General features: G+C 51.3%; 1 protein-coding gene and 1 non-coding gene across 2 annotated transcripts; one reads left to right on the forward strand and one right to left on the reverse strand.

Annotated features, from left to right (window-relative positions):
* Window positions 1-3,748: 3,748 nt before the first annotated feature.
* On the reverse strand, window positions 3,749-100,887 carry CDIN1 (CDAN1 interacting nuclease 1). Its single transcript, XM_038741534.1, has 11 exons — window positions 100,623-100,887; window positions 85,730-85,775; window positions 84,919-84,983; window positions 80,194-80,254; window positions 75,084-75,156; window positions 48,724-48,803; window positions 48,294-48,343; window positions 42,090-42,157; window positions 35,014-35,079; window positions 34,422-34,527; window positions 3,749-4,424 (listed from the first exon to the last, which is right to left on the reverse strand). Exons 1-11 carry the CDS (start codon window positions 100,721-100,723, stop codon window positions 4,226-4,228), a joined length of 915 nt encoding a protein of 304 aa, XP_038597462.1. The 5' UTR covers window positions 100,724-100,887; the 3' UTR covers window positions 3,749-4,225.
* A 32,250-nt stretch (window positions 100,888-133,137) lies between these two features.
* TRNAL-AAG lies at window positions 133,138-133,219 on the forward strand. Its single transcript has one exon. It is a non-coding gene; the product is annotated as a tRNA-Leu (tRNA).
* The last annotated feature ends 10,960 nt before the right edge of the window (window positions 133,220-144,179 follow it).

A 144,179-nucleotide genomic window follows, 5' to 3' on the forward strand; every position in this document is an offset into this window, starting at 1 on the left:
CTGTACTAAGCACTGGGGTAAATATGCGCTCATCGTACGTGAGTCCCACGTGGGGCTCACAATCTCGATCCCCATTTCACAGATGAGGTAACTGAGGCTCAGAGCAGTGAAGCAACTTCACGGCTTTCTTCAGTCCCGTCTCTGCCGGGAATCGAATTCAAGAATGCCCACTGAGGGGACAGACCCACGAGGACCCCGGTCCCCAGACTGGCTCAGAAATTCCAACGGGCAATCCCGGAGCAACGGATGCACCTGGCAACTCAGGGCCGCCCCTCCCAACACATCCCAGTCGGCTTTGGTGGGCCCCGGCTGCCTTGAGTTCTGACTGGTCTCCCAGATGTACTGCACTGGTAAATGATGATTTCCGCTGTTTTGACAATCAGAGAATTTATGAATGAGCCCAGCTGACTTTGCCAGCAGCAACGCACGGGATCGTAAAAGAAACATTAGCACTGATGACAGCGTTGGAAATCTGTTTAAGGAAGGAACGGGTTCCACTGCTGCTCTTTTAATCAGGAGCACAAAAAGTGGGCAGGGAGCATTTACCGGGCTGGAAGGAGCATTAAAGCGCTCTCATTGGGCGGGCTGGTCGGCCAAAGTACAAGTCGAAGCCGGGAGGAGTCTGGTTGGTGGGGCGGGGGGTCTTCTGTGGGTGTCAATCAATCAATCAATCAATCAATCAATCATATTTATTGAGCGCTTACTGTGTGCAGAGCACTGTACTAAGCGGTTGGGAAGTACAAGTTGGCAACATATAAAGACAGTCCCTACCCAACAGTGGGCTCACAGTCTAAAAGGGGGAGACAGAGAACAAAACCAAGCATACTAATAAAATAAAATAGAGTAGATATATACAAGTAAAATTAAATAAAATAAATAAATAAATAAATAAATAAATATTAAAATAAAAACCGCTGGCAGTTCATCTGTTCCGGGGAACCACCAGCTGGGTAACCAGGCTTCTGGCCTTAGGGCTGGGGGGTGGCACACTCTCCCAGGTGCTTAATACAGTGCTCTGCCCACCATAGGTGCTCAATAAATACGACTGGCTGACTTACTGGGACTCCCTCCCCGTGCACGTCTTGCAGATCACTGCTCTCCCTATGGTCAGAGCCCTGCTGAAACCCACTTCCTCCAGGAGGCCCTCCCTGATTAACCTCTCATCTTCCCACCCTATTTCCCCCCTCAAGCTCCTCCTTCAGCACTTCCCCCTCCCACCTTGGGGCACTCATATATCTCTCTTCCCACTCTATTGCTTCCTCCTATTTGTAATTTATTTTTCTTTCTGTTTCTCCCACTAGACTGCAAGCTCTTTGAAAGCAGGCATCATGCCAGTAACTCCACTGGACTCTCCCAAGTGCCCAGTACAGCCATCTGCGCATTGTAGTCAGTCAATCACATTAATTGATTGCCTACTGTGTGCACAGCACTGTATTAAGCACTTAGGAGAATATAATATAACAGACTCCTTCACTGCCCAAGACGAGCTTACAGTCTAGAGGGGGAGACAGATATTAATATAAATAAATGAATTACAGATATGGATACAAGTGAATTGTACTTTCCAAGTGCTTAGTACAGTGCTCTGCACACAGTAAGCACTCAATAAATACGACTGAATGAATGAATGCTGTGGGGCTAGGAGGGGAGATGAATATCTGGAGCAAGTCAGGGCGACACACAAGGAAGTTGAAGAAAAGGACACCCAGTACAGTGCTCTGCATACAGCAGGCACTTGGCACAGTGCTCAGCACATAGCAGGCCCCCAGTCCAGGGATTTGTACTAAGTAGGCAAAGCAGAGAAGCAGCGTGGCTCAGTGGAAAGGACACGGGCTTTGGAGTCAGAGGTCATGGGTTCAAATCCCGGCTCCGCCAACTGTCAGCCGTGTGACTTTGGGCAAGTCACTTAACTTCTCTGTGCTTCAGTTACCTCATCTGTAAAATGGGGATTAAAACTGTGAGCCCCCATGGGACAACCTGATCACCTTGTAACCTCCCCAGCGCTTAGAACAGTGCTTTGCACATAGTAAGCGCTTAACACATACCATCATTAAATTATTATTAGTAGGCACCCAGCACAGTGCTCTGCACATAGTAGTCGCTCAGAATGGTACTCTGCACTTATTAGGTGATCAGTACGGTGTTCAGCACACAGTAAGGACTCAGTAAATACCCTCAAGGGCTGATAAATGCACTGGGGAAGGCACAAGTGGACTGGAGGAAGTGTCTTTTAGACTGTGAGCCCACTGTTGGGTAGGGACTGTCTCTATATGTTGCCAACTTGTACTTCCCAAGCGCTTAGTACAGTGCTCTGCACACAGTAAGCGCTCAATAAATACGATTGATGATGATGATGATGAAGTAAAGCTGAAAGGAGAACGTCGTCGTGGGGGAAGGGGGGGACGTCGGCAGGGCGAGCCTGGAGGGTCTGTCCGGCAAATCCGAGCTGGCAGGAGGGGAAGTGTGGTCACCCCCCTCCCCTCCACCCTCCACCCCCCAGGGCCCCCCGAGCGGCGCCTGAACAGCCGGTCTGAACAGCAGGGCCTTGAAGAAAGGGAAAGCAGGCTCCCGGGCAATATCCTTTATCATCGCGAAAGAGAGGAGACAATCATCTCTCTAAATGAATCATTTTCCGCGTCCCTTTCCAGCGCTGAGCCGTGCCGTCTGTGCGCCGGGACATAAATGGGCTCCTCGCTTGTGCGAAAGGTAAAGTGAAATGAGTTAACTCCCTCAAATGGGGGTAATAACACTTACCTCTCTCACCGGGGGGTTGTGAAGCTTAATTAATTGTTCGCGGAGCGCGCCAACAGACCATGCTCGCTCCCTCGCTCAATCCGTGAGGGAAGCACGCAGGGTCGAGGGCGGGTTGGGGCTGGATTTCATCCTGCGCGGAGGGCCCAGTCCCGGATCTGGGCGGCGGAGGGCTGCGGGGACACCAAGAGAAGCCCCTCCTGGGCCACTTCACCGTCCTATGAAGAGGCGGTGTAGCCTAGTGATAGAGCACAGGCCTGAGAATCAGAAGAACCTGAGGTCTAATTCCAGCTCCACCACTTGTCTGCTGTGTGAACTCGGGCAAGTCACTTCTCTTCTCTGGACCTGTTTCCTCATCTGTAAAACGGGGATTAAGAGTGTGAGCCTCACGCAGGACAGGGGCTGTGGCCAACCTGATTAACTTGTACAGCACTTAGAACAGTGCCTGGCATCTAGTAAGCACTTAATAAATACCATAAAAAAAAATTCCCCTCTCCTCCTATAAGGAATTTTACACCAGCCAGGTTGGATTGACACCCTCTCTGTCCCTGACTCTCTCCCAGTGACCCAACACGGATGACCCAACACCCCTGAATCCCCCAGTGAACCAGCACAGACCACCCAACACCCCTGACTTCTTTATCCAGCCTTAACTCTTCCCCAGTGACTCAGCTCAGACCATCCAACACCCTTGAATCTCCCCTCTCCATTCCTGACTCTTCTCCAGTGACCCTCCACAGTGCTCTGCGCACACACAGTAGGCACCCAGTCCAGTGCTCTGCAGACATCAGGCCCTCAGTACAGTGCTCTGCACATAGACAACGCTGTGTGCTCAGCACACAGCAAGTCCCAGGATGAAATCGACGCCTCTTCCCGACACACACACACACGTGGCTGGCCCTCATCTTGAGGGGGATGCTCCATACTGGCTTTCTCCCCGGACCCCAAACCCACCCCCAATAATCAAGGACCAGTTCTCAGCACCAACTGTATTTAGCGTTTGCATTTTATAGAAAAAAGGAGGAATTCTGAAATGTTTTGTGGCACATTCCTGTATTTCTCTGAAAGGAAAAGTCCCAGGAAATTCAGCTGTGGCCGCGGGGCCCGGGGCCAGCAGGGCGTGGGGCTTGGCAGGACGCAGGGGTTGGCAGGACGTGGGGGTCGGGGCAGGCCAGGCCTCTGAGGAGTTGGCCCCATTTCCCACACATACACTCCTCAAACACTCCTGTGTTGGAGAGAGAAGAGGGAGACAGGGAGGATGAGAGGAGGAGCAGCAGAGGGAATCAGGGAAGGAGGGGGAGTCAGGAGCCCGTCTCCACAGTACATCCCAATGATTCCGGCGGAGGTAGCAGAGGGGCGGGAGCCAGAGGCCTGGGCTGCGGGGTCCCGGTGGGCCCACTGCTGGGTTCGGCAGGCCAAGGTGGGGAAGGGGTGCCAGTCGCCACCTCTGCAGGGCCGGGGGCTGGACGCAGCGTCACGATGTCGGAAGAGAAGTGGTTTCGGAGCAGGGTCCCGTGGGGCTGCCCGACGGGGAGGGGTCCCGGGGCCGGGCCTCGGAGTGCAGCGTGGTGATGTCAGAGGGGAAATGGTCCTGGAGCAGGATTCCGCGACCCCGCGTGCAGTCCAGTTCCCGGACGAAGCCGTACCAGTAGATCACCAGTCCCGGTCCGAACCTGCAAGACAGCGGCTGCGGTGAAGAGGAGCCTGCCCGCCCACCCAGCGACTCCCCTTCATCCACCCCGTGGCCACCAAATGTCCTCCCCACATCCACCCTGTATCTACCCCATGTCTTCCCCGGGCTCACTCGGTGTCCACTCGGTGTTCCCCCTTCGTCCGCCCCATGTCCATATCACACCCACCCCACTTCTCCCATGTGGTCACCTTGCACAGTGGGCTGAATCTTAAAAAACACCATAAGAAAAATAAAAAAACCTGCTCCTTCTTGCCTGCCCCCTCCCTCCTGGACCATACTCTCCCACGTGCGCAAACACACAGACACACACAGGCCAGCACTATCTCCACAGGCTGGTCAGCCCTTGGTCACTGAGCACTGAGGGGACCACTTTCACCATGAGGCATCGTCACACAGTTGTGTGACCATGGAGTGAGTGTGGATGACTGTGTGACCATGGATGACTGAGAGGGACAGGTGAGTGGCCACGCTGGGATCACGGTGGCTATGACCACTGACCAAGTGGGGATGGGCATTGTTTCCATGGTGACAGCCCCTCCCACTGGATCCAAGACCATGTGGAGGGAGGGAGGGAAGCAAGAATTTCTCAGGGAACGTTGCTCCTCTGCCTCCAGTTTGTCGAGGGGGCCGAGGGGAATCCATGCATGGAGGAATCCAGTACAGTGCTCTGCACACAGCAGGAGTCCAGCAAAGTGCTCTGCGTACAGTAAGAGCCCTGTACTGCACTTTCCACAGAGTAGATGCCCAGTTCAGCACTCTACACAGAAGTAGGAGCCCAGTACATAGCTCTGCATACAGAAAAGAGCCCAGTCCATACCTCTACCCTTAGTAATAATGATGGTATTTGTTAAGTGCTTACTCTGTGCCAAGCACTGTTCTAAGCGCTGGGGTAGGTGCAAGGTAATAGTAATAACAATAATGATGGCATTTGTTAAGCACTTACTATGTGCAAACCACTGTTTTTAAGTGCTGGAGGGAGATACAAGTGATCAGGTTGTCCCACGTGGGACTCACAGTCTTAATCCCCATTTTACAGATGAGGTAACTGAGGCACAGAGAAGTTAAGTGACTTGCCCAAGGTCACAGCTGACAATTGGTGGGGCCGGGATTTGAACCCATGACCTCTGACTCCCAAGCCCATGCTCTTTCCATTGAGCCACGCTGTTTCTCTGCAACCAAAACATTGTGGGAGGGGGACCGTGTCTAAACTCTTACCTTGTATCCACCCCAGTGCTTAGTTCAGTTCATTCATTCATTCAATTGTATTTATTGAGCGCTTACTGTGTGCAGAGCACTGTACTAAGCGCTTGGGAAGTACAAGTTAGCAACATATAGAGACGGTCCCTAACCAACAGCGGGCTCACAGTCTAGAAGGGGGAGACAGACAACAAAACAAAACGTATAAACCAAATAAAACAAATAGAATAAACATGTACAAGTAAAATAAATAGAGTAATAAATATGTACAAACATATATACATATATACAGGTATTCATTCCCTAGAACATAGTAAGCACTTAACAAATACCACAATTATTGTTATTAATAAATATCTTAACTACCCAAGTACAGTGCTCTCCACTCAGTAGGCACTAAGTAACCATGCTCTCCACCCGGTAGCCATTCAGTCCAGTGCTCCCCGTGCAGGAGACACTCAATAAGTGTCATTGATTTCTGACAATAAGATGTTAGGACCACTGTAGAAATCCAGCTCAGGTCAGTCACAATGAACAAGTGATTTGGAATATCAGCTGACCTGCCGGACACACGAAAGGATGCCAGAATTTAGGTCTACAGCCTTCCTGGCTCATTGTGGGCAGGGAATGTGCCTACTGACTCTGTTGCATTGTCATCATCATCATCAATCGTATTTACTGAGCGCTTACTGTGTGCAGAGCACTGTACTAAGCGCTTGGGAAGTACAAATTGGCAACATATAGAGACAGTCCCTACCCAACAGTGGGCTCACAGTCTAAAAGGGGGAGACAGAGAACAAAACCAAACATACTAACAAAATAAAATAAATAGAATAGATATGTACAAGTAAAATAGAGTAATAAATATGTACAAACATATATACATATGTCCTCTATCAAGCGCTTAGTACAATGCCCTGCATGTGGCAAGTGCTCAGTAAATACCATTGACTGACCGATAAAACCATCCAACCGAGATCAGATCTGCTTGGAAACCCAGCACGGCGACTGCGGCATCACGACTTTTTTGTGTTTGTTTGACTGGCATTTGTGAAGTGCTTACTCTGTGCCAGGCACCGTACTCCACTCTGGGGTAGATACGAGCTCATCCAGTTGGACACAGTCCATGTCCCACATGGGGCTCATGGTCTTAATCCCTATTTCACAGATGAGGTAACTGAGAAGTGAAGTGACGGGCCCGAGGTCACACAGCAGACAGGTTGCGGAGCCGGGATAAGAACTCGGGTCCTTCTGATTTCCAGGCCCGGGCTCTACCCACGAGACCACGCTGCTTCTCTTCAGCGACAACTGCGGCATGAGTGATAAACTCCTTCTCGAGGAGGGACAAAGCCCCAACCTATTTCTTCTGCGGCCGGGGGTGCCGGAGGGGGGCATGGGGGTGGGCAGTGGAGGGTCCGGGACCCAGGTCCGGGCAGCAGTGTTTCCTTCCCTGCATATGGTTTATGTGAAGGATGCATTTCCAAACACATGGCCCTGTGACCAAGAGGAGATGCAAAACATCTTGTAATTGTTTTAAAATCAACTTTGCTTTGTTTATTTGGTTTTAATCTGTTTGTTGTAGGTTGGCTGTGCGCTTGTTAATCACTGTTGCATGTCTCCCAAGGCAGAGTTGTAAATAACTTAACGGGCCAAAAGCCTCAGAGAAAAGTGTGTGCGCGTGTGTGTGTGTGTCTGTGTGAGAGAGAGCATGCGTGCACTGATGTTTATACGTAAAGTATGTGTGTATTTATGCCTGTGTGCAAATGTATATCGAATACCGACAATGGATTAGCAATCAGAGAAGCCAGCCCTCCGAGATTCTGGCAACTTGAGCCCATTTAGCCCGCGTAGCCGGGTTCTGCTGGCTGTGACATTCCAAAATAAAATCACCATAATAACCTGCTTAGCTTCCTTAATCTTCCGGCTTGGTGGGTGTTAGCAAGGGGAAAAATCTGCAGAAGGAGAATTCAATTTACAAGTCTACTTAGCTAAAGAAAGAAAGAATGAAATTAGGCATCTTGCAATTTCAATAACACCAACTGCACTTAGTTTTTTTTTTTTTAAGTTCCATCTCGGTTAAAGGGAAGTTAAAAAAAAAAAGGTAAGAGAATATTTTAAATTTGCTTTCAGGCACAATTATTCAAAAACACTGGAAAGTACAAGGGTGCTTTGAGTGCTTGGGATATGCTGATCACCGAAAATCCGTCTTAATCTATAATTAGTGATATTGAATCCAACAATTCAGTGGGACTTATTGAGCACTGAATGCAAAATATTGTCGTGGGTGCCCACTACGTGCAGAGCACTGTACTGGACACCTTCTAGGTGCAGAGCGCTGTGCTGGGTGCCTCCAGCGTGCATAGGGCCGAAGTGGGCATTTGGGAAAACACGGCAGAAGGTGGAGTCAATTAATCAACTGAACGAACGACTGATCAAACCACGGAAGACATGGTTCCTGCCCTGGAGGAAGTTCCGATCCGATGGGATCTGGATCCCCAAGACGAAGCCTCCCTCGCTGAGGTTCTCACCGGCAGGAAGGACACGACCACGGATGACGGCCCAGTGGCGATCGAGGCCCCAAACCCCCCGCAATCCCGGGACTTCTCTGTCCACCGACTCGAGCTCTAGGGCTCAGTCCGTCCCTGCCCAGGCTCCCCCTCCCTGTGCTTCCCCCTTCCTTCCTCTCCCCCTCGTCCCCCTCTCCATCCCCCCCATCTTACCTCCTTCCCTTCCCCACAGCACCTGTATATATGTATAGATGTCTGTACATATTTATTACTCTATTTATTTTACTTGTTCATATCTATTCTATTTATTTTATTTTGTTAGTATGTTTGGTTTTGTTCTCTGTCTCCCCCTTTTAGACTGTGAGCCCACTGTTGGGTAGGGACTGTCTCTATATGTTGCCATCTTGTACTTCCCAAGAGCTTAGTACAGTGCTCTGCACACAGTAAGCGCTCAATAAATATGATTGATTGATTGATTGATTGATTGCTTCCAGACCCGATCTGCCCCCGCCCCAGGCTCCCTTGTCAGGAAGGTTCAGGGAAGCATCTTATACGGACCCCCCAGGATCAACCCCGCAGAAACCGCTCTTCAGGGCCCCGGACGGGCACGAGGCGATGCTCCAGGAGGGGAGTGCGTGCCCCGAGCCGTCCCTGGACGCCGGCCCCATCCCTCCCTCCCTCGCTTTTCGGACCGGACAAATTGAATTTTGGTGTATTCATTGAGAATTGGCTGAGAAAACAAAAAGTTCAGTGAGTCATTTCCCGGCTGAGCTACCTGGGGGAAATGAGGCCGTCGGAGGGTAGCTCCATGTGCCGGGCATTAAGACGGTCCCGGCCTGGCCGAGCTAATGAGCGCAGGGTTTAAATTACAAGCTAAATACAATGAAATGTAATAAAAACAGAAAATGACATTTAGGTCATCAATAATATTCCTGAGGTAATTGGGCATTGATTTTTCTTCACCGGCTATGATAAAGAGAGCTTTACAAGTTGTCAGGCCGACGGTTTAACCCTCTGCGCCCTAAGGGGGGGAGGAAGGGGGGAGGAGAGCACAAATTTAATAATGGGGCGGATTTTGCTCGGACTTTTTGTTTGTTTGCTCTCATTTCATTTCCCTTAAGGGGGGCAGGCGGAGAGAGGGGAAAGACCTCTTGAAAATAGGCGGAGCACAGGGACTCTGACTGGAGACAGTCCCCGGATATAAAGACACGGGCCAGGATGCTGTGCTGGCCCCTGAGGGCCGGCCAGGACAGTGGGATGGGCCAACCCCTGCCCTCTGGGGGCTTATGCATAAAGGGGGGTGAACTTGGAGCCGCATATTCACATCCTCCCTCGGCGTGTTGACACAGACGGTTTATTCATCAGGATGTGTGATCGTTTATTCTGAATAACGCTAGATGTAACTGGTTTTCTGTTGGAAGCTTGTGGTGGGCATGGTACAGCACACTGCACCCCAGGGGTGCTCACTAAATCCTCTCTCAGGGACCAAGACCCCAGATTAGCTAAGGGAACGTGAGCAGAGGTGGATGTCGAAAGAGAAGCGGGTTGATGGATGGATGACAGAGCGAGGTATTGGTGGCTACGTGGGGAGAGGGGGACCCAGAAGGGAAAGGGGAAGGGGCAATTTGGGAAAGTTTCCTGGAGGAGATGGTGTCAGGGGGTGGGGAGGGGTGTTCCGGGCGGGATGAAAAGAGAGAGAGAGAGGGATCCCTCCCACTTTTGGGGGGGAGTTTGCCATCCCAGAAACCTGCCCTGACTGGGAAAACTGATCCAGGAAGACAGCCCCAATCCCTTTGCTTCAGCAAACTGAGATGGGAAAGGAAAACCTGACCAGCCCAACGGCCTACTGGAGCTGGAAGGACAACAGAGGCCCATCCTCAGCCCCCGGGCCCCGCCTTCGGCCCCATAGCTGGCGTGTAGCTGGCGTGTCATGGATCCGTGTCTGCCGCCACCACCCCGTGATCTGGGGAATTCTGGGGGTCTCCAGACTTCCTCTCCCGCACCCGGTACATTTTTAATCACCCTATGGAACACACCTCTTAGGTTTAATGTTCTTCCACATAGCAGGCAACAGGTACGGTGCTCTAAACAAAATAGGCGCCCAGTGTAGCACTCTACACATAGTAGGAGCCCAGCAAAGTGCCCCGTACAGAGGAACTGCCCAGTTCAGTCCTCTGCACACAGCGGCCGCCCAGTATAAAGCGTCCTAACCGGCGCTCGGCATGTTCTGTTCCCTTCTCCGCCACCCCCGGCTCCTGCGAGTGGTCAGTGGAATGCTGCCCGGCCCAGAGGTCGAAGGCAGTGGGCTAGCCTGGTTCTGGCCATCTAACTTCCTGCAGCAGAGCAGCCTTCCCCAGACACTGACCAGGATGACGGGGAGATGCAGAGAAGACACCCATTTCCCCGTTTTTCCCTAGGTGAATGACACGTGTCAGCCTTCAATATTCTGGAACGACAACCAGATAAATTGCAACACTTGGCAGTGCTCGGGACCTCCATCCCAGGCCACCTGTGTGGTTTCCGCCCAGAGATGGAGCACACGGGCTGTAGCCAGGATCAGAAACCATCCGCCACGGCGGAGGGTGGTGGGGCAGGGGGCTCTGTCTTCAGGCCCGGCGCACTTAGCCCCTCAGGGGGCAGTGGCAGTGCTGACAATCCTGCCCGCCCACCTGGCCTCCACTGCCCTTTTCGGAGAAAGGTCACGAGGCACCTCCAGTGGTTGCCCCTCCACCTGCCCATCAGACACACAACTTTAAGGCCTTCAGTCAGCTCACCCACTTCTACCTCACCTCGCCGATCCCTTATTAGAACGCAGCCCTGATACTTCGCTCCTCCAATTCCAACGTACTCACTGGGCCTCTATCTCATCTATCTCAACCCCTCGCCTGCGCCCTGCCCCTGGCATATAACTCTCTCCCCATTCATCTTCTACAGACCACCGCTCTCCCTACTTTCAAAGCCTTATTAAAATCACACTTCCTCCAAGAGACCTTCCCTGACTAAGCCCTCATTTTCCCTTCCCCCTCTTTCTGCATCACCTATGCATTTGGATCTGAACTCTTTAAGTACTTAACATTCACCCCACCTTCACCCCATAACACTTATACACACATCTGTATAGTTATTTTCATTTATGTCTATCTCCCCCTCTAGAGTGCAAGCCCCTTGTGGGCACAGAATTTGTCTAACAACTCTGTTGTATTGTATTCTCCCAAGCGCTTAGCACAGGGCTCTGTGCACAGTAGGCACCGATTGACTCACTGGAGGAGGGAGGGAGCGGAAAGAGGAGGAGGAAGAGAAGGTCACCGACACCCAGAAACAAGTTGCCTTGTTTAGGCCGCCTTCCTGCTCCGCCACCACCACCCTGCCACACATTTCAGGTGACGGGGTGGCTCGGGGGTCCGCACTCCCGCCGCTCGGCTCCTCGCCCCGCCGGGAGGCCGTGGGGGACTCGGTGGCTCTCCTGACTCCTGACGTGCCACGGCGGCAGCTGCTTGTCACGGAGCCTGTCCGTATCAAATTAGCCCGCGCGCCATTGTTCTGATCGCCCTTCAGAAAGCCATCATGAGGGATGCCACGGGGTCCCTCAGTCGTCATCATTAGTCAGAGAGAAAGGGAGTGTGGGTACACAGAGCTGACAGGTAATTCCAGCGCCTACAATTACCCTAATTAGTCTTGTCATAAACAATTCGGCAAACGCACACCAATACAAACAGATAAACACGCCGCCGCCTCTCCCGACTAATGCCGGGTAATGGGGAGACTGGAGCCGTGAAGCCCCGTTTCCTTCTCCCGCTTATTTATTTCTTCCCACTCGGATGGGAGCCCTGCTGCGGGGCAGGAGGGTGAGCCGGATGGTCAGCGGTTCCGGTCGGCCCCAGTCGGACTACCCGCTGCCGTTGGCCCGAGGCCGCGGAGGATGCAGGGGGCCGGGAGGGGAGCTGCAGTCGGGCAGCAGTTTCAGTGGGACTGAGGTTCGGCAGTGTTCACGGGCTTCAGCTGCCTCGGGGTCAGAGGGCAGGAATCCGGGCCGGGTCGGGGCGGGGAGGGTGAGCCCCTCTTTTGGATCCTGGGGCATCGCCTGGTGGGGGTCTCCCACCGCGTCCCGACACGGTGGCACCGGGCAGGCGTGCGGGGAGGCCGGGCGGGCCCTCGTCGGCACCACCCCCAAAGGATGCCCTCTCCCTGCTGGCCTCTCGACAGCTCCGCTTCTCGGACGACCCATCGCCCCATCGGTTCACACGAGCTCCTCCGCCAGCTCCTTGAGGGCACCGCTCGTCTCTACCGACCCTATTGTACTGGCTTCTCCCAAGTGCTCAGTCCAGTGTTCGGCGTGCGGTAAGCGCTCGCTAAATACCGCCGCTTGACCGAGGAGCAGAGCGCTGTACTAAGCGCTCGGGAGGGTTCAACACAGTTGGAAGATACGCTCCTCGGCCTGGAAGGAAGAACGGCTAAACTGAGGTCGAGCCGGCCCCCGCCGCCCCCACCCCCGGCTAATGACCCGCAGCCTTGGGGGGCGGCTGAGGGGCCCAGTCCCACGGGGGCCGGTCTTACCTCTTGGAAACCGTTCTTGGCAACTCCTTCCCCGGGCTCAAGGGGCTGCATTTTTTTTTTTTTAAACCCAACACCAAGAACCCACCAGAAAATAGACCGGGTCTCCCTAATGACTAATCAATTTCAGCACATTCTTGTCTAGGCATGACAGTTTACTGAGAGACTTGAAAAAACTGGTAATTGTCAGTGTTACAGGGTAATTAATGTATATTAGACTGCACTTCTCATGGCGGCTACTGTCATTTTCTCAATAAAAATGAGTACTCTTCAGCTAAAGGTGACATTAATTGGGACTTTAATGACTATGCCAGGGAACTCAAGCCAAATACGAACAAAACAGCGATTCAATGAGCGACTTCAGAAACGAGAAAATTGTACTAAAATGAGATTAATTGCTGTTTAGAAAAAGGAAAGAACCTAAAAAGCTATTAAATTGCAGGGTTTGGGTGCCCGGGTGACGGTACCGATGTTAATCTCGCATTCTCACAGCAGGCAAATAGTCACTAAATTCAGAGCCTTTTGACAGCAGGAAAAATCATGTCTGCTTAACTTCAATCCATCAAAAAATATATTCCCGCTTTTATCAGTGTTCTAAATACTTCTGCAATTTCAAAAATTACTACTCCATTCCTTGACTGTCATCATGCAAATGTGAACACTGTCAATATTGCTATGAAAAATATCCCAGCTTCAAAAGGCCCTCTACTTCGGTGATAAAGGAAGGAAAGCGTGAAGATTAGCATTGCAAAACACACACTGCTCACACAACTGAAAGCAAACAATAAGAATGTAATGTTGAAGTTGTGGAAACTGCTAAAATAGAAAATGATGGGGTGAGGGGTTTTTTTGGGGGGGAGGAAATCAAATAAAAATTAATATATTTCTAAAATTATTTCCCAGGCTTATAACTTGGGGCTTAATTACTCATAGCAAGTAATTAGGATGTGATTTTATAGCTTGACTTCTGCTGATATGATTGTTAGGAAAAAAAAGGAGACACTGTAGTTTCTAAAAGCCTTTCTCCTTAGAGCTTAATTCCTTAAAACAATGATATAATTGCTTGACTTTACAACCCTTTCAACTGTCAGGATGAGTGTATACATAAAACATAGCACTTAAACTCTGACACAGAAGAGGCATCAACAGAGCGGAGACACTTGCTTTGAAGTCACGGTTTCCGCAACTTGAAATTTTAAAAACCGAAGGGAGCCGTCGGGAAAAGGTCAGAGGCCCCGGAGAGCTTCAAACGGGTTGGATTTTTAGCGGAGAGCGGTTCCCTCACCGGGTGCACCCAGAGGGGAGAGAACTGGGGGCATTCTGGGATGCAGGGGAGGGGAGGATTTATTTTTAAATCAATTCCCCGTGGCCAAATCGGGTGGGTGGGGACCTCAAGGCGGCTCGATACGCCCAGGATCCGGCCCATCTGTGCATCCCTCGGGCCCCAGTTGGCCTTTGCTTCATCTTTCATATTTCTGGGGTGTGTGTTCAGCACTTACGCTGTGCCGAGCACTGTGCCAAGCGCCGGCGTGGAAGCAACACCAGTGGGTCTGACGTGGCCCCGGCCCACGAGGGGCTCACCACCTGAGGAGGAACGGTGGTGGGAATTTCATCCCCCTTTTACAGAGCCCAGAGATGCTGACTTTAGGAGTCTTGCAAATAGTGACTATCCTGCACGGTGGAAGACGCCAGCCTGCTCGTCCCCGGCGCCTCCACACAGAAATCTCACTGATGTCTACTTTTTTTTTATGGTCTTTGTTAATTGCTTACTTTGTGCCAGGCACTGTACTAATTCCTGGGGTAAATTCAAGCTAATCAGGTTGGACACAGTCCCTGTCCCTGGTGGGGTTCACGATCTTAATCTGCGTTTTACAGATGAGGTTAACTGAGCTCGAGAGAAGTGAAGTGACTCGCCCCAGTTCACAAAACAGGCGAGTGGCAGAGCCGGGGTTGGAATCCACGTGCCCTGATTCCTCAGACCGTGCTTTTTCCACAAGGTCACCATGCTGTTTCTTTTTGCGTCGGTGAGTGATATGGTCCGTCCTCCGAATGGGGAAACCCAGATGAGAGGTCGTTTGCAGGTGTATCTGCTCTACCCCGCAGCTGCCTGATTTCTGTTCCAAAGATGGGGGTTTGTTAAAAAAAAAAAAAAAATGATGGCATTTGTCAAGCACTTACTATGTGCCAAGCACTGTTCTAAGCACTGGGGGGATACAAGGTAATCAGGTTGTCCCACATGGGGCTCACAGTCTTAATCCCCATTTTATAGATGAGGTGAATAAGGCACAAGGAAGTTAAGTGACTTGCCCAAAGTCACACAGCTGACAAGTGGCGGAGCTGGGATTAGAACCCATGACCTCTGACTCTCAAGCCTGTGCTCTTTCCACTGAACCACACTGCTGTAAGCAAATGAGGCAGTGCTCAAGTGGTGTCCGATGCACACCACTTCCGTGAGACTCGCTTTTCCATTCTGTCTCTATATGTTGCTGACTTGTACTTCCCAAGCGCTTAGTACAGTGCTCTGCACACAGTAAGCGCTCAATAAATGCGATTGAATTGAATGAATGAATGAATGCCCCAGCCCATCTTCCAGACCCTGGGCTCCACCGCCCCGCGTTTGCCGCCCCGCACAGTACAGAAATCTTCACTCTGAGAAAGAACGTGGCCTAACGGAAAGAGCCTGGGCCCAGGAGTCAAAGCACCTGGGTTCTCATCCTGGCTCGGCCACCTGTCTGCTGTGGGACCTTGGGTGAGTCGCTTACCTTCTCTGAGACTCAGTTACCTCATCTGTAAAATGGGGATTAAGACTGTGAAGCCCTATGTGGGACAGGGACTGTGTCCATCCTAATAATCTTATATTTACCCCAGCGCTTAGTACGGTGCCTAGTACATAGTAAGCGATCAACAAATACCATTCGAAACCAGGCAGAAACTTCTGCCCTGCTGGGTTTTTTAAAAAGGGCAGTTGTTTGTACAGCGCTGGTTTTCGAGTTGGTCTCGATGCTCCGATGGAGCTTGGCTTCTCAGGCCCGGGTCCAACGGGTAACTCCCTGAAGGGGCCTATCGGCAGCGCCCTGGAAAGAGGCCGACATTGGGGGACAGACACCCCCCCATCCCACTCCCCACTCCACTCAGAGCACCGGGCTCCCGCAGGCCCCCCGGCCCGCGTAGACTCCCCCCGCTCCATTCTGTCTATGCAAATCCCATTGAGCCCCAATTCAATGGGAGCTGGCGAGGAGGGGGACGCCATCCAAAGCGGGAACTGAAGGGGGAGCGGGACACGGATTCGCCGGCCTTGCCAAGGATGACGTAATCGGCGTCTTCCACAAAAGCCGGGCTGGGGAGGGGGGCCGGGGAAGCGTCCCACTGGACCGCCGGAGGCCTGAGAGTTTGTCTCAGGGCCCCCATCCCCTGCACCGTGTCTTCACCTTCCAGATGGGTGCAGCAGGGGCTACACTGGCACAGACAGAGACACCCTCACCCCTGCCCTGCACCCTGGGGTGGTGATGGTGGTGGTGGTGGGGAGGAGGAGGAGGAGGAGGAGGAGGAGGAGGAGGCTGTAGCCCTGGCCCCTGAAGCACTTTGCTCCATCTACACACTCACATACGCACAAGCCCCTGCACCTCTTTAAAGCCACTACACCCTTCATTCATTCATTCATTCATTCATTCAATAGTATTTACTGAGCACTTACTGTGTGCAGAGCATTGTACTAAGCACTTGGAAAGTACAATTTGGCAATAAAGAGAGCCAATCCCTGCCCACATTGGGCTTACAGTCTAGGAGTACTTACTAGCCTTCATGTGATTATTATTACTATCACCATTATTATCATCATCATTATTATTATTATGGTATTTGTTAAGTGCTTACTATATGTCAAGCACCATCCTAAGTGCTGCGGTATCTACAAGCTAATTAGGTCAGATGCAGTCCCTGTTGCACGGGGGGCTTCACAGTCTAAGTAGGAAGGAGAACAGATGAGCAGACAAGGCACAGAGGAAGCAACGTGACTTGGCCAAGATCACCCAGCAGACGAGTGGCAGAGTAGGGATTAGAACCCAGGCCCTCCGACTCCCGCTGGACTGGGAGCTCCCTGAGGGTAGGGATGGTGTCTACCAACTATACCGAACTCTCCCAAGTGCTCAAGATGGAGCTCTGTCCACAGCAGACTGTAAAGTCTTTGAGGTCAGGGATTGCGTCCTACTAACTCTACTGTAGTCTCCCAAATGCTCCATCTGGCACACCACATTCAGGAGGGCCTTGATAAGTGATACTTATTGATGGATGGTGGCCCACCAAATGTTCTTCCATGAAGCTAAGGTCCTTGGGGCTGACTGATTTCCCAGGGCCCTGGCCCCATTCCCAGCTAGCTCGGGGACTTCGGAGGAACGGTTCCGGTCTGGGGAAGCGGAGACCTAGGCGTGTGCTGGACTGCTGAGTCCCAGCAATGGGCAGTGGGAGCTGGGAGCCCAAGGGTGACATTTTGCAATTGTTCTTAATGTATTTGTTATGCGCGTACTATGTGTCAAGCACTGCTCTAAGTGCTGGGGAAGGTACGCGTTTATCAGATTGGACACAGTCCCTGTCCAATGTGAGTCTCACAGTTTAACCTGAAGGGAGGATGATTTCTTGTTACAGTATTTGTTAAGCACTTACTATGTGGCAAGCACTGTTCTAAGAACTGGGGTAGATTCAAGGTAATCAGGTTGTCCCACGTGGGGCTCATAATTTTAAGCCTCATTTTACAGATGAGGTAACTGAGGCACAGAGAATTTCAGTGACTTCCCAAGGTCACACAGCAGACAAGTAGCGGAGCCAGGATTAAAACCCATGTCCTCTGACTCCCCAAGCTCCTGTTCTTTCCACTAAAGTCACCTCCATTTTACAGGTCAAGAAACGGAGGCAGAGAGAATTGAGGTGGCTTGCCCAGGCAAGAAGGCCACTGGCAGTGCCGGCAAAAGAACCCAGGTCCTCTCACTCCCAGGCATGTACTCTACCCACTAGGCTTCGCTGCTCCATATACGAATCGTTCGGAGCCTTCCCATTAATACCTACAGCATCTTTGAGCTGAAAGGATTAACACAATTGGAGCGCATGGTAAACACTAGGCAAGTCAAAAGGCTACACGTGAAAATAAGCACTGATATTTCTTTGCTCAGAATACCATAATTGGCAGCTTTTCAAGAATCTGCTCACCTCTAATGAACCTGCGGGAGACGGAGAGCTTTATCCGGTCTCTCTCAGTTAGTTCACAAAGGTGCTGGTGGGTTGGGTGGCGGAGACCAGGCCAGCTGCCCATGATGAACCCATGGGGATTGCCACTCCTGGATGGAGCTTAATCTCGAAGGTTCATTGAGATTTCTGGTGGCAGTTGTTCAATGAGCACCCAAAAAAGTTGCCTTTTTTTTTAACAAGATCTATTTTGAGCTCAATAAATACGATTGATTGATTGATTGATTGAGTGATATTTTCCCCTGAGGACACGACACAATTGCCTTGACTGTAAAACCAGACTCTGCTTTCTAGGCAACACCCCCTCCGGCTCTACCATGACAGCCAGCTGGAAATTCTGGCTTCTAAGTCATTAAAAACATTGGTCCATGAAAGAAATGCTTCCTGGCTCGGACCCCTCAAGCTGTCCAGCCCAAGACTGGCTCTGACAGCGGCCCCAAGACGTTTGGGGGAATCGGGTGCTGGTCACCCTCCTGGACACCCACCCACGGGGTTAGGGATGGATCTTCCGACACCCCTGACTCTCCCCCAGTGACCCAGCATGGCTCACCCTACACCCCTGACTCTCCCCTCTCCAACCCTTCCTTTCCCCAGTGACCCAGCAGAGAAGAACCAACATCCCCGACCCCAGTGACCCAGACAGACCAGCCAACACCCCTGATTCTCCCCTCTCCACTCCTTACTCTCCCTCCAGTGACCCACCATGGACACCACACACCCCTGACTCGCCCCTCTCCAGTCCTGACTCTTCTTTAGTGACCCAGTATGGATCACCCACTACCCTTGACTCTCTCTTCTCCATCCTTGACAGTCCCCCAGTGACCCAACGAGGACCGCTCCACACCCATGACTCTTCCCTCTCCCATCTCTCCATCTCTGATTCTCCCCCAATGATCCAGCACAGACCATCCCAGACTCTCCCCTCCCACCTAAGACTGAAGCTCCTTGAGGACCGAAATAAAACTTTTACTGTATACACCTAATCAACTGGGTCAGTGCTCTGCACACAATTATCTCTGACTCTACTGGCCGGTACACAACAGGTGCCCAGAACAGTTCTCTGCCCTCAGTAGGTGCCCACAGTGCTCTGTTCACAGCAGAAACCCAGTATGAAACTTTGCTCACATAGGTGCCCAGGCCAGTAATCTCCCCACACAGCACACGGTGGATGCCCAGGGGTGCTCTGCATTCACTAGGAGCCAAGCAGAGCGTCCTGCACATAGTAAACCCCCTGCCCAGAACTCAGTATGCAGTCCCTAGTACTGACCAAGATAACAAATGAAAACGGAGACGGATCGACCCGACTTCTGTTTCGGTCTGTGCCCTCGGCTGTCCCAAGTCAAGTGCAGGTCGCTTCCTCCTGCCTTTGGGGCCCGTCCGGCCCATTCTCATCTGCCTGCCGGCCTGCATGTCCCTCCCCAAACTCCCCTTTGTGAACCCGAACGCTTTCCCGTATCCGTCTCAAAATGTACAACGATAAGCGACAGGGGACCCTCTCAATAGTAGCCTGCTTTCCATGAGGCCAAACAGACTCCATAATCAAACTACACAAGTCACAGCAATGATAACAATAACCACAATATTAATGGCACTTCTTAAGATAAGCAGCATGGCCTAGTAGAAAGAGCCCAGGTCAAAGAGTCAAAGGACCTGGATTCGGATCCCAGCTCCGTCACCCGTCTGCTGTGTGCACTGGATGAATCACTTCACTTCTCTGGGCCTCGGTTTCCTCATCTGTAAAATGGGGATTCAAAACAGGGAGCGCCATGTGGGACAGGGACTGCTTCACACTTGATTATCTTGAAACTGCCCCAGTGCTTAGTATAGTGCTTGGAGCATAGTAAGCACTTAACAAATACCACCATTATTTTTAATCATTATTATTACTAAGCACTAGTGTAGGCCCAAGAGAATCAGATTGGACAGAGCCCTGGTCCCTTCCTGGCATTCCTAGTCTCAGAGGGACGGAGAGCAGGGAGCCAATCCCCATTTCCCAGAGGAGGAAAGAGACCCTCAGGGAGGCTCAGTGAGTCGCCCAGTCACTTAGCAGGCCCGAGGCAGAGCTGGGATTCAACCCAGGTCTCCCAACTTCCATCCCCATCCCCGTTCAAACAAGTCAAGCAGCTGTAGAAGCAGCGTGGCCTAAAGAATAGAGCCTGGGCCTGGGAATCAGAAGGACCTGGATTCTAATTCCAGCTCCACCACTTGTTTTCTGAGTGTCCTTGGGCAAGTCCCTTCCCTTCTCTGGGCCTCAGTTCCCTCCTCCATATAAAATGGGGATTAAGACTGTGAGCCTCATGTGGGACTGGGACTGCGTCTAATCTAATTAGCTTGTATCTACCTCAGCACTTAGGAGAGTGCTGGGCATATAGTAAGTGCTTAACAAATCCCATACAAAAAAAAAAAGAAAGAAAGAAAAGAAGAAGTCCAGAACCCTGAAAGGAGAAATCCGCAAGCAGGTGAGTCAAGTTTTTGAGCTTCTCTGAGGGGCAGCTGAGCAAAGGCAAACATACCGTTGGATTTCTGTCATCTGGTTTGTCTTAATCACCAACTAAAAACTCATCGGGAATCCTGTATACAAATGGCATGTTGATATCAATAGCATCCGCGGCCTTGCTCAGGATCGAATCCTGGATAGCTGAGGCCAGGGATCTGCGTTAATGGTCAGAGACAACCCATAACCAAACCACTAAACTCCAGTTGTCAAACATAATTTATCCAGTCCCTTTCTCCCGTTGGGGCCCGGCCAGCCGTTAGCCAAACGCTAGCGTGGGGCTGGGGGAGCCTGCTTGAAGCTTCCCACTGAAAGGCTGTGGAAGACCCGGGCCCATTGAAGGGTGAACTATGCGTCGGGTGGAAGGGGAGGGGGCGAGAAGAAGAAAAGTCTGTCTGTCCTGTCCGTTTCCCAAGGCTGCGATCCTGGGAGGATTATTAGGGTCTGCCAGCGGCTTCTGCCAACCTCAAAAGCTTGGGGGACGTCTTAAAAAATGGATCTCCACTAAACGAGGGGTCTGGGGCAGGGGGGAGCCCAGGGAGCACCCTAGGGCTTAGGGCTCGTAAACAGCGGCAGCACCCACCTCCATTAGAGCTGTGGAAGCTGTTTCTGGAGTTTTCAACTCAAGAGAGGTGGCCCATCTTGATACAGGCCTGGATTCTAAAGAATGCAAGGGTTGGAAGGGCAGGGGGAGGGGAGGGAGAAGTTAAGTTTCTTGTGAGGTCTGCCAGCAATCTTGCTTCTTAAAGATGATCTCCCAGAAACCTCCCCTCCACTCCAACACCTCCTGAGCGATCTGAGGCGGTGGGGGAGGGACCCACCTTTGTGACCGCGAGACGCCGGACTCCACGGAGGCATTGCCTGCATCAGGCCGGCCGTGCAGAGTAACGAGGGTGGAGTCCCCTTGCCCCAAACACTCCTTATCCCAGGAAGTTGAATGGTGGACGGGCCGGCCAGAGTCCAGGCAGACGGCCACCCCGTCTGTGACCGCTCCGCCCCTGGGGCCTGTTCCCTTCCTCTGTCGACATTTAATCGGCTGCCGCCACTGCCCAGATCCTTTTGTTAATAAGGAGCCCCCAGATGCTCTGCAAATGATTAAGCTCTGCCCACTGCCAGTTGGCGGGGGGATATGTGGCCCCAGTTGCCTGTCGCCCACCACGCCTCGAGAGCTCCGGCACGCTTGACCAAGTAGACCCCGGCCCCAGGATCCTCCTCAGCCTGGCCCTCACGCTCTCAGTGGCAGTGGCTCCTCGGCTCTGCCCGGCATCCCCTCACCCTCCTCCAGCCTGGATCGGTGCCTGGGGGCCGGCAACACCAGCCTTCCCTGAGGATGGCCACGCCAGCGAGTGGATCACCGGGAGAGGGGCGGTCAGGCGGGGTCATTTGTAAACAATTCCTTACAGTCCCACCGGGCTAACCTGTCCGCGGGCTGCCAGAGTCGCTCCGGCTCCCGCCGCACAGAGAAATCGTGTTAATGAGGCTTTTTGACTCGATTCAAAAGGGACTTGAATGGGCTCCTCTTTTTGAAACAACACTAAAACACACACACACACACACACACACACACACACGAAAAAAAAAATTCGGCTTCTTTCAGGAGGGGACAGGGAACCGGCCGTGTGAATTCCTGCACTGGAGGATTGCTAATACAGGAACCGTTTCTATACCTATGAATTCTGAGCCACACATTGGCTTCCTCAGGATCTGCGGGTCCTAATTGGCCCGGCCTAGCTCGGTAATGAAGCTTCCTGTCCAGTTCATTAATGGGACGGAGAAAGCGCGGATCCCTTATTTTAATCGAAGACGGGAATCAAAAGGAGAAAGCCTTCTTTAAGACACTGCCGTTGGCTCTAATGAATTTCCACACCAACTCTCCAATCGGGAATCTAAAGAAAAGTATTTCTAAGCCCCCCTCCATTCTGCGAGCCGGGCGTGCCGGCTCAGTCGGGCCCAGGCCCCCGCTACGGAGGCGCCGCCGTTAGGAAATCTTACACTGTTTTCGGTTTCTTTGAAATGGAAAGTCTATTCTGCTTTTTAATTAAACCCCTTTCCCGGAACGCTCTTGAAAAGCCCGTCCGTGGGGCCTCGGGCTTTATTCCGGCCGCTGGTTCCCCAGCCCTCGTCCCGGTGTGCCCCGCCCTTCCCGGCGGTGGACAGTCACGGGGGAGCGGAGGCCGAGGGCCGCTTCCCCTTGCCCAGGCCTGTGGCGGAGTTGCCACCAGCGTGGGCATTCGCTCTACCTGGACCAGCATGAACAGACCGTCCGGGCTCGGCTGCTCTCGACCGTAGGCCGGGGTAGCCGCATGGAAGCCTCCTTCGGAAAACTGCCCCCACTTCCGAAAGCCCGGGGAGGCAATCCAGGAGACCGAGGCTGAGCTGTGGGAATGTAAAGTCAGCGCAGAGGGCTGAGCTGAGCCAAATTCTCCCCGCCACCCATGCCCACTGTAAACCATTCAGGTCGCAGAGTGATGCCTAAAATTGATGCTTTAAGAGGTTGGGACCAGGGGGTGAGGTGGGAAAGAAGGAGAAAGTCGGGACTTTTTTTTTTTTTCGGATTTAAGGAATGTGGACCAGGATTTAATCCAGCCTAACAAATCCAATTACTCTTCCCAAACGGTCTGACGGTGTCGCTAGATTTAAGAGCTCCGAAGGTCCTCTTCCAAATCCCGGAAGCCGATCTGATCTGAGTTGGGAGTGTGGCAGTGGTGGGGGTGTTGGGGGAGAGGGTTTTCACAACACAGGAAATCCACGAAACCAAATTTGTGGAAGGTGGTTTCTCAAAGAAGCAAAGGAAACAAGAGGTGGGAAAAAGGGGCCTGAAGCAGGTGGCTCTGGGAACAAAGGTGGCGATGGCAGGGGCTGGGAGACGGAGTGGAAAGAAAGCATGAGCGGGCAGACCTCTCCCCATCTACAAAGGCCATAACGCACGGAGGTTGCAGTCCCTGCCTCCCAAAAGAATTCCCATGATCCCCACCCTCGGGTCGGGACTAACGCTTGTTTCATTTCTTTCCTTAACGCTGACACCAAGAAGACAGAAGGGAGAATAATTTTGCAAGTTGCCCAAATTGTGCTCCGGAAAGCGGGCCCTGAGCTCTACCCAGTCTCAACTTCCCGGAAGCCAAAATGGCATAGACACAACGGATTGGCTTGGTTTTTTTTTTCATCTTTCCCACCCCAGAAGATCATGGTCGTGAGCCGACCCAACCTCGCAAAAAACCCAGTTGTACACTGTGGAAGTGTGTGTTTGTGTGTGTGGAGGGGCAGTTTTGGCCAAGTTTCTTTTTCGGCCAGATAAGAAAGGCCTCTCCCAGTCTCCCGAAAAGCCCTTGGTAAATTGTCCTATGACACGGGGTGGGAGGGCCTTTTCCCCTAGATCTACCGAAATGACCTTCAGATCGCAAAAGAATAAACAACCTACTCCGTCACACCTCCAAATCAGGACGATTCCCACCATTTGAGCTCTAGAAATCTATGCTTACCCTTGAACCAACAGAGGAGGAACACTTCCCTCTCAGAGCTTGGCTGGTTTATTTCTTATTATTTAGAGAAGCAGCCTGGCTCAATGGAAAGAGCACGGGCTTTGGAGTCAGAGGTCATGAGTTCAAATCCTGACTCCGTTGGATGTGTGACTTTGGGCAAGTCACTTCACTTCTCTGTGCCACAGTTACCTCAACTGTAAAATGGGGATGAAGACTGTGAGCCCCACTTGGGACAACCTGATCACCTTGTAACCACCCCAGCGCTTAGAACAGGGCTTTACACATAGTAAGCGCTTAATATATTCCATCATTATTATTATTGTTATTCTGTATCCTTCGTTCTCCGAGAACTCACCAAATGTGCTAGCCACTTTTTGGAAATTTTACCCGAACTCTCCCACGCACTTAGTACAGTGCTCTGCACACAGTAAGGGCCCGATAAACATGACTGATTGATTGACTGAAAACTGACTCGTCTCTTCACACCCCTGAAGCTGGAAGAGGCCAAGACATTGGTTAGTGCTTCTTCCAACGTTTTTCATATCTTTGAAATGCTCATTTAGAAGGGTGGACTGGCTGCACTGAAATAAAATCTGGGCGGAGCAAGATATTTCGTTCGGTTCCTGGCACACTGGGCACATCCGACGGCCCTTGTGGGGCACTGTGGAGGAGAGAGGCGGCCGGATATATTCAGAGAACCAATGTGGAGCTGATGAGAATTAGGTGTGTGGGGGGACAAAAAAAGAAAATGAGAGTTTAACCTACTCTGGTGGCATTTGTGTTGAATAAAAATGTAAATGAACCAATGAAAGGCTTGGATTTTAGTCTCTCCCACTGACAGCTTTAGCTAATAAAACTTCAAACAGGTCGGTGAAGAACAGTCTGAAAATGTGAAATATGGGATGGCCATAAATGGAACCAAATGGAAACCCGCAACTGTGAGATAATCTGCGATCAAGTGGCCAAAAATTCAAATGAAGGGGCCTTGAGGGTGATGCCGACGACGGCCAATTAAGGGCCCGTTTTGACAACCGGAAGTGGCAGAGTTTTGAAAGATCGACTCCCAGAGTGTTAACTCAGCTTCAGCGGAGTGAGAAGTGGAGCAGCCACCTTATGTGTCGAGCCTCTGCCGTCAGTCATTCGTATTTACTGAGTGCTCAATGAGTGCAGAGCACCGTACTGAGAGCTTGGGAGAATACAATACAATAATAATGGACACATCCCCTGCCCACAGCGAGCTTACAGTCTAGAGTCGCTTCCTCGAGCTGCGGGAGGGCTTTTATCGGCTCCAACCTTTCCGAGCCTCCACTGGAGGCCCCAAAACCTCGACTGGAAATACATGCCCTTTATGAATCCCACGGCTGATGAAGCCTGGCCTGAAACCCACTGGGGATGCTTCCTCTCCGCGTTGCGGGAGAGTGTCGGTGGTCTCGGGGGGCCTTGTCCCAAGCCCCACCTCGGGGCTCCACAGTCCCAGGGGGAGGAAGAACGGACATTGATTCCCCATTTTACACATGAGAAAGCTAAGTGACTTGCCCAAGTTCAAACAGCAGGCAGGTGGCAGAGCAGGGATTAGAACCCCAGGTCCTTGGAAAGTGCGGTCACATCCTTTCTGGGTCAGTTTTCCTTCTCTGCTCTCTCCCCTTTAGACTGTGAGCCCAGTATGGGAAAGGTACTGTGTCAGATCTGATTATCTGCCTACCTCGGTGCTTAGCACAGTGCTTGGCACATAAGTACACACTTAATAAATACCATTTTTTAAAATTATTACTACCATCATTGACATCTCACAGCCTGCACGGGTTCCGACTGCTTCTGGCTTCTGCCCGCGACCCTTGTTTCTGAAGCTGCCCATTTTAGTAAGATGACCGTGGGTGAGGTACCCCGGGGCATTCTGACCAATATGGGGACCTCATTGTAGAGACTGATCCATTAGACCGAGAGCCCCTTGAGGGCAGGCACAGTGTCTTCCAATCCTAATGGACTCTCCCAAGCGCTTAATACAGTATTCTAGGGGGGACTGGGGTACCGGCACTCCGTGACCCCGGTGGGGTTGAGGGGGTGGCTGCCAGGACCCCCCTCAGAGAAGCACTGCTTAGTGCTTCTGTGGGCAATTTTTTTCTTAAATAATGGTATTTGTTAAGTGCTTACTATGTGTCAAACACTGTTCTCAGTACTGAAGTAGGTACGAGTTAATTAGGTTGGACACAGTCCCTGTCCCACAGTCTAAGTAGGGGACAGAACAGGTATCCCCATTTTACAGTTTAGGAAATGGAGGCAAAGAGAAGTGAAGTCATTTGCCCAAGGTCACACGGCAAGCAAACTGGCAGAGCTCGGATTAGCACCCTGGTCCTCCTGACTCCCGAACCCGTGCTCTCTCCACTAGGTCACGCTGCAATTTCAGAAACGTGTGCCACAGGTAGAAGCCGAAAGTGGCCGGAACACACGCAGGCTGTGAGATGTCAAAGGGAACTACCCCAGACGAACACAGCATGGGTGAAAACCATCGCTGAGACCCCCCCAACCAGGAGGGAAGAGGGAGGTAGGAAGTGAGGGGCGGGATCCGGTGGGTCTGCCGGCAATCCTTTGGACACACAAGACAAAGCCTGAGTGTCAAAATGCTTCTTCTGGGGAAAGGCGCGTAAATGGGGATGTGCTTCGGGGAAGCAGGTAAATTGATCCTGTCATTCGGACCTTCGCAGCAACTCCAGACTAATTGCCACTACAGTGAGCCAAGCACTTATCTTAGCCCACTTGATTACCGCATCAGCCTTCTCACTGACCTCCCTGCCTCCTGTCTCTCCCCACTCGAGAGTCCACACTTTGTTCTGCTGCCTAGATTTTTCCAAAAAAACACTCAGTCCGAATCCCTTTACTCCTCAAGAATCTCCAGGGGGTGCCCATCCACCTCCGCATCAAATAGAAACTCCTGTCGACTTTAAAGCACTCAATCAGCTCTCCTCCTCTTACCTCACCTCACTCCTCTAATGCCAACTCCACCTTCTAAAATCCTATCTCCTCCAACGGGCCTTCACCAATTAAGCCCTCTTTTCCCCCATTCCCTCACCCTCCTGAGTCACCTATGCACTTGGATCTGTCCCCTTTAAGCACTTGTATCACCCCACCCTTAGCACCACAGCCCTTACATCCGTATCCATAATTTATTTATATTAACATCTTTTTCCTCCTCTAGACCTTCTGGGCATGGAACGCGCCTACCAACTCTGTTATACTGTACTCTTCCAGGCACTTAGTATCGCCCTCTGCACACAGTAAATGCTCAATAAATGCCACTGATCGACTGACTGATTGGATGAACACCCGACCTCACCCACAAACATCCACGTGTGTATGCCTGGCTGTCCCCTGAAACCAAGGTCCCCGACGTCAAGCTGAATCCACCCAGATAATGGGTTCAGTCTCTGGAGATGGTGGCATGGCCCTGGGCTCCTTTAGCCAGACCGGAGGAGAGTCGAGCGGCGATCAGCCCGACCCCTCTCCTACTTCAACCCAGCCTGCCCACTGCGCTCCTCTGATGCCAACCTAACTCACCGGTCCTCCATCTCATCTCTCACACCAACCCCTCACCCTGTCCTCATCCTGCCTCTGGACTGGAAAGCTCCCCCTCTTCATATCCAACAATTACTCTCCCCACCTCATAGTCTTATTGAAGGCACATCTCTTCCAAGAGGCCTGCCCTAACTAAGCCCTCATTTCCTCTTTTCCCTCTCCCTTCTGCATCTCCGTAACTTGCTCCCTTTATTCACCTCCCACCCCCAGCCCCATGGCACTTATGTCCATAACCGCAATCTATTTATTTAAGCTCACGTCTGTCTCCCGCTCTAGACTGTCCGCTTGTTGCGGGCAGGGAATGTGTCTGTTGTGTTGTCACCTCCCAACGACTTAGCACAGTTCCCTGTACACAATAAGTGCTCAATTAATACGACTGACTTATTAACTGCGGACCGCGTGGGGCCCGGACAAGGATGAAGGAAGCGTCGGCGGGGGATACGGGAGCCGCAGGGCCGGGGGCCCGAGTTGGGGGCCGACCGCTGCCTTGCATGCCATAGGGGACCCCTGACGCCACCTCCCCCACCCCGGATCTCAGCCGTCCCTTCCTCTGCCGACCCCCCATGCCAAATGAAAGCCTCCTTCGTTACCCACGCCACCCAGGAGAGGGGCAGGGCCACATAGGCGATTCAGATGGAAATGGCGGCTCCCTCGCCCAGGAGCGGCCGCGACGGCCCTCATATTTATCACCGAAAACAAAAGGCCCGGCTCCCGGGGGCCGCCTCAAACAGAGGTGATGGATGAGGCGAGGGTGTCCGCGAGCACATGTGGAGAGCGCAGATGTCGGCTGATCGGACCCAAGAGCCGACTCTCTCCTCCCCCGACGTCATTGCTCTGTCAGCCTGGGGCCCAGAGGGGCCGGGGTTCGGGTCCCGGCTCTGCCCTCCAGCTTGCTGGGTGACTTTGGGCGAGTCACTTAACCTCTCTGGGCTTCGGTGCCTAGTAAATGCCGTGATTCTAGAAAGGAGTCGAGAGGGAGAGGATCGATAGCAATTCCAGGCGTGGTGGGAATAAATCAAGGGGGAAAGAGAGAGAGAAAAGAAAGGAAGGGAGGGAGAGCGGAAGGGGGAGTGTGGGGGTGGTGGAGAGAGAGAAAAAGCAGCATTTGCTGAGGTGGCTGGGATGATGGCCAGCTTAACTGGGAAGGCGAGTGAAGGATTAATCGGGGGAAGCCTCTTGGAGGAGGTGACTTGTTCGAGAGGTTTTGAAGGAGGGAGCTCGGATAATCCTCCTTGCTACTAACAGCTGTCTTCTACCTCCCTGAACGCCCATTTTTATTATCATCGTTATTGTTATCATTATCACAGCAATATAGGCAACTGAGTTTTGACTTTTCGCTCTTTCTAATTCACCTATGTCTTAGGAGCAGCGCCAAAGGTTGAACATCTGAGTGCCCCTCGATACATTAAGAGATGTTTATGGAATAATAAAATTCCTCCACCCTTTGGCCCTTCCGTGAAAAATTTACTGGGTGCCTAATATATTTAATATTCAGTAGCATGTGAGAATAATTTTTAGGCAACTCCAATAGTTAGAAAGATAGATAACTCAATTATTAGATCATCGATCAAAATATTCAGATGTGTAAGAGGCTACTAAGGAGATTGATGACTGAAGGATGTCCACTGAATCTGAAGCCATCACAGTCACGTAGCCAGCGAGAGACATTTTTCGCTGCCTTCACAAGCATGCTTCATTGCCCCTCACGCCACCGAAAAGAGTTTATTACGAGGCTGCCATCTTGGCGAGACTATTATTGAGATGATAAATGTTGGGGGGTGGGGGGTTGGGGGGGGGAGAGGAAAGTGTGTCTGGATTTCTTTCTTTTCTTCTCTTTTTTTTTTTTGCAAAAAGATGAGCTCTTTTGACAGATAAAACAAACAGCGTCTCAATTTCTAATTAACTTAAATTTGGCAGATACAAATATAGGTTAGTTAATGCTGCGATTCACTCCCCGCCTTTGTTCTGTCTGAGTTTTGCCCTTAATTTGGAAAATGTAAATGAACTAATTAGAGGAGAGAAAGCGGGATCGGAGACAAAATGCTTCGGATCGAGGCCTCGGCCCGTCGCTGTCGAGAGAGTCGGTCACATTGTACAGCTACGGCGGGGTGACGGCGGCCGGGCCGGAACCCGGGGCAGGATCTGGACAGACGGGACTTGGGGTGACCTTGGATGGGACACCCAGAGAGGCCCTCGTGGGATCTGAAGGGGTTTCACCAGAACCCAGCATAATTCAGGGCTCGTGCTGCCCCTGATACCCGATCCTGTCTTCCATTACGCATTCAGCTGGATGCATTTGTTTCTCCTGTCAATCAGTGGGGTTTACTGAGCACTTATTGTAGGTAGGGCGCTGTACTGGGCGTCTAGGAGAGGACAACAAAGTTGGCAAACACAACCTCTGCCATCAAGGGGCCTACAACCTTGCTGTGTTTCTGCCTCCTTCGTTAGACGGTAAGCTCCCATAGGGAGGGATTGTGTCTTACACTCTCCCCAACACTAGACCACCACTGTGCACATGGTCAGTAGATATTCAGTCAACACTGCCTCTAATATCAATCAATCATATTTCTTGAGCACTCACTGTGTGCAGAGCACTGGACAAAGAACTTGGGAGAGTACGAGATAACAGAGTTGGTAGACAGGTTCCCTGCCCACGATGAGCTTAAAGGGGGAGACAGACATCGATATAAATACATGAATTATGGATATGTACAGAAGTGCCATGGGGCTGAAGGAAGGGTGCAGATTCAACTGCAAAGGTGACACAGAGTGGGAGAAGAGGAAATGAAGACTTAGTCAGGGAAGGCCTCTTGGACGAGATGTGATTTTAATTAGGCTTTGAAAGTGGGGAAGAGTGCTCATCTGTCAGCTATGAAGAGGGAGGGCATTCCACACCAGAGGACATGGGTGAGAGGTCAGCGGTGAGACAGACGAAATAGAGGTATAGTGAGTAGGTTGGCATTAGAGGATTTGAGTGTGCGGGCCGGGTTGTAGTACGAAATTGCGGAGGTGAGGTTGGGTGGGTGGGGGGGGAGGTGATAGAGTGTTTAAAAGTGCTCAAATACATTCAGTTCTCCTTTAACTTAGACAGTGACCACCGTCAGTGACGGGGAGTGGGTCTGACCCAATTCTCTGTGACCTTATCTATAAACTTTGGATCTGTAGCCTTTGGACATTTGCTATTCATCCCACCCCCAACCCCACAGCACATAGGTCCATATCTTTAAATGATGTACTACAAATTATTTATTCATATTAATGTTTGCCTCCCCCTCTAGACTGTAAGCTCGTATGGACAGGGAATGTGTCTGCTAACTGTTGTACTGTACTCTCCTGAGTGATTAGTACAGTGCCCTGCACATAGTAAGTGCTCAATAAATACGATGGAGTGATTGATCATCCATATTTTTAGAACAGTGTTTAGCCCATATTAAGCATCTAACAAACACTGCTACTATCGCTGTTATTGTTCTAAATAAATTGACTGGGGTTCTTCCTCCGTTCCTTCCTGGTCATTTCCAATAGATTCGAGCTGCCCGCAAAGAATTTGAGAGGCAGGGAATGGGGTGAAAACGGAAAAAGATTTGGTCCCTCGGGTTTCAGCAAGAAAGCCCATCCTTATTAGGGGAAAATATGCGATAAAAGTGATCGAGTGAGGAGACCTTTTTTTTTCCACCAGCTTCCACACAGACAGAGGCTCCCCACTGGGAGATGCACAAGCTAAATGTCAGGTGGGGAATGTCAGATAGAAACGACCCAGGACTGGGCAAATGGGGATGGTGCCGGAGTGGGCGGGACCCCCCCACTCCCAGACCCCGGCGGAGGCCCCGCAGCTCAGTCCTTGGAGGAAGGGGCACGGTCCAGGCAGTCGGCCCACGTCGGACGTACGTGACCACGCTCATCTTGCCCAGAGGGAAACGCCGGCGGAGAATTAGGAGTCGAGGCTGCAAGGGGGTGGTGAGGGGGACCAGAAATGCCGGGTCCAGATCAGGCAATTGGCCCCGGGGCCAGGAGAGGAACAGAAAGCGAGCCAGAGGAAAACGCCAAGGGTTCCACCCTCCCAAGCGCTGAGTTTGGCCCACTGAGCCACTGCTGACTCTTCCAAGCGAGTAGGACGATGGCTAGACAGGTGCGTCAGCCTCCTCGCTGGTCTCTTTACCAGTCTGTACCGCCTGCAGCCGCCGCACGGGTAGTCTTCCCCAAGCGTCACTCGGCCCGCTTCTCTACCTGCCTCCTCAAAACCCTCCACTGGCTCCTGGTGTCTCTCCGCATCTCACCAAACCTCCTCCCTCACAGCTTCCAGGCTCTCCATCACTTGGCCGCATGTCTGCTCTTTCTCCCACTATTCCCCGACTCGCTGTCTTCAATGCTCCCAAGTCAACCCTCCTCGTCAACTTTCCTGCCTCCCCCGCTTGGCTCTGGCCGTTTCCCCAGCATGGAACTCCCTCTCTCCCTGCTTTAGACAGAAACCCTCCTGCCCCCACAGCTCTCCCAACCTCTGAATCCCTCCCCAAATCCCACTTCCTCCACAAAGACTTCCCTGATTGATTTTCCATCCCCCTGAGCCAGAACATGCCTTCAGCCATTGCTGGCATCTTTTTTTCAAATGTGGTATTTGTTAAGCGCTTACTATGTGCCAGGCACTGTTCTAACCACTGGGGTAGATACGTATAATAATAATAATTATGGTATTTGTTAAGCACTTACTATGTGCCAAACACTGTTCTAAGCACTGGATTGTACAGTCCATGTCCCACATGGGGTGCTCAGTCTTAATCCCCATTTTACTGATGAGGGAACTGAGGCACAGAGAAATTAAGTGACTTGTCCAAGGTCACATAGCTGAAACACGGTAGAACTGGGACTCGAATCCAAGTCCTTCTCACTCCCAGGCTCGGGCTCTACCCAAAAGACCACGCCCCTTCTCTGAACGTATTTACACCCTCCTCCCTCAGGGAAGCATGTCTACTTGATTTATATTGATCCCTCTATTAGTAAAATATTTTTATGTTTGTCTCCCCAGTAAGAAAAATGATAGTTGTATTCTATGCGCCGAGGACTGCACTAAGCCCTGGGGTAGATACAAAATCATCATGTCCCACAGGGGGTTCACAGCTTACGTCAGAGAAAGAACAGGTTTTGAACTCCCACTGTGCAGGTGAGGGAGGGAACTGAGGCACAGAAAAGTGAAGTGACTTGCCTAAGGACACCCAGCATTAAGTGGCAGAGCCTGGATTAAAACCCAGGTCCTCTGATTCCCAGACCTGTGCTCTTTCTACTAGGCCACACTGCTCCTCTCTCCCCAGTGACACTATAAGCTCCTTGAAAACAAGGAATGTGTCGCTTCTTTATTCTGGACTCCCCACGGGCCGAATACAGTGTCCCACATCAAGTGTGTGCTTCATAAAGGCTGCTGCTATTATTAGTGCCCTCTCTGGCACTCTGGCACCAGTCCGAAAGGCATCCATTACAGCGCCTTGCACCCATAGGTGTCCAGTACAGCACTCTGCACCCACCAATCAGTCAGGACCGTGCTTAGCACACAGTAGCCGCACAGCACATCGCTCTGCAAGCAGTAGGCACTCAACAACCTGCTCGACTGATACGGAGTTTTTCAGTCACAAAAAAACCACCCTAAGTCCCTGATGAATTTGTTTTCTTCCCAAAGCTACCATTAAACCCACCGTATCTCACAATTCATTAGTTTTTCTCTCGCAAACACCAAGGGCCTCCATTCACCATAATCTTAATGGTCCAGGAAATGATGCAACTTCATGCCACGAGACCGCTCGGGATCACCCTGAAAGGTTAATTTCTGCTTAGCTGCAGGGAAGAAAAGGAGCCGGATGGAAGGACAAAACTCTGCGTTGCGAGGCTCGGGGGGAGGGGGGTCGGGAGGGAGACACGGGGAGGCGAGAGGAAAGGAAAGAAATTGACTGTGTGTCAGACCGCTCCCTCTACCCCCGGCCCCGAATGCTCCGATAGGTCAAAACCTTTCCGCGTTGTCCCAGGGTGTCAAAATATGTCAACGAGCCGTCACAGCGCGGGAAGGGAAGTGACCTTTCTGGTCTGGGGGCTCCAGCCGCGGCCGGGGTGAGGGGATGCATGAGTGGGTTTTCTGAGCGCCTTAACAAACACAACTCAAAAACGCCAGCTGATTCTGGGAGTCGGGCAGACGGTTTCAGTGTCCTGCCTCTGCGCTCGGAATTCAGAGGACGCAGAGAGTCCCAGCCCGGCGGGTCCTCCGGCTCCTGCCCTCAACACGTCACCTCACCCTGGCAATCACTAGATACCACGGGTGGATGGACTGATTGACTGATTGATCGCTGCTTCCTCCCAGAAGCGGCTGAACCGGACACCTCCTGGAAATGGCCTCTCAATCCAAACCTTCCCTTTCTTTCCCCAGGGTCAGTCTGGGACATCATGGATTCTCCCTTTCCCTCTTCTGGGTCCTGAGTGCTAGAGAGACTCCGCTACAGTTAGCGGAAGCAATCCCTGCCCTCAAGGAGCTTACGGTCTGCTTGGGCACAGAGCGGTACTGAACGATTGGGAGAAAACGACGGTTAGTAGACACACTCCCTGAACTCAAGAAGCTTACAGTCTGCTGCGTGCAGAGCATTGTACTGAGCGCTAGGGAGCAAACAGAATTAGAAGACGCAATACCTGCCTTCCAGGAGTTTACAGTCCCGAGGGGGAGATAGACACCAGAGAACTGGGGGTCTCCGGTGACCCCTCACGCCTGACGGATCCCCCAAAGTCCCAGAGCGCCTCCCCCATTCCCGTCTCCCTGCATTGACCCCAGCTTGGCACTGGGGATGGCGGCTCGGAGGGAGACGGACCCATTAATCAAGGCTCCGTGACCTCACCCGCTCAACGGAATATTTGCTCTAATAAGATGTGGGTGCTGCCTCATTCATCTTGGAGGCAAAATCGCGGAGGTTTACCTATTCCAGTAGCTCCAGAACTGGTCATGCAGGTAGACCTGGTGGCTGCATTCATCACCAAATGAGGCTTTGCTTTCAATCCAGTGGACCACGTGACCCTCCACCGCTAAGAGAAGAGAGTTCTGGTTAAGAGGCTGTGTGGAGGGGACACTGGGGGTCTAGCGGGAATGCCCTGGGTGGGGTCCCCAACATGTCCTGGGGGCGGATGAGCCCACCGGCCCACGGTACTCATGCCCGCCGTCAACAACTGCAGTTTTACGGTCCGGTCACCCCTGGGTTCACCGGGAGGGTCAATGTGCCCAGCACCCCGGCTCAGGTCCACCACCCCGGCCCTCTCCCTCGGATGAAAGTCCCGCCAGTGGCCATGAAGCCTGCTCCCTGGCCCATTTTCCAGAGTCGTCAGCCACGGAAGTGGTTTAATCGGGTGGGCGGGGGCTTTTCAGGCCGCCGTGCGTCTGTCCCGCTGGGAAGGGAATTGCAGCTAGTCTGCTTCAACGGGTCCCATTTGCCAGCATCAAGGGGTGCGGACTGAAACCGGCGCTGCCTCCCTACGGCCCCTCCCGCTTCTCCCCAAAAAGGCGTGAGGACTCACCGATCGGCACCTCCAAGATAAAGTCCGGCGTTTTGTCATAGCCCTCGGCTCGCAGCTGGTCCTCGTCTGTGGGGAAAACGGACGGTTGGATTTAAAAGGGGCTCCGTGTGCGAGGCGGCAGTGGGGAGATGGGGGAGGTACAGTTCCCGGTATAGGAGCGTGAGCAGGCCCACGGCCATCTGGGGTGCCCAGCGCCAGGCTAGTGGACGGGCTTCTTTCTCCCTGGCCAACCCCGGATCCTGGAGATGCTGGATCAACTCTGTGATTTTGTGTCTTCATTATAAACATCATTAATTCGAGCTGTCACGCGGTGCTGTCGGGTGACTGAAAACACTCAAAAAAGAAACAGATTTGCCAATTGCGAGGGGAGACCGTCTCGTCTCATCTCCCCCCCCACAGGCCCCCCACCGCTCCCAATCGCGAGGATGATTAACCTCCCCCGCTCCGCCACTCTGGGTGGGCCCGGCATGGCGGTAGCTTCCTGCCCGGCTGAAGGACTCTGGGAGAAGGACAGAAAGGCTTAGTCTCCATAGGGAAGATTTTAGGGAGGAGGAGGAGGTGGCAGAAGTGTGGTGGTTGGGAGCGTGGGGGGAATTAACTCTCCTGTTTAACTCCGCTACTTAATCCAGCCGCCTGCTGCTGCCTTAGGCCTACCCCAGCCTTCTACCCCGGCCCCTGTGAATCCGCAGCACAAACAGGCCGGGAAGAGCGCTTGAAGTCCGCCTGATCCCCTGATCCTTTGCAGACACCAGTGGCCTCCTCAGACAAGAGATGAAGTTGGGAAAACTTGTCTGCCGGTGGGGTGTTCTTTTTTTTTGTTTTTTTATTAATTCAAAGACCAGCCTCCTTGGTTACTGTGTGCATGCCGTCCTTGACTTCTAATGCCATTACCACGTTATTTCTGCAACGCTGTGTGCTCCATTAGGTTTCCGGGTGACCTGGTCATTCAATTCTAAGTCAGGCTCTCTGTCTTCACCCAAGCTCGACTAATAGCCCCCGCACAGACCAGGGAAGGGCCCGGGATAGCTTTAACCCCCACCGGGCTGTTGACATTACCACGCACTCCTCTCGCCTCTCTGCATCCCCTTTGATTAAAATTAATGGCCCGTTCCCGGCGTGAGGTGGCTTATTTCCAATTCATTTATCAGCCCGAGACAGGAGCTTCCCCGGCCGACGCTTTGGCCTCGGTTGGTCGGGGGCGGTGGGGGGCACCCGGGCGGGTTGGCCTCCTCCCAGCCAGCGGGACCCCATTAGGAAGGCCTGTCTGTGGCAGTGGACGGGGGGGGAGGGGGCGCCTTGCTGGACCGGTCGCCGGCATCGGAAACGCCCCCTTAAACCCTCCGCACCCGAGGAATTCAAAGACAGCCGACGGGAGTCTCAGCCGGAATTCTGCGGGGACAGTGGGGACTCAGAGAAAGTCGGGGCTGGGGCAGCGGACGGCTGGGGGTGAGGGCACGGCCCCCAAACCCACAGGATCCAATCGGAATTCCAGAATCCTCCGGGAAAAGATGGGACAAGTTGGGGCTATCGCTCCCGGGGTTGACGGGCAAGTCTGAAAACCTGGTTGAATTTTCACTGGGGCAAGATAAGCACTGCATTAGGGGGCCTAAACACCGCTCCTCCAGGACAGAGATTAAATTCCCCGAGGACAGGCGATGTGACTCTAATCTAGTGGGCATGTTCCTATGTTCAAAATAGAACCCCACTCCTGGCCGGTGCCCAGCACAGCACGTCATGTCTCTATATGCCCGTCCCACTCCAACCCTAGAACTGCACTTGTCTGGGCCCAACTCTGCTTCGCTGTCAGGGGGCAGGCCGCAGTTCTCTCCCTTTTAGAAACAGCAAGATCGCAGCTGTCTCGGGGGGGGGGGGGGAATCTGATTCCTTTGGTTATCATCACTACTATTATTATTACTAACGATAACAATAATCGTTAAGCGCTTTCTACGTGCCAGGCACCACACTGAGTGCAAGGCTGGACGCTGTCCGTGTCCCCGTGGGACTCACAGTCTTAAATCCCCATTTTAGAGATGAGGTAACTGAGATGTGGAGAAATGACTTATCCAAGATCACGTAGCAGACAAGTGACGGAGCCGCGATTAAAACCCAGGACCTCCAAATCCCAGGCAGGGGCTCTTTCCACTAGGCCACTCTGCTTCACACAGTCAATCGATCAGTTGCATTCAGTGAGTGTTTACTGTGTGCAGAACGCTGTAGTAAGTGCTTAGTCTTGGTAATTTTCTTATCCTGCCCAATGCCAGAGAACCCAATCAACTAGGGTCCGACTGCCCACACGGCTTCCTGCCTCAGAGCAAGGAAGTGGGGTCTTGGGTCTGGAGGACCAGACCTAACAGAAGCAGGAGATTTAGAGGAAATGATAGGCTGTAGAAATGGCCGAAAGGGTTGGAGGGTGGGAGTAGGGAGAGGGGAGGGGAAGGTAAGAGTTCGCTGCCAGTTTCTCAGGGCAACAGTATCGCCATGCTTTGGTCTCTGGGCCGGCCCGACTAAAAAATCACTGGGAACAGCATCCCCTACTATGTGGGGTGGGGGTCTGGCCAGGGCAGCCGGGGTGGAGACAGACCTAGCCAAAGGGGAGCCCGGGCTTGACTCAAGACGACCTCCCATCCCCAACCCTCCTCCACCGGCCCCTGCTCCGGGCAGCAGGAGGGCCGAGGTTGGGAGATGTGGCAGGGGGTTGTTTCTAGAGGAGACCAGGGCGGTGGATGTTCCCCACTCTTCCCCTCCCACCGAAACAAAGCCCTGATTCTGCCGGATCAGGGTCACCCTTCAGCGAGCCCGTCCGGCCCCTGGTGAGAGCCCGCATGCTGTATGCCAGGCGGCCGTCAGGCGTGACCGGACAGGGAGGGGGCGGGAGTGGCCCCGGCTCCCACATGGTCACTCAAAGTGATTGGCGATGACGTCTCCCCACTGGGGCGGCATCTCTCCGGGGACCGGTCCGGGGGAGGTGCTCGGTCCGGGCGGGCTGGAGTCCGGGGACAAACGACTGCTGGACACTGGCTGAATCCGGTTCTCCGGCCAGGGCCCAGCTGCCCGCTCCCGGTGGTTCCGGTCCCTTCTTTCCTCTCCAGAATCTCATTCTGGGCAAAGTGGGGGTGCCCACAAACCATCTGCCAGCCTAAAATCTCCTCCCTCTGCCGCCAGAGACTGCGGGGAGCCCCCTTTCTGCTGGGCAACACGGGCATGAGGCACCCTTTGTTTTCGGAGGTGGGGGGGGGGGGGGATTTGAGGCACTCCTTGGGATACACATAGTAAGCGCTCAACAAACACCACAGTGAATATTATCATTATTCTTCCTTCTACAAGAGACCAGATTCCTGCCCACAAGGAGCACCCACTCTAATGGGGTAGCCGGCACCCAGTTAAAGCTGGAGACATGATGTGGTGGTGGTGGGGAACCAGACCCTGAAGTCTAGGCTAAGGATTTTGGGGGGACACCAGTAGCCCGGGAGGCCTGAGGGACAGATCAGAATTGTGGAGCAAACCCCGCCCCCGGTCCTGCTCCTCGGCCCCGCTGCAGCCTAGGACCGGGCTGACAGGCCGGGGTGGGGTGGGGGGATTGTGGGGGGAAGCAAAGGGGCCCAGGAACCATGAAGCTTCCGGATGAAACGGAATTCTGTACCACCAGGAGGCCAAGAAACAGGCTTCCCGAGGACAAGCTCTCCAGATCCTGAGCACCTACTGTACTGAGAAGAGAGCACTGTACTGAGAGCTGGAGAGCACAACAGAATTAGTAGTCACAGTCCCAACCTTCAAGGAGCTCACAATCCGTGTGCAGAATCCTGGACTGAGCGCCTGGGGAGTCCAACGGAGTTAGTAGACGTGATTCTTGTGCTCAAGGAGACTCAGAGAGACAGACACTAAAAATCAGTTCCAGGGAGGGGGAGGGTGGGGAACGGGTCTCGGGCTTCTGGTGTGCCCTCCCAACCACTTAGTACAGTAATAAGTAATAATAATTATGGTACTCCTTAAGCCCTTACTATGTGCCAAGCGCTGTTCTAAGCACCGGGGTAGATCCAAGTTAATCAGGTTGGCCCCAGTCTCTGTCCCACACTGGACTCACGCTCTAAATCCCCGTTTTTTTTACAGATGAGGCAACTGGGGGACAGAGAAGTGAAGTGACTTCTCCAAGGTCACACAGCATCATCATCATCAATCGTATTTATTGCGCGCTTACTGTGTGCAGAGCACTGTACTAAGCGCTTGGGAAGTACAAGTTGGCAACATCTAGAGACGGTCCCTACCCAACAGTGGGCTCACAGTCTAAAAGGGGGAAACAGAGAACAAAACGAAACATACTAACAAAATAAAATAGAATAGATATGTACAAGCAAAGTAAATAAATAGAGTAACAAATATGTACAAACATATATACAGGTGCAGTGGGGAAGAGAAGGAAGTAAGATGGGGGGGATGGAGAGGGGGACGAGGGGGAGAGGAAGGTAGGGGCAGCAGACATGTGGCGGGGTCAGAATTAGAACCCACGTCCTTCTCACTCCCAGGTCCTTGCTCCAGGGCAGAGCGAGCGTTCAGTTCACTCCCTCCCTAGAGCAGACAGACAGCGGGGACCCGTTGAACCATCCCAGGCATCGGTACCATGCCCCGTGTGTGCTTTGTAAAATCCGTTCCCGACACCGCTCCTACTCTAACAGTCTGCCACTTGGCCCGCTCTTGACTCTCACTTCCCTGCTAGCAACCGGGCGGGTGGGGGGCCCCATCTGGGGCAAGGGGCACGGAGCTGGGACGTGGCTCCCCTCTGAGAAGGGTCAAGAGAAAAGAAAACACTGCGGGGAAGGAGGGATCACAGGGCCAGAAGTGCTCCAGGTGTTATACGTGTAAACATGGGACGGAAAGTTCAGATGTGTACGGGTGTCTCCTTGTTTACCAGGCTTTTTACCAAAGCTTAATTTAAAATGATGTGCTCTCTCAATGAGCCTGGTAAAGTACTTCAGACCCAATTAATCATTGTGAAGGGGTAGTTAGAAGCTGAAGGGATGACTAGCCCATAACAATATTTCATGTGCGGCGTCGCATTTTCATGTTTTAATCTTAAGTAAACATGTGTTAATTCGGTACTCCGCTACGATGCTTAAAATGCACAGACGGAACGGACGACCTTCTCTCCATGCTGATGAGGGAGGTCGGCTAGCTCTGTGCGTGGTGTGTGGGTCACCGAGATGGGGAGAGGGCGGACTCTGGGGCTCCAAGTTCGCCGGTCCCCCACCTAAGACCCTTCGCTACTTGCTAGACGCCTGCCTACTGACTCTTTGGGCTCGGCGGGCACCACCCGGTGGGAAGGACGAGAGTGCCCGGATAGGACCAGGGCAGCTCTCAGTGGGTCCGCAGAGCCCACTTAATCAGAATAATTCACGATTACGGTGGTAACGGTAAGCGCCTACTCTGTTCCCAGCAGTGTACTAAGCGCTGGGGTAGATACCAGACAACCAGGTCCCACACGGGACTCACAGTCTACGTAGTACGGAGAATGGGTATTGAATCCCAATTTTATGAATCAGGAAACTGAGGCCCAGACAATAATAATGATAATGACTGTGGTATTTGTTAAGCGCTTATTACGTGTCCAGCACTGTACCAAGCATTAGGGTAGATAGAAGATAGTCCCACATGGAGCTCCCAGTCTAAGTATAAGGGAGAACATGTACTGAATCCCGGTTTCACGGATGAGGAAACTGAGGCCCAGAAAATAATAATGAAAATAATAATAAAGATAATATGAGCATTGTGGTATTTGTTACGTGCTATGTGCCAAGCACTGTACCTAGAGCTGGTGTAGCTACAAGATGTAGCTACAGAGTCCCCCGCCACTGGCCAGGCCCTCTCCCCATCTCGGTGACCTCCCCCCACCCACCCCACGCAGAAGCAGCGTGGCTCAGCAGAAAGAGCCCGGGCTTTGGAGTCAGAGGTCATGGGTTCAAATCCCGGCTCGGCCACTTGTCAGCTGTGTGACTTTGGGCAAGTCACTTAACTTCTCTGGGCCTCAGTGACCTCATCTGGAAAATGGGGATTAAGACTGTGAGCCCCACGTGGGACAACCTGATCATCTTGTAACCTCCCCAGCGCTTAGAACAGTGCTTTGCACATAGTAAGCGCTTAATGCCATTATTATTATTATTGTTATTATTATTATTATTATGAACAGGTCCCACGTGGGATTCACAGCCTAAGTAGGAGGGAGCACGAGTAATAAACTCCCATTTCGCAGATGAGGAAACTCAGAACCAGACAGGCTAAAGGTCACCCAGCAAGCAAATGGCAGAGCCGGAACTGGAACCCAGAGCTTCCCTCTCCCAGGCCCGGGCTCTTTCCACTAGGCCACACTGCTTCAGGTTCCGGTCGGGAAGCCGCACTGTGTTTGGAAACGGGAAGCAAGCCAGAAAGGAAAAGCCCCTGCCTCTGCCCCCACCAGCCAGCCCACCCTCCAGGCACGTGCGTGCGTGCAAACGCACACACTCACATACCACTGCGTGGCACCACTTAATCCGTGCTGAGGCGACGGGAAGGAAAAATCCAATTGGGAAAACCAGCTCTCCGGTTTGGGGCCGGGAGCGAGACTCCACGCATTTGGCCCCGGGAAAGCCCCCCAGACGCGCCAGCCGGCTCTTGGACGGCCTCTTACTTTCAATGCCCACAGCGCCAAGCAGATAGCATTCCTTAATGCTTCCTTCTCTAACTCTCATAAGGCCTAGATTATGGCTAATATCTCATGACACCAAAAGTAATACTGCAGCAGATATTAAAGCATTTTTTCAGCTACTTATTCTATAAAATATTAATTGCAGGCTTGTGCATGGGCTGTATATATAGGGGATTAGGTAACCGAGTTCCTGCTTGGCTGTAAATCAATAAAAAATAACATATGCACGGCATCAATCACTCTTTAGTCTTCCCGTAGCAGATAATACCGTGGAAGGCTTTTTATTTATTTATTTATTTATTTATTTCTATTTTTTTTTAAGTAAAGAGACTCTGCAATGGAGCTTGAGGGTGGGGGACCATGACGGGGGATGTCAGGGGTGGGACCGGACGGCCACACTTACCTAAAAAGGCCAGATTCCTCTCCCGGAGCATGCCTCGGAGCAGAACCTCATGTTCGTAGCCAATGGCGCTGGATGGGGTTGTGTTAAGGAGGGGAACGGGTGTCGGCTGAGACAACAGGTGAAACTCTGAGCCCAGACCTAATCATCCACCCAACGATCAACATGTAGCATTTACTGAGCGCTTCCTACATGCAGAGCACCGAACTAAGCACCATCTCCATGACTGGGGCTATCGGCGAGTCCTCACCGTCGAGCGATCCATCAGTGGTATGGATTGGGCGTTTGCTGGGCGCACGGCATCGTACTGAGTGCTCGGGATGAGGTAATAGAGTATTCCCCGCCCGCGAGGAAGTTCCAGTCTCGAGGTGGGAAAGTCCGGCACCATACAGGGTGCCGGGGTAGAAACGAGCGCAGCGGGTCGGACACGGTCCCCGTCCCAGGTGGGGCTTGCCATCTCACTGGAACGGAGGATAGGCATTTCATCCCTGGTTTACACAGGAGGAAACTGAGGCAAGGAGAAGCCAAGCAGCCCGCCCAAGGTCCCGTGGCAGGGACGTGGTGAAGCTGCGGTTAGATCCCAGGTCCCCTGATGACCAGCCCCACGCCCTTTCCATCAGGCTGCGTGCCACCTGCAGAGGGGAGAATGGGCACTGCCACCTGGATAATTCAAATAATAATAATAACAATCATAATAATAATAATAATAATGGTATTTGTTAAGCGCTTACTATGTGCCAAGCACTGTTCTAAGCACTGGGAGGGGGATACAAGGTCATCAGATTGTCCCACGTGGGGCTCACTGTCTTCATGCCCATTTTACAGATGAGGTAACTGAGGCACAGAGAAGTTAAGTGACTTGCCCAAAGTCACACAGCTGACAACTGGCAGAGCCAGGATTAGAACCCACGACCTCTGACTCCCAATAATAATAATGGCATTTATTAAGCGCTTACTATGTGCAAAGCACTGTTCTAAGCACTGGGGAGGTTACAAGGTGATCAGGTTGTCCCATGGGGGGCTCACAGTCTTAATCCCCATTTTACAGATGAGGTAACCGAGGCACAGAGAATTTCAGTGACTTGCCCAAAGTCACACAGCTGACAACTGGCGGAGCCGGGATTTGAACCCATGACCTCTGACTTCAAAGCCTGTGATCTTTCCACTGAGCCACACTGCTTCTCTCCCAAGCCTGGGCTCTTTCCACCAAGCACTTAGTACAGTGCTCTGCACCTGGTAAGCGCTCAATAAATACCATTGATTTATTGAAAATTCCAACCAACCCTGCCCACTCTGGTAACTTAACCCAACTGCCACCCGGTGACTGGAGTGGCTGCCTGTGTCTCTACCCACGGACGCAGGACTCAATTGTCTCCTGACCCCTGGAGACCTTTCCAACTGCCCGTGGACGGATTGAGCTTGAGCCCCATCTGAGCTGGAACGATCGATTCATTTGTTCATTCAATCGTATTTATTGAGCACTTAGTGCGTACAGAGCACCATACTAAGCGCTTGGAAAGTACGATTCAGCAACAAATAGAGACGGTCCCTGCCCACAACGGGCTCACAGTATGGGCGGGGAGACGGCCATCTAAACAAGTAAACAGGCATCAATATAAATAATCAGAATTATAGATATATACATCATTAATATAAATAGAATTATAGACATATACATATATACACAAGTCCTGGGTGCGGGTTGAGCAAAGGGAGGGAGTTGGGGCGATGGGGAGGGGAGGGGGATCAGAGGAAAAAGGGGGATTAGTCTGGGATGGTGAGGGGAGAAGGGATGCTGGACTCCCCACCAGTGTGGCTTAGTGGCCAGAGCACAGGCTTGGGCGTCTGAGGTCGTGGGTTCTAATCTCGCCTTCGCCACTTCTCTGCTATGTGACCTTGGGCAAGCCACTTAACTTCTCTGTGCCTCATCTGTAAAATGTGGATTAAGACTGAGAGCCCCTTGTAGGACAACCTGATTGCCCGATTACCCCAGTGCTTAGAACAGTGTTTGGCACATAGTAAGCTCTTAAGAAATACCATAATTATTACAATTATCCCATCCTCATTTATTATTAGTAAAAAATCAAGACAACTGGAGAGCAGTGGATGCCCAGCATTGGCTGGCTGGGGGCATGCGGAGATAATAATAGTAATAATGATAATAATAATAATAATAATTGTGGTCACTGTTAAGCGCTTACTAGGTGCCAGGCACTGTTCTAAGCACCAGAGTAGGTTCAAGATAATTGGGTTGTATAGATTTCCTGTCCCACACACAGGGCTCACAGTCTTCATCCCCATTTTCCAGATGAGGTAACTGAGGCCCGGAGAAATGAAGGTACGAGTGGCAGGGCCAGAATTAGGACCCAGGTGCTTCTGACTCTCAGGCCGTTGCTCTATCCTCTTCCCTGGGCATTAGCTCCATTTTTTCTGCTCGCCCTTACAAACCACACGCTGACTTTCATATTTAATTTAAACAAACAAAACAAACAGTATTTTCCTTCCTTTAAAAAGAAAAAAAAAAGGGAAAAAACTGCCAATTTTCCCGCTTTGGTGGAGTTTCCTTAAGATCTGCCTCGATGGCCTTCCCCATTACTCGGTCAGGGGGCGGAGAGGCTGCCCACGTTCCGAACTGAATTATTTACTTCTCTCGGTCCCTCAGAAATGTGCTCTCACTTTTATGGCTGTAAATTATTTACATCCCAAATGTTGAACCGTGGAACTGAGGTTACTGATGGAAAAGGAACGGACCCGGCAGCAACGCAGGCGGCCGGCATCACTATTACCCTTCCCCGACTCTCCTTCTGAGGCCTCTGGTCGACCGGGGGTCCTGACAACGCTTCCCGAGGGGACTTGGGGAGTCATCCCGGGCAGAGAGAGGGAAGAGACCCCCGAGCTGTAATTTTCCTACTTTCCACCCGCCAGGCTTTCTCACTTCCACGTTATGGGTAAGCAGCCCATTCATACTTTCTACCAAATACGATTACTGGCTTACTGTAATAATCGATCAATCAATTATTCAATGGCATTTATTAAGCGCTTACTATGGGCAGAGCGCTGGACTAAGCACTTGGGAGAGATGAAGACAACACAAGCCTACCACGAGCTTCCAGTCTATAAGAAGTCGAATTGTTCTGGATCTTACTGGCTCGCTAAAGGCTTCCTGGGAGTACCGGGGAACAGAGCGCGGGGAAGACGGGGACCATGACGGCCACCGAGGCCCCCGCCCGCCGCTTCACCCGCTACTGCCCGGCTTCGGCCCCGTGTTGTGGCCACCATAGCCATCGGTGGTCCTGGCGCGGGCCAACCTTCGCCACGTGCTGTGCCCCTGCCTACTTGATGCCCGACCCTCGGGCCTGAGTTCTGCAGTCCCTGCCCCGCAGCAGACTGGCGTCACGCTCAATCGATCAATAGTATTTTCTGAGCGCTTACTGTGTGCAGAGCACTGTACTAAGCTCCCACCCGGAAGAAATTACTCAGGCCGAACCTGGCAGATCACCGGTGCCTACAGCCTAGTGGACAGAGCACGGACCACGGAGACAGAAAGTCATGGGTTCTAATCCCGGCTCCACCGCTTGTCTGCTGTGTGTCCTTAGGCAAGTCACTTCACTTCTCTGCGCCTCAGTTACCTCATCTGTAAAGTGGGCATTGAGACCTTGAGCCCCACGTGGGACATGGGCTGTGTTCAACTCGACTTGGTTGTACCTACCTCAGTGCTTAGTAGAGTGCCTGGCACATAGGAAGCACTTAACCAACACCATCATTATTATTATTCTCCCTTAAGGCCGATTCCCGGGCCGGACCGGGGGCTCTTCCCGAAACTTTCCGCTATCCCCGACGGCGTCCCTTGGGTCCCGTGCGGCGTGACGCCAAGTGCCCACCTCGCCGTCCCCCCACCCCACCCCTAGCTGACACCGCCACGCTTGTGAAAACAGTAATCGTGCGAGCCAGCCTTCGTGGAAATGCAAACACTATAATCTAAAGAAATCAGTTAACAGACATTTATCATTGTCTTCATCAATTGAAATCATGTACTACATTAAACTCGCCCAGTCATACCCGGCCAGAAAGGGAAGATGGATGATGGCAAAAATATAAGGGAAACACCGCAAGCAGAATTTATAATGCGCCATAAGCAGAAACACTTAGACTTAGTCTATAATAATACCTATTATTGATGTGCGGCAGTGACCATGGGGTAAAACTTGTAAATAACCTCACGAGCCACTTTGGACTCCGACGATCCGGCGGGTCTCGTTTCCCGTAAGCCTCTGAACTATTACTGAAAAACAGCCCCCTGGCATTTATAAAGAAGCTGGCCGGGCTCCCTGGGCCATGCATATATAATCAGATAGTTATATTTAAAATCAATACGCAATCCTTCAGAAGACATTACGCTTTTAAAACCTTAACTTTAAATTGATTTTTAACTATTTTATGTGCCTTAAAATTAACATCTAATTCAGCCCCAGATACTCCGAGATAATGCAGGCGCGGACGGCCCGGCTGCCGGGCTTCACACCGGGAGCCGGAGGCGGGCGACTCGCTCCCCGTTCCCCACACTCCCGTTAATTACGTTCACCGCGGCACCGGGCTCGATCTTCCCCTTCGGTGAAAGAGACCTCCTCGGGCCGAGGAGACCGGGACTCCTCGCTCGTCCGAATGAGATTTTGGGGGGGCCGTGAAGACCCGTCCCGACATGCACTGCTAAGACCGCTCTGCTAAAGGTGAAACGGTGGGGCAGGTTATACGATGAATGCCTCTACAGGAAAGAGGAGAGAGGAGAAAGATTTTGGCAGAGGGAGAGGGTTGGGAGAGAAGAAAGAGACAGAGGAGGGAGAGAATGGAGGCAGAGGAAGAGAGGATGACCACCGGAGAGCGGAGGAGGGAAGGGGAGGAAGGGAGACGGGGAGAAAAGAAGGGAAAAGAGGAAGAAGGGCATGGGGGAGGGAGAGAGGAGGAAGAGAGGGAGAGTGGGAGGGAAAGCAAATATATGAATGACTGCTCTCCATGATAAACCCATTTTAATAGAAATTTCAATCAAATCGTCAGGCGCGCTATCCCAACTCCTTTTCCTCTTGCTCCTCAGTGAGCGAAATACTCCACGTGATAAGCCGGCACAATTTGTGCGTGTGTGTGTCCTTCACATTATTCCAGCATTTCCAATTCATAATAAATGACAAGACTGGTTAACCGTGAGGCCCTTCCTCAGAGCCTGGAGTTCTGTTCCCGAAACAAACCTGTTTGGTCAAAAGAGAGAAAAAGAGTACGACGAGTGGCACAGTACTGACCCTCGATTTAATCGCTCTTTTAGTCAGTCAGTTAATTGTATTTATTGAGTGCTGACTTTGTACAGAGCACTGTACTAAGCGCTTGGGAGAATATAACAGATGCATTCCCTGCCCACAATGAGCTTACAGTCTAGAGGGGGAGAAAGATGTTAATATAAATAAAATCTTTTAAATGATGAGACTCTCCCTTTCTGTCTCTGGGAGGAGCATGGGAATCCCTCATATTTTAAAGGAGGCCACCACTTCTAACTAATCCATCAATAGTATTTATTTATTGAGAAGCAGTGTGGTCTAATGGAAGGCGCTAAGGGCAGGGAAATAGGAGTCTTGGATCAAGCCACTTGGCTTCTCTGGGCCTCGGTTTCTTCACCTGTAAAATGGGGATTCGGCACCTGTTTTCCCTCCTCCTCGGGCTGCAAGCCCCTCGTAGGTGGAGGGACTGGAGCCGATGTAATTGCAAGGCATCTATCCCAATGCTCAGCACAGGGTAAGAGCTTAACAAGATCCATGGGTATGGTTATTTTTACTGAAAGCCTGTGCACAGAGCACTTGGGAAAGTACAATGGAGCTCGTGGACTCCTACTGTGTGCAGAGTGCTGTACTGAGCGCTTAGCTGACACAATCCCTGCCCTCGAGGAGCTTACCCCAGCTGTGGAAACTGATTTGGGCCGTGGGATCACCGTCCCAGAGCCAGAGGACGGACCGCAGCCTCCCTGGACCCCTAACCTGGAACCCGACAACAGGGAAGCTCAGAGGCTGAACCAAACCCAAGTCTCAACCTGCCTGACGGCCCTCCGAGCCGCCGGGGCTGGGCGGGTCTGCGACGAATAAGGGGAAGGGGAGAGGTCAGGGGGAGAGGAGGGTGGGAATGCTGAGCTCGCCCACTGCCGATGGGAAATATTCCAGAAAAGGATACTGCTTGATGGAGTTCGCCAGTGGCCCGTAGCAGCAGTCATTCACAATGCACTGCAGGCAGATCAGAGAGGAAGAGGAGGAGGAGAAGGAGGAAGGGGCAGTGGGCAGGGCCACAACAAAACCAGCCTGCACTTAAACAGGCCCCTCAAAACTGTAATTACTTTTCTACAAAAAAAACCCCCCGCAATCCAGAGGGTTTCAGATGTAATCACAGAAAACAAGAATTGCCTGCTTTTTATTCACTATAAAAGCAAGCTATTAAAACGTGGAATGGCCCCCTCACCCATGCTGCACTGCCGTTTATGGGGCATGCTGACCTCACTGATAGTTTATGATGACAGTAATTACATGAGGTTGAAAATCCTTTGGACTTGCAGGCAGATAACAGCCCTACCACGGCAGCGGGGCAGCCGAGCCGCTGTGATTAATACCTGGTACACTTGATTCCCCAGGACGGCGTCAGGGATCTGCGACGGATCTCGGAGCAGGGTATTTATGATGGTCTTGGAGGCTGCGGGGAGGAAGGAGAGACCGTTAGCACCCGGACGGGGCCGCGGGCACCCAGCGCGCCATCGGCGAGGGGCGGGGATGGGGCTGCGGTGGCCTTCACCGTGTGCTGAACTCCCAAGAGGACAGGATTTGGCCAAGGCGCTTGACTCAATCTATCAATCAATCCAGTGTGTGTGTGTGTGTTTGTGTGTTGTGTGTGTCCCTCTCTTTTGTGCTTACACACAAAGCAGCAGGGAAGCAGCAAGGCGTAGTGGATAGAGCACGGGCCTCGGAGTCAGAAGGTCACGGGTTCTAATCGCAGCTTTGCCACTTGTCTGCTGTGTGACCTTGGGCAGTCACTTCCCTTCTCTAGGCCTCAGTCACCTCATCTAATAATAATAATAATGATTTTGGTATTTGTTAAGCGCTTACTATGTGCAAAGCACTGTTCTAAGCGCTGGGGGAATACAAGATAATCAGATTGTCCCACGTGGGGCTCACAGTCTTAATCCCCATTTTACAGGTGAGGGAACTGAAGCACAGAGAAGTTAGTGACTCGCCCATAGGCCACACGGCAGACAAATAATAATAATAATAATAATGGCATTTATTAAGCGTTTACTATGTGCAAAGCACTGTTCTAAGCGCTGGGGAGGATACAAGGTGATCAGGTTGTCCCAAGTGGGGCTCACAGTCTTAATCCCCATTTGACAGATGAGGGAACTGAGGCCCAGAGAAGTGAAGTGACTTGCCCAGAGTCACCCAGCTGACAAGTGGCGGAGCCGGGATTTGAACCCTTGACCTCTGACTCCAAAGCCCGGGCTCTTTCCACTGAGCCACGCTGCAGGATTAGAACCCACTTCTTCTGACTTCCAGGCCTGTGATCTTTCCATTAGGCCACACTGCTCGTCGCTACATTCTCTGGGCCTCGGTTGCCTCCTCTGTAAAATGGGGATTCCATACTTGTTCTCCCACGGGCTGGTGGCCCTGTGTAGGGTGGAGATTTGCCCCATTAGATCAGCCTGTATCTGCCCCGAGGGCACAGCACAGTGCTTGGCACAAGTACATATAGGGAAGCAGCATGGCTCTGTGGAAAGAGCCCAGGCTTTGGAGTCAGAAGTCATGGGTTCAAATCCCGGCTCTGCCACATGTCTGCTGTGTGACCTTGGGCAAGTCACTTAACTTCTCTGAGCCTCAGTTACCTCATCTGTAAAATGAGGATTAAGACTGTGAGCCCCATGTGGGACAACTTGATCCCACTGTATTCCCCCAGCGCTTAGAACAGTGCTTTGCACATAGTAAGCGCTTAACAAATGCCATCATCATCATCAAGTACAAAAATACCCCGGTTATCACTGTCATTGTTAGAGGTCGGGGGGTGATGGTTGGGCACCCTCAGCAGGAACAAAAATGAACGCTACTTAGTACTGAGAGGCAGCGAGGCCTAGTGGAAAGAGCTCGGGCCTGGGAGCTGGAGGACCTGGGTTCTAATCCTGGCTCTGCCACTTGGCTGCTGCCTGACCTTGGGCAAGCCATTTCACTTCTCTGGGCCTCAATTCCCTCATCTGTAATATGGGGGTTAAGCCTGTGCGCCCCACTACAGGACATGGATGGTGTCCAAACTGACTCACTTTTATCTATAAAAGTGCGTGCTTCATCACCATGGTCATCAGTGGTATTTATTGAGCGCTTACCGTGTGCAGAGCACTGGACTAAGTGCTTGGGAGAGTACAATCCAAGAGAGATAGCAGACACATTCGCTTATTTATTCATTCATTCGATAGTATTTATTGAGTGCTTACGGTGTGCAAAGTACTGTAGTAATAATAATAATAATAATAACAATAATAATAATAATAATAATAATAATAATAATAATGGTACTTAAGCGCTTACTATGTGCAAAGCACTGTTCTAAGCGCTGGGGGGGATACAAGGTCATCAGATTGCCCCACGTGGGGCTCAGTCTTCATGCCCATTTTGCAGATGAGGTAACTGAGGCACAGAGTACTAAGTGCTTGGGAAAACACAATATAACAGACACATTCCTGCCCACAACAAGCTTACAGTCTAGAAGGGGGGAGACAGACATTAACAGAAAAAATTTCTAATGTATAATGCACAGATATGTGCATAAAACAAATACCTTTTACAAAAAAGTACTAAGCACTTCAGAACTCCAAGGCCTCCTTCTCTTTATCAGGGTCTGGAGAAGATGGCCCAACAGCGGGGGTTTGGCAAAAAGTGATTTCTATTCATGAGGCTCCTCTCCTGCAAGTTTACGGTCAAGCATCAGGAGCGGGATACCTAGTCGGCCTGAGATTTATGAGTTCGAAATCGCCTGAGATTAGCAGGCGGAGCAAAGATGTGGCCCCTCCAGTTGTTTTTCAAGGGAAGCTCCGGCTCCTGCCGGAGTGCTGTGTTCCGGGCGCCAGGACGGAAGGTGATCGAGTTGTCCCATGGGGGGGTCTCACTTTTAGTCCCCATTTTGCAGATGAGGTAGCTGAGGCACGGAGAAGTGAAGTGGCTCGCCCAAGGTCACGCAGTTGACGGTTGGCGGTGCCGGAATTTGAACCCATGATCTCGGACTCCAAGGCCCGTGCTCTTTCCACTGAGCCACGCTGCTTCTCTTATCATCATCATCATCATCAATCGTATTTATTGAGCGCTTACTGTGTGCAGAGCACTGTACTAAGCGCTTGGGAAGTACAAGTTGGCAACATAGAGAGACAGTCCCTACCCAACAGTGGGCTCACAGTCTAAAAAGGGGAGACAGAGAACAAAATCAAACATACTAACAAAATAAATAGAATAGATATGTACAAGTAAAATAGAGTAATAAATATGTACAAACATATATACATATATACAGGTGCTGTGGAGAAGGGAAGGAGGTAAGATGGAGGGGATGGAGAGGGGGACGAGGGGGATTATTATTAATATAATAATCTTATATTATTATTATAGCAGCTGTATATATGTATATTACCTGTATATATGTTTGTACATCACCTGTATATATGTTTGTAAGTATTTATTACTCTATTTATTTTATTTGTACATATTTATTCTATTTATTTTACTTTGTTAATACGTTTTGTTTTGTTGTCTGTCTCCCCCTTCTAGACTGTGAGCCCGCTGTTGGGTAGGTACCGTCTCTATATGTTGCCAACTTGTACTTCCCAAGCGCTTAGTACAGTGCTCTGCACACAGTAAGCGCTCAATAAATACGAATGAATGAATGAATGAATGAATGAATGAATGAATGAATGAATGAGACAGAGGCTCCCCTTCCGGCCCCATCTGGGCCCGGACAGGTGAGCGGCAAAACCCGCCAAACGGGGCAGGGTGGGTGTTTGGGCGGCTTCACCTCATCCCGCGCTGCCAGCTCCGTAGCTGGAGGCTGCCCGGGCTGGCCCCTGGGGGCATTGGCACAATCTCAGGGCCGAGGGACGTGCCAGTCTCTGACCCACCCGCCATCAGAGACCATGAACCCTGGTGTGGGCAAAACGGGGCACTGAGCTCCCAAGCCGACAGGATTCGGCCAAAGTGCTCGTCTCAATCTATCAACCAAGCCCCAGTGTCTTCTTTAGAGAAGCAGTGTGGCTCAGTGGAAAGAACCCGGGCTTTGGAGTCAGAGGTCATGGGTTCAAATCCCAGCTCCTCCACTTGTCAGCTGTGTGACTTTGGGCAAGTCACTTAACTTCTCTGGGCCCCAGTTACCTCATCTGTAAAATGGGGATTAAGACTGTGAGCCCCCTTGGGACAACCTGATCCCCTTGTAACCTCCCCAGCGCTTAGAACAGTGCTTTGTACATAGTAGGCGCTTAATAAATGCCATTATTATTTTTCTTCCTTCTCTTCCCTTCCCCCCTCCCTCTCTCTCTTTTTCATTTAAGTGCTTACTATGTGCTGTACTGTTGAGCGCTTGCCTGCTCTAATCAATCAATCGTATTTATTGAGCGCTTACTGTGTGCAGAGCACTGTACTAAAGCGCTTGGGAAGTACAAGCTGGCAACATCATCATCATCAATCGTATTTATTGAGCGCTTACTATGTGCAGAGCACTGTACTAAGCGCTTGGGAAGTACAAGTTGGCAACATATAGAAACAGTCCCTACCCAACAGTGGGCTCACACTCTAAGCAATTGGGAGAATACAACAGAGTTGGTAGACACATTCGAAGGACAGAGGGAACGTGTCTACCAACTCTGTTCTACTGTACTGTCCCAAGCGCTTAGTACAGTGCTCTGCACACAGGAAGCGCTCAGTCAATACCCCTGAATGGGCTGATTGACTTCCTGCTTCAACCGCTCATGGCTGCTCGTGGCTCAGTGTCCACAATCCCCGCTGCTCCTGAAAAAGGAAACTCTCTTGCACGTCCCTTGTCCCTCCAAGAAAACTTTCAGAAAACTGGAACTTGTGTCTGGTTTCAGAGTGTCCAGCCCCGGCTGGGCCAAAAGCTGTCTTTCTCAACTGGGTGAGCAGCAGAGAGGTTGCTTTGATTTTAAGTGCTAATAGTTGTGAAGCTCCTACCTTGTGTGTAGCACTACTCTGAGTGCTTGGGAGTGGAAAACCAAAAAAGAGACACATTGAAGACAGTCCCTGTCTACAGGTAGCTTCCCACCTTCCCAACTTCCTTTCCATTGCAACCTCCTACTGAGAAAAAGAGGATCTAGGGGAAGCAGTGTGACCCAGTGGAAAAGATTCCAGGCCTGGGAGTCGGAAGGACTTGGATTCTAAACCCAGCTCCGCCACTTGTCTGCTGGGTGGCCTGGGGCAAGTCACTTCACTTCTCTGGGCCTCAGTCCCTTCAGCTGTAAAATGGGGATTAAGACTGGGAGCCCACGTGGGGCAGGGACTGCGTCCAACGTGATTACTCCGCATCTACCTCAGCGTTTAAAGAGTGCCTGACACGTAGTAAGCACTTAGAAAATACCATTAAAAATTTTAAAAAATCCATTTGCCGGCACCGTGGTCTGACCTTCAGCTGCTTCCCGCAGGGAGCGGGTTTGGTTCTGCCTCCTGCGGTCCCCGGGGAGGTCGGAGCCTGCACGACTTGGAGCCAGACTAACGCAGCGGGCCTTTTAGGGCCGTGAATCTGGGCCACCAATTCATTCTATCGCATTTATGAAGCACGTGCTGTGTGCAGAGCACAGTACTAAACGCTTGCACCAATCCCTCTCTCCCCCCAGTGCCGGTCCCCCGAGCCCCGCGGCCCCACATCTTCCACTGCTGTCCCTTTTCGCTACCCGGACTCCTTGATGTTCAAATGGGAAGGGGACAAGAAGGAAGAACACTGCTCTGCTCACCGGGGGCACCCAGTACAGTGCTCTACACACCACAGATGCCCAGTACAGTGATCTACCCAAGAAGGCACCTAGTAGAGAGGAGCTCAATCCTTTCTATTTTCAGTGTCCATGGGAAAACCAGTCAATCAATCCACCAACAGTATTTGCCGAGGGCCAACTGTGTGCAGAGCACTGTACTAAGGATCTGGGGGAGTCCAATAGATGTAAAAGGTGAGATCCCTGCCCCCAGGGAGCCTACAGTCCAACAGAGATGATGCGTATGCATGCGTGCGCATGTGTTGGGGAGACGGGATACGTTTAGCTATCATGTGATCTTCCCGGAAAAGCGAGCTGTCTGAATTTACGGTTCCTACAGCAGGGGCCGTGGACCTTCTCTAATGAGCAGAGACCCCAGTGGCATTGAAGATGCAGTGGGTATCCCCCCTCACCCCTCCCACTCAACACACACGTGAACACGCACACAATCAGTGGGTAGGGGGGATGGGTTGTGGTCCCCAAGGGCCCCAGAAGTGGGACGACAAGGGGTACTAATCCTCTCCCTAAAACCCTGAAAACCACCAGAATGTCTCAAGGTGGTATGACAGTGCGTGTGAACGTGGGCATGACATGTGTGTCATGAGAGTCTACTTGAGTGTGCCGTGTGAAGGCTGTGTGTGTGAAGCAATCAATCACTGGTATCTATTGAGCACGTACTGTGAATTCATTCATTCATTCAATCCTATTTATGGAGCGCTTACTGTGTGCAGAGCACTGCGCTAAGCGCTTGGAAAGTATAATTCAGCAATAAAGGCAGACAATCCCTGCTTTCAGTCTAGAAGGGGGGAGTGTGGGTAATGTGTTTGTGATGTGTGAGAATGGGTGCAAAAATGTCTGTAATAGAAGTAAAGCCATGACTCTGGCCGTGACGAGGGTGTGTGTTAACGTGTGATAATAATAATAATAATAATAATGGCATTTATTAAGCGCTTACTATGTGCAAAGCACTGTTCTAAGCGCTGGGGAGGTTATAAAGGTGATCAGGTTGTCCCACGTGGGGCTCACAGTATCAATCCCCATTTTACAGATGAAGTAACTGAGGCACAGAGAAGTGAAGTGACTTGCCCAAAGTCACACAGCTGACAATTGGCGGAGCCAGAATTTGAACCCATGACCTCTGACTCCAAAGCCCAGGCTCTTTCCACTGAGCCATGCTGCTTCTCTAATGTGTGGGTGTGATGTGTGGGTGATGTGAGAGTCTATGTGTGAATGTGTGTGATGTAAAGGTGTACGTGTGAATGAGTGCAATGCGTGTACGCATTTTTTTATGGTATTTGTTAATCACTTACTTTGTGTCAGGCACTGTACTAAACGCTGGGGTAGATACAAGCTAATCAGGTTGTCCCACATGAGGCACATGATCTTAATCCCCACTCCCCAGATGAGGGAACTGAGGTCCAGAGAAGTGAAGGGACTTGTCAAAGGTCACACAACAGACAAAAACGCGGAGCCGGGATTAGAATCCAGGTCCTTCTGACTGCCCAGCCTGGACTCCATCAGCTAGGCCATTCATTCATTCATTCAATCGTATTTATTGAACGCTTACTGTGTGCAGAGCACTGTACTAAGCGCTTGGGAAGTACAAGTTGGCAACATACAAAGGCGGTCCCTACCCAAAAGCGGGCTCACAGTCTAGAAGGGGGAGACAGACAACAAAACCAAACATATTAACAAAATAAAACAAATAGAATAGTAAACATGTACAAGTAAAATAGAGTAATAAATCTGTACAAACATATACACAGGTGTTGTGGGGAAGGGAAGGAGGTAAGGTGGGGTGGATGGGGGAGCACCCTGGAGTGGCTTCGCCCCGCTCCCCTTTTACACACAAGAAATTTCAGGTCGGGCTTCGTCACTGTCATGAGGGCCGGGGGGAACTTTCTTCAGGACACGGGACCCGTGTGCCCAGGAGGGTCCGGGCGACGCAGTCCTTTCTGCAAACAGCAACCCCTGCCACCGAAAGGCCGCCTCCAGCCAGTGGCGTCTACAGAGAAGCAGCGTGGCCCAGTGGAAAGAGCCCGGGCTTTGGAGTCAGAGGTCATGGGTTCAAATCCCGGCTCCGCCACTTGTCAGCTGTGGGACTTGGGGCAAGTCACTTTACTTCTCTGGGCCTCAGTTCCCTCATCTGTAAAATGGGGATGAAGGTTGTGAGCCCCCCGTGGGATAACCTGATCACCTTGTTAACCTCCCCAGCGCTTAGAACAGTGCTTTGCACATAGTAAGCGCTTAATAAATGCTATCATTATTATTATTATTACGGACACGCTGGCTCCAGCCACCCTGGTGGAGGGCAAGGGGGGGCTAAGGGGAGGGGCTCCATGGGCCTTGAAAAGACCAAGGATTCACTTCCAGGTGCCCCTTCCATTAGGCCAACACGGCCCAGCGTTCAGTACGGTGCTCAACATATAGTAAGTGCTTAATAAGTTCTACTCCAACTGCTGCTGCTCGTCCTAACTGCCGCTGTTGCCACGACTGTGCCAACTACTATCGCTACTAGAGGCTTCACCCCACGGGCAAAAAGGCCACTTCCCACTGTGATACAAAAATAGCGGCACGATTAACAGGGCCCTGGATAATTAAAACCGGTTTCTCATTAAAGGACGAGGACGTTCGCTTCACTGTGAATTCTTTATGGGACAGGCTGGTTAAGCGCTCCTCTCTCTGTCTCTCCTGCCACCATTAATCTTCCAGTGCGGCAACCGTGCCCAGAGGTGGGGGGAGACTGGCACTGCTAAGGTGGGGTCCCAATCAGGGCCCTCTGGGGCGCAGAGGGTCACCGGGGGGGCATTCGGAGAGGGGCCATCCCCCCCTCAAAGTGGCCACGGCTTCCCTGCCCATGCCCCCTGCCCGGCCTCCTTCTGAGAAACCAGGCCCCGGGCCACCTTGGGTCAGGCGGGCCCACCCTCCATCACACACGGTGTCAGGAGAGTGGGACCGGGCGGGCGGGATTTAATTCATTTTTAAGAACTGAAAAACTGACTTTCCCGGTAGTGCAATCAAGTGCAAATTAAAGTTGCCGTTTAATTACATTTTTTGCCGACTTTAGCAGAAATGCCCCTTAATAGTCTCCAATAAAATTAAATATGACTCCCAAACATCGATAAATTAAAGGCCGGGCAGGGGATGGGGGTTCGGGGCGGAGGACCCAGGGGGGTGGGGGGAGAAGGAGCTCCCCATCTCGGCCCCCGGGGTCGGGTGGGAGTGGTCCGAGCGACATCCAGTCCCCTGCCGCGGGGCGGACAGGAAGGGGACGGCGGCAGGGGGGGACGGGCGGATCGGGAACCGCCATCCCCCCGCCCCTCCAGAAGCGCGAGCACCCACGAGGCTCCGTCGACGCGCCCCTTTCTCCCCGGCTCGTTTCTCTCCACCACGGCCGGGCTGCCCGAAATTCCTCTCCGCCGATCTATAGCGCTCTCCCTTTCAGCCCGCGAGTGAGAGTTATATTTTCCCCTTGAGTTAGGACGCTTCATGACAAATGATAATGGGTAATCAATAAACTAGGAAATATGAGGCCACAAACTTTATGAAGCCAAGAGACATATTACTTCTAAACAACACTCATTTCCCTTAACAAAGTCACTACTAGACTGTGTCTAATAATGTGAAAGAAATCAAAGCCACCACCCACCCCCGCCGCCTCCAACCTCCCCCCCTTGCTCGACCGCAGGAGCAATATTGGCAACTTATTCCACTTTAATGGCATTTTGATTGATTTTTCTGCCTAATGGTAGTTTTATACTGTAGATCTGACGCTTGCTTCTGCAAAATAGTTGTGTGTAGTAAACACCCCCAGAGGCGCCCCGGGAACATTAAGGGGCTTGTCTTTACTACGAGTCGTAATTGAAGGTTTGCCTTTGGCCTCTGCAAAGAAATCTCTGGCCCGAGCCGTCCGCCGGCCCGGAGAGGCCTCTCGGCGGACGGGATCGAGGCGTGTTTTTGTTTAAAAAATTCATCCCCGCGCTGACCTTGACGATGACTTTGTGTGTTGCGCTCAGGCGTTGACCTGCTGAAAATGGAGACCCGCTGCTAATAAATCAGGCGCATTTAAAATGAGTTCCCCTAATGCTCATTCATCACGCTGTAATGCCATTTGCAGCTGAAGATTCGCCACCCTGCACAAACACAGCAGTAAATAATAACTCTCGTCCAGCGCGGCGGAGGCGACGGGCCGACCCCTCCCTCCGAAGAGACCCGCATCACCTATGCGATTCCCTCTCGGGCCTCTCTTGGTTTCTGTGGCCGGGCGGGCCGAGGGGAGAGGGCTCCGCTTGAGCGGGGGGTGTTCCTCATGTGAGAGGAGAGGGCGTCTTCATCGTCGAGATGATGGTCTTTTTTATCCGGGGTGGGAGCAGTCCACTGGATTTGGGGAAGGTCTCTTTTTTCTTCTTCTTTCTCTCTTTCCCTCCTTCCCACTTTCTCTCTCTCTCTAAATGACCCTCTTATCTCCCCCCCCGCTCGGAGCAGCTCGCTTCATCGACGCGACCCCCTCCGCTCCCCCCGACGCCTCCGTCCTTCTCGCCTAGCCGAGACAGCGCTCGGAGCCCGGAGGGGAACCCCTCCGTCCGGGTCCCTCGGAAGGCGAGGTGGCCGGTTCGCCAACAGAAATTGGTCTTTTTTTTTCCCCTCCTCTGGGCTGCAAATGCCATTAAGTAAATTAAAAAATAGGAAAGAAATCTCATTAGAAGGCAACATTTGTTGAGGGAGGAATGTAATAAACAATAATGAATGACAATCGTTATTGCTCTTGACGCTGATGAGCCCCTGAGCAAATTTGTTTATTAATTAAAAACGTACTTTTTTTGCACACAACTCATTGAACTGCAAAGATGCTCATATATCAAACTTCATCTCGGATCGAGATAATGCGTACTGGTACAGCTGATATTCCATGATGAATCTCAGAGCATATAAATTGGCTAATATCTGAAAACATTTACAGATACTCGAGAAATTGACTACTTGTAGGACATGATAAATGGGTCTTTCAAACACCAGGAGACAGCTCTGCAAATCTCCCGGCTTGCTAAAGCCCTCATTTGATTTTCCAATTTACTCCTCTTAAATTTATCTTCCCACTAAAAATAAAAAGTGCTGATATTTTTCCCTAGTGCCATCCCAGACAAGATGGCTCTAAGAGGGTTACTGTGGCAGAACTAATCTGCTTACACCTGCTCTTCCTCACCTGACACCGCCTGGGCCCTACCTTCTGATGCCTCCTCGCCTGATCATTAAACCGAACCGAATGTGTCTTCTGTGCCACGTGAAAGAGGGTAATTAGTATCCTTGTCAAGGCAGGTACGGTGTTGCTTACCCTGCTATTTCCCCTCCAGCGGCTAATGAACTGCTCCCGGATCATTATTCAAAAATAAAAAGGCACTTAGTAGCCTAAGAACTGATTTCCCAGCTCTCCCTCTCGCTCTTCCTCCCCCAAGAAGGAAGCGACGGGGCCCGGCCCCGCTCGATTCTGCTGTCGGGAGCGGGTGGGGGTCGGAGGCTGACGGATGCCGCTGGGCGCCTGAACCTTGACAACGGTGATGGGGCGGCGGCGGGTAGCGGGGAAGGGGTCCCGCTCCCCGCCTCCCGCCGAGGAAACCCGGGCGTCTGCTTCCCGCTGGTTCGCGGACCCACTAGGCCGTAAGCTCCTTGTGGGTAGGGAATGTGTCTGTTCATTGTTATACCGTAGTCTCCCAAGTGCTCTGCACACAGTAAGTGCTCAATAAATACAGCTGACTGACCGGCCCCCCAGGTTCCGACGGAGCCTCGAGGTGGAACGCTGGATCGGGAGAACCGGCTCTGTCCTGCGCCGATGGAAGACGTGTTGCCAGCCGGTGGTATTTATTAACTGATCAATTCGTGGTATTTATTGGGGGCACGGTGCTGTCCCAAGTGCTTGGGAAAGTACAATCCGATAGAAATGGTTGACACGTTCCCTGCCCGCAATGAGCTGACAGTCCACAGGGGACAAACTGACATAAAGACCAAACAATAAAAGAAAAACAAAAAATTAATACTACATAAATAGTGGCTGTGTACCTACGTGCTGTGGGGCTGAGGGAATATCAAGTCCTTAAAGGGAAGATTTCGGCCCTGATGGTTCCCACGCACCTCAGCCCCCTCAACGCTCTACCCATTCTCCGCCCTCTGGATTACGTCCATCTCAGCCCCAGGGGTCGGCACACAGCAGATGCCCAAGATGGAGCTCTGCACACAGTAACTACCCAATACAGCACTCTGCACCCAGCAGGCGCCCAATACAGCACCCTACGCTCAGCAGGTAGCCGGCACACACTAGGTGTCCCCTCTCTATCGATGATGAAGCCAACCTAACGGTGACTTGGTTTACCCGAGTAGACAGTGCCAAGGCAGAGAGCCCTACCTCCAAGTCCCCCCAGGATCCCTGAAATTCACCCACCGGCGGGGCCGCCTACCTAGCTCCCCAGTCCCAGGGAAGATTGGAAGCTCAATGTGGGCAAGGAACGTACCTACCGTCTCTGCTTAAATAATAATAATAATAATGATGGCATTTATTAAGCGCTTACTATGTGCAAAGCACTGTTCTAAGCGCTGGGGAGGTTACAAGGTTATCAGGTTGTCCCACGCGGGGCTCACAGTCTTCATCCCCATTTTACAGACGAGGTAACTGAGGCCCAGAGAAGTGAAGTGACTTGCCCAAAGTCACACAGCTGACAGCTGGCGGAGCCGGGATTTGAACCCACGACCTCTGACTCCAAAGCCCGGGATCTTTTCCACTGAGCCCCGCTGCTTCTCTTTACTTTCCTCTACCCAAGCACTTAGTACAGTGCACCCCGTAAGCCGTCAGTAAATACCACTGAATGATTGATACCCATGGGCAGCAGATGCCAATCCACTGGGGCCATCTCCAGCCACCAGAATGTGCCCCATCCCTCCGGTCCCTGACAAAAGCACTCTGCCCGCCTGGCATCCACCCAACCCTTCTGAGCTGGAAGGTGCCAGAAAGCCTCCGGAGAAGCAGCTGGGAGTGGGATGTACTGAGCGCCCTGTGGATGCAGTGCTCTGTTCTAAAGCGTTTAAGGTTCCCCACCCTCTCCGCACCGATCTCTGGCGGGCAAAGACGTGGGCACAACCTGTGAAATGTTCCCAACCTGAGGCAAACCAGGTCTCAGTTTCAAACAGTGTCCGCCAGACCCGTCGACCGTCCCGAGAATCCACTGTTCGGAAGAGGCTCCCGCGGGGCCCGGCTTAGCAGCAGTCTTAGCGGCAGTCAGCCCTCATCATCATCATCATCAATCGTATTTATTGAGCGCTTACTGTGTGCAGAGCACTGTACTAAGCGCTTGGGAAGTACAAGTTGGCAACATATAGAGACAGTCCCTGCCCAACAGTGGGCTCACAGTCTAAAAGGGGGAGACAGAGAACAAAACCAAACATACTAACAAAATAAAATAAATAGAATAGATATGTACAAGTAAAATAAATAAATAAATAAATAGAGTAATAAATATGTACAAACATATATACATATATGCAGGTGCTGTGGGGAAGGGAAGGACGATCTTCCGGGGGCGAGGCTGGCGACGGAAGAAAATCTCCAGGATGGGAGTCGGACTCCTGGACTGATCTCAGGGACCGCCGGCCTCCGTCCCTCGCTTCTGTTGGGAAAGATAAACCCTCCAACGCCTCCAGGCTCAGCTCTGAAGAGATCAGTGTAAACCCGAAAAAGGCCGGATAACAAACCGGATCCAATCGAGATCTCTCCAAGATGCAGACCGCGTCTCCGCTTTCCCAGATGCCTTGCAGACAGGGCATCTCACGCTGTCCCTGAGCGGTGGGGTCAGGTGGGGACTATCACCCCCGCTTGACAGAGGAGGACTACGAGGCCCAGGGAGGGTAAGTGACTTGTCCAAGGTCATGTAGCAGGATTAGAGCGAGCAACTCCTGATTCCTGCGCTCAGCTCTGCTGCCCCGCAACAGTATTGATTACCATGCTCCACCCACAATAAGCATTGCATAAATGCTGTGAGAAGCAGCGTAGCTCAGTGGAAAGAGCCCGGACTTGGGAGTCAGAGGTCATGGGTTCTAATCCCGGGTCTGCCGACTGTCAGCTGTGTGACTTTGGGCAAGTCACTTAACTTCTCTGAGCCTCAGCTACCTCATCTGTAAAATGGGAATTAAGACTGTGAGTCCCCCTTGGGACAACTTGATCACCTTGTATTCCCCCAGTGCTTAGAACAGTGCTTTGCACATAGTAAGCGCTTAACAAATGTCATTATTATTATTATTATTCTCTGAGCCTCAGTTCCCTCATCTGTAAAATGGGGATGAAGACTGTGAGCCCCACATGGGACAACCTGATCACCTTGTATCCTCCCCAGGGCTTACAACAGTGCTTTGCGCATAGTAAGCGCTTAAATGCCATTATTATTATTATCATTATTATAAATACCACCACTCCTCCTTCTACTAACACTACTCCCAGGGCAGCCTTTTGGAAAGTGCCCAGGCCTGAGAGCCAGAGGACCAGGGCTCTAATCCTGCTCTGCTGCTAGCCTGTTGTGTGACCTTGGGCAAGTCGCTTTTATTTTGTTAGTAGGTTTGGTTTTGTTCTCTGTCTCCCCCTTTTAGACTGTGAGCCCACAGCTGGGTAGGGACTGTCTCTATATGTTGCCAATTTGTACTTCCCAAGCGCTTAGTACAGTGCTCTGCACATAGTAAGCACTCAATAAATACGATTGATGACGATAACAATAATAATAATAGTGGTATTTTTTAAGCCGTACTACGTGCCACACACAAAGTGCCGGGGTAGCTATTAGACAGTTAGGTTGAGCACAATCCCTGTCCCACATGAGCCTCACGGTTTAATTGGAGGGTGAACAAGTATTTAATCCCCATTTTAGAGATGAGGAAGCTGAGGCAACCAAGCAGGTAGGTGATGTGCCCACACAGGCAGGTGGCAGAGCTGGGATGAGAACCCAAATCCCCTGAGTCTCAGGCCTGTGCCCTGCCTATTGGCTCATGTGGATCATGTCTACCCACTCTGTTGTACTCTTTCAAGTAATACAAGTGCGAGCTCTGCACGCTGTAAACATTCGACAGACACTTTTCTGCGTCTTGGTTTCCTCCTTTGTAAAATGGGGATTCAATACTTGCTCTCCCGCTCCATTAATAATAATAAGAATAACAATGTTGGTATTTGTTAGGCGCTTACTAGGTGCCAAGCACTGTTCTAAGCGCTGGGGTAGATAAAAGGTTATCAGGTTGCCCCACGTGGGGCTCAAAGACTTCATCCCCATATTACAGAGAATGATCATAATAATGATGATGATGGCATTTATTAAGCGCTTACTATGTGCAAAGCACTGTTCTAAGCACTGGGGAGGTTACAAGGTGATCAGGTTGTCCCACGGGGGCCTCACAGTCTTCATTCCCATTTTACAGATGAGGTCACTAAGGCCCAGAGAATCATTCACTCATTCATTCAATCGTATTTATTGAGCGCTTACAGTGTGCAGAGCACTGTACTAAGCGCTTGGGAAGTACAAGTTGTTATAGTAGAGAGCACTGTACTAAGTGCTTGGTGGTGTATAATACAACAGAATTAGCAGATACATTCCCAGCCCATGATGAGTTTACAGTCCAGAGATCACCGATACAAACGGCAGGGACTTATTCATTCATTCAATCGTATTTATTGAGCGCTTACTGTGTGCGGAGCACTGTACTAAGCGCTTGGGAAGTACAAGTTGTTATAGTAGCGAGTACTGTACTAAGTGCTTGGTGGTGTATAATACAACAGAATTGGCAGATACATTCCCAGCCCATGATGAGTTTTACAGTCCAGAGATCACCGATACAAACGGCAGGGACTTATCATCATTAACTTCCGACGAGTCCGTCTCCCTGTTCTTCCTGGCTCTGGTCCTGGGAGCACCGGCCTCCTGCCTCGAAGACTGTCCCCCTCCCTACTGGTCCCCAACTAGTAACTGGGAGCAGGGGCTCACGGCTCCCATTACGGACCACACCAAACCCTCCGCTACCCACCCCCGTCAATCAAGCAATCAATGGCAGGCGCTGAGCATCAACTTAGTGATTGCAGAGGCAGTGCAGCCTGGTGGAGAGGACCCGGGGCTGGGAGCCCGAGGACTCGGGTTCCAGTCCCGGCTCGGCCACCTGCTTGAGGTTGGACCTGGGGCCAGTCGCTGAAACCCCCTGGGCCTCGGTTTCCTCGTCTGCACATTGGGGATTAAAAAAAAAATACAAATCCAACCCCGTTTACTCTAAGGTCTAAGACTGAGAGCCCCTTATGGACTCTGATTTGATTCTCTTGGATCTAAATAGCACTTTGCACAGTGCTTGGCACCCTGTGGACATTCGACAGACACCGCCTTCATCCGCCTCCTCCTCCTCATTATTATTATTATTTACGATTATCATCATTATTATCCACCCTGGCAGCGGCGGAGCAAAGAGAAAGCAGGAGAAACCAAACCCCGCGCCCACTCATCGGCTCCTGAAATATCCTCGCAAATATCCCTCTTGTGGGCTGCACGGACGTGGGATTCCTAAATTCTCAAACCGTGACGTCCTATTGGTTTTATTGATCGTTCCGGCAATCGGTGGGTGTGTGTACCCGATCATTATTTTGACAGTTTTATCATTCAGTAATAGACTCCCTTTTCGACGCCTGCGCAATTTCAGCCCTCTTCAGGAGGTTTTCCTCGATACAGTTCTACCGTCAGCCCCGGATCACAATGAGTTTCTTTTTATAGCCGCGGATGAGACGCGTTTTGGGTGTTACACCTAATTACGTCTGCACAGTAACAATTTCGAAGCTCATCGTTATGAAGGAAAGGTTAACTGTTTCCAGATTAAGGCTTCTTTTCAACACCTCTCGGTCGATTCGGTTCCCGGGGGTCTTGTGAGAAACAGGGAGGCCCCCCAACCCTACATCTTGCGGGTGGCATCCTGCGAACGACAACAACAGTTTACAGGCTGTTGGTCATAAAGAAAATTTAGCTGCCCAACTTTCAGAACACTTAGAAAAAGTACTGAGTTTACTGCGATCTACTATAAAGTTGGGACATAAAGAAAGAGCCGTTATTATTCTACTATCCGAGAAGAGATAACTTCTCCAAAGAAAGGGAGGTGTCTTCCTAGGCCGGTAAAAATTCCTTCCTCTACTTGCGCCGGGATAAAATAAACCCAGTAGTAAAATATCCAAAGCCCAAGTTACCTCAGAATCGTCTTCTACCCACCGGTTCCCGACATGTCATCTGCTCAAACCAAGCATGAAGATTACCCCAGGGCAGTGGGGTATGTGAATAAAATGAGGATAATAATATCAATAATGATAATGATGATGATGGTGATAGCTGGCACTGTGGAGGACTTGACCACAGAACCTCTACTTCTGTCCTCACAATACCCCTGAATGTTAGGGAAGGAAGGGTGCTAGTCCTCCCATTTTACAGAGGAGGAAACCGAGGCCCAGGGTCGGGGAGTGATTGGCTGCACTCGGCTGCCAGATCCAACTCTGTCAATCAACCAATCACTCGGATTTACCGAGCGCTTATGGCGTGCAGAGCACCGTGCTGAGTGCTTGGGAGAGTACGATCCAACGGTATCACAAGTTTAGAGTCTAGAGGGAGAGACAGACATTAATATAAATCAATAAATGATGGATATGTATGGACATGCTGTGGGGCTGAGGGAGGGGCAAATAGAGGGGGCAAATCCAAGTGAAAGGGCGACACAGAAGGGAGTCAGAGAAGAGGAGAGGAGGGCTTATTCAGGGAAGGCCTCTCGGAGGAGATGGGCCTTCAATAAGGCTTTGAAGGTGGGGAGAATAATTGTCTGTCAGTTCCTGCCCGGGCTCAGCAACCCAGTGCTCACCTCCCTTTGGCTCTTCTCCCTATTTCTTTCTCTTTTTCTACTATTTGTTAAGCATTTACTATGTGTCAAACACTGTTCAAAGCTCTGGGGTAGATACCAGTTAATTATGTTGGCCCCAGTCCCTATCCCACATGGGACTCATAGTTTAAAAGAAGAACTGAAGCCCTGAGGAATGAAGTGACCCACCCAAGGTCACACAGCAGTTGCTTTGATATCTGCCTCCCCCCGCCAGACTGAAAGCTCACTGGGGGCAGGGACTGTCTCTCTTTATTCATTCATTCATTCAATCGTATTTATTGAGCACTTACTGTGTGCAGAGCACTGTACTAAGTGCTTGGGAAGTCCAAGTTGGCAACATATAGAGACGGTCCCTACCCAACAGCAGGCTCACAGTCTAGAAGGGGCAGATAGACAACAAAACATATTAACAAAATAAAATAAATAGAATATGTACAAATAAAATAGAGTAATACATACAAACATATAGACATATATACAGGGGGGAAGGAGGTAAGGCGGGGGGGATGGGGAGGGGGAGGAGGCCTTTATTGCCTTATTGCTGTATTGTACTTTCCAAGCACTTAGTACAGTGCTCTGCCCCCAGTAAGCATTCAGTACATATGACTGAATTAATGAATGAATTGAAGCGGCAAAGGTGGGATTAGAACCCAGGCCCGTGTTCTTTCCACGAGGCCACGCTGGTTCTCCTTTCGCCTCTCCAGGCCTCTTTGGGGCTAGAGTCCCCTACCCCAGGTCCTGGTGCCTCTCAGGGGTCAAAACCCATCACTGTCTGCTTTCGCTCGTGGAGGGAAAGACTTTGATGAGAGGCCGATTTGTCCCCCTCGGCTGCCCCAAAGTCCAGCACGGTGCCCCAGGAAGGGCCCAGCCAGTGCTATCTATTAGTTGGGTAAATGCTGACCAAGAGGGAGGGAGACGAGTAAGAGGCCACAGATGTCGGAGAGAACGAGGGAGAACAGAGGTGGGACACCATTCTGGCTTCCTAGCAAGACCGCCACACATCCGCTAAGCTAGCTCTCTTCCTCCCTTCAAGGCCCTACTGAGAGCTCACCTCCTCCAGGAGGCCTTCCCACACTGAGCCCCCTCCTTCCTTTCCCCCTCCTCCCCATCGCCCCCACCTTACCTCCTTCCCCTCCCCACAGCACCTGTATGTATGCATATGTTTGTACGCATTTATTACTCCATTTATTTTATTTGTACATATTTATTCTATTTATTTTATTTTGTTAATTTGTTTTGTTCTCTTTCTCCCCCTTATAGACTGTGAGCCCACTGTTGGGTAGGGACCGTCTCTATATGTTGCAAACTTGGACTTCCCAACTGCTTAGTACAGTGCTCTGCACACAGTAAGCGCTCAATAAATACGATTGAATGAATTTGGGCATGAAGTCTTGTGGGGGAGTGCGGGGAGCCGCGGCAAGGCCGACATCAGTATTCTGCCCACCGTGGACCGAGGGTCCAGATACCTGAGGCCCTTAATCCCAGAAGGCCAAAATGCTCCCCTTATCCCAGCCGGATCCCCTGTCAAGGGCCTAGTCCCCAGTGATGCTTCTGCCCACACTCTTTCCAATCAATCAGTGGTATTCACTGAGCGCTTACTATGTGCAGAGCGCTGTACTAGGAGCTTGGGAGAGTACAACAGAATTCCCATCTCGCGCCTCCCTAGCCTCAGCGGCCGGGCTGGAGACGCTGTTGGGCTCCTATAACAAATGCCCTCCACTCTTCCACGTGGGGACCGGCCTGTGCTTTAATTAAGGCTCTTTTTCCTCCTTTTTTATGGCTTTTAATTATTGAAATGATGGCGAGGCACCCAGGTGCAACGCGGCCCCTGCCAATTAATAAACGGACAACCGTGAAATGGGATGTTTTCTGGAGACGGAGGGAGGGAGGGAAGCAGGGCCTGCCGGTGGGAGGGAGGGACAACAGGCCGGACAGAGGGTCTGTTCCCCTCCAGCCTCACCCCAGCTCCTCGATCTCACACCTCCCCCCACGCCCGCCTTCTCCCTCCACTTCGTCTGCAGCTCTCCCACCATCCTCCCCTCGCTTAGGCTGTTACCCCGGCCCGGAACCAGCTCTCTCCCCATCTTCAAAGCCTCTTGAAATTCCACTTCCTTCAGGGAGTCTTCCCTGATTAACTCCCAACCACTTAAGCCACAGTTACCCTTAACCCTTCTGGCCACACAATGCTCTTGTACTTACAAACGCCTATGGATTAATTCAAATTTACCTTTTTTTCTGCTACTTCAAACTGGCAAGTTCTGTCCACTTCCATAACAAATTTTTATTTTTTCTCCTGCCCCCTCTATTACCAGATACTTTGTCCGCCTCCTCCATTGAACTTTAAGCTCTTTGTGGGTAGGGAATGGATGTTTTGCTACTGTTGTTCTTGTCCAAGTGCTCAGCTCAATGTATACCATGGATGGATTGACTGATAAGTAACAATAAGAGGAATTATAAAAATAATAGTTTCAGGGGATGGACAATTCCTGGGTGTTTGCCTTCTACAAATTTTTTAACGGCATTTGTCGGGCTCTTACTATGTGCCAGGCACTGTTTGAAGCACTGGGGTAGATACAACCTAATCAGGTTGGCTCACTGTCCTAATCTCCACTTTCCAAATGAGGGAACTAAGGCCCAAGGAAGTGAAGTGACTTGCCCGAGGTCACCCAGAAGACAAGCGGCAAAGTCGGAATTGGAACACAGGTCCTTCCTTTTCCCAGGCCCGGGCACTATCCACTAGGCCATGCTGTTTCCCTCATTTCCTCCTGTCTGCTTGTCACTTGTAACCTACTCCTACTTCTCAGGCTGTGGCCCCTGCACATCGGCAGCAGTGTCTGCTGCCAAGCTGTTATTAGTATCATCATTTGGCATCACGGTCGTTGCCACTGGTGGGATCATCATTGTGAGGTTCGTCATCACCGGTGCAGTTGCTGCTGTCGTGGTTGTTGGTGCTGTCCTTATTGCGGTCGGTGGAGGTGGTGGTGTCACTACTGTGGTTATCAGTAATGTCGCTACTGTGCTTGTCGGGGTGTATTTTGTAGTTGTTGGTATCATTGTTGAAATCGTCAGTAACGTTGTTATAAAGACTAATAATAATGATGATGGCATTTACTAAGTGCTATGTGCAAAGCACTGGTCTAAATGCTGGGGAGGTTACAAGGTGATCAGGTTGTCCCACGGGGGGCTCCCAGTCTTAATCCCCATTTTACAGATGAGGTCACTGAAGCCCAGAGAAGTTAAGTGACTCGCCCAAAGTCACACAGCTGACAATTGGCGGAGCCGGGATTTGAACCCACGACCTGACTCCAAAGCCCTTGCTCTTTCCACTGAGCCACGCTGCTTCTCTAAATAAATAACCAATACCACAACTACTATTATTGTTGGCATTGTCTGTTGCTCTAATCGTTAGTACCACTGTTGGTGTTAGACCAGTCCTTAGTCTTCTGAATCTACGTGGATCCCCTGAAGTCCCGCCCAGTCAATCTGCACGGGCGTGCACACACACACACACACACACACACATTCCCTTCCGGAGTGGGCACATCCCCAAACTTGCCTCCCCCTTCATTCATTGCAACTGGAACGCAGGTGTGCTGCAAGACAGAGGGCTGGCCTGCTCTGTGAGCTCAGGCAAGTCATTACACCTCTCTGGGCCTCTGGACCCCCATCTGTAATATGGCTACCACCACCAGCATCTGCCGCTCCAGTTTCTGCCCTGTTTGAATTTCAACACTCAGAATGGACCCTTAATAAGAATAATAAAGGCTTTTATTAAGCGCTTACTGTGTGCAAAGCACTGTTCTAAGCGCTGGGGAGGTTACAAGGTGATCAGGTTGTCCCACGAGGGCTCACAGTCGTTATTCCCATTTTACAGATGAGGTAACTGAGGCCCAGAGAAGTGAAGTGACTGGCCCAAAGTCACCCAGCTGACAATTGGCGGAGCCGGGATTTGAACCCATGACCTCTGACTCCGAAGCCCATGCTCTTTCCTCTGAGCCACGCTGCTTCTCTGAGCCCTTCAGCTGAGGATGAGTCTCGCTCCTTCCCCGCCCCATGTGTCTTCCCACGGTGAGAGGACAGTGTGGATACCCCTCCAGGGGTCGGGCGGGAAAACCAAGCCTGGGGTCGGGCGTGTGAATGGGAGCCATGTCAGGGAGCTCAACGACTCCGCGGGCTCTGTGGATGGGAGCGAGCTGAGTGGGAATTGGAGGCGGCGAGGCCCCACCTCCACCGGCAGCGCATTCCAGGCAACACCGGGATGGAGAGGCGTACCAGAAACAGCTCGGCCCCGGGAGTCAGAAGACCTGGGTTCCCATCCCGTCTCCGCCGCTTGCCTGCTGGGTGACTTCAGGCAAGTCGCTTCTGCTCTCTCTGCGTCTGTTTCCTCCTCTGCAAAAGGGGGATTCAATACCTCTTCTCCTTCCGCCTTATGAGCGTCCCATGAGGGCAGGGACTGTGTCCAGCTGGATTCCCTTCAATGCCCCAGGGTTTAATAGTGAAGCAGTGTGGCTCAGTGGCTACAGCACGGGCCCGGGAGCCACAAAGACCTGGGTTCTCATCCCAGACCTACCACGTCTGCTGCGTGACAACAGGCAAGTCATTTCACATCTACGGACCTGTTCCCTCACCTGTAAAATGGGATGAAGAGTGTGAGCCCCACGTGGGACAGGCACTGTGTCCAACCTGATTAACTTGCACCTACCCCAGTGCTTGGCCCATAGTAAGCGCTTAACGAATACTCCAACTGTTATGACTACCACCATTATTATTATCGCCGCTCTAATCCAGCGGTTGGAACTCCTCCCAACCGACATACTCCCTGCCAGCAATGTGATCCAACACAGCAGAGCCCGAGCCGTTTCTGGCAGGGAGGTGGCCAGTGGTCTTTCAGAGAGATGGTCCAGGTGTGCTTCTGTCATTGGCCAGGTGGCCCACTGGCAAAATATGGGACCGCCTTCAGTGAGACAACCCTCGGAAGACCCTCCTGACCCCGGGCAACCAGCCTGGCTCTGGTTCAGATGCCGATGAAGAGGGAAGAGGCGCGTCCTGCTCCCGGCAAGATGTACGGCGCAGTGTGCTGGCAGCAGTGGGGACGGCCTGCAGTGGTCCACGCTCCCTGGTCCGGTCCCTCACAGCCCTGCTGGCACTGATTTCTTTATTATTTCTTAATGCTACTTTTAAAGCGCTTACTATACACCAGGCACTGTACTAAGTGCTGGGATAGATGCAAGCTAATCATGTTGGACACAATCCATGTCCCGCATGGAGCTCACAGTCTTAATCCCCATTTTAATCCCCAGACTGAGCCCCCTTTTTCCTTTCCTCCTCCACATTCATTCAATCGTATTTATTGAGCGCTTACTGTGTGCAGAGCACTGTACCAAGCGCTTGGGAAGTACAAGTTGGCAACATATAGAGACGGTCCCTACCCAATAGCAGGCTAGAAGAGTCTCCACCCCCCCCCACCCTACCTCCTGCCCCGCCCCATAGCACCTGTATATAAGTTTGTACAGATTTATTACTCTATTTTACTTGTACATATTTATTATTCTATTTATTTTGTTAACGATGTGCATCTAGCTTTATATCTATTTATTCTGATGACTTGACACCCATCCACATGTTTTGTTTTGTTGTCTGCCTCCCCTTTCTAGACTGTGAGCCTGCTGTTGGGTAGGGACCATCTCTATATGCTGCCGATTTGCACTTCCCAAGCGCTCAGTACAGTGCTCTGCACACAGTAAGCGCTCCATAAATACCACTGAATGAACAAATGGATTTTACAGATGAGGAACGTGAGGCACGGAGAAGTGAAGTGATTTGCCCAAGGTCACACGGCAGACAAGCGGCCGAGCCGGGATTATTCATTCATTCATTCAATCGTATTTATTGAGCGCTTACTGTGTGCAGAGCACTGTACTAAGCGCTTGGGAAGTACAAGTTGGCAACATATAGAGACGGTCCCTACCCAACAGCGGGCTCACAGTCTAGAAGACTCTCCATCCCCCCCGCCCTACCTCCTTCCCCTCCCCAAAGCACCTGTATATAAGTTTGTACAGATTTATTACTCTATTTTACTTGCACATATTTACCCAGTCCTTCTGACTCCCAGGCTTGTGCTCTATTCACTAGGCCACACCGCTTCTCACCACCACCGGCCCAGGCGGCTTCTCGGGTTGCCGGAAACACGTCGCCGGGAGTACCGGACCTCGTCCTGCCAGCCCTGGCCGGCCTCCTTTTATAGCTCAAGTCCCATCATGAGAGTCAGCAGATCCCAATGAAAATCCAATCGTGCCCTAATACGAGGCCTTATTGTAATATTTATTACTGAAACCGCACTGCACACACCCGTGGGCCCTGCCGCTATTAGCTACAGCTCCGTATGGAAGAAAAACAATTTAAGCCCAAACATTGATCTAGTGAAAGTAATAGAACGTACACAGTACTCTCCTCTCCCCGAGGAACAAGTGGGGTTTTTTTTGTTCCAATTTTAAAGGGGAAAAAAAAAAATTTAAAATACAACCAAGTCTGACGGCGTCTTGCAGCTCATTAAAGCTGGGGGGTGATTTCCCCTTTATAGAATTCTATCGATCTCCCCTGTCCTCTCCAGACGAAAAGTGTGGTCACGGAGGAGAAAATGATGGATGTTTATGCCAATAGCACTGAACAAACCTGTTAGCTAATTGCTACCGAAGACAATTATCCCCGCATTGTTTCATAATGGAAACACATTACAAAAGTCTAATATACACACAGGGAAATGTGATGGTTTGACGGCTGAGCCGGACGCCTTCGGATTTCCCGGCCGGGGAGTAATTCGGTCGTCGGGGCGGGAATAGGGGGTGGGGACGGGGGACGGTCGGGGCAGAAGCCACGGCGACTCGCGGCTCTTCCCAAACCGGGGAATAAAGCCGTGATTCGAGCCACCTTGCCTACAGGGGGATGGGCCTCTCCGTCCCGCTGCGATTTCTACCTCTTCCGTCGCGGCCGGCGATATTTGAATTTAAGAGCGAAAAAAATGAATAAGAGATCGGCGACAGCCCTCTAATTATATCTTACTTGGTTCTGCTAAGAGGCTCTTCACCGCTGGGGTATAATTTTAATAACCTTCCCGTTGATTTCCCACTAGCAGCCGTTGAGTTAAATATATACCCGGGCCCGGATCTGAGGTAAATTGGTGTATTTCCGCGGGCCCCGTCTCAGTCTCGGAGATCGCCTCCCCCGCCCCCCGACACCGGTCTGAACCAACGGAAGACCGAAGCCCACACGCTCTCTGGCGCGAGACTCGTCCAAGCCAGCGTGGCCGCCCCGCTACGGAAAGGCAGATCAGCCGGTGCTCGGCGATGCCTGCGGCCGAACAGATCTTGGCCACCCCGGCCGCCGCTGCTTCCTCCTTCTAGACTGCGAGCCCACTGTTGGGTAGGGACTGTCTCTATATGTTGCCAACTTGGACTTCCCAAGCGCTTAGTACAGTGCTCTGCACACAGTAAGCGCTCAATAAATACGACTGATTGATTGATTGATTCCTCCACCTCCTCCTCTTCCCCGGCGTCTTCCAGAACCGGTCCCTCGGACAGACGTTGCCCGGCCCATCCCTGGCCCGGCTGGGACGGACGGCGGATCCCAGGCCGGGCACGGGGGCATCTCCGGTCCGGGCGGGGGGCGAGCGCAGCCGTCGGAGACCGCCCTCGGACAGGCAAATTAAGAGTCCCCGGACCGCCGGCCGCCCCCTCTTCCGAGGAAGCCGGAACGCGCCCGGCGGAGCCCAGGACTACCTGCCCGAGCCGCCGTTGCCGCCGCCGACTGCTATTTTGACAAGGCGCGGGCGGCAGCCGGTCCAAAGCAATCAGAAGGTTGACGTTGATAAATGGCGCTTCTGCGGCCAAGTTGAAAATAACACACATCCACTTTAATCTCTTTCTTGATTAAATCGAAACCATACCATTCTGACATCATATGTGATTTGCTCACGCAGCACCACTGCGGGTTCTTTTCGAGGCCACTTCTATTGAAATGATATTGAATTTTTAGGGGAAGTACTTAATTCATTCAAATGAAACCTTCCCTGGAGTAACTGGGCCACCAGTTAGGGGCGACCGGGCTGATTCGGAGGCTGCCGCAGGGGAGGGGAGAAAGGGAGAGAAGGGAAAAAAAAAAACCAAACACACACACGCCACCACAGAAACCGGACAAGACAGGGCCGCACACCCCACCTGCTTTCCGGGGGGGCGCAGGGAAGGAGGGGGAGATTCCGAGGGCATTAACTTGTACTTTCAAAAAGAGGAGATGATACTGCACAAAGTATATATATATTATATATATATATATTCTGATGCTTTTTACCTATTCTACCATAGCCAAGCACCAAAGGTAAACATTGCAGGAGGCAATAAAAATGCAGAAGATGAAATTGTCTTTTTTACATGAGACTAGGCAAATATTTATGGGACAGTTGACAAACTCCTGCCTACTAAAAGAGTCAGCACTGAGAGCAATTATCCTGATATTCATGACTCACTTTGAATATCACATTGAATATTACTCATAAATCTTTTACGAGCCCGTCCCCAAGGCTCTCTTAACAGCCGGTTTTAATCATGCAGTTGACACAGAGAAAATAACAAAATGTATTTTTTCAGTGGCAAATTAATTTAGGCTTGGACCCTCCTCCTGTAGTTCTCTATTCTTTTATTTATTTATTTATTTTATTATTATTGTTATTATTATTATTATTATTTCTTTTCCGGCCTACTCCGGAGGCGGGGAGCCCGGCATTGGAGCGGGGTATGGATTCTCCTCTGGAGAAGTGAGGCCACTCCGGGTCTGGTCTAGGGGAGGGGCAGGGTGGACAGTGCCCCGGTGTGCCCTGGACAGAGGGACAGATGTGTCAGTGTGTGGGTGCCCGGGGCCGGTCACCTGGCACCCTGACCTTCTCAAGGGGTCAAGTCACAGCCTCGATTTGACCCACTGCGTAGGTCAGAGTGCCGGGGGCTCGGGAAATGGTCCTTCGATCGAGGGGGGAAAAGCACCCCCTGTTGCGGGGGAGAAAAACGGATACTCACGCGGAAGCCCTTCCTTCTCTCGTAAAAAATTCTCAAGGATTATCCGCGCCATCAGCGCCGGCGAGAAGTCCACCTTGTGGAAAGACAAAGCGAAGGAGAGGGTCAGATGGCCAGCCGGCCCTTGCCCCCCAGATCGGGTCTCTCAGGATCCAGCCCTCCCAGGTCAGGGGTCCAACGCCCTCTCCCCAAAAACGCTCGGACACAAACTTTCCGGGAAAAGTGAGTGAGACGAGGCTAGTTCCCTGGGGAGCTATAGCCCTTCCACTCCAGAAGGCCCCCGCCAAAGTCTGGGACCCCCTACCCCTGGCCTGTACCGTCCGGACTGACCGTGCTGATGGCCGCTGCCACTGCCCGTGGCTGTGGCGGGGAAGACTGTGATCCCACAGAAATGACTGAGGTTCATCGCCTCTGGCGAGAGGGGCTGCTGGCTCCTGAGGGCTCGAGGAGGCACGAGAGGGTCCGGGGACACGGGTCCACACATGGGGTCACAGTAAATTGCCAGCATCAGGCTGGCTCTCTGTTGGGAGGCCAGCGGCCCCGACCCCCCCAGATCCAACCCCCGGGGGACAGGGTGAGTCAGACCTGCTGTGGGCTCTGGACCCATCGCATTAAGTCAAGCCTGCCCCCCAAAACCACACCATCCAGGCCGCTCTCCCTGCAGAGGAGTCCGGGGGCCTGGGACCACCTGAAACTGGCCAGTAACACTTCACTGGGCCCGGGGCATCTCCCCTCCGTGCATGACGCTCAATGTGGCTCTTCTGGGAGCCCACTCACCCCCAGCCCCTTCCCGGGATGCTTTTCAAGGGCGACGTTCGTCCCGAAATTCCCATCCATTTGGGAACGAGGAAGGAAGTCCGGCTGCCTGAGGTTGCGGGTGTTGGGGTCTCTTCCTGCCCGCCCGCCCCTCCCCCAGCCCGGAGCCAGCCCCGTCTCGGTTCCCCGAATGGAAGGGAGCAGCTCCGCTAAGCTGTTTATGATTGGAAAGCCACATCACAGCTGACATTTGAAAAATGGCGAAATTACCCAAGGTAGCCCAGCCTGAATAAGGAGCACCTTATTAGTTCAGGTGCTTGAGTGTCCCTAATTTTCATATTAATCATATGTCCATCTTCTTCTGATACAGGGCCACCGAGCCGTCCATCAAAATTCAGGGAGTAAAATCCGGGGAGCTTCAGATTGTACTTGAAAATATTAGCGGGGAGGGAAAAGCGCGGCTGATTTCATTATTCCTGACGTGGAAATTGGTGGGGTTTATGGGGGGGTTTTCTACTTCCTTTTCCCCTGGCAGCCCGGCCTCTGAGGGGAAGGCGTGGAGGGGTGTCCATCCTCCTCCCATCACGGCCCCAGCCCTGTCGAACGACACCCCCCACCCCCGACTTTGACCCCAGCAGGCAGGACCTCCCCCCCACCCCGCCCCGAGCGCTGGGCTGCTCCTCCGCCTTTACGGTGGCCTTTGATTAAATGTATACGGACTCGTAAAGTGTTCTCGCCGCCTCCGTCGTCAAGCGCGGAGGCAGGGGAGTCATTTAAATATTAACTAGCGTATAAAAATGGCAGCTTGCTCGTTTGGAGGCGGTAATCGGGCCCGGCTCCCGCCTCTTTCCCCAGATGCGGCCGCCACGGTGGCGGCGGTAGCGGTGGCAGTAGCCAGCCTGGGATGCTCTGCTTTGCCCCCTGCCAATCCGCCGCCACAGTAACAAAGGCCTTAAGCGGCGTCACTTTCTTGCTTTCCCTCGACCCCACCGTCCTCGGGGCCAGGGAAAGGTACTCTCGGGGGGGCCTGCCTATCCCCCCGCCCCCTCCCGACAAGGTGTCGGAGCACCTACTGGGTCTTCTTCTTCTAAGGTGTCCTCCCAAGCACCGGGCACGATGCTCTGCACCCAGTAGGTGGTCAAAACAGTGCTCTGCAGTGCGTGCTATGGTGCTCTGCATACGGAAGGCAACCATTACAGCATTCTGCACATCCAATGAGCACTCAATACGGGCTGGAAAAATTGGCCTGCGTACAGCAGACACCCAAGATAACGCCCCGTGCCGACTAGGTGCCTAGTCCAGCCCTCTGAATGCAGTAGAAAGAGCCCCAGCCTGGGAGTCGGAGGACCTGAGCTCTAGAGAAGCAGCATGGCTCATCATCATCAATTGTATTTATTGAGCGCTTACTATGTGCAGAGCACTGTACTAAGCGCTTGGGAAGTACAAATTGGCAACACATACAGACAGTCCCTACACAACAGTGGGCTCACAGTCTAAAATGGGGAGACAGAGAACAAAACCAAACATACCAACAAAATAAAATAAATAGGATAGATATGTACAAGTAAAAAAAATAGAGTAATAAATATGTACAAACACATATACATATATATAGGTGCTGTGGGGAAGGGAAGGAGGTAAGATGGGGGGATGGAGAGGTGGACGAGGGGGAGAGGAAGGAAGGGGCTCAGTCTGGGAAGGCCTCCTGGAGGAGGTGAGCTCTCAGCAGTGCCCTGAAGGGAGGAAGAGGAAAAAGCACGGGCTTGGGAGTCAGAGGTCATGGGTTGGAATCCCGGCTCCGCCACTCATCAGTTTGGTGACCTTGGGCAAGCCGCTTCACTTCTCTGTGCCTCAGTTGCCTCATCTGTAAAATGATGAGGAGCCACGCTGAGAAGCAGCGTGGCTCAGTGGATAAGAGCCCAGGCGTTGGGAGTCAGAGATCATGGGTTCGAAACCCGGATCCGCCAACTGTCAGCTTTCGGCAAGTCACTTCACTTCTCTGGGCCTCAGTTCCCTCATCTGTAAAATGGGGATGAAGACTGTGAGCCCTCCGTGGGACAACCTGATCATCCTGTAACCTCCCCAGCGCTTAGAACAGTGCTTTGCACATAGTAAGCGCTTAATAAATGCCATTATTATTATTAAAATGGGGATTACGACTGTGAGCCCCACGTGGGACAACCTGATCACCTTGTATCTCCCCCAGCACTTAGAACAGTGCTTTGCACATAGTAAGCACTTAACAAATACCATCATCATCATTATTAATAATAATAATTAATATTAATAATAATAATAATAATCCCGGCTCCGCCACTTGCCTGCTGCATGATCTCAGGCAAGTCTCTTCATTTCTCTGGGCCTCAGTCTCCTCATCTGTAAAATGGGCACTCAATACCTGTTCTCCTTCCTACCTAGACTGGGAACCCTTGGTGGAACAGGGGCTGTATCCAACACAATTAATGTGTACCTTCGGCAGCGCTTAGAGCAGTGCCTGACACACAGGAAGCACTAAATACCATTATTATTATTATAATTCCTCCTCACTAAAATCTCTTCGAGTAAGTTACAAGTAGATACGAGTTAATCGGTTGGGACACAGACGCTGTCCCATGGGAGGCTCACAGGGAAAACAGGTGCTGAATCCTTGTTTTACAGTTGAGGATTCTGAGGCCCAGAGAAGTGACTTGCCCCAGGCTACACAGCAGATATGTGGCAGGGCCGGGATTGGAACCCAGCTCCTCTGACGAGGCTCGGCTGCTTCTCTGGTAAGCGCTTAGCAAGTATTATAATAACAATAATAATAACGGTAATGTGCTGCCCAGGGACCCTGAGGCTCTGGCATCGGGCTGCTCTAAACGCGCTTTGAGCACCCATCGATGTCCTCTGCTTCCCTCTGAGGGGCTGTGGCACATCAAAGCACAAGTAGCACATGGGCCCTTCCCTGCCAGGCAGGGTGCGGGGACCAGAGGGATACCGGGGGCCCGGGGGCCCGGACAGTCCCAGGGCCAGCCACCGTTCACTCGTATTATGCCCAATAAATATTTTCCAGAGGCCGAGTTAAATATTTTGTCCTTCAGGACGCTCGCCACGGTGATGATGAACTTTTCCCACTGTTTTCCTTCAAACAGAAGTCTTTGAGGCTTTGCCGGCCGTTGTGGCCCCAGTCTGGGTGAACAGACGTGACCAATCACCAGCTGTGGGCGAGAGGTAGGGTCTCTCTGCTCTCTCACGGAGAAAGCAATTCGGGGAAATAGGGTGATGGAGCCATAGGGTCTTCCTGGGACTGCATGCCGATCACTAAAATAAGCCCGGCCAAGGCCACGATAGAAATCCTAGGGCCCATCACCCTCGCTGAAACCCGTCTCTCTCCACCCCTACCAGAACCCATCATCTTCAAGCAATCCCAGCCCAGCTTTCTTACTGTCCGTCTCTCCGGCCAAAGTGAGCATCGCGCACGAAACCTGGAGATGTTGCAGGCCGCGAGAAGCCTGCGACTGCTGGCTGGATTTCATCAACACTTCCCACAAAATAAGAAATCAAGAGGCACCTTTTTTCTCCCCCATTTAAAACATTTGCCTGGAAGGAGAGGGACTAATTACATTAACTGATTTATTAACAAATGAGCCTCGTTGTCCAATTATTCTTAAGTACTAACAGACGGGGGAACAATCTTAAATGTATTGATGGGCCCAGAAACCTTTTTTTAAGGTTAATTACATTACTGTGTGAAAAGTCGTTCCGACTCTGGCCCCATAGGTTGTACACAGGTACAAAGAATAAAAGGGAGAGGAGAGAGACAGAGGGATGGTGAGAGATATGGAAATGAGGGAGAGACAGTGAGAGGGTAGGGAGTGGGAAAGACAGAGGCAGAGGAGGTGGGAGAGGGAGAGACATCGAGGGATGGAAATGAGGGAGAGACATTCAGAGATGGAAATGAGGGAGAGAGACAGTGAGGATATGCAATGAGAAAGACAGAGAGCAGGAGGAGTGGAAGAGGGAGAGACAGAGACTGACAGAGAAAGAGAGACAATGGGGAAGGGAAATAGAGAGATGGAGGGAGGGTTTGACACAGAGTCAAAAGGGAGTGAGAGACAGAGAGGAAGGTGAGAGACCGATTGAGACCATTGGGAGGAATGAGAGATGGAGATGAGCGGGAGAGAGAGACAGAGACGGTTGGAAGGGGAGGAATGAGATGGGGAGAACGGGGAGAGGGACACACAGAGAGAAAGGGAGAGGAAGTGAGACAGTCTGGGAGGGAGAAGAGGAGAGGAAGAGGGAGAGGTGGGGGGAGAGAGAGGAAGGAGAGGCTGGGGGGTGGGTGGAGCAGGAGGGGGAGGGGACAGAAGAGGCTCACCTCATTGGCCAGTTCCAGGAGCACAGGTGCTGAGCTGTTCTCTCTCACCCCACGCAGGTACCTAAGCAAGACAAAGGCAGTACTGCTGCAGGGAGGGGCCTAGGCCGGTGGAGACATGTTGGGGTCCCCCGCCCCCCCAAGACCCGAGGCTCACCGCTGCTCTGGGGCCGGGGTGAAGCAGCCCGCCATGCCGGGGAGGTACCGGGGGAGGAAAGGGGCCAGGAACCCAGGCCCGACTCACCCGCGATGGCATCTCTGGGGCTGTCAGAGCTCAAAGGACCCCGCTGCTCGGATCCCCCGGCCCGGACCCCCGGCCTGAAGCCCGTCTGAACTATACCCCAGGAACAAAGCCAGGCGGCCGGCAGCGGAGTCTGGCTCCTCCCCCGACGGCGGGAAGCCCCCGGCCTCGGCCAGATCATTCATTTATCGAATCGCATTTATCGCACGCCTACTGCGTGCACAGCACCACACGAAGCGCTTGGGAGAGTACAGTTTAACAATAGAGCGGACACTTTCCCTGCCCACAGTGAGCTTTCAGTCTGGGGGGAGACAGATATTAATAGAAATAAATGACAGATATAATAAACTGCAGATATACAGATCAGACGCCTCTCCCCTGCCCCACAAGACTGGGACGTTTGGGAAATGGAGGGCCACAGCAACCCCTTAAAGGAGCCTCCCCTACTACCCCCCGCTGAGGGCCAGGGGTCCTGTTGGCTACTCTGGCTCTGAGAGGCCCCAATGGCAGGGGTCCCCTCAAGCATTCTGGGTGAGGCTGGGTTTCAGACCATGGTCATCATCCCATCCCATCAAGCGCTTAGTACAGTGCTCTGCACACAGTAAGTGCTCAATAAATACGATTGATGATGATCCCCTGCTCCCGCCCCACCGGCTGACCTCGAGCAAGCTGAGGAAACTCTCTGGGCCTCAATAGCTACCTCTGTGAAATGGGGAGAAAAATGCCTGCTCCCGCCCGCCTCCCAAGGCCAGGCCAAGCAGAATGATGGAGGCAGAGGGGGGAAATCGCCTTGGGGTCCAGCAAGTGACACAATGGGGCACAAAGGGGTCTCGGCCATCTCTCCCTCAACCCGCACATTCACCTGTCACCAAATCCTGTCGGTTCAACCTTCACGACAGCCCTCTAGACTGTGAGCTCATTGTGGGCAGGGAATATGTCTGTTATAATGCTATACTGTACTCTCCCAAGCACTTAGGACAAAGCTCTCCCCACAGTGAGCGCTCAATATGATTGATGAATGAATGAAGGAATCTCTAGAATCCGCCCTTTCCCCTACATCCAACCTGCTGCCATGCTGATCCAAGCACTAATAATTATAATAATAATAATAATGGCATTTATTAAGTGCTTACTATGTGCAAAGCACTATTCTAAACGCTGGGGAGGTTACAAGGTTATTAGGTTGTCCCATGGGGGGCTCACAGTCTTAATCCCCATTTTACAGATGATGTAACTGAGGCACAGAGAAGTTAAGTGACTTGCCCCAAGTCACACAGCTGACTGATCTTATCCCACCTTAAAAACTGCATCGTCTCCCTGCTGACTGCTCTGCCTCCTGTCCCTCCCCACTCCAGTTCTGACTTCACCCTTGCTGCCTGGATCATTTTTCTAACAAAAAAATTCAGCCCACGTCTCCCCAGTTCCTCAAGAACCTCCAGTAGCTGCCCATCCACCGCTGCAAACAGAAACGTTTTAGCGATGGTTTTAAAGCACTCAATTACCTCGCCCCCTCCTACCTTACCTCTCTGATTTCCTACTACAGTCCAGCCCGCGCACTTCGCTCCTGTAACACCAACCCATTCACTGAATCTCAACTCATCTACCTCGCCACCAACAGCTCGTTCATGTCCTGGAATTCCCTACCCCTTCATATTTGACTAGACCACCATTCCTCCCACCTTCAGAGCCTTACTAAAATCCCAGCTCCCCCAAGAAGTCTTCCCTGAATAAGCCCTCATTTCCCCTACTCCTTCCTCCTTGCGGGTCACCCTTCCACTTGGATTTGGGCCCTTTACTCATCCCACCCTCAACCCCACAGCAGTACGTATCTGTAATTTATACCGATATCTGTGTCCCCCCTCTAGATTGTATGCACCTTCAGAGAGGGGAATGTGTCTACCAACTGATATATCATACTCCCCCAGGCCCTTAGTACAGTGCTCTTCACACAGTAAGTGCTCAAATACAATTAATTGGTTCTATGTTGTGGGGAGGGGGAGCGAAGGCCCCTCTCAGGGGCCAGAGGATGGTGCGTGATGTGAAGGAAAAGAGATGGGCGGGGAGAAAGGTGGGGAGCAGAGGCCCTCTACCCTAATGATAGCGATAGTATTTATTTAGCACTTACTTTGTGCCAAGCCTAGTGCTGCCTCAAGAGAAACAGGTCAGGCCCAGTCCCCATCCCACCCGGGGCTCCCAGCCTAAGGGGAAAATCTCATTGCCCTGAGGCTCCTGAGATCCTGAGAGGGTGACAAGCCTGAGGTCGCACAGCAGGCCGGAGAGGATAGCCAGGACCAGAATGGATCAGAAGGCCGACCTCTTGCCCACGTCCTGCCACTGGCCAGGAACCCCCTCCCTCTTTATATCTTACAGGCGCTTACTCTCCTCACCATCAAAGCCTTACTGAAGGCACTTCTTCAAGAGGCTTCCCCGACCAAGCCCTGATTTCCTCTTCTCCCAATCCCTTCTGCATCACCCTTGCACTTGGATTTGCTCCCTTTTTTCACCCTTCCCTTAGCCTCTCAGCGCTTAGGTATATATCTATGATTTATCTCTGTTAATGTCTCTAGACTGTAAGCTCAATGTGGGCAGGGAAGATGTCCAACAACTTTGTTATAGCATACTCTCCCAAAGACTCAGTCCAGTGCTCTGCACAGGAAGTGCTCAATAAATACGACTGATTGATTGATTGATTGACCCCCGGGCCTGTTCTCCATCAGCAAAGCCCTGAACCAAAACTTCCTCCTCCACAGGCCCAGCTTTGCGTGGCCCACAGACGCCAACCACACCAGCATCAATCCCAGCACGCTCTGCCTCTCAAAGGGGGTGAGAGTTGTAGGGGGAAGAGTGAGGAGCCTGGGGCTCCTTCCACAACTTCCAGGCCACCAGAACTGGGGGGCCAATCTCCCCAGGGCCTCCCCGGGTGGGTGAGCTCACTGCCGAAAGTACCCGGGGAGCTGGCTGGGAGAACGGAAGGCTCAGAACCACCTTTCCGTGTGCTCTGGAGAAGGGAGCGTCGAGAAACATCCACATTCACGGTTTTCCACATGTGCCCTCATTTTGCTCACAGACCCCTCAGACTCGGCCCCAGGAACGGCCGGCTCCGGCACCTCAGCCCCCTGACCACCCCCAACTCCCCGGTTAAGTCAATGTGCAAGGACGTATTTTCACTGCCCCAAAACGCGGTCTGAATCTGGGTGGCCGAGCTCTGCCGCTGAACTGGAAGCTCGTTATGGGCGGGTAACATTTCTGCCGATTCTGTTGAATTCCACTCTCCAAAGAGCTTAGTACCGCACTCTGCAAACAGTACGTGCTCAATATGATTGGCTGACTGACTGACACAGTCTAGAAACAGGCTGGTGGCACGCATGAGTTGAAAATGAAAATATTGCCTGCAAAGGGTGTAACAGACCTAGTGACTGCAACAAAACAAATCCTCGAACCCCAGCAATATCCTTCACCCGCTCCGGTGGGGAAGGCCCCATCCCCTCAAGCTTAATGCTAGGACCCTCCCCCGAACCCTCCAACCTGTCCCTGCTACAAACTGTTTGGTCACGGCTTTGATGATAAAACCAATTCCTTAAATGTTTACTCTGTGCCAAGCACTGGGATAGACAATCAGGTTGGACACAGTTCCTGTTCCTCAAAGGATTCGTGGGCACTGACCCCCCTCCATTTTTAGTCAGTCATGTTTATTGAGTGCTTACCGTGTGAAGACAACTATACTAAGTGCTTGGAAGAGTACAATATAAAAATATAACTAACACACTCCCTGCCCACAACAAGCTTACAGTCTAATTACAGACACATGTACATTTTATGGATGAGGAAGCTGAGGGTGGGGAAATGAAGTGGCTTGCCCAGAGTCACCAAGCAAGCCGGTGGTGGAGTCAGGATTAGAACCCAGGCCCGTGACTCCCAAGCCCAGTCTCTTTCCATTGGGTCACGCCGACTTTGTCGGTGACAACACCTTGGAGCCATTCCACGGGTGTTTCCAGACGTGCACATGTGGCCAGGTGATCTGATGGCCCCAGCCCAACTCACAGCTAGAGTTGTGGGCCGAGTCCGCCCACCCACTCTGCTCCCTCCGGCCGGGCCTTCCGCCTCTCAGAACCCTTCGCTGAAACTCTCCTCCCCTCCACCCTACCCCTTCCCACACTGAGACTGGCTACAAACCACAGTGACTCCACGCCGATCCGCAACCGCCGTGGGCCACCTACTCCCCATCACCTCGCGGGCCTCAGTTCCGGCAGCCTCGCAGCCATGGGCCGGTGGTGCGCGCACACAGACACACACACCCCCGTCCCCTGGACCTCTGGGCCCACCCCCTTGCACCCTGAGAGGAAGTCACCTCGGGGAAAACCGGTGCCCGGATGTATACGTCTCAAGATGCGACGGGATTTATGATTTTAACAGCCTAATCCAGCTGCAATGGTCAGCCCCATCGGGAGGTGCTCGGCTCCCCGCTGCTGGGGCCGAGCGGCCGATACCTGTCGTAGTAGCTCTGCACGGCCTCGGCGGTCTGGTGCCTCGGGTGGGTTCTCTTGATGTGTTTCTGGAAGAAAGCAGAGAGAGAGCGCCGGGGTCAGCCGTTATCGGGCGGTGAGGGAGCCTCACCGGGGCTCCCTGGGCCCGAGGCCCACCGGGGTCCGCCCGCGGGTAGCTGATGGCCGGGTGTCCGGCAGTGGCGGCGGCGGAGGGTCCGCCGGCAACTGGCCGCTCCTCCCCCCGCCGGCCCAGATGGCAGCCCCGGGCCCCGACCCCCTGGCCCCGACAAGCCGGCGGCCGCTTTCAACCGGGAGGGACGCCGCTTAAAAACAACTTATTTGAAGACGACACAAAAAGTAATCCCGGGGAGACGTGCCACTTGACTGACACCTGCCATCTCATGATAAATGACTCTATTTTCTGGCCGGCTCGGCTTCTGCCACTCCCGCACCGGTCGTTCATCATCATCTCTGTCAGCCCCGGGAAGCAGCCCTGACAGTGCAAGTCGGCAAACATTTAGCACACGGAACCGCGCGACGCGGGGAAATTATTATTGTCAGAATAATAATGGTTTAGCATAATTTATTACGGCCCCCCCCCCACCCCACCCCGAATACGCGGAGGCTGGTTATTAGACAGATGGATGGGGAGGCTTGTCAGGGCCTCCGCGGAGACTCAGGCGGGGCTGGGTGGGGGAAGGGGCAGGGCCTGCAGCCCAATCAGAAGGCTGGCAGTTCAATTACAAAGAAATAAAGGAACATTCATCATTCAATTAGGCACCTGTCAGCCGGCACAAAGGAGAAAACTTCTCACCTGGTACTCCTGGGAGAAGATACTCTGCACGGTGGACTCGGATTGCCTGGAACACATAAAGGGGGGACGGAGTTAATTACGGTGCGGGGACAAAAGAGACGCGGGCCTCGGAGGGGAGCCCGCCGCCCGGCCCTCTCGCCGGACTCCCAGACGGGCGTGGAAAACTTTTTCCAGATGGACAGACGGGAACCCGGCTCCCCACGGCCAGGTTGGGGAGGGCCCCCCTTCGCCCCCGACTGGCTCGGGGCCGGCCGGAGCACAGTTGGGGCGGCAGGGACCGGGGGGTATCTCCGCCCGAAGTGGACACGGGGAGCCCGGGGACCACTGGGGATGCTGGCACTGATGCCGAACCCTCACGGCACGAGGCCCGGCCCATCCGGAATCCCGGCCGGCTCCCCACGGTGGAGCCGGTACCGGAGGAGGAGCCGGACGGAAGAGGCCGCCGTGCCTGTACCCAAAGGGGAGCGAGGCCGCTCTCCTCTCTGAGGCCACATCGCTCTGCCACTGGGCTTCGACTGTCCTCTGTGGATGCAACTCCCTATGTCACGTCTCGAACACGACTGATAACTTCTGCTATATTTTCCAACCAGATGCAACTTCAGTAAATTACGGTTCCAATAAATCAACTTTTATAGGGCAGCAAAGCATTATAAATAATTACCCTCCAACCAACGCCCACAGGTTCGGTTGCGGCTCGTCGGAGGTGGCTCGGGGAAGGGGAAACTGAGGCCCAGGGCTGACGCTGGCTCCCCCGACTGGGCCCGAATCCCCGGAGCTCTCCCGCTGCTGCCAAGGGCTGGCGGGCATGTGGGCGGCAGCAGTGACCAGAGCAGTCAGTTTGCCCACCTGCCCGTCAGGGGAAAGTTCCCACACGTGGAAACCATTAGGAAAACCTCGGCTGCAAACTTGGGCTGAAACCCCCTTGCCTCTCAGAGAAGCAGCACGGCCTAGCAGCAACAGCACAGACCTGGCAATCGGGAGACCTAGCTAGTCCCGACCCTGTCACCGGCCTGCTGTGGGAGCCTGGGCAAGTCAATTCACTTCTCTATTACATCGGTCTCGTCCGGAAAATGGAGAATCAATTCCTGTTTTCTCTCCCCACTTGGACAGTGAAGCTTCCTGAGGGGCAGGGTCTTTATGGGATCTGGTTGCTGAACACAGTGCTTGGCCCCTAAACACTTAACAAATATCAATCGTATTTACTGAGGAGTGGTGAATAAAGGGAGCAAATCAGGGCGGCGCAGAAGGGAGTGGGAAAAGAGGAAATGAGAGCGTACTCAGGGAAGGCCCCTTGGAGGAGATGTGCCTTCAATCTGGCTTTGAAGGTGGGGAGAGTAATTGCCTGTCGGATATGAAGAGGGAAGGCGAGAGGTCAGCAACGAGATAGATGAGCTAGAGGTACGATGAGTAGGCTGGCACTAGAGGAGCGAAGTATGCGGGCTGGGTTGTAGCAGGAGAGTAGTGAGATGAGGTAGGAGGAGGCAAGGTGACTGAATGCTTTAAAGTGAATGGATTCATGCGGAGGTGTCTGGACATCCACCGGAGGTTCTTGGAGTGGGGAAATGTGGACTGAACATTTTTGTAGAAAAATGATCCGGGCAGCAGAGTGAAGCATGGACTGAAGAGGGGAGAGACGGGAGGCAGGGAGGTGAGCAAGGAGGCTGATACAGGTGGAACTGACAGGATTTAGCATCTCATTGAAACGCGGGTTGAATGACAGAGTAGTCACCGATGACACCAGGTTATGGGCTTGTGAGACAGGAAGGATGGTGATGCTCTACAGTGATGGGGGAAAGAGTTTGGGTGGGAAGATAAGGAGTTCCATTTCGGACATGGTAAGTTGAAGATGTCTTGAAGGCAGAAGGAAATGCGAGACTGCAGAGAGGGAGAGAGATCAGGGCTGGAGAGGTAGATTTGGGAATCATCCGCATAGAGGTGGTAGTTGAAGCCATGGGAGCGAATGAGTTCTCCAGAGGGAGTGGGTGTAGATGGACAATAGAAGGGGGCCCAGAACTGAACCTTGAGGGACACCCACAGTCGGGGGTGGAAGGCAGAGGAGGAGCCTGCGAAAGAGAGCAGCTAGAGAGGAAGGAGGAGAGCCAGGAGAAGATAGTGTCAGTGAAGCCGAAGTTGGATAAAGTTTCCAGGAGAAGGGGGTGGTCCACAGTGTCGATGGCAGCTGAGAAGTCTAGGAAGATCGGCAAGGAGCAGAGGCCGTTGGATTTGGCAAGAAGAAGCTCACTTCTGACCCTTGAAAGGTTGGTTTCTTTGGAGTGAAGGGGACGGAAGCCAGTTTGGAGGGGATCCAGGAGAGAACTGGAGGAGAGGAACTTGAGACAAGGTGGGCAGATGCTAAAGAAACCTCCAGCCAGTCAGGAACATAGAATCCGATCCCCGCTTGAGGACCTTGGGGGCTGATGGGAGGGCAGGCCCCCCCGCGGTCCGGACAAGTCAGGGAAGGCCCCCGTAGGCCGTGACTGATCCCCGAATGTCCCAGGGGTCTGTGGTCAGTCTTGGGGGTCGGAGGGAGGCAGTGGTGGCGGCCCCCGTCAGCTGGCGTGATCACAGATCTGCCTCCAGGGAGCTGTGTAGAGGCGAGAAGGCCGAGCGGGGCCTTGGATGGATGGATGTGGCGGCGACGTCTCATCTGGAGCCCCGGGGGAAGAAGGGAACAGGGAGCAGGGAGGTCGGATGCGGGGAGGGGGCTAGGAGCGGCCAGCTTCACCAGGTTGCTAATAGGCCAGAAACCCCCAGGTCGCCTGGAGGACAGAGCACAGGACCAGGAGTCAGGAGGAAGATGGGGTTCTCGTCCCGGCTCCGCCGCTGGCCTGTTTTATGACCTTGGGCGAATCACTTAATTACCTTGTGCCTCAGTTTCCTCAACTGCAAAATGGGGATTCCACACCTGTCCTTCCTCCCCCTCAGACAGTGAGTCACACATGGGCCAGGGACCGTGTGCAATCTGATTATCTTGTATCTATCCCAGTGCTGAGCACTGGAGCAAGCCCTGAAAAACACAGTAATTACTACTGTTACGGGAGCCAATGTAACCACCCCTTTTTGGTCCCAGATCCTAGTGGAGCACTAAACGCAAATTACAATTAGAAACTGGATGGAGAACGGGAGTATCCCCAGGAGCAGAATCCCCCCCTCCCCTTCGTCCCCCCTCAATCACAGAGATCCTCCGTCCTTCCCACCCTAAAGCTCCGGAACAATCCCGGCTCCCAAGACCTCACATTCCTGCCCGCTGTGGATCAATGATGATGAGGATGGTATTTGTTAAGCGCTTACTACAAGCGCTTGGTACAGTGCACTGCACACAGTAAGTGCTCAATAAATACAACTGAATGAATGAATACTGTGTGCCAAGCACTGTTCTAAGCGGGGTCTATGGGGCTACCGATCAAGCCGTCGATCAATCGTATTCGCTGAGCACCTAACTCTGTGCGGGGCACTCTACTAAGTGCCTGGGAGAGTAACATCCCTGCCTTCGAGACGTTTACAATCGTCGATCATGTTGACCGAGGGGCCTACTGTGTGAGTGGCACTGGGAAGCAGCATGCCTCAGTGGAAAGAGCACGGGTTGTGGAGTCAGAGGTCATGGGTTCAAATCCTGGCTCCGCCAATTGTCAGCTGTGTGACTCTGGGCAAGTCACTTAACTTCTCTGTGCCTCAGTTACCTCATCTGTAAAATGGGGATTAAGACTGTGAGCCCCCCGTGGAACAACCTGATCACCTTGTAACCTCCCCAGCACTTAGAACAGTGCTTTGCACATAGTAAGCGTTTAATAAATGCCATTATTATTATTATTATTTCTGAGTGCTTGCAAGAGTCCAGAGTTAGTAGACATGATCCCTGTCCTCGAGGAGCTTACAATCTACTGTGAGCAGAGCACTGTAATGAGCATTTGGGAGAATCCAACAGAGTAAGCAGACATGATCCCTGCCCTCAAGGAGCTTTCGGTCTACCGTGAGCCGCTCCGGGCTTCTGGCTGCCCCGGCCCATCACCATATCAATGCCGCCCACCGCCGCCACCGCCGCCGCCTCCCGAGAGCAGCCCTCGTTTATTTGATTGATCACGGTAGATAAACTCCAAATAACAGAGAAATTAACAAACGCTTGACATTTGTGAACATCCATTATTCTGACACCCTTTTCCCACCCCCAAAGGCCATCAACATTCATATTCTCCCGGGGGTCCCCCATCCCATATTGTGGCCGGCCCCCAGCCCTCCCAACCCGGGATGGAGACGGCACATTGTCCGCTTCCAAAATGTCCAGGGCCCGCCGCCTCCCAGTTGCTTTTAAACACTTCCAACACAAAAGCATCTGCCAGTCCTCCCTCTGGGGATGGAGGCAAAATGAACTTAACAGTTTCAAGGCCGGGGTAAGCCCCCCGGCCCCGCCTCAATTCATTCATAGGAGCGAAGGGGGTGGCCGCGCTCCCCCTCCCCGGGGACCCCCCAGCTCCGCCCCCGTCCCCAGCCACGACAGCAGTGGCTTTATCCGACGGCGGCGGTCCAGACCATTTCCAATTCAAATGGCCCCCGTGTCACATGACCTCAGTGGGGGCGACGGGACCCCCGGGCTCCTCCCGGGGCAGACGTCAGGCGGGGAGCCCCCCGGCCGCCCCATTGTGACCGGGAAACTGTGACCTGGCTGCGTCCGGCGCTCCCCGGGACCCCCGGGCTGACAGATGGACTGGCCAACATCTGTGTTACGTGGAGGAGGGAGCGGGCCTGCCCGTGGTCGCCCCGGCTGTTCCCGCCTGACCCCTGCCTTCCGTCCCGCCCCCACCGGAAAAATAAATAAATAAGACCGAGCGGGCCGCCCGACTTTCAAACGCCGGAAAGTAAACATGGCAAGAAAGAATAACATAATTTATGGTCATTAAGCTGTTCACATAGCAGCTCAACATATGTTGTATAAATGCCCTATACAAAATAATTTATCAGAGCTGACACGTCGCACATCATACTGTATTATTTAATATGCTTACTAAAATTTCATGGATCAAGCACCACTTCGGAAAGCACACGGAAAGCGCTGGAAAATATTTCTTCATCTCCCATGATTGATTCTGATTACCTTTTACGGCAGTGTGATAAAGTGGGACCGGGGAAACGACGGGGTTACGGTTTAGCCGGCGACGGCTTCCGACACGGCAACGTAGCCGGCGGCGGGGAGGCTTCTGCCGCGTCGCGACAACGGGGGCGGCCGGAGGGATCCTTCGACGACTTCAAACCGGTCCGGAACCTACCCACCCCGACCTTCCGGGGCTCCGGCCCGACCCCCCGGGGGAGACCGAGCCGGCAGTCCGGTCTGCTGCGGCCGCTGGGTCCCTTCCTGGCTAGACTGTGAACTTGTTGCGGGCAGGGAATGTGTCTGTTACATGGTATTCTCCCGAGTGGTCAGTACAGTGTGCTACATGCGGTAAGGGCGCAATAAATACGACTGACCTTCCCAGGGGAAGGCCAGACCTGGGTCAGTCCCATAGCCTGGCACATCCAGCCAACACCCCTGACTCTCCCCCAGAGACCCAGAATGGACGATCCGACCTGACTGTCCCCCAGTGACCCACCATGGACCACCCCACACCCCTTACTCGCCCTTCTCCATCCCTGACTCTCCCCCAGTGACCCAGCATGCACCATCCAACTCCCAACTCCCCTCTCCATCGCCGACTTTCCCTCCAGTGACCCAGCATAGACCATCCCACACCCCTGACTGACTCTCCCCGCTCTATCCCTGACCCTCTCCATCCCTGAATCTCCCCCAAGGACGCAGCATGGACCATCCAAGATCCTTGACTCTCCCTTCTCCATGCCCAACTCTCCCCCAGTGACCCAGTGCTGACCATCCAACCCCCAAGTCTCTCTTCTCCATCAACTCTACCGAAGTAATCCGGGCATGGACCATCCAACTACCTGACTCTCTCCTTTCCATCCACTCCCTCCCAGTGACCCAGCACGGACCATCCGACACCCCTGTCTCTCCCCTCTCCATTCCTGGCTCTTCCCCCAGTGACCAACACTCCCTACTCTCTCCTCTCCATCCTCGGCTCTTCCCCCGGTGATCCAACACAGACGACCATCCTACATCCTGACTCCCCCCTCTCATTCCTCACACTTCCAGTGACCCAGCACAGACCACCCATCGCTGAGGACAACACGCTGTACTAAACGTTTAGAAAAGTCCAACAGAAGCTCCAGACAGTCCCTGTCCATGGGGAGTGTGCTATCTAGAGGGGGAAGACAAGAAGAAAAAATATTTACAAACAGGGTGACCAGACTCACACCTGCTTAGGAAGAGAAAGTGAATCTGTAAGTGCTGGAGGCAGCTGAGGAAAAGACGGAGCAGATGGAAAAGAAAATCGATCTCTCGGACAGTAACACTGATTCAGTGCCTACTCTGTGCTAAGCACTGTGCCGACTGCTTGAGGGAGTTCAAAGATTTACTAGATATAACCGCTAGCCTCGTGATGCTTACAATCAATAGTAATGACCAACTACTTACCATGTGCAGAGCACTGTAATAATAATAATAATGATGATGGCATTTATTAAGCGCTTACTGTGTGCAAAGCACTGTTCTAAGCACTGGGGAGGTTACAAGGTGATCAGGTTGTCCCACGGCGGGGGGGGGGGGGGGGGGGGGGGGGGGGGGGTCACAATCTTAATCCCCAATTTACATATGAGGTAACTGAGGCACAGAGAAGTGACTTGCCCAAAGTCACACAGCTGACAATTGGTGGAGCCAAGTACAATATAGTTAGCAGACACTGCCCTTAGGAGCTTTATTCTACTGTGTAGAGCACTGTACCCTAACAGGAGAGCACAATACAGTTAGTAGACATGATCCCTGCCCTCAGGGGGCTTATAATCAATGGGGAGAGACAAACCCTACAACAAAGAATAGGTAAGAGGAAGCAAGACAATAGGATACTATGCCCATAAATGCCAACTGGGGAAGACCCAAGAGTTTAAGGTGACAAGAAGTCCTGAGGTGGCTGTAGGGGGAGAAATAGCTTTGGGGGGGGATGAGAGAATCAACAGGGAAGACTTCCTGGAGGAGATGGGACTTCAGACTGGCCTTGGGCGAAGGGAGGGGGCGTGCCTGGGAATGGGGGCTCTATCCAGGGAGGAGGGCATGAGGAGGGTGAGTGGCAAGAGAGGTGAGAACAAGGCAAGGTGAGGACGTTGGCCTGAGAATATGGCAAGCGTGAGAGCTGGGGTGCGGTGGGAGAGGAGCGAGGATAGCCAGGGTGGAGGGACATGGAGGGCCTTAAGCCACCGGTCAGGAGTTCCCTTTGGATATGCAGAGGGATGGTTCCGAGTGGAGAGAGGGGAGTTCCCAGGAAAAGGGTGACCTTCTGACCTCCTGGCAAACGTGACTGGTGCCTGTATCCCTGCGTGTGAGCATGTCCGCCGACAAGCACCCCATCGCGGCGGTGGCAGTGTGGACCCCAAGCTCCAACCTCTGACCCCGGCCTGCCCCGGAGCCCGGTGGGGGGAGCGACGCAGGGGAATAGCCGGGAAGGCCTCACTAAAACGACCCCAAAAAAGATCTCAGGCGGCGGAGACCCTCTTCCCGCCTCGCCTCTAGTCGAGGGACCCGATTTCCCTCTGGGCCCGCGGGGACCACAGGGACCCATTCGGAGAAACGCTCAACTGTGTGCTTGTGGCGCTAAACAATTACAAAAATGACTCTGTCGCGAGCACATATATTTTATTTTATTTAGTGATGTAATAAGCTTAGGGGCATATATCAGGACCAAAATGGTCCTGGTCATTAATTTCCCCAATAAATCATAGGTCTTGCCAACAATGACAGCAAACAGATGCTAACAAGGAAATGTATTATTTAATATTGCCAGGTGTTATAAAAACGTAAGTGTTGTTTAAGACGTGTCTTAAATTTTTATAATAATATGCATTTAATACATTACTGTTTTGACACACGCGGGAATCAAATTTATGGGCTCGGGGCTGTAGACCCCCTCCCCTTCTCTGAACACAGGAGGTGATTCTGGAGACTCCTGTGGACTTGCTGGGATTTATTTTTTTTCGGCTTGTGTTTTTTCATCATCAATCGTATTTATTGAGCGCTTACTATGTGCAGAGCACTGTACTAAGCGCTTGGGAAGTACAAATTGGCAACACAACACAAAACAAGTACAAATTGGCAACACTTTTCAAAGCGAGAGGGGGAAGTCAGAGCTTGTAACAATATCCAATCGGTGGTCTTGCTGTTTTGTGGTAAATAATATCAGTCCTGAAGCTTATTGAGAAGAAGGGATCCCCACCCTTGGATGGGGTATAAAAATAACCCGTCTCTCCCGACGCAGGTTTGAGGGCACATCCTGGCGCGACAAACTCGGAGGGAAAAAGCAGTGTGGCCTAGTGGAAAGAGCCTGAGCTTGGGAGGCAGGAGCACTTGGGTTCTCAGCCCAGCTCCACACGCTTGGCTGCTGGGTGACCTTGCCCAAGTCGCTTCACTTCTCTGGGCCTCAGTTCCCTCATCTGTAAAATGGGGATTGAGACGGTGAGCCCCTTATGAGACAGGGACTGGGCCCAACCTGATGAGCTTGCGTCCACCCCAGCGCTTAGCACAGCGCCTGGCACACAATAAGCACTGGAAAGAGCCCGAGTCAGAGTTCATGGGTTCAAATCCCGGCTCTGCCAATTGTCAGCTGGGTGACTTCACTTCTCTTCACTTCACCTGTTGCCAACTTGTACTTCCCAAGTGCTGAGTACAGTGCTCTGCACACAGTGAGCGCTCAATAAATACGATTGATTGATTGATTCTCTGGGCCTCAGTTCCCTCAACTGTAAAATGGGGATGAAGACTGTGAGCCCCCCGTGGGACACCCTGATCACCTTGTGACCTCCCCAGCGCTTAGAACAGTGCTTTGCACAGAGTAAGCGCTTAATAAATGCCATTATTATTATTATTATTATTATAAGCGCTTAAAAGATACCATAAAAGGGGGTGATTGATGGGGACTTACAGGTATTAAATCCCCATTTTCCAGAGAAGGAAACTGAAGTGAAGTGATACGACTTGCTGTCCGTCCTACCTGGGGCGCATTCTATGTCGGCTATCTGTCGGCCGCCGGAACCGATGCGGACCCCGGACCCCAAGCACCGACAGGGAGGAGGAGCGGTAGGGACCCCGCACCGGCTGAACCGCCCAGCTGATAAGTGGTGGAGCAGGGATTAGAACCCACGACCTCTGATTCCCAAGCCCCGGCTCTTTCCATTAAGCCATGCTGCTTCTCTAACAGACACAATCTCTGGCCACGCGAGTTTGCAGTCTCCGGGGGGAGATAGACACAAATATAAACAAATAAAATTACAGATATGCACATAAGTCTGGAGGGGGATGAATAAAAGGGAGCAAGTCAAGGTGATGCAGAAGGGAATGGCAGAAGAGATGGGATCCAATACTACTGCTCCCTCCTATTTATTCAATCGTATTTATTGAGCGCTTACTGTGTGCAGAGCACTGTACTGAGCGCTTGGGAAGTACAAGTAGGCAACATATAGAGACGGTCCCTACCCAACAACGGGCTCAAAGTCTTGAAGCCCAGGAGCTGTGCCCGACCTGATTATCTTATATCCACCCCTGGGCCTGACACCTAGTAAACACTTAAATACCAAGCTTATTAATAATAATGATGGCATTTATTCAGCATCATCATCATCAATCGTATTTATTGAGCGCTTACTATGTGCACAGCACTGTGCTAAGCGCTTGGGAAGTACAAATTGGCAACATAAAACATATTTATTAAGCGCTTACTATGTGCAAAGCACTGTTCTAAGCGCTGGGGAGGTTACAAGGTGGTCAGGTTGTCCCACGGGGGGCTCACAGTCTTAATCCCCATTTTCCAGAGGAGGTAACTGAGGCACAGAGAAGTTAAGTGACGTGCCCAAAGTCACACAGCTGACAACTGGTGGAGCCAGGATTTGAACCCATGACCTCTGACTCCAAAGCCCGGGCTCTTTCCACTGAGCCACGCTGCTTCTCTAAATTACTTCTGCTTCTCTTATTACTATTACTAATATGTCCTGTGCAGCTTCAGGAAAGGAACATAACCGGTGTGGGCAGGGACTGTCTCTATTGCTGAATTGTACTTTCCAAGCGCTTAGTACAGTGTTCTGCACACGGTAAGGGCTCAATAAATACGACTGAATGAATGAAGACAGAGCCCAGCACTGGGCAAGCCTCCAAGCCCTTTTAGATGCCTCAGATTTTTTTTTTAAAGGTACTTAAGTGCTTACTATGTGCCAGGCACTGTATTAAAGTGCTGGGGTAGATACAAGTTAATCAGGTTGGACAAAATTCACACTCATGTTCCATGCTATATTGTTATACTGTACTCTCCTATCCGCTTAGTACAGTGCTCTGCATACAAATGCTCAATAAATAATAATAATAATGGTATTTGTTAAGTGCTTAGTATGTGCGAAGCACTGTTCTAAGCGCTGGAGGGGATACAAGGAAATTAGGTTGTCCCACGTAGGGCTCACAGTCTTAATCCCCATTTTACAGATGAGATAACTGAGGCCCAGAGAAGTGAAGTGACTAGCCCAAAGTCACACGGCTGCCAAGCGGCAGAGCCGGAATTAGAACCCGCGACCTCTGACTCCCAAGCCCGTGTTCTTCCCACGACTGACGGACACGGGGCTCACAGTCTTAATTCTCTCAATCCCCACTTTACAGATGAGGGAACTGAGGCACAGAGAGGTGAAGTGACTTGCCCAAAGTCACCCAGCCGAAAAGTGGCAGAGTTGGGATTAGAACCCAGGTCCTTCTGACTCCAGGCCTGGGATCTAGCCACTAGGCCACTCTGCTTCTGTTCACTAGACTCAGGAGTCAAGTCCACCGGCCTGGAAGCTCCTTGAGGGTAGGGATCCTCTCTTCCTAATCAATCAATCAATCATATTTATTGAGAGCTTACTATGTGCAGAGCACTGTACTAAGCGCTTGGGAAGTACAAATTGGCAACATATAGAGACAGTCCCTACCCAACACTGGGCTCACAGTCTAATAATTATAACAATAAGAAGAAAAACAATGATGGTATTTCATTCAATCGTATTTACTGAGCGCTTACTGCACGCAGGGCACTGTTCTAAGCGCTTGGACAATACAATTCAGCAACAAAGGGAGAAAATCCCTACCCAACAATGGGCTCACAGTCTAGAATGAGCGACGTGGCTCAATGGAAACAGCCCGGGCTTTGGAGTCAGAGGTCATGGGTTCAAATCCCGACACTGCCAGTTGCGAGCTGTGTGACTTTGGGCAAGTCACAACTTCTCTGGGCCTCAGTTCTCTCATCTGGAAAATGGGGGTGAAGACTGTGAGCTCCCCATGGGACAACCTGATCACCTTGTAACCTCCCCAGCGCTTAGAACAGTGCTTTGCACATAGTAAGCGCTTAATAAATGCCATCATTATTATTATTATTCTAGAAGGGGGACCGGACATCAAAGCAAGTAGACAGGCATCAATAGCATCAAAATAAATAGAATTAGAGATACATACACATCAGAGAAGCAGCGTGGCTCAGTGGAAAGAGCCTGGGCTTGGGAGTCAGAGGTCATGGATTCAAATCCCGTCTCCACCAATTGTCAGCTGTGTGACCTTGGGCAAGTCACTTCACTTCTCTGTGCCTCAGTTACTTCATCTTTAAAATGGGGACGAAGACCGTGATGGTATTTGTTACAAGTTTACTCTGAGACAAGCAGTCTCCTCAGCACGAAGGGGACTGGCTAAATTAATCACGTCAGACACAGTCCCCATCCCACAAGAGGCCCACAGTCCAAGTAGATGGGAAAACGAATGCCCATTTCACAGCTGTGGACACTGCGGCCCAGAGAAGGGAAGTGACTAGCCCATGTTCACGCAGCAGAAAGTGGAGCCGAGATTAAGAACCTAGGTTAATCGACTCCCAGAGCCGTGCTCTTTCCGCCCGGCCACGCTTCGACTCCGCTGGCCTCTTCCGCAACGCTCAGCACAGCATCCAGCTCTGCGTAAGTGCTCAGTAAGCACCCTCCATGCACACACAACCCTGCAGCCAAGGGGCCTCCACACTCCATGCACACACACTGTGCTGCCCAGTTGGGCCTGGGAAGTGGTGTGTTTGTGTGTGTGTGTGTGGACGATGGTGCAAGCGGGGTTGGGAGGAGAGGGTCTCCCCAAGGTCGCTACTCATTCAGTCGTATTTACTGAGCATTTACTGTGTGTGCAGAGCACTGTACTAAGCGCTTACTCCATGCACACCGCGCTGCCAAGCTGGGCCCAGGGATCAGTGGCTGCAGGGCGAACCTCTCCATGCACACCCCAAGCACACACATTGAGTTGCCGAGCTGGGCCTTGGGGGTGGGATGTTTGTGCGTTTGTGTGTGTGTGTGTGTGTGTGTGTGTGTGTGTGTGTGTGTGTGTGTGTGTGTGTGTGTGTGTACGTACGGTGGGAGGGCTCCCTTTGCACACACACTGTGCTGCCGAGCTGGGCCTTGGGAGCGAAAGTGTTTGTGTTTGGGGTGAGGGGGAGAAGCGGGGGGCTCCATTTGCACACACACTGCGCTGCCCAGCTGGGCCTTAAGGGCAGGGTGTGTGTGTGTGTTTGTGTGTGTGTGTACATGGGGGGAGGTCTCCCCTTGCACACACACTGTGCGGCCGGGCTGGGCCTTGGGGAAGGGGTGTACGGTGCATGTAATAAATAATAATAATGATGGCATTTATTAAGCGCTTACTATGTGCAATGCACTGTTCTAAGCGCTGAGGGAGGTTACAAGGTGAACAGGTTGCCCCATGGGGGGCTCCCAGTCTTCATCCCCATTTTACAGATGAGGGAACTGAGGCCCAGAGAAGGGAAGTGACCTGCCCAAAGTCACACATTCCTCTCCCCCTCCTACCCCTCACCTTACCTCCATCCCCTCCCCACAGCACCTGTATATATGCATATGTTTGTACGTATTTATTATTCTACTTATTTACTTTGTAAATAGTCATTCTATTTATTTTTTAATACGTTTTGTTGTCTGTCTCCCCCTTCTACCCTGTGAGCCTGCCGTCGGGTAGGGACCGTCTCTAGATGTTGCCAACTTGGACTTCCCAAACGCTTAGTCCAGTGCTCTGCACGCAGTAAGCGCTCAATAAATACGACTGATTGATTGATAGGGACCGTCTCTAGATGTTGCCAAGTTGGACTTCCCGAGCGCTTAGTCCAGTGCTCTGCACGCAGTGAGCGCTCAATAAATACGATTGATTGATTGATTGGGACCGTCTCTATATGTTGCCAACCCGGGCTTCCCAAGCGCTTAGTCCAGTGCTCTGCATGCAGTAAGCGCTCAATAAATACGATTGACTGATTGACAGAGACCGTCTCTAGATGTTGCCAACCTGTACTTCCCAAGCGCTTAGTCCATCATCATCATCAATCATATTTATTGAGCGCTTACTATGTGCAGAGCACTGTACTAAGCGCCTAGGAAGTACAAGGCCCTACCCAACAGTGGGCTCATAGTCTAAAAGGGGGAGACAGAGAACAAAACCAAACATACTAACAAAATAAAATAAATAAAATAAATAGGATAGATATGTACAAGTAAAATAAATAGAGTAATAAATATGTACAAACATGTATACATATATACAGGTGCTGTGGGGAAGGGAAGTCCAGTGCTCTGCACGCAGTAAGCGCTCAATCAATACGATTGATTGATTGATAGGGACCGTCTCTAGATGTTGCCAACTTGGGCTTCCCAAGGGCTTAGTCCAGTGCTCTGCACACGGTAAGCGCTCAATAAATACGATTGATTGATTGACAGGGGCCGTCTCTAGATGTTGCCAACCTGTACTTCCCAAGCGCTTACTCCAGTGCTCTGCACGCAGTAAGCGCTCAATCAATATGATTGTTTGATTGATTGATTGACAGGGACCGTCTCTAGATGTTGCCAATTTGGGCTTCCCAGGCGCTTAGTCCACTGCTCTGCACACAGTAAAGGCTCAATAAATCCGATTGATTGATTGACAGGGGCCGTCTCTACATGTTGCCAACCTGTACTTCCCAAGCGCTTAGTCCAGTGCTCTGCACGCAGTAAGCGCTCAATCAATACGATTGATTGATTGGTAGGGACCGTCTCTAGATGTTGCCAAGTTGGACTTCCCAAGCGCTTAGTCCAGTGCTCTGCACACAGTAGGCGCTCAATCAATATGATTGATTGATTGGTAGGGACCGTCTCTAGATGTTGCCAAGTTGGACTTCCCAAGCGCTTAGTCCAGTGCTCTGCACACAGTAGGCGCTCAATCAATACGATTCATTGATTGGTAGGGACCGTCTCTAGATGTTGCCAAGTTGGACTTCCCAAGCGCTCAGTCCAGTGCTCTGCACACAGTAGGCGCTCAATCAATACGATTGATTGATTGGTAGGGACCGTCTCTAGATGTTGCCAAGTTGGACTTCCCAAGCGCTCAGTCCAGTGCTCTGCACACAGTAGGCGCTCAATCAATACGATTGATTGATTGGTAGGGACTGTCTCTAGGTGTTGCCAAGTTGGACTTCCCAAGCGCTCAGTCCAGTGCTCTGCACACAGTAGGCGCTCAATCAATACGATTGATTGATTGGTAGGGACCGTCTCTAGATGTTGCCAAGTTGGACTTCCCAAGCGCTCAGTCCAGTGCTCTGCACACAGTAGGCGCTCAATCAATACGATTGTTTGATTGATTGACAGGGACCGTCTCTAGATGTTGCCAACTTGGGCTTCCCAGGCGCTTAGTCCAGTGCTCTGCACACAGTAGGCGCTCAGTAAATACGACTGATGATTGATTGATTGATCGATTGGGTGTTGGTGGGGTGCCGGGCCCGTCGGGTGGGCTTACCTGGGGAACATGTCCTTCAGCTTGCGCAGGGTCTGCCTGGTGGGGGGCAGGGCGCCCATGGCCCGAACCATGGCCACGTACTGGGCTTTGGTCAGGATCATGGCCGGAGGAGGGAGGGAGGGAGACTGACTGACTGACTGACTGACTGACTGACTGACTGACTGACTGACTGTCCGCCTGACTGTTTGTCTGTCGGTCTGACTGTCCGCCTGTCTGTCCCTCCAGGGGCCTGACACGTGCGGCCTACTGCAGGCCGGACGTCAGCGCGCGCCGGCCCGTGCGTGCGTGCGTGCGTGCGTGCGTCCGTGCGTCCGTGCGCGCGCGCGTCCGGCCGTGCGTCCCCGCGTCCCGGCGTGCGCGCCCCCGGCCCGCAGCGCGGCCGCGAGCCTTCGCGGCCGCGCGCTCCATTCATTCATTCCCTCACGCGTTCATCATCATCAATCGTATTTATTGAGCGCTCACTGTGCGCAGAGCACTGCACTAAGCGCTTGGGAAGCACAACTTGGCAACATGTAGAGACGGTCCCTACCCAACAGCGGGCTCGCAGTCTAGAAGGGGGAGACGGAGAACAAAACCAAACATGCTAACAAAATAAAATAAATAGGATAGATAGGTACAAGTAAAATAAATAAATAAATAGTCATCATCATCAATCGTATTTATTGAGCGCTTACTGTGTGCAGAGCACTGCACTAAGCGCTTGGGAAGCACAAGTTGGCAACATATAGAGACAGTCCCTACCCAACAGTGGGCTCACAGTCTAAAAGGGGGAGACGGAGAACAAAACCAAACATGCTAACAAAATAAAATAAATAGGATAGATAGGTACAAGTAAAATAAATAAATAAATAAATAGAGTAATAAATATGTACAATCAATTCATTCATGCATGCATGCATTCATTCATCATCATCATCAATCGTATTTATTGAGCGCTTACTGTGTGCAGAGCACTGTACTAAGCGCTTGGGAAGTACAAATTGGCGACATAAAGAGACAGTCCCTACCCAACAGTGGGCTCACAGTCTAAAAGGGACTGCATTCATGCATTCTTTCATGCATGCATGCATTCATCATTCATTCATGCAGTCATCATTCATGCAGGCATGCATTCATGCAGTCATCATTCATGCATGCATGCATTCATTCATTCATTTATGTATGCATGCATTCATTCATTCATTTATGTATGCATGCATTCATGTACTCATGCATTCTTTCATTCATGCATTCATTCATTCATTCATGCATGCATGCATGCATTCATCATTCATTCATTCATTCATTCATTCATTCATTCATGCATGCATTCATCATTCATTCATGCAGTCATCATTCATTCATTCATTCATTCATCCATTCATTCATTCACTCAATCGTATTTATTGAGCGCCTACTGCGTGCACAGCACTGGACTAAGCGCTTGGGAAGTCCAAGTTGGCAACGTCTAGAGCCGGTCCCTACCCGACAGCGGGCTCACAGTCTAAAGGGGGAGACAGACGGCAACAAAACAACACATATTAACAAAATAAAATAAATAGAATTAATATGTACAAGTAAAATAAATAGAGTAATAAATTCATTCATTCAATCGTATTTATTGAGCACTTACTGCGTGCACAGCACAGGACTAAGCGCTTGGGAAGTACAAGTTGACAACATATAAAGACGGTCCCTACCCAACAGCGGGCTCACAGTCTAAAGAGGGAGACAGACAACAAAACAACACATATTAACAAAATAAAATAAATAGAATGAATATGTATATTAACAAAATAGAATAAATATGTACAAATAAAATGAATAAATAAATAGAGTAATAAGTACGTACATTCGTTCATTCAATCGTATTTATTGAGCGCTTACTGCATGCACAGCACTGGACTAAGTGCTTGGGAAGTCCAAGTTGGCAACATAGAGAGCCAGTCCCTACCCAACAGCGGGCTCACAGTCTAAAGGGGGAGACAGACAGCAAAACAACACATATTAACAAAATAAAATAAATAGAATGAATGTGTATATTAACAAAATATAATAAATATGTACAAGTAAAATGAATAAATAGAGTAATAAATACGTACATTCATTCATTCAATCATATTTATTGAGCGCTTACTGCATGCACAGCACTGGACTAAGCACTTGGGACGTCCAAGTTGGCAACATATAGAGCCGATCCCTACCCAACAGCAGGCCCACAGTCTAGAAGGGGGAGACAGACAACAAAACAACACATATTAACAAAATAAAATAAATAGAATAAATATGTACAAGTGGAATAAATAGAGTAATAAATACATCATTCATTCATTCAATCGTATTAATTGAGCGCTTACTGCGTGCAGAGCACTGGACTAAGCGCTTGGGAAGTCCAAGTTGGCAACATATAGAGCCGGTCCCTACCCAACAGCGGGCTCACAGGCTAGAAGGAGGAGACAGACAACAAAACACATATTAACAAAATAAAATGAATAGAATAAATATGTACAAGTAAAATAGAGTAATAAATACATTCATTCATTCAATCGTATTTATTGAGTGCTTACTGCGTGCACAGCACTGGACTAAGCGCTTGGGAAGTCCAAGTTGGCAACATATAGAGCTGGTCCCTACCCAGCAGCGGGCTCACAGGCTAGAAGGAGGAGACAGACAACAAAACACATATTAACAAAATAAAATAAATAGAATAAATATGTACAAGTGGAATAAATAGAGTAATAAATACATCATTCATTCATTCAATCGTATTAACTGAGCGCTTACTGTGTGCAGAGCACTGGACTAAGCGCTTGGGAAGTACAAGTCGGCAACATATAGAGCCGGTCCCTACCCAACAGCGGGCTCACAGGCTAGAAGGAGGAGACAGACAACAAAACACATATTAACAAAATAAAATAAATAGAATAAATATGTACAAGTGGAATAAATAGAGTAATAAATACATCATTCATTCATTCAATCGTATTAACTGAGCGCTTACTGTGTGCAGAGCACTGGACTAAGCGCTTGGGAAGTACAAGTCGGCAACATCTAGAGACGGTCCCTACCCAACAGCGGGCTCACAGTCTACAAGGGGGAGATGGACAACAAAACATATTAACAAAATAGAATAAATATGTACAAGTAAAATAAATAAATAGAGTAATAAATACGTACATTCATTCATTCATTCAATCGTATTTATTAAGTGCTTACTGTGTGGCTCTTTCCAATGAGCCACGCTGCTTCTCAGACAAGTGGGGGAGCCGGCATTAGAACCCATGACCTTCTGACTCCCGAGCCGCAAACTCTATCCGCTATGCCGTATCGCTAATTTTATTTCTCTGTGTTGACGTCTGGCTCCCCAACTCTAGACTATGAGCTCACTGTGGGCAGGGAATGTCACTGCTTATTGTTGTATTGTACTCTCCCAAGTGCTTAGTACAGTGCTCTGCATACAGTAAGTACCCAATAAATAAAATCGATTCCCTGTACACCAGCCATACAAAGCAGGTCTGCCCCGGCTGGGTACACGGGTCATATACAGCAGCTCTGTCCTGTCTAGATCATCATCATCAATCGTATTTATTGAGCACTTACTATGTGCAGAGCACTGTATTAAGCGCTTGGGAAGTACAAATTGGCAACATAGATGCACCACCCTAGTGCACCAGCTCTGTCCCTGCCATGTAATAATAATAATGATGGTATTTGGTAAGCGCTTACTATGTGCAAAGCACTGTTCTAAGCGCTGGGGAGGTTACAAGGTGATCAGTTTGTCTCTTGTGGGGCTCACAGTCTTAATCCCCATTTTACAGATGAGGGAACTGGAGCACAGAGAAGTTAAGTGACTTGCCCAAAGCCACCCAGCTGACAAGTGGCAGAGTCGGGATTTGAACCCTTGACCTCTGACTCCAAAGCCCGTGCTCTTTCCACTGAGCCACGCTGCTTCTTATACACCAGCTCTGTCCTGGGCTGGGTAATAATCATAATAACAATATATGTAATATATTAATAATATAATATTATTGTGTTAATATATTCCAACAATATAATAATAGTCATTATTATTATTATGGGTCTTTTTATGCCCTTAGCATGTGTCGAGCACTGTTCTAAGCACTGGGGTGGATAGAAGCTAATCAGGTTGGACACAGACCCTGTCCCACGTGGAGCTCACGGTCTTAATCCCCATTTTTCAGATGAGGTAACTGAGGCACAAAAGTGTAGGTGATGGAGGGGAAGGGCTGGGGCTCAGAAGCCGCTTCGGGCTCAGCCGCCCGCACCTACCAGGTACTTTTCCGAATGCCCCGGGCAGCGACCCTCTCCTTCCATGTCATGTTGCCATGTCATGCCATGCCATGCCATGTCAGGTTGTCATCTCCTTCCTTCTATGTTGCCAACTATTACTTCCCAAGCGCTTAGTACAGTGTTCTGTACACAGTAAGCGCTCAATGAATACGATTGATGATGATGATGATGACGTCGTGCCCCCGGTAGGCTCTCTCCAGCTGCCTGCGGTTTCCCATCTCCAACTCAGAGATGAATTCATTCTGGAAGGCAGAGTTACAAATGACCGTCAACCTGCTCTTCAGGCGCGGCCTCTCTGCCCAGGGTCCCGGCCTTAGCAAATCTGAAAACCAACCCGTTGGTTCCGGTGGGAGTAAAGAGAGGGAAAAAAATCCAGATTTGCGACCCTATTGCTCCTGTGTCTCTCCGCGGTAACCGCCGGGCTCCAGAGAAAAGCCCCCCCCGCTCACAAATCATGCCAGGCTCCATAAATGTAGCCACCGGAGCTGAGCTATGTTCCGCCGAAAGGTAGCCTAGGGCACTTCTATTGACACTCCCGTGAGGGAGGGGAAAATATTTCAGGTGGAAATGAATAAATATTTTACTTGTTTCATTTTGCCAACTTGCCTTTAACGGCTTTGAGAAATCTGCTGGCCCAACCTCACTCTGAGAGCCACACAGAGGAGCCCAGCTGATGATTTGAAATTTGCCTTTAATAAACGGGGTTTGATGGAGCACCTGCTGTGTGCGGAGCACCGTGCTGGGCGCCGGCTGCATACGGGGCACTGTACTGGGCCCTGGCTAAATGCAGAATGCTGTATTGGATGCCTACTGAGTGCAGAGCACTGTGCTGGGCCCCTTTAGTGTGGGCTGTCCAGACACCCAGAATGTGAACCCTCCCCTTTGGAGTGTGAACCCCATGTTCTCCCCCTCTAGACTGTGAACTCGTTGTGGGCAGGGAATGTGTCTGTTGCTGTATTGTACCCTCTCAAGGGCTTAGTACAGAGCTTTTTACACAGTAGTGCTCAATAAATACGACTGAAAGAATGAACATTGTATTGTTCTCTTCCAAGCACTTAGTACAGCGCTCTGTACACAGTAAGTGGTGGTCAGTAAATACCATTGATTAAATGGCGTGGGACAGGGATTGTGTCCAATCTGATTATCCTGTAATTTATCACGGTGCTTAGTACAGGGTTTTGGATAGAATAAGCACCGCATGAATATCCCTATTCATTATTATTATGATTATTATTATCATCATCACTGAGAGAGGTGGATCTTGCTGAGCCTCATCTGTGCAACTACCAATCAAACAATATTTATTGGGCACTTAGTGTGTGCAGAGTACTCTAATGATAATGGGAAGTAAAGTGAGTTGCCCAAGGTCACACAGCCGACAAGTGGCTGAGCGGGGATTAGAATCTGCACCATGAGAAGCAGCATGGCATGGTGAGAAGTAGAATGGTGTAGTGAGAAGCACCTCGGCAAGGAGAAGCAGTGTGGCTCAGTGGAAAGAGCAAGGGCTTTGGAGTCAGAGGTCATGGGTTCAAATCCCGGCTCTGCCAATTGTCAGCTGTGTGACTTTGGGCAAGTCGCTTAACTGTTCTGTGCCTCAGTTACCTCATTTGTAAAATGGGGATTAAGACTGTGAGCCCCCCGTGGGACAACCTGATCACCTTGTAACCTCCCCAGCACTTAGAACAGTGCTTTGCACATAGTAAACGCTTAATAAATGCCATTATTATTATTATTATAGTGGATAGAGCACGGGCCTTGGAGTCAGAAGGTTACAGGTTCTAATTCTGGCTCTGCCATTTGTCTGCTATGTGGCCTTGGGCAAGTCGCTACGCTTCTCTGTGCCTCAGTTCCCTCATCTTGTAAAATGGGGATTACAACTGTGAGCCCCATGTTGGGATAGGGACCGCGTCCAACCCAATTTGCTTGTACTTGCTTATAGAGAAGCAGTGTGGCTCAGTGGAAAAAGCCTGGGTTTGGGAGTCAGAGGTCATGGGCTCCAATCCCGGCTCCTCCACTGGTCAGCTGTGTGACTTTGGGCAAGTCTCTTAACTTCTCTGTGCCTCAGTCACCTCATCTGTAAAATGGGGATGAAGACTGTGAGCCCCACGTGGGACAACATGATTACCTTGTATCCCCCTCAGGGCTTAGAACAGTGCTTGGCACATAGTAAGCACTTAACAAATGCCATCATTATTTATTATTATTATTGTTATTTGTATCCACCCCAGTGCTTAGTCCAGTGCCTAGCGCATAGTAAGAGCTTAACAAATACCACAGTGATTATTCTTATTGTTATCCAGCAGGACCGGAGAGTGGTCGGAATGGCTCCTCTCTCCCTCAGCGGGGCTTTCTACGCCATCTGTCCAATCGGCTCCTGATGCGATGACCTCTTTCTTGCAGGGATGAGATTCTGCTGGCTTCCACCCTGGACTCTCCGGGACCAGAAAGGCCTCTGGTCGGGCCAGCCAGACTCCGGACTGTAATAATAATAATAATAGTAATAATTATGGCATTTATTAAGCGCTTACTATGTGCAAAGCACTGTTCTAAGCTCTGGGGAGGTTGCAAAGTGATCAAGTTGTCCCACGTGGGGCTCACAGTCTTAACCCCCATTTTACAGATGAGGTAACTGAGGCCCAGAGAAGTTAAGTGACTTGCCCAAAGTCACACAGCTGACAATTGGCGGAGCCGGGATTTGAACCCATGAACTCTGACTCCAAAGCCCGGGCTCTTTCCACTGAGCCACGCTGCTTCTCCGGCCCTGCTTCTCAGGGCTGACGGTGGGGAGGTGGGAATTTATTTATTTTTTTATATTAAGGTCTGTCTCCCCCTCCTGTAGCCTGTAAGATCACTGTGGGTAGGGAATGTGTCTGTTGATTGTTATCTTGTACTCTCCCAGGTGCTTAGTAGAGTGCTCTGCACGCAGTAGGTGCTCAATAAATACGATTGAATGAATGAATGAATTCAGTGTTTGCGGCACTTGGGGGCAAACAAGCTTCTCTCTGGGGGCATGCGGTCGAATGGGATGGGGGAGACTGGGGAAGAATGGCGAGCAGCAGAAATGGATCTAAAGCCTCTAGCTAAATCAGTCGCTGGCTGATAAATTATTTATTTTAGTGTCCATCTCCCCCTCTAGTCTCTAAGCTCGTTGTGGGCAGGGAACGTGTCTATCAACCCTGTTGCACTGTTAAGTCGTACTCTCCCAAGCGCTCAGCACAGTGCACTGCATACAATAAGTGCTCAGTAGATACCACTGATGGATTGATTGGACAACTGAGCCCGCTAATTAATCTGGTGCCAAGGGTGGGCATGAACATCCATCCATGTGCCAATGGGGGTTTCAATTGTGGGAGATGGCGGGCGGAGCGGGGAGGAGGAGAAGGGGAAGATCTGGTCTGATTAACCTGAAACTCCCCCAGCACTCAGCATGTTGTTTGGCAAAAAAATTGGTCAATCGATGGTATTTATTGTATACAGAGCACTGCGTTAAGCACTTGGGACAGCCCAACACAATAGAGTCGGCGGACACGATCTCTGCCCTCAAGGAGCTTATAATGTAGTGCCAGCACTTAATAAATAGCACGGTTATTATCATCGTCGTTATTACTGTTGTAGTAGTTGCTGTTGTGGGGGTCGTTAGGGGCTCCTGGGGGTGGCAGGGCTTCAAGAGGGGAGTGATCTCTGCTCTCTGCCCCTGGGCCGAGGGAGGGTGATGGGGAATAGCCAGGCTCAGGGGGTGGGTCAGCAACACAGGTAACTGGTTGCCCTCTCAACCTCATCGTGGCTAATGCCGCCCTCTCCATCTGACCTCTCCCGTCTGTTTCCAATCCTCCTCCCCCACTGGCTTTTAGAAGAGGCTGGCAGGGCTTGTAAGCCGTGAAGGTCACATTTCTGCTCACCCCCACCCCCCAGCCCCCGCTCCTTCTCGTCCCCAGACCCCCCCACTTTAACCCTTCTCCCCCTTCCCATCCGCCACAGGAACCAGGGTCAAGAGGCCGCTGGCGGGCCGTCAGTTGGGGTCCTCCACACCTCTGACACTCTTTCTCCCCATGGCCCCGCAATAATAACAATGCGTAATAACAATAATAATCACCATGGTACATACAGGCCCAGGGAAAAGACCCCAGGCCTGGGATCTGTGAGCCCTTCTAGACTGTGAGCCCACTGTTGGCTAGGGACCATCTCTATATATTGCCAACTTGTACTTCCCAAGCACTTAGTACAGTGCTCTGCACACAGTAAGCGTTCAGTAAATACGATTGAGTGATTGGGAGTCAGGGGGCCTGGGTTCTAGCGTCTCTTGTGCCGCCTCCCCGCTGCGTGACCTCGAGCAAGTCACTTCACTTCTCATCCGGAAAATGGGACATACAGATCAGGGCATGCACGCGTTCCCGGACAGAGTGGCCAGGAGTGAAAGTGGCCACAGCATGAAGACAGCATTCAAGGAGATCTGCAGTCAGGAACATACAAACACCAAACATCATAATTAATAATAAAAATGATCACCATCAACACCATCATCATCTCATCGCAGTATTTGCTAAGCGCTTATTGTGCGTCAAGCGCCGTGGTAGACACAAGTAAATCAGGTAGGACACGATCCGTATACTGGAAATTCCATACCTGTTCTCCCTCCTACTTGGACGATGAGCCCCATGTGGGGCAGGGATTTTGTCCGATCTGATTAACTTGTACTGACTGACTCCCACCTCTTAGCTCTGTGCTTGGCTCATAATAAGTGCTTAACAAATAGCACCACAGTGATTGTTGTCTGGCTCCCAGCACAGCCCTCCCTCCCATCCTCCTGCCTGCTGGGAGAAGGGACCTGGGCAAACGTTTTATATTGTACTCTCCCAAGTGCTTAATACAGTGCCGTGAACCCCCAAAGTGCTCAATAAATGATTGATTGATTAAACCACAGACTCCCTTCAGAGTGCTGGGCTGGAAGGGAGACGAGGGGCTTCTGTGGCCCTGTCCCGTGGCAGCCATGAGATAGTAATAATTATAATAATAATGGCATTTATTAAGCGCTTACTATGTGCAAAGCACTGTTCTAAGCGCTGGGGAGGTTACAAGGTGATCAGGTTGTCCCATGGGGGGCTCACAGTCTTCATCCCCATTTTACAGATGAGGTAACTGAGGCCCAGAGAAGTTAAGTGACTTGCCCAAAGTCACACAGCTGACAAGTGGCGGAGCCGGAATTTGAACCCATGACCTCTGACTCCAAAGCCCATGCTCTTTTCCACTGAGCCACGCTGCAAGGAATGCCATGAAAAAGCCTCATCTCCCTGCCCCCCACAACCCAAGGGCCAGGACCATCGTTCTCAGGAATCCCCTACCTCTTTTCCTTTTCTTCAACTCCCTTTTCATCACCCTGATTTGCTCTCTTTATTTATCCCCCCGCTCCCAGCCCCACAGCACTTGTGTCCATATCTGTAATTTATTTATTTCTATTAATGTCTGTCTCCGTCTCTAAATTGTAAGCTCTTTGTGGCAGGGAATGTGTCTGCTATATCGTACCCTCCCAAGCGCTTAATACAGTGCTCCGCACACGGTAAGCGCTCAGTAAATACCACTGACCGAATGACTGACTGGAGTGGCCTAGCTTAAAGAGCCCTGGCCTGGGAGCCAGAAGCCCTGGATTCTAAGCCTGGGCCTCGCCACTTACCTGCTGTGAGACCTCGGGCAGGTCACTTCACTTCTCGGGGCCCCAGTTTCGTCCTCTGTAAAATGGGGATTCGATACCTGTTCTCCCTGTCCCCAGCCTGTGAGCCCCGTGGGGGACAGGGACGGTGTCCCATCTGATGAACTCGAACCTGCCCCAGTTCTCAGTACTGCTCTTGACACCGAGTAAGCGCTGAACAAACACTGCAACGGGATGGTGGTGGTGAAAACGATGACTTTGATTTTTAATTATGATGTTTGGCGTTTGTACGTTCCTGACTGCAGATTTCCTCACGTACGGTCTTAACGCCCAGTTTTCTCCTCTGTAAAATGGGGATTTGATACCTGTTCTCCCGCTCCTGTAGCCTGTGAGCCCTGTGGAGGACAGGGACGGTGTCCCATCCGATGAACTCGAACCTGCCCCAGTTCTCAGTACTGCTCTTGACACCGAGTAAGTGCTGAACAAACACTGCAACAGGATGGTGGTGAAGAAAACGATGACTTTGATTTTTAATTATGATGTTTGGTGTTTGTGCATTCCTGACTGCAGATTTCCTCGCGTACGGTCTTAACGCCCAGTTTTCTCCTCTGTAAAATGGGGATTCGATACCTGTTCTCCCGCTCCTCTAGCCTGTGAGCCCCGTGGGGGACAGGGACGGTGTCCCATCTGATGAACTCGAACCTGCCCCAGTTCTCAGTACTGCGCTTGACACCGAGTAAGCGCTGAACAAACACTGCAACGGGATGGTGGTGGTGAAAACGATGACTTTGATTTTTAATTATGATGTTTGGCGTTTGTACGTTCCTGACCGCAGATTTCCTCTCGTACGTTCTTCACGCCTCGGTCACTCCCGGCCACTCCCGGTCCCGGCCACGGCCACAGTCTGGCCGTCCTGAGTCCCTCCTGGCCACAACCACAGTCACGGCCTCTCCGGCCCCTCCGGCCGGGAATGCTCGCGTGCCCGGATCTGTTTGTCCCATCAAACATTTCCTGTATGTTTCACGAGGGAGACAAGACCCATGTGTTTTGCAGAAGCTTTTAAAGCTGTTTCATTTATTTTATTAGCCTTTAATGAATGTAATTAGAACCCAAGTAATTAAATGCAATTGTGTGCTCAGTATGTTCCTCTTGCAAATTGCCCTAAACAATGTGCATCGTGTGAACAAATTTGTGGGATTAATCGAGGATAGATAATGTTTTTGGATAGTATTTCACACTAACCGGCCGCAGAGGGAAACAAAGAGGCTTTTGCACAGAGTCATTTATCTTAGTCAACTGACAGCCCGGCGTAATTTGCATGAGTTAGTCAGGGACACAAGATGGGGCTTGGACAGGCGGGAGATGGCCGGGATCCGGGGAGACGGATGGGCCGGCGGCGTTCCGGTTTGGCGGCCGCTCCGGAGGCGACGGCGAGGGGCCCGGATCCCGGAACTCGAGGCTGGCTCTGGGACGGCCATCTCGCCAAACTCACCGGCTGGGGGGGGTTGAGGGGGAGGCTTCGGGATGCTCAGCCAGAAAATGGGGGGAATGTTCTGGGCCAGGGAGGGTGCTTGGGGAAGGGGACCATGGATGCGGGGAGCAAAATCCACTGTGTTGTCTGGAATCTCCCAATTGGCCGTTCTTACCCGGCAGGGGAAGACGGGCTGCCCTCGACCCTCGGCTCCGGGCCTGGGGTCTGGGAGGGAGAGGAGAAAGCTGTTCAGGGAATCGGGAACTCGGCCTTGCTGCTACCGACCAGGGTTGGGGAAAAGGGAAACACATGGGGAAATTTAAAAACTGTAGCGCCCAGTACCTTGCTGCCATAGACTGGGCATCATGCTGAATGTAGAGTGCTGTACTAGACACCTACTGTGTGCAGAGCACTTGCTTGGGAGCCTCCTGTGTCCGGAGCATTATACTGAGCATTTTTTGCATGCAAAGCCCTGAAATAAGCACCCATGGTGTTCAGAGCACCATGCTGGGCAGCTGCTCTGTGCGGAGCACTGAACTAGATGCCCACTGCAGGCAGAATACCAGCGTGGCTCGGTGGAAAGAGCCCGGGCTTTGGAGTCAGAAGTCATGGGTTCAAATCCCGGCTCCACCAGTTGTCAGCTGTGTGGCTTGGGGCAAGTCACTTCTCTGTGCCTCAGTTACCTCAACTGTAAAATGGGGATTAAGACTGTGAGCCTCCCGTGGCAAAACCTGAGTACCTTGTAACCTCCCTAGCGCTTAGAACAGTGCTTTGCACACAGTAAACGCTTAATAAATGCCATTATTATTATTATTATTATTGTTATTACTATGCTAGATGGTTCGGGGGAGTACAGGCAGAGTACAAGATGAGATCCCTGCACTCATGGAACCTAGAGTCTTACGGGCAAACAGAAATTGGCAAATATAGACCAGACCAATGGACAAGCAAGAAAGCGGAGAAAAAGAAAGCAGCGGTTAAACAAATCTTAAACATCTACACGCATAACGACTCCAGAATCTTTTATGTGGTGCATATGCACATCATTCTTTGATTGCATAATTATTGATTGTGTTTCAGCTCTTATTTGGGTGGAATTCATCAAAACAGGGTCCACGGGGTGGGTCTCAGGGCGACGTAAAGGTGGTATTTGGTAGGCCTTTACTCTGTGCCAAGCACTGTGTTAAGCGCTGAGGTCGGGTGCTAACTAAGCAGATCAGATGCAATCCCTATCCCTCATCAGGCTCACAGACTAAGAAAAAGGAGTAAAGCCTGGCTAGTGGAGAGATCAGGTCTTGAAGTCAGAGGACCTGAGTTTCAATCCCACTCTGCCATTTGTCTGCTGTGTGACCTGGGTCAGATCATTTCACTTCTCTGTGCCTCAGTTACCTCATCTGACCGACTGACTGACTGAGGTGGCCTAGCATAAAGAGTCGGGGCCTGGGACTGGGAGCTCCATGTGGGACAGGGACTGTGTCCAACCTAATGATTTTGAAGGCTTAGTACAGTGCCTGGCACATAGTTAGTGCTTAACAAATACCATTAAAATCCCAGATATTGAATCCCCATTTTACAGTTGGGGAAACTGAGGCAAGGAGAAGTGAAGTGACTCGCCCAAGGTCACACAGCAGGCAAGTGGCGGAGCCGGGATTAGAATCCAGATCCCGTAATTGCCAACACCGCAGTCTTTCCACTAGGCTATGCTACCTTCCCTCCACCTAAGTGCCTACAGAACCCAAGACCTTGCTCATGTTCAGCCCGACTTCACTTAGCCCTCAGTTTCCCTTCTGCTGCTGACTGTCGTGCTTGTCTCTGGCCCTTGGCAGAGGTGGGTTTGTGATCTGGTCAGGAAAAGGTTTAATATATATGTCTTTTTAATTGCTGTCCCAGATGAGGGCCTGAAGCAGAGCAGGCCCCCGCATCCTTAACCCCTGCAAGCCCCCACCCCCTGCAGACCGGTGGCCCCATCTTTCCACCCACCCGGATCCACTCCTGGGGCCGTGAGGTGCCACCAGGCAGGGCCTGGAGAGGGGGTCTGGCCGACCGAGCGCTGGCGATGACATCGCAGAGGTCGGGGTCGCCGGGTGCCCCGGCCAGTCTTTCCAGTCGAATGGCAGGCCGATCTCCACCTGCTCCGGTGCTTTGTGGGCTGGCAAGTTTGGGCACTTCTGAAATCCGGCATTCCTAGGCTCCAGGGCCAGCAGGGTCCGGAAGAGGACCAAGGTGGGAGCCCACACCCGTCAGAATCCTTCACGGTCTTTGATGATCCCCTCAGTCCAATCAATCAATCAATCAATCGTATTTATTGAGCACTTACTGTGTGCAGAGCACTGTACTAAGCGCTTGGGAAGTACAAGTTGGCGACATATAGATACAGTCCCTACCCAACAGTGGGCTCACAGTCTAAAAGGTCCACATTTTTTAATCTGAGTCAGAACATTTTCCAATGTGCGGCGTGTGAAGAGAACTAACCACGAAACCACACGCTACCGTGTTATACCCTAACAAAACTCCTTTTTGACCAGGGGTCAGTAAAACCCCCCTACTTTTTGCTAGAGAGTCGGGGCAGGAGAGTTAAACTTGGATTACTGACAAATCTAAACTGCAGGAACTATCTTTAGCATATGTCTCCGTGTGCGTCTGGATTTTCTTCGGGCGGGCTGAGTTTCCTTGTTTTTGAACTGGTCTGTCTCTTTTTCTGACTGTCTTTTTGATTGATTGAATAACCGCTTACTCTGTGCCGGGCACTGTACTAAGCACTGAGGGAGACTCAAGCTAATCAGGTTGGACATTCTCCATGTCTCGCATGGGGCTCACCGACTTAATCCCCATTTTACAGATAAAGGAACTGAGGCCCAGAGAAGTGAAGTGACTTGCCCAAGGTCACCCAGCAGAAAAGCCGCAGAGTTGGGTTTAGATTCCAGGTCATCTGACTCCCAGATTCATGCTCTTTCCACTAGGCACGCTGCCTATCTGTAGGGGAACCAATCAATCGATCAATCAATCAATCAATCGTATTTATTGAGCGCTTACTGTGTGCAGAGCACTGTACTAAGCACTTGGGAAGTACAAGTCGGCAACATATAGAGACAGTCCCTACCCAACAGTGGTCTCACAGTCTAAAAGGGGGAGACAGAGAACAAAACCTAACATACTAACAAAATAAAATAAATAGAATAGATATGTACGAGTAAAATAAATAAATAAATAGAGTAATAAATATGTACAAACATATATACATATATACAGGTAGAGAACCTGTATAAATAGAGAACCACCAATAGAGAACCACTATTCTCTATTGCTTGGCCTCTTTCTAAAGATCCCTAGGAAGAGATGGGATTGCACGGTATATCTTTCCTTCAATCATATGTATTATTCATATGTATATCTTCTAGCCAGTCAGTCAGTCAGTCAATCGTACGTATTGAAGGCCTACTTGTGCAGAGCACTGAACTAAGCACTCGAGAGTATAATATAATAATTTAACAGACAAATTATCTGCCCACAATGAGCTTTCAGTCTAACAGGAAGATCCATGTGGACAGGGATCGTTTCTACCAACTCTGTTGTACTATATGCTCCCAAGCACTTAGCACAGTGCTGGGCACCCAGTAGGCTCTCGATAACTATTACTGACTGATTTTTGTCCCCCTCTTGCAGCTCCCTGTATGGAGCGAGCCGTCGTGATGTGGCTTCCAACCCCACTGGCCCTCTAGATCATCATCATCATCATCAATCGTATTTATTGAGCGCTTACTATGTGCAGAGCACTGTACTAAGCGCTTGGGAAGTACAAATTGGCAACATATAGAGACATTCTCTACCCAACAGTGGGCTCACAGTCTAAAAGGGAGAGACAGAGAACAAAACCAAACATACTAACAAAATAAAATAAATAGAATAGATATGTACAAGTAAAATAAATAAATAAATAAATAAATAGAGTAATAAATATGTACAAACATATATACATATATACAGGTGCTGTGGGGAAGGGAAGGAGGTAAGATGGGGGGATGGAGAGGGGGACGAGGGGGAGAGGAAGGAAAGGGCTCAGTCTGGGAAGGCCTCCTGGAGGAGGTGAGCTCTCAGCAGGGCCTTGAAGGGAGGAAGAGAGCTAGCTTGGCGGATGGGCAGAGGGAGGGCATTCCAGGCCCAGGGGATGACGTGAGCCGGGGGTCGATGGAGGGACGGGCGAGAATGAAGCACGGTGAGGAGATTAGCGGTGGAGGAGAGGAGGGTGCGGGCTGGGCTGGAGAAGGAGAGAAGGGAGATGAGGTAGGAGGGGGCGAGGTGAGGGACAGCCATCTAGATTCACTTTCCCGCCCCCTGCCCCACTTCTTTCTGGTGATAGTCCCCAGAGGCATCCCCTCTGGGGGGCTGTTATGGGAGCAATGACCCCCCCAACCCCAGCAGTCTGGGCCAGACCCTCTCCTCAGTCACCCCAGCCTTCACAGAACAGGGCCAGCAGCGGAGCTGGAACTAGAATTTGGGTCTCCTGGCTCCCGGTCAAGTGTTCTGTCTGCTACGCCACTCAGGGGCTTTCTGGCCTATTAGCAGCCAGGTGAAGCCTACCCCTCCTAGCCCCTTCTGCTGTCTGAGCTCCCTGTCCCCTTCTGGCCCCGGGACACCTGATGAGAAGCAGCCGCGTCCAACCGTATGAGATCCCGCTTGGCCATCTCACCTCTCCACCCATCCCTGATGGCGGATCTGTGATTGTCCTGGCTGATGGGGGCCATCACCACCACCACCACCGCCCCCCAAAGCTGACCAGAGATCCCTGGGGACACAGTGTCCAGTAACAGCCTTCAGAGTTAAGGGCAGGGCACAGAGTAGGGTTTTCGACCTGCAGCTTCTGTCTCTGTCAATCTATCGATGGTATTTATGGAGAGCTTTCTGTGGGCAGGGCATGGTACTAAGTGCACAGTAGAGTTCACCGTACTGAGCCCCTCTCACAAAGCTGTCCTTGCTCTGTCTCTCTGACTGTTGTGTTCCCTGGGCCTAGACCTCAGGTCCCTCCGGTGACCAGACATGTGTGGTCATCTTCTCCATCCCCATGGCTGCGGTTGGGTGGGAACAGGAGACCAGGCCCAGGGTCTGGATGGGAAGCTCCCAGGGGATAGGGGCCCGCGTGTGTTCCCTTAGCTACAGTCTCCCCGGCGGTGCTCAGTACAGCGCCGTGTCTGACCGACCCATCGGGCCATGTTCTCTGCTTCCCTGGAGGGTCACGGTAGCCCCTGGGCCTCATTCATTTAATCGCATTTATTGAGGGCTTACTGTGTACAGAGCACTGTACTAAGCACTTCCCGGAGGTGCTCTGGGCCTGGGATCGGAGCTGCCCCCAGGGCTCAGGGCACTGGGAATCCCAGTGGGAGCCCCTGGGTTCCGGCCAGTGGGTCCCCCAGCTGCCGGAGGCCTCGCAAGCCCCACTTGGTTCTTCTTATTTGTCATGATTTAACCGGCGGCGAGCCCGCTGGGACCCATTGCCGGGAAATAGTTCAAAGGACATTTAGGTATGTCTTTATGACAAAGGACTGTTTTATGGTACCTCCGAGCTCAAAATAATGCGCTCGGGGCTTCCTGTGGGAGAGCGATTTTTGTGGAGGAAATGTAGAGTGTACTTTTCGGTCCAGAGTTGGCCAGCTTCCCGGGCCCCCAGAGGGTCCCAGAGAAAGCCGTCTGTCAGCGGGGGCGTCCGTCCGTCTCTGTCCTGAAGCGGTTTACAAGAGGCCCGGCGGGAAGGGGAGACCCGGGCTCCCGCTACCGACTGGTGCAGAATTTCAATTCAGACTCCGCAGTTCGGATGGGTTTTCCCACTCGGGATCCCCTGGCTGGTGCGGGGGCAAGGGATGCGGAGAAGTTTTGAGGATGGGGGGAAGCGCCCAGCCCTGATGAAGCCCCTGGGGGTGAGGTTGAAAACCATGAAACATCTTTGTTCGTGGGGATGCGTGCCCAGAATTTTGATTTCAGTCAATTGTATTTACTGAGCATTTACCGTGTGGAGAGCACTGAACTAAATGCTTAGAAGAGGACAACAGAACAATATAACAGGCACATTCCCTGTCCACAGTGAGCTTATAGTCTAGAGGCGGAGGAACCCTCAAGCCCAGCTATACTTGGAGGGGGGTGGGGCTCGATTCCGCCAATTGTCAGCTGTGTGACTTTGGGCAAGTCACTTAACTTCTCTGCGCCTCAGTTCCCTCATCTGTAAAATGGAGGTTAAGACTGTGAGCCCCCCGTGGGACAACCTGATCACCTTGTAACCTCCCCAGCGCATAGAACAGTGCTTTGCAAATAGTAATCCAGTGCTTAGAATAGTGCTTTGCACATAGTAAGCGCTTAACAAATGCCATCATTATTATTAGTAGTAATAAGCGCTTAATAAATGCCATTATTATTATTATTGTTATCAGTGACGTTCATCTACAGTGGGCCAAGTGTGGAACGGAGCCTTCAGGAGAGGGTGCCTGTAGTGTGTACTTGCTATCTTCCCTCAAGAAGTCTCCAGTCAAGTCAGAGAGGCTGATAGACACCTGCCAATCACAAATAGAGTAGCCGCGTGGCCTAGTGGAGAGAGAGTGGGACGTGTGACTCAGTGGACCTGGGTTCTAATCCCAGCTCCACCACTGGCCTGCTGGGTGACCTTGGGCGAGTCACTTCACTGGGCCTCAGTTTTGTCATCTGTAAAATGGGGATGAAATGCCCTCTCTCCCTTCCTCTTAGACAGCAAGCTCTGTGTGGGACAGGGGCTGCGTCTGACCCGATTGTCTTGTATCTGATTATCTGGTATCCACCCCAGTAGTCACTACAGCGCTTGGGACGTAGTAAGCGCTTAACAAATACCACAATTATTATTTTTATTATAAGTAACCGGGGCAGGAGGAAGGCCCAGTGTTCTGGTTGCAGAGTTCAGCAGCGCAGAAGGACAAACGGCTAAACAAATGAGGAAGGAGTGTCGGTGGGGCCTGCGAGGGAGGGTTTGCTGGGGCCAAGGGCTGGGCATGGGGAGATCGGGCTGGGAAGGCCTCCTGGAGGAGGAGGGATTGCAGGAGGACCAGACACAGAAGGCAGGGAGGGAGGTGATCTGGCTGGGGGTCTGGTGACGTTGCAGCTGGGAAGGCTTTCCTGGAGGAGGTGGGATTCCAGGAGGACTGGGGTGGTTGGGCCAGGGTGGGGCCATCTGGGGTGGGGAGGGATTCGAAGGTTCGGACCATTTTCCTGTGAGGCTGTCCACTCCTGAAACCGCTCTCTCCTGTCCCGAGGGCAGCTAGCTCGAGGGCCCGAGGGCCCTAGTCCCGAGGGCCACCAAGCTAGCTCTCTTCCTCCCTTCAAGGCCCTGCTGAGAGCTCACCTCCTCCAGGAGGCCTTCCCAGACTGAGCCCCTTCCTTTCTCTCCCCCTCGTCCCCCTCTCCATCCTCCCATCTTACCTCCTTCCCTTCCCCACAGCACCTGTATATATGTATATATGTTTGTACATATTTATTACTCTATTTATTTATTTATTTATTTTATTTGTACATATCTATTCTATTTATTTTATTTTGTTAGTATGTTTGGTTTTGTTCTCTGTCTCCCCCTTTTAGACTGTGAGCCCACTGTTGGGTAGGGACTGTCTCTATATGTTGCCAATTTGTACTTCCCAAGCGCTTAGTACAGTGCTCTGTACATAGTAAGCGCTCAATAAATACGATTGATGATGATGATGATGATGATGAGTTCTTGGTTCCGGGTGTGGATTAGATCTACCCAGTCCAATACTGCAGGACACAGTGACTTTTCCTCTAGGGTTGGGGGTGGAGCCAGAGTCCGGAGCTGGACCTCCAGCGAGCCCAAATTTCCCTGCTCTCTCCCTCCTGCCTCCCTCTTTCCTCTGTGCTAATAGCAATAATAATAATAATGGTATTAGTTAAGTACTTACTACGTGTCAAGCACTGTTCTAGGCTCTGGGGTAGATTCAAGTTAACCGGGTTGGACACGATCCCTGTCCCACAGGGGGCTCACAGTCTAAGCAGGAGGAAGAACAGGTACTGAAGCCCCATTTTACAGTTGAGGCACCTGAGGCACAGAGAAGCTAAATGGCTTGCCCAAGGCCGAACAGGAGGCAAGTGGCGGAGGTGGATTAGAACCCAGGTCCTCTGACTCTCCCATGCAGGCGCTTTCCACTAGGCCACACTGCTTCCATTTCAAGGTGGTCCATTTCACGTCGTCTCCACTCAAGGCCTTCTGACGGCGGCAGGAAGCCCCCGCCCCAGGCCGCCCCTCTGCCCGGGTGACTACACGGCGATCTCACTTGTGTGCCAGACTTGGTCTGTGTCGCCACATTTCATATCGATTATCAATTAAGTTTGGAAGCCGCAGTTAAGGTTAAGTACTTTCCACACCTAAGGGACCCATGCGCACTAAATATTTTTTGTTCTAAACAGAGTCTTTCCCGAGGGCAAACATTTCTATTCGGGTATAATATGTACTATATCATAATAGTCCTTTATGGTGCCTTTAGCTGAAGGACCAGGCTCTTCCATACGATTGGTTCTCGGGTTTATTTATGACTTTCTACCTCTGACGATGCCAACGCGGTCTCTTTGCTGGTGCCGGAGGCCCCAACCCAGAGAGGGGAACCAAAGGTGCTGTTGCTTCAGGGGACATACGCGGGATGCCGCTGCTAGAGGAATTCTGATTGGACCATCTCCGGGAACTGTGACTGCAGGCACCGTTACCGTAAATATTGCTACTGCACTGGGACCACGGGCAGCGTTACTGTACATATTGTTACCGCACTGTGACCCCTGATATCGTAACCGTAAGTATTGTTACTGCACTACGACCGCAGGCATTGCTATCATAAATATTGTCACTGAACTAGGACTGCGGGCATTGTTACCATACATATTGTTACTGCATTGGGTTCACTGTTACCGTTATCGTATTTTTTTTTTACCATATCATCTCTAGGCACCAGCACCATAGGCGTTGTGTTCTGTAAGTATTGTCACTACACTGTGACTGCAGGTATTGTTACCATAAGTATTGTTACTGCACTGGAACCACAGGTATCGTTATTATAAGTATCATCATCATCATCAATCGTATTTATTGAGCGCTTACTATGTGCAGAGCACTGTACTAAGCGCTTGGGAAGTACAAATTGGCAACATATAGAGACAGTCCCTACCCAACATTGGGCTCACAGTCTAAAAGGGGGAGACGGAGAACAAAACCAAACATACTAACAAAGTAAAATAAATAGAATAGATAAGTATCATTACCAGATGGTCTCTAGGCACAGATACCTCAGGCAACATCACTGTAAGTATGAATAATAATAATAATAATGATGGCTTTTGTTAAGCCCTTACTATGTGCCAAGCACTGTTCTAAGCATGGGGGGGAGGGCAATCAGGTTGTCCCACATGGGGCTCACAGTCTTAATCCCCATTTTAAAGATGAGGCAACTGAGGCCCAGTGACTTGCCCAAGGTCACACAACACACTAGTGGCGGAACTGGAATTAGAAGCCATGACCTCTGACTCCCAAGCCCCGGCTCTTTTCACTGAGCCACGCTGCTTCTCTAAGCAGCAGGTATTGTTACCAGACTGTCACCTCAGTCAGCAGGCATCGTTATCATCATTACTGGACCATCCCCAGGTGATATCTAGCCCGGTCCACCCCTGTTAAACAATCAATCTGTGGCATTTATTTAGTGCTTACTATTTGCAGAGCACTGTAGTTAGCACTTGGGAGAGTCCAGTACAACAGGGTTGGCAAACACATTCCCGGCCCACAGGAAGCTTATGGTCTAGAGGAACCACCATGATTCCTCTGGAGTTGTTCAGTTGCCACGTTGGCACCTGTGTGGTTGTGTCTTCTACTTGATGCTCGCCCTGGTGGGGCAGTCTTTAATTCCCCTCCACTATGTAATGACCTCTGACTCCAAAGCCTGGGCTGTTTTCCACTGAGCCACGCTGCTTCTCCGAGGAGAAAGGGTGTGTATGTGGGTGAGAGAGGGTGTGTGAAGTTGTGCATGTGTGAGGGTTGGGGGCATATGTGTGAGGGGGGGTGTATAATAATGATGGTATTTGTTAAGCACTTACTATGTGCAAAGCACTATTCTAGGCACTGGGGAGGTTACAAGGTGATCAGGTTGTCCCCCATGGGGCTCAGTCTTAATCCCCATTTTACAGATGAGGTCACTGAGGCACAGAGAAGACTGAGCCCCCTTTTTCCTCTCCCCCTCCCCATCCCCCCTGCCCTACCTCCTTCCCCTCCCCACAGCACCTGCATATATGTTTGTACAGATTTATTACTCTATTTATTTTGCCTGTACATATTTACTATTTTATTTATTTAATTTTGTTAATAGCGCTCAATAAATACGATCGAATGAATGACTAATCATCATAATATTTCGTACGTGCTTACTATGTATCTAGACTGTGAGCCCGCTGTTGGGTAGGGACCGTCTCTATATGTTGCTGACTTGTACTTCCCAAGCGCTTAGTACAGTGCTCTGCAGTGCTCCCATGTCTGTTTACTTAGGAAGTAGCTAGTGACCCCAACTCTGGTTTGTTTACCAGGCCTGGAAATCAGAGGACCTGGGTTCTAATCTTGGCTCCACCCCATACCTGCTGTGTGACCCCAAGCAAGTCACTTCACTTCTCTGTGCCTCAGTTCCCTCATCTACGAAATGGAGATTTAGTATCAGTTCTCCCTCCTATTTAGACTGTGATCCCCGTGTGGGACCTGATTGTCTTTTATCTGCCCTAGTGCTTAGAACAGTGTTGGCCCATTATAAATCCTTAGTAAATACCACAATTATAATTATTTAATTTCCTGGGTTAAGACACCTCACTGCTTGATTGGGAAACTTCCCGCACTCCGTAATCCTCCGCATTCCCAGCAGCCGGAGGAGGAATCGATCCTGGACAACCTGGGATGGTTCTCTCTGCCAGAGACCCACCTTGGGGACCCAGCAGGTGATGGTGTGGATGGCTACCGCTGCTCTCTTCAGAGACAGCACAACCACCAATCTGACAGCTCACTAGTAGCCAGGCTGCATTCATTCAGTCATATTAATTGAGCGCTTATTGTGTGCAGAACACTGTACTGCACCAGACTTGGCCCGTGATTCTGTGTGAGAAATGCATCTTTAAGATCTTTCTTCCCCCACCTCTCTCTCCTCCTTTCTCCCCAATTCCTCCTCTCCCTTCTCCCTCTCTCACTTCTCTTTCCCTTCTCTTCCACTTTCTCTCATTCTTTCTTCCTCTTCTCTTTTTCTCTTCCTTTTTCTCATTCTTTTCTCCGTCTCCCTTCTCTTTTTCTCTTTTCCTCTTTCATTTTTTCTCTCTCCTCTTTTTTCTCTTTTCCTCTTTCTATCATCTTTCTCCCCCTCTTTATCTCTCTTCCTCTCTCTCCCTCTTTCTCCCTCTCTCTTCTCTTTTACTCTCTTCCTCTTTGCCTAATCTATATCCTCTCTTTTTCTCTCTTCTTTTTCTCATTCATTCATTCAGTTGTATTTATTGAGTTCTTACTGTGTGCAGAACACTGTACCGAGCTTGGGAGAGTGCAATACAACAATAAACGGACACATTCTCTGCCCACTCTTTCTCTATCCTCTTTCCCCTCTTTCTCTCTTCCTCTTTCTTTCATCCTCTTTCTCCCTCCATCTCTTTTCCCTTTATCCTCTCCTCTCTTCTCCCTTTTTCCCTTCCTCTGTCATCCTCTCGCTCTTCTCTCTCTTCATCTTTCTCTCCATCTCTTTTTCTGTTTCTCTGCCCACTCTATCCTCGCTCCCCTCTTTCTCTCTTCCTCTTTCTTTCATCCTCTCTCTCCCTCCATCTCTTTTCCCTTTATCCTCCCTTTTTCTCTTCCTCTTTCTGTCATCCTCTTGCTCTTCTCTCTTCATCTTTCCCTCCATCCCTGTCTCTGTTTCTCTGCCCACTCTCTTTCTCTATCCTCTCTCCCCTCTTTCTCTCTTCCTCTTTCTTTCATCCTCTTTCTCCCTCCATCTCTTTCCCCTTTATCCTCTCCTCTCTTCTCTCTTTTTCTCTTCCTCTTTCTGTCATCCTCTCGCTCTTCTTTCTCTTCATCTTTCTCTCCATCCCTTTTTCTGTTTCTCTGCCCACTCTCTTTCTCTATCCGCTCTCCCCACTTTCTCTCTTCCTCTTTCTTTCATCCTCTCTCTCCCTCCATCTCTTTTCCCTTTATCCTCTCCTCTCTCTTTTTCTCTTCCTCTTTCTGTCATCCTCTTGCTCTTCTCTCTCTTCATCTTTCTCTCCATCCCTTTTTCTGTTTCTCTGCCCACTCTCTCTATCCTCTCTCCCCACTTTCTCTTCCTCTTTCTTTCATCCTCTTTCTCCCTCCATCTCTTTTCCCTTTATCCTCTCCTCTCTTCTCTCTCTTTCTCTTCCTCTTTCTGTCATCCTCTCACTCTTCTCTCTCTTCATCTTTCTCTCCATCCCTGTCTCTGTTTCTCTGCCCACTCTCTTTCTCTATCCTCTCTCCCCTCTTTCTCTCTTCCTCTTTCTTTCATCCTCTTTCTCCCTCCATCTCTTTTCCCTTTATCCTCTCCTCTCTTCTCTCTTTTTCTCTTCCTCTTTCTGCCATCCTCTCGCTCTTCTCTCTCTTCATCTTTCTCTCCATCCCTTTTTCTGTTTCTCTGCCCACTCTCTTTCTCTATCCTCTCTCCCCTCTTTCTCTCTTCCTCTTTCTCCCTCCATCTCTTTTCCCTTTCTCCTCTCCTCTCTTCCCTCTTTTTCTCTTCCTCTTTCCATCATCCTCTCGCTCTTCTCTCTCTTCATCTTTCTCTCCATCCCTTTTTCTGTTTCTTTCCCACCTCTCTCATTCTTCCTCCCTCATCCTTTCTCTCGTTCTCTCTCTAGCTCTCTCACTCTTTTACTCTCTCCTCCCGGTGATTCTATTCCTTTGATTCTCTCTCTCTTTCTTTCTTTCTTCCTTCGGCCCCCGTCCTCTGCTCTCTTTGCTCCTCTCCCCTCTTCTGTCCCTGACAAAGAGAAGTCTTTTGTTCTGCCTTCATCCCCCGCGCTCGTTTTCTGTGACTTTCTGCCGCCCTCTAGTGGCGCCCCCCTGGGCGGCCTGCTCCCCCCCCACCCCCCCCCCCCCCCCCCCCCCCCCCCAGCAGGCTGGGCCTGCTCCCCCCAACCAGGCTGGGCCTGCTCCCCTGCCTTTCTGGGAACTGTCATTAGCAAACATTTAAAACGGGAAGAAAGGCCGGCCAGAAGCGCACTGACCCGGGCCTTCGGTGCTCCTTCACGAGGAAAAGTCCCAGGCCGACCCTCCGTCCGCCCCGGCCCACGTGGGCTCGGCCCACTCTGAACCTCCAGCCCGCTGACCCTCCACGGTCCCAGGCCGCGGAGCCGAGCACGAGGAGCACGGGGAGTTGTGGGGGCCCGGCCCCGAGGGGCGGCAACGGCCAGGTCCAGCAGGCCTCGACCACGGCCTCCACTGGCTCACTCGGTCAATCCCTCCTGCCCACCGCTGCCGCGGCTGAGACTTCTCGTGTTGTTCTCGTCACACGGGGAGAACAACTGGAGGGATCTGAGGTGGCCGAGGGAGGCGGGAGGACCTAGAGCCAGTGGGCCCAGACGGTCCGGGCCCACGTGAGGGAGCCCTGGGGGGCCCGTCTCATCCTTCACCATGACAGAGCAGCCATCCCGGGCCCTGGTCCGGCCACCACATTCAAGGTGGGCATTTGCCGGCAGGCTGGCACTTCCCTTAGACTGGGAGTCCCAGGGGGCACAACCACCGGGTCTAGACTGTGAGCCCACTGTTGGGTAGGGACTGTCTCTATATGTTGCCAATTTGTACTTCCCAAGCGCTTAGTACAGTGCTGTGCACATAGTAAGCGCTCAATAAATACAATTGATGATGATGATGATGATGATGATCTGAGGCTATCTACTTCAGTGTTTAGCGCAGCGCTGGACCCGTGGCGAACACCGAACAAATTCCTTTATTATTATCATTATTATTTGTAACTGAAGGAAAACAGACAAGAAACTGTGACGAGCATCTACTCACAAATGATAAAGTTGGCCCCTGCCCCTGCTGCCTCTGCCCCCGCCACCATGGCTGTCCCCACCCCTGATGCCATCCCTGCCCCGTCCCCTCCTTTGCCACCATCTCTGCCCCCATTGCTGCCCTCGTCATTCCCTTTACCCTGCCAGTCCCCTACCCTGCCACCGTCAATCCCCAGAGAGGCTGGAAGGGAGGTGTGGAGCAGTCTGGCCATCAGTGGGGACCAGCCAGGGACCAGAGAGGGCTCGGTCCCCACTGAATGACTCCCCACTGAGTACAGCCCGAGAGTTTGAATAAAGAGCCTCCCAAAGTGGACTCCTCCAGAATGGGAAGCAGACAAGAAGAAAAATAGAAGGGCCCCTTTTCCCCGAAACATTCCTTTTGGGGAGAGTGCAAAGTTGAGGGGGGTGGGGGGAATGATATTTGAGCTGATTGCAGGCATACCCCAGGTTACAGCCACCCCCTTCCCCTGATACACAGACACAGGCGCACAGCTGGTATGGTTTGATCCCTTACCCCACGTTACAGCCACCCCATGAGACAAAATAATAATTATTATTATTGTATTTGTTAAGCACTTACTATGTGCCAGGCACTGTACTAAGCGCTGGGGTGGATACAAGCAAATCAGGTTGGACACAGTCCCTTGTCCGGCATGAGGCTCGCAATCTCAATAGCCGTTTTACAGATGAGGTAACAGGTTCAGAGAAGTGAAGTGACTTGCCCAAGGTCACACAGCAGACAAGTGGCAGAACTGGGATTAGAACCCATGACCTTCTGACTCCCAAGCCTGGGCTCTGTCCACTAGGCCATGCCAGGGGCAAGTCAGTACAGTCTGATCCCCTACCCCAGGTTATCTCAAGATACAAATATCTGGGGATGCAGCAGTTGGGGTCTGATCCTTACCCCCAAGCTACAACCACATGACAATATGTACATCCAGGGCCACAGCCGTTATGACCTGATAATAATAATAATAATAATGGCATTTATTAAGCGCTTACTATGTGCAAAGCCCTGTTCTAAGCACTGGGGAGGTCACAAAGTGATAAAGTTGTCTCATGGGGGTCTCACAGTCTTAATCCCCATTTTACAGATGAGGGAACTGAGGCCCAGAGAAGTTAAGTGACTTGCCCAAAGTCACACAGCTGACAAGTGGCGGAGCTGGGGTTTGAACCCATGACCTCTGACTCCAAAGCCCGGGCTCTTTCCACTGAGCCACGCTGCTTCTGATCCCTTAACCCAGGCTACAGCCACCCCATGATCCATACATCTGGGGACACAACCCCTGTGGTCTGACACTTTGATAATCCAGTGCATCATAATGAGCCACCCTGAATGTGCCCATGAAGGTCTGGTCTCCCCATCACCATCTAAGATTGGAGGATTCGGTAGTTTTACATCAGTTTTAAAGACGGCAAATTCACTAATAAAAATGCTTGAAGGGACCTTGATGGAGAGGGGGGCTCAGATGCCTCTCCCTCTAGACTGTGAGCATGTTGTGAACGTGTCCGCCAACGCCGTCATATTGAACTCTCCCAGGCTCTTCGTGGTCCTCTGCTGCACGGTAAGTGCTCAAAAAATACCACTGATAATGATGACGAGGAGGGGGGCCAAGAGACTTTCAGGAAGAGTTGGCTGGACACCAGGTAGTCTGTGAGGACAAGAAGAAGGTGGCCATTCCATCAAAATTGGACAAATTCTTCACTAAAGTTGAAGAACCATGACCACAGTCAGCAGGACAAGTTTCTAGTTCGGTGGCCTCCTGCAAAGATCCTTAATGGTGCCACACCTAAGCAGCGTGGCTCAGTGGAAAGAGCCCGGGCTTTGGAGTCAGGGGTCATGGGTTCGAATCCCGGCTCTGCCAATTGTCAGCTGTGGGACTTTGGGCAAGTCACTTAACTTCTCTGGGCCTCAGTTCCCTCATTTGTAAAATGGGGATGAAGACTGTGAGCCCCCAGTGGGACAACATAATCTCCTTGTAATCTCCCCAGCGCTTAGTACAGTAAGCGCTAAATAAATGCCATCATTATTATTATTATTATTATTATTTAGTCAACGTGATGTTACACTTCGAATCACCCGTGCAAAAATTAAACCATAATTTAATGATGCATAATCAAACAGTGAATCTAACGCAGCAAGGAATTCTATGTTTTTCCAAAGGTTTTGGAATGGATCGATCCACCAGTCAAAAGCATTTATTGAGCACCTACGATGTACTGAATACTGTACTGCACGCTTGAAAGAGTACAATAGAGTTAGGAGATGTGATTCCTTCCCTTTAGGACTTTACAGTCTACTGTCAGCAGAGCACTGTACTGACTGACTGACTGACCCGCCGACTGGCCGGCCGGCCGCCTGTCTGACTGACCGCCTTTCTGACTGACGACTGGCTGCATGACTGATAGGCTGATTGGTAGGAGGCAGGACTTAAAACCCGTGTTCTCAGAGATTCATTCATTCAATCGTATTTATTGAGCGCTTACTGTGTGCCGAGCACTGTACTAAGCGCTTGGGAAGTCCAAGTCGGCAACATATAGAGATGGCCCCTACCCAACGACGGGCTCACAGTCTAGAAGGGGGAGACAGACGACCAAACAAAACATGCTGACAGGTGTCAAAATCGTCAGAATAAATAGAATTATAGCTATATGCACATCATTAACAAAATATCATCAATCGTATTTATTGAGCGCTTACTATGTGCAGAGCACTGTACTAAGCGCTTGGGAAGTACAAATTGGCAACATATAGAGACAGTCCCTACCCAACATTGGGCTCACAGTCTAAAAGAAAAATTATAATAATAACGATGGCATTTATTGTATATACATGTATATACCTGTATATATGTATATATGGTTGTACATATTTATTACTCTATTTATTTATTTATTTATTTATCTTACTTGTACATTTCTATCCTATTTATTTTATTTTGTTGGTATGTTTGGTTCTGTTCTCTGTCTCCCCCTTTTAGACTGTGAGCCCACTGTTGGGTAGGGACTGTCTCTATGTGTTGCCAATTTGTACTTCCCAAGCGCTTAGTACAGTGCTCTGCACATAGTAAGCACTCAATAAATACGATTGATTGATCGATTGATTTAGTAAGCGCTTACTATGTGCAAAGCACTGTTCTAAGCGCTGGGGCACTTACAAGGTGATCAGGTTGTCCCACGTGGGGCTCACAGTCTTAATCCCCATTTTACAGATGAGGTAACTGAGGCCCAGAGAAGTTAAGTGACTTGCCCAAAGTCACACAGCTGACAAATGGCGGAGCCGGGATTTGAACCAATGACCTCTGACTCCAAAGCCCATGCTCTTTCCACAAAGCCACACTGCTTCCCCTAAAATATATAGAATAGTAAATATGTACAAGTAAAATATGTTAAGATGAGCCTGATTAATAAAGTAACAAGTAAAAAAAAGATGAGCCTGATTAATAAAAATTGTTAAGCGCTTACTATATGCCAAGCTCTGTTCTATGCGCCGGGGTAGACACAGGTTGTCCCTCCCGGGCTCACAATCTTAATCCCCATTTTACAGATGAGGTCACTGAGGCACAGAGAAGTTAAGTGGCTTGCGCAAGGTCACACAGCAGACAAGTGGCGGCACTGGGATTAAAACCCACGTCCTCCGACTCCTTAGCCCGTGCTGTTTCCACTAAGCCACGCAGCTTCTCATGGTTTGTCAGTTTTATCCTCGACTTTCAGGTTAGCGCCTGTTTAGCGATGATATCGCTGACTAAATCCTCAACTGGCAGTCCATCTCTGCTACCCTGCAGACTGCGGCACCGCCCAGGGAATGTTAGGAATCAATTTCCCACGGCCTTCAAGAAATACCAAAGGCAAGCTCCAATTTCGACTGTCTTCCCTCCCCTTTTCTCTCCCTGCTTTATATCGGAAAACCTTCTCCACTCCAGTCCAGCAGGTAGCCGGCACACTCACGGTCAAACTTGACACCTTTCACTTTTTAAAAGAATTGGTATTTGTTAAGCACTTACTATGTGCCAGGCCCTGTATTAAGCGCTGCAGTAGATACAAGCAGCGGGATGAGATAAGAAGCAGCGTGGCTCAGTGGAAAGAGCCCGGGCTTTGGAGTCAGAGGTCATGGGTTCAGATCCCGGCTCCGCCACTTGTCAGCCGTGTGACTTGGGGCAGGTCACTTCACTTCTCTGGGCCTCAGTTCCCTCATCTGTAAAATAGGGATGAAGACTGTGATTCCCCTGTGGGACAACCTGATCACGTTGTATCCTCCCCGGTGCTTAGAACAGTGCCTTGTACATAGTAAGTGCTTAATAAATGCCATTATTATTATTATTATTATACAAGCTACTGAGGTTGGACACAGTCCATGTGCCCCACACGGGGCTCACAGTCTTAATCCCCATTTTACAGATGAAGTAACTGAGGCAAGGAGAAGTGAAATGATGTGCACAAGGTCACACAGCAGACGAGTGGCGGAGCTAGGATTAGAATCCTGGTCCTTCTGACTCCCACACATAGTACTAAGTGTTAAGCACATAGTAAGTGCTTAATAAATGCCATTATTATTATTATTATACAAGCTACTCAGGTTGGACACAGTCCATGTGCCCCACAAGGGGCTCACAGTCTTAATCCCCATTTTACAGATGAAGTAACTGAGGCAAGGAGAAGTGAAATGATGTGCACAAGGTCACACAGCAGACGAGAGGCGGAAGTAGGATTAGAATCCTGGTCCTTCTGACTCCCAAGCCCAAGCTCTAGCCACTAGTCCATGCTTCTTCCCAATGCTTTTACCTGGCAATGCGTCCTCTTATAGAAGCAACACGGCCTGGTGGGACTCAATCAATCAATCAATCGTATTTATTGAGCGCTTACTGTGTGCAGCGCACTGTACTAAGCGCTTGGGAAGCACAATCAATCCATAAATCGTATTTATTGAGCGCTTACTGTGTGCAGAGCACTGTACTAAGCACTTGGGAAGTCCAAGTTGGCAACATCTAGAGACAGTCCCTACCCAACAGTGGGCTCACAGTCTAAAAGGGGGAGACAGAGAACAAAACCAAACATACTAACAAAATAAAATAAATAGAATAGATGTGTACAAGTAAAATAAATAAATAAGCAAATAAATAAATAGAGTAATAAATATGTACAAACATATATACAGGTGCTGTGGGGAAGGGAAGGAGGTAAGATGAGGGTGATGGAAATCAATCAATCGTATTTATTGAGCACTTACTGTGTGCAGAGCACTGTACTAAGCGCTTGGGAAGTACAAGTTGGCAACACATAGAGACGGTCCCTACCCAACAGTGGGCTCACAGTCTAAAAGGGGGAGACAGAGAACAAAACCAAACTAACAAAATAAAATAAATAGAATAGATATGTACAAGTAAAATAAATAAATAGAGTAATAAATCTGTACAAACATATATACATATATACAGGTGTTGTGGGGAAGGGAAGGAGGTAAGATGAGGGGGATGGAAATCAATCAATCAATCAATCGTATTTATTGAGCGCTTACTGTGTGCAGAGCACTGTACTAAGCGCTTGGGAAGTACAAGTTGGCAACATATAGAGATAGTCCCTATCCAACAGTGGGCTCAAGAACCCAGGCTTGGGATTCAGAGGACCTGGGTTCTAAACCTGGCCCCGCCATTTGTCTGCTGTGTGACCTTGGGCAAGTCATTTCACTTCTCTGTGCCTCCTCTATAAAATAGTGTTCTCCCTCTTATTTGGGAGAGGCCCCCTGTGGGAACTGATTATCCTGTATCTACTCCAGTGCTTAGCACGGTGCCTGGCGCACAGAAAGTACTTAACAAAAACTATTATTATTATGTTGTTATTGTTATCATTATCTGAGTGGTTCATTTAACTCCGGCTCAGCTGAGTCTTTGGGTGGCCAGAGGCAGGGAGGGAGAAAGGGAGGATGGGATGGAGGAAGGGAGAGAAACAAGGAGGGAAGGAAAGAGGGAGAGAGGGAAACAGGGACGCACTGGTCATCAACTGCAAGCAGGCACTGTGCTTGAATGCTTGGGAGAGAACAAAAAAATGAGTAGACTTGATCACCCGTCCTCAAGGATCTTTCAATCAATAGTGTAAAGAGCACTATACTAAGCCCCCGGGAGAGCACAGTGGAATTAGTAGGCAGGAGCCCTCCCCTCCAGGAGTTTACAATCTAAATTATGAGTAGGGGGAGCAGTGGAGTTTCAAGGCCCTGTTGAGAGCTCACCTCCTCCAGGAGGCCTTCCTAGACTGAGCCCCTTCCTTCCTCTCCCCGTCGTCCCCCTCTCCATCCCCCCCATCTTACCTCCTTCCCTTCCCCACAGCACCTGTATATATGTATATATGTTTGTACATATTTTTTACTCTATTTATTTATTTATTTTATTTGTGCATATCTATTCTATTTATTTTATTTTGTTAGTATGTTTGGTTTTGTTCTCTGTCTCCCCCTTTTAGACTGTGAGCCCACTGTAGGGTAGGGACTGTCTCTATATGTTGCCAATTTGTACTTCCCAAGCGCTTAGTACAGTGCTCTGCACATAGTAAGCGCTCAATAAATACGATTGATGATGATGATGATGATGATGATGATGATGAAGACATATGTACATATGTGCAGTGGGGTAGGGAGGTCAAGGGGGACCCAGGGCTGAGGGGACAGAGAAGCAGCGTGGCCTAATGGTTAGAGCACAGGCCTGGACTCAGAAGGACCTGGGTTCTAATTCTGCCTCTGCCACCTGTCTGCTGTGTGACCTTGGCCAAGACACTTCACTTCTCTGTGCCTCGGTCCCCTCATCTGCCAAATGGGGATTAGACTGTGAGCCCCGGGAGGGACGTAGACTGTGTCCAATTTAATTAACTTGTATCTACCCCAGCACTTAGGACAATGGCCAGCTCGTAGTAAACACTTAATAAAGAACATTGTAAAAAAGGGAGGTGCTGGAGGAATTGGAGGAGGGAATTAGGGTGGGAGATCGTTATTATTGCTCACTGTGGGCAGGGAATGTGTCTCCCAGCTCTGTTTTATTGTATTCTCCTAAGTGTTCAGTACAGGTAAGAGGTAAGAGGTAAGAGGTAGCATGGCCGAGTGGTCTAAAGCACTGGATTAAGGCTCCAGTCTCTTCGGGGGTGTGGGTTCGAATCCCACTGCTGCCAATATAATTTATACAAGCAGCGTGGCTCAGTGGAAAGAGCATGGGCTTTGGAGTCAGAGGTCATGGGTTCAAATCCCGGCTCTGCCAATTGTCAGCTGTGTGACTTTGGGCAAGTCACTTAACTTCTCTGTGCCTCAGTTCCCTCATCTGTAAAATGGGGATTAAGACTGTGAGTCCCCCGTGGGATAACCTGATCACCTTGTAACCTCCCCAGTGCTTAGAACAGTGCTTTGCACATAGTAAGCACTTAATAAATGCCATTATTAAGAGTTACAGTCATTTAATCCTGAATTCCTCAAATTTTCTTTTAGACTGTGAGCCCACTGTTGGGTAGCGACTGTCTCTATATGTTGCCAGCTTGTACTTCCCAAGCGCTTAGTACAGTGCTCTGCACACAGTAAGCGCTCAATAAATACGATTGATTGATTGATACAGCGCTCTGCACACGGTAAGCCCTCAGCAGATACCATTGATTGACTGATCGATTGATTAAGAGGAGAGGTTGATTCAGAAAGGCCTCGAACCCAAAGGAAAATCCCACCCTTAAAACTGTCCCCGGTCCCCCTGGGACGCCAGAGGGGCTGGGGATGCAGGGGGCCGGGCAGAGGGGGATATTCGGTAGGAGAGGAAGCATTTCCACAAAGACTTTCGTCGTCCTCCAGAGCAGAGGAGGGGGCAGCGGCGGTGGCGGGGCCAGGAGACCCGTCCTGGAGTCTGATCACTGTAAATCACCTGTGACATCTCGCTAATCCTCTTCCCCCCTCACCAACGCGTAATTAATGGTAACAGCGACAATGATACACAAATTAGCTAAGTGATGCTGCCTGCTGCTACTTTTGATTAACGTCAGGAATCCCGAAATGACATTAATGGAATGCAGATCCCAAAGGGCGGGCCGCTGCTCCCTGACCCCTGACCCCTGACCCCGGACACACATACGCCGAGATTAATCCCCTTCTACACAAAGACGAGCCACTCTGGCCCCGGCCGGGGAAGCCCCTGCCGCCCCCACTGGGTACTCACTGTGTGCGGAGCCACTGTACTGAATGCCTCCTGGGTGCGGAGCGCTGTACTGGCTGCCTGCTCTATGCAGAGCTCTGTTTTGGGCTCCAAATCATTCCATCAATCAATCGATGGTGTTTTTTGAGTGCTTACTACATGCAGAGCACTGAACTGAATGCTCGGGAGAGTACAGTACAACAGAGTTACTGGACATGTTCTCTGCCCACGACGAGCTTTCAATCTAGAAGGGGAAGCAGGCCTTAAGATAAATGCATATAAAGTGCTGTACTGGACACCAGCTCTACACAGATCACTAAACTGGGTTCCAATTAGGGGCAGAACACTGTGCTAAGTACTTGGAAGAGTATTCCTGAAGTAAGACGCATCTCTCCTGCCCTCAAGAAGTTTATAATCTAACGGTGAAATAGGCAGGCTTCCCGGCCAGAGGAGTTCCCCAAATCCCGGCTGGACTCCTTCCCTTGAATCAGCTCTGGCATCGGGTACCCTTTGGAGACCATGACAGTCCACCTCAGGGAGACCCTCCCCGGCCTGCCCCACCTCCTCTCTCTCTCTTGCTTTCCCACTCTCTCTCTTTCTTTCTCTTTTCCCCTCTCCCTGTTTCTCTCTCCCCCCTCTAGTTCTCTCTCTCCATCTATTTCCCTCCCTCTCTCTCTATTTCTCTCTCTCTCTGGTTCTCTCCCTCTCTCTCCCAACGAGCGCACAATTGATCTTGTTTTCCGGCTTTTATTCGAACGCCTCCCCTCCCCTCCGATACATTATGCATCCCTGAAGGAACTCATAAATTCTAGCCGGGTCCACGGTAAAATTAGGTCTGAGTGTCAGGCAATGCCCAGAGGAAACGGTTTGAAAAGGTTACGGGCTGTCAGAAAACAATTTGTGTGGTTAAGAGCTGGCCGGTGAGATGCCGTTAATGGAGTGCCCCTAACGATTGCGGGGCCGCCCAGCCGTGCTCCTTCCTGGGCCCCGGACCCCGCGCCGCCACGGGGACGGCATCCTCACTGCTCTCCTCATCGTCGTCATTATCGGTGTTCACTGTGTGCAGAGCACTGGGCTGGGTGCCTGCTTTGGGCAGAGCTCTTGACCGGGCTCCCGCTGTGTGTAGAGCACTGTGCTGGCCACCTGCTGGGTACGGAGCTCTGGACTGGGTGCCAGCTGTGTACATATCTATTCTATTTATTTTATTTTGTTAATATGTTTTGTTTTGTTCTCTGTCTCCCCCTTCTAGACTATGAGCCCGTTGTTGGGTAGGGACCGTCCCTATATGTTGCCGACTTGTACTTCCCAAGTGCTTAGTACAGTGCTCTGCACACAGTAAGCGCTCAATAAATACGATTGATGATGATGATGATGTACAGAGCTCTGGGCTGGGTGCCTGCTCTGTTTGAGCAATGGGCTGGGCGCCTGCTGTGTGTAGACTGTTGGGCTGGGCGCCTGCTGTGTGAGGAGCATTGGGCTGGGTTCAGTGCTCAGTACAGTCCTTGGCACACAGGCCTGGGAGAGTGTCCACTAACTCTCCCAGACACCCCCAAGCACGCAGTACAGTGTTCTGGAACAGCAGGTGAGGGACAAATACAACTGATTGATGGAACAGGTGCCCAATCAATATGGGAATGGATCGAAGTTGGCCGTTGGAGCCCTTGGCTTGCGATGGCCGATGCTACATTCTCCCGCTCTTTCGGGGAATCTCGGATCCCCCAGAGACGCATCAGAATCCTTACAGGGGAACACCTGGATTGATCCGGGTCTTGGGGCAGTGGGGTTGGTGGGCAGGGTGCAGAGCTGGGCATGGTGCCTGCCGGGTACAAGCTGCTCAAGGGTGCTCAATATTGACGTCTTTCCCCTTTAGGCAATGCTGCCTGCAGTGCTCCATATGTGGTAGAACTATGGATTGGCTGATTGATTGCTGGGACAGCCGAGTGTCAGTGAGTGAGCCCTCTAATGCCCACGATTCAGGTCTATAGTCCATACCCACACTATATATCTACGCTGCTTGTCTACACGGCTTCTCTACACTCCATGCCCACACTGTGTATCTACACTGCATGTCTGCACTCCATATAATAATAATAATAATGCTGGTATCTGTTAAGTGCTTACTATGTACCAAGCACTGTTCAAAGCGCTGGCATAGATACAAGGTAATTGTCCCACGTGGGGTGCACAGTCTTAATCCCCACTTTACAGATGAGGTAACTGAGGCACAGAGAAGTAAAGTGACTTGCCCAAAGTCACACAGCTGACTAGTGGCAGAGAGGGGATTAGAACTCACGACCTCTGACTCCCAAGCCTGTGCTCATTCCACTAAGCCATGCTGCTTCTCACGAGCCACATTGCTTCTCCATGTTCACCCCTCTCTGTCCATACTGCATGTCCATGCTCAATGCACACTTTCCATGCACATGCTCCCCATCCACACTGCATGTCCACACTCCATGCTTTGGGTCCTTTGAAGTCAGAGAATGGTCAGGAGAGCAGCTGGTTCATTCCCTCAGGCCTCTGGGGTCTGGTATGACTAAGTAGGGCCCAGTCTTGGTTCCCTGTCCTCCTTCTCCTCCACCTCTTTCTCCTCCTCACCTTCCGCCTCCTCCTCTTTCTCTTTCTCCTCCTCCTTCTTCTCCTCCTCCCCACCTCCTTCACTTCCTCCCTCCGACCACCCCCACCGGATCAAGCCAGTTGTTCCCCTGTAAGGATACTGACACGTCTCTTGGGGATCCGAGATTCCCTGATAGAGCGGGAGAAAGTGTCATCGGCCATCTCAAACCAAGAGCTCCAACAGCCAACTTCGATCCATTCCCATATTGACTGGGGAACCTGCTCCATCAATCAGTTGTATCTGTCCAGCACCTGCTGCTCCAGAGCACTGTACTGAGTGCTTGGGGGACGCCAGGAGAGTTAGTGGGCACTCATTCTTGGGAGAGTAAAACGAAATCTGAGATCTGGTCTCCATCTGCTGAGAGTTTGCAGTCTCATGAGTGACAGGGATTATGTCTGACCTGATGATCTAGTGCCCAACCCAATGCTCCGCACAAGGTTTAGCTCATGGCACGGAGTAACTACTACCAACATTATGTTATTATTAAAAAATAAGAAGAAGAAGAAGCAACATGGTCTAGTGGAAAGAGCCCGGGTCCTGGAGTCAGAGGACCTGGGTTCTAATCCTGACTCTGCCACTTGTCTGCTGGGTGACCTTGGGCAAGCTAGTTCACTTCTCTGTGCCTCAGTTACCTCATCAGTAAAATGGTGATTGCGGCTGTGAGCCCCATGTGGGACAGGGACTCTGTCCAACCTGATTATCTTGTATCTACCCCAGCGTTTAGTACAGTGCTTGGCAAATAGTAAGTGCTTAGCAAATACTAAAAAAAACCCAACAACAACAAAAAAACCAGAAAGATAGAGCTCACCCTAAGGATCTTAAAATTCAGGACCCTTTTGGATGCATTATAAATTTTGGTATTTTTCTCCCTACTCAGGGAGGTGATCAGAAGAGTCCAGAGTTCTTAGTGTCCAGAGAAGAGCGTACCAACTTTGGTTGGATCTCAGTTTGTCAGTCTGTCCCGGTGGGAGTTGATCGTGGAAAGGGAGAGACATCGTGGGTCCGGAAGGATTTCACTCAGGATGCATGGCCATCCTGACCTTGGAGCACCTGGCCCCATCCCAGGAGAGGCCCTTGGCGGCTCCGACCATCGGTTCTCTCCCCTCTGGGCAACGGGCCACGGCACCCCAGCGAGGGCCTCTCTTTAATTTATGGCGGATCTCCAGTTCAGCCCCGCTTTGTCCTCGGTCCCCCATCAATCATCATAGGAGACGGTTTTAAACGTGAGCAAATCCTGCATGACTCATTTATTGTCTTAAATCAGAAGTTTTCCCGAATTTAGCCGTGGGAGTTTTGCACACCAGACAGGGGCTAGCGCAGTCCAGGGAAGGAGCACGGCACCGGGCCGGTCGTGTTCGGCGGGGGCAGTGGCGGCGGCTGCCCCAGGCATGATGGTCCCAAGGTTCACTAATCTGGACTCTGTGTTTTTGGAATTTGCGGTAATTCAGACTGTTGCACGGGTGGGCCGTCCCGGGGGTGGAGACTGGAGGGAGAGGGAAGTGAGAGGGAGAAGAGGGGCAGGAGCACCCCACAAAATGGAGGGAGGGGGCGGGAACACCAGAAAGGTTAGAGGACAAGCACAGATGAAGGGAGAGCAGAGAGGACAGAATTCTGTCCAGGACAGAATACTGATGGGAGCAGAGTACCGAGAGTCTTTCAGTTCTGCTGTCCTCTGTGTGCCTGCTGCGTGCAGGGAAACTTGCTGAACACCTGCTGGGTACAGAGCCCTGTACTGGGCATCTACCTGGTGCAGAGCACTGTCCTGCCTCCTTGGGAGCATGCAATAAAATTAGAAATCAGAGTCCCTGCCCTCCGGGAATTCGTCACGTAATGAATGTGGAGTGGGGAAGCGGGGAGCATTCTCCCTCTCCTGAAACTTAAGGTGCGGTTTCCTTAGATTGACAACTCTGCCCTCCTGGACAGAATTTAAACCTGAGCGGCGACGAATTCATCCACCTGCCTGTCTGCCTGCCTGTCTGTATGTCTGTCCTGCTACCTGCCTGTCTGCTTGTGTCTTTCTGTCTGTCCACCTGCCTATCTGTGTGTCCGCCTGCTTGTCTGTCCACCCGTCTGAATGTTTGCCTGTCTGCCTTCCATGCCTGCATGCCTTCCTGCCTGCCTGCCTCTCTGTCTGTCTGGTGTGACGAGAGCCAGCGGCAGGGACTGATTTGATTGAAGCGGCTCATCGCCGGCCAGGCCCCGCGCCCCCGTCACGGCTCAGCAGCCGCTAGTTGGGGAGCAGAAGCTGGTGGGGTGGGGGGAGCCAATGCCTTCAGAAGAGTCCTCTCTTGAGAGAGAGGAAATCTCGCTGAGCCAAAGGAGAACTAATGTTTTCAATGATATTTATTTAACGAAAATGGCTGATTAGATGTTAAACAGAACAGAGGTTAATGATCTTTGTTATTGGCATTATAAAAAATTAAAAAAGAATAAAATAGGGTTAATGATCTATGCCATTTATTGTTATTATGGAGATTAAAAACAGGCAGTCGTCGGCAGAGAGGAAAGAGGAGTGGGCTCCTCACTGTGAATAATTAGCAGAAGGGTATTTAATCTCCTAACGTTGGAATTAATGACTTGGTTTAGGAGGAGTCTGACGAAGCGGGTCTTCCCTGGCTTTGGGAACACCGAAGGTCTGGGGGCCCTGCTCCGAGCCAAACATAGAAGATCCCGCCCAGGAGTGTCTCTCACTGGGATGGTCTGGGGTGGAGGAGGGCATGGTGGGGAGGGGGGGAGGAGTTGGGAGTCCGGGGGAGTAGTGGGGGCCGGGACAGAGAGCCGGAGGGGATAAAGAGGAAGGTGTGGAAGAGGTGAGGAGGAGGGAAGAGAAGAGGAGAAAAGAGGAGGAGGGGGAGGAGGAATCAGGGAGAAAGGAGGAGGGGGAGAAAGAGGAGTGGAGGAAGAGGTGGTTTTACTCCCGTGGGTCCCTGGCCTGGAAACAAGGAAACAAAGAGAAGCAGCGTGGCTCAGTGGAAGGAGCACGGGCTTTGGAGTCAGAGGTTCAAATCCCGGCTCCACCAGTTGTCAGCTGTGTGACTTTGGGCAAGTCACTTCACTTCTCTGTGCCTCAGTGACCTCATCTGTAAAATGGGGATTAAGACTGTGAGCCCCCCATGGGACAACCTGATCACCTTGTAGCCTTCCCAGTGCTTAGAACAGTTCTTTGCACATAGCAGTGCTTAATAAATGCCAATATTATTATCATTATTATTATTATTAAATGAGAAGCAGCATGGCTTGGTTGAAAGAGCCAGGGCTTGGGAGTTAGAGGTCATAGATTCTAATCCTGGCTCTGCCTCTTGTCAGCTGTGTGACTTTGGGCAAGTCACTTAACTTCTCTGGGCCTCAGTTACCTCATCTGTAAAATGGGGATTAAGACTGTGAGCCCCATGTGGGACAACCTGATTACCTTGTATCTACCCCAGAGCTTAGAACAGTGCTTGGCACATAGTAAGTGCTTAACAAATGCCATCATTATTATTATTGTTATTATTATTATTATTATTATTATTATTATTATTATTAATCCAAAACTGAAAAACAAGTACTGTACTGAGCGCTTGAGTGAGTAAACTGCATCAGAGCTGATAGACATGTTCCCTACCCCATAAGGAGCTTCCAGTCTCAGGGACGAGTTTGTTCCCGCTGGGTAATTGGAGCTGGTTCTCAGCCTCCATGACAGGCTGGCCTTCAAGCTTGTGTGGAAGCAGATGTCTGAAAAGGCCACCCTCTGCTAGCAACACCAGCAGCATCAGCACCATCAGAAGGGAGTTGCCCAGCGGACAAATCCGCTGACCGCGGGGAGGGTGTGGCGAAAGCACTGGCCGGCTGGCCCAGAGCGGGAGAACGTGGCTCTGGACAGTTCAAAATGAAGCCAAAGTGGGCCCTGGCCCTGGCCGTGGTTCTTGCCCTAAACCGCGGCCCTGGCCCGACCCTAATCTTAACTCTGATCCTAACACCAATCCCTGACTTCTGACCCTGGACATCCAAATCCCCACCCCTATCCCAACCCTAACCTTAATCCTCTAATGCTGCCCCTAACCTCTAATCCTGGGCCTAACTCTAATCCCTGACCCTCCCCCCCAACCCCCATCCTACCCATTACCCTAGCCCTGATCCTAACTCTGTCACCTGACTTCTGACCCTAATCTCCTACCCCCAAACCCGATCCTAATGCTGACATTTGACCCTAACGCCTAACCCTGATTCTAACTCTGACACCTGACTTTTGACCCTGATGCTAGCCTCTCTAACCCCTGCCTGTGGCCCCGGCCCTAACCTGTAATGCTACAACTAGTCAAACCCGATGTTCTTCTTCCAGTGTGATGGTCAGGGTTGGTCACCGTTGGACCGGGCAGCTCCTGGATGAGGGAGATGAGGAAGATGGCCTTTATGGGAGGGTGGTTCAGGCCCCAGACTGATCAGATTGGCATCTCCAGAGCCCCCCTCTTCTCCATCCAGAGGCAAGGGCTTGCAGCTCATTCCCTCTGCCTCCATTGCTCTTTCCTTCCTCTGGAAGTCATCATCGGTAAAACTCCATCTCGGTGGGAGGGGAGGAAGGACAAGAGCATCAGTCCCAACAAGGACCCAGCCTCTGGCCCACTGGCTGGACATGGGCTTGGGGTGGTCACAGCGAGGTGACATCTGCTTGCGTGGTTTTGCCCCAATGGGGCCCAAGCTTAGAAATCAGAAATCCCAAATTGAAAAACGAACGTTGGCTTGCAAACCGGCAGACCTGTTGTCCCAGCCGCGGGCTGGAAATCAGGGAGTGGCCAGAGAAGCTGGTGGGGGCGAGCGGAGGCCACCGGCCCAGGCTGGGCCCCGCCAGGGTCAGTGGCCGGTGAGGGCGGGCGGTCACAGGCTGCCTGACCCACACAGGAATTGCAGATAAAGCCCCAGAAGTTGAGTCAGAGATAATCACAAGATCTGGAATTCACAATAACAAACCCTCCATACGTCTACCTGTCAGGCGTCTTCCTCTCGGGGAGGGACAAAAGGTCACGAGAACGGCTGCATTCCCTCAACAGCCTGCTCCCCCGGGTGGGGGGCTTTTAGGGGGCGGGGGCTTCAGGGGCCTTGGGGAGGCACCTGGGTGTGAGCAGCCAGGCCAGGCCTGGAGCCCATAAGGGGCAGAGAATGGGGTGGGGAGAGGAGGGGCAGCCAGGAGGGTCATCGTGGTGGACAAGGCCATGTCCACTCTCCCCGCGCTGCCCTCCCGGGCAGGCTGGACTGGCAGGGAAGGACAGGCAGGAAACGCTGGATTTATGATTCCCCAGTGCAGAGCAAAAACACCTCCCAACTGGGCAGCCACGGTCAGCCCTCAGTTCCCAACTCAGACCCGGAGAATCCCCTCTAGCCCCCTCCCCGCCAGGTCTTTGCCATCCCTCTGGCTCCTCTCGTCTCCTAGGTCTCTGCCTTCCTCCCAAGGCCTTCATTTTCCCAGGGCCCCTGGCAGGCACCACAGCCCCGCCACAAGGCCCAGCCCCGGGGCCTCCGGCACCGTCTGCCGACTTCAATCCATCTTGGTATTGTGGGGAGCACATGTCTGTAGCCAACCCAGCTATACAGCCCCCTGCGGGAAGCCCCTGAGGGACCACCCGACCAGCGACACTAGGGATCGGTGACATCGCGCTGGTTGCTCTGCCACAGGTCATCAGAGTCTAGGCCCACAGCAGAAACAATGATCACATCGATTACCACAGTGTTGACGGGCACTCACCCTGGGCCGCATACTGGGGCCCGTATGATATAATCAGATGGATTGCTTCGCCCATCCCTCCAAGGAAGGAAAGCATCAATCTTCTCCCTATTTTACGGAGGAAGAAACTGAGGCCCAGAGAAGCAGAGGTACATGCCCAAGATCACCCAGTAGGCCAGTGGCAGGGCTGGAATTAGAAGTCAGGCCTTCTGACTCCCAGCCTCTGGCTCTGTCTACTAATAAATGGGATGAGGGCAATGGGCCCAAAATTTTAATCCTTCTATTAGCGGGTCTCAAAATTGCCACATTCCTAATGTTCTGAATAGGAAATCCTGGCAGAGTTCTGAAGATGTTGTGCCTGCAGCCTCCCTGGCACCCCCCAGCCCACTGCCCACCACTCTGCCGGGGTGCCCCGAGCCCACCCAATAGCCAGGATCCCCCAGCCTAATCAGTCAATTGCTGGTTGGCCCTCCGGAACTTGCTCACTCGTGGAACGTCTATTGGGTGGTTGCTCTCTCCGTCGACTCTGCCCTCTTCTCCTTCCCCAACTCTGCCCACTTCTCCTTCCTCCTCCACCCTCTGCCCCTCCCCACATTCCAGGCAGCTTGCGTCCACTCATCACCCTGCTTAGGTTGGGGTGGCCGGGGATGTGTGCCCCGTCCCCTGGCCTGCAGGATTATGCTTGGAATTCCACTGGGAGACCCCACCTTTATTAGTTGTGGTAATCACTGACTCCCTACCCTGGGCTGAGCACCGAGGCCATCCCGGATGGTCAGATGGGGCACTGTCCCCGTACCCCACTGGGGCTCTCGCCATCTAACCTCTCTCCCTCCCGTCTCCATGGTTCCTAGTGGCTCGTCTCCTGGGCCCCAGTGGTGCTGGGAATTTGTTTGGAGCATCCTCCATCCTGGACATAAATGCCAACCTTTTGGGGGTGTGGGGGTGACCTGCAACTGAGTCTGGGGGAGCCTCCCTTGCAACGACCTGCAAAGTTGGGGAACATCATTTCTCCCCACCCTCTCCTCTAGTGCCCATTCCCCTGCCTCGAGCTCCTCCAGAAAGCCCCCCCCCACCCCACCCGATTCCCGATTCCTGCAGATGTTTCTCGTTTGCACACCAGAGAGAGCGGTTTGACCTTGGCCTTACCTCCCGCCTGCCCTTGCCCCCCCCTTCTTCTTTCTCCCCATCCCCCTGTCCTCCCTCCCTCCGGGCCCTAAGTCCTTTATGGTCTTTATTAAGCGTTCAATCACGGGCTTACTCTGTGCCGAATGAGCTCTGTGCTGAGTCCACAGGGCTCACTGTCCAAGAGGGACTAGAGCAAGAATCCCATCCACATTGCACAGATGAGGAAACTGAGGCCCAGAGAGGCTTAGCAAACTGCCTAGGTCACCCAGCAGGCCCAGGGCAGAGCAGGGACTTGAACTTAGAGTTCCAGACTCCTCGGCTTTGGAATTCCTGGGCCTCCAGACTCCTGGCCCTCTTGGTCCCAGGCCCTCTACTCTGCACACCCACAGTCTGTCGGGGCTCAACCTCCACTCTGGCCTTTGAGACCTTCCCAGGGTCTCTTAGCCTGAGGCCACATCACCCTGGCTGGGAGCGGGAAACCACAAATTTGGGAATTTTTTTCTTCTTCTTTCTTCTGCTCCC

The sequence above is a fragment of the Tachyglossus aculeatus genome, assembly GCF_015852505.1.
Source record: "Tachyglossus aculeatus isolate mTacAcu1 chromosome 12 unlocalized genomic scaffold, mTacAcu1.pri SUPER_6_unloc_1, whole genome shotgun sequence".
Classification (NCBI taxonomy): Eukaryota; Metazoa; Chordata; class Mammalia; order Monotremata; family Tachyglossidae; genus Tachyglossus; species Tachyglossus aculeatus.

Excerpts from the sequence above, each read along its gene's own strand:
- CDIN1 (XM_038741534.1), bottom strand. The coding sequence starts at position 100,723 with ATGATCCTGACCAAAGCCCAGTACGTGGCCATGGTTCGGGCCATGGGC. Across the intron at positions 75,157-80,193 it reads TCCTGGAACTGGCCAATGAG|GTGGACTTCTCGCCGGCGCT; the intron begins GTGAGCCTCTTC and ends TCTTTCCACAAG. Across the intron at positions 48,344-48,723 it reads TGGGGAATCAAGTGTACCAG|TGCATTGTGAATGACTGCTG; the intron begins GTATTAATCACA and ends ATCTGCCTGCAG.